This window comes from Schistocerca nitens, chromosome 2 (genome assembly GCF_023898315.1).
Source record: "Schistocerca nitens isolate TAMUIC-IGC-003100 chromosome 2, iqSchNite1.1, whole genome shotgun sequence".
NCBI classification, from domain to species: Eukaryota; Metazoa; Arthropoda; class Insecta; order Orthoptera; family Acrididae; genus Schistocerca; species Schistocerca nitens.
The window spans coordinates 610,667,573-610,811,751 of record NC_064615.1 but is presented as its reverse complement, the minus strand read 5'-3'; positions in this window follow the sequence as shown (position 1 = coordinate 610,811,751).

The window sequence follows — 144,179 nt, the reverse complement described above, 5'->3', positions numbered from 1 at the left end:
GAGGCGGCGTAATCTCAGGTAACAGGCACGAGATGCTAGTGGCAGGCAGCGAGCTCAGCCGTCGCTGTCTACATTCCGGACCCGCATCGCCGAGGAATAACAGCCGCATATTCACACAGGGCTCTCTGACGTCTCGACTATAACTGTTTTTGGTTTATTAGTCTGAGCTTGAACTCCGCCTGATATCAACACACTTATGGAAGTTCGAGGGCTGAGGGGAAAGGGGGAAGGTTGTAAGAGGGCGGACGTAAGGCAATCATCCGTGTTTCTCGTCAGCATCGTCGTGTGCTTCTGTGCCTTTCTTGCTGTTATGGTCAGTTAGGCAGCTCTAATGATAATTATTTGTGAAGATAAAATTACACTCTAAGACAAAACTGTAGAAGAAAACGCGCAATAAGAAGGAATTATCTGAATTGGACGGAAATCGGTAGACGTTATGTACATGAACAGACAAACAAACAATTACAATTTCATAAATATTAGATAATTTATTCAAGATAAAGACCTTCACAAACTGAACAAGTCAGTAACATGTTGATTCAATTCTGGACATTATGCAAGCAATTATCCGGTTTGGCATTGATTAGAAGACCTGCTGGATGTCATCCTGAGGAATATCATGCCAGATTCTGTTCAACTGGCGTGCTAGAACGTCAAACTCCTGGGATGCGTCGAGGGCACTGTCCATAATGTTCCAAACGTTCTCAAATAGGGAGAGATCCAGCGACTTTGCTTGCAAAAAAAAAAAAAAAAAAAAAAAAAAATGGCTCTGAGCACTATGGGACTCAACATCTGAGGTCATCAGTCCCGCAGAACTTAGAACTACTTAAACCTAAGTAACCTGAAGACATCACACACATCCATGCACGAGGCAGGATTCGAACCTGCGAAACTGCGACCGTAGCGTTCGCGCGGTTCGAAACTGTAACGCCTAGAACCGCTCGGCCACACCGGCCGACTTGCTTGCCAAGGATGGGTCTGGCAAGCACGAAGACAAACAGTAGGAAGTCTCGCCGTAGTCAGGCGGGCATTATTTTGGTGAAACTTAACACCAGGACTGCTTGCCATGAAGAGCAACGAAACAGGGCGTAGAATATCGTCGACGTACTGCTGTGCCCTAAGGGTGTTGGGGATGACAACCAAAGAGGTCCAGCTACGAAAAGAAATGGCCCCTTAGACCATCAGTCCTGGTTGTAGGATAGTATGGCTGGCGACAATCCCAGCGCTGTCCAGGGTGTGTCCAGACACGTCCTAGCTGGTTATCGGGGCTCAGGTCGCAACGGGACTCGTTACCGAAGACAATTTTGCTCCAGTCAACTCTATTTCTCTTCATAGAATGAGTGTATTTTAGGGATGTGACTCCTTCCAGGGCAATCGTTTATTCACAGAGTGGCGGGTTCCTTGCCTATTTACGCGCGATACGTTACGCTCTGAGCACTATGGGACTCAACATCTGAGGTCATCAGTCTGGAAGAGGATGTAGATGAAGATGAAATGGGAGATATGATTCTGCGTGAAGAGTTTGACAGAGCGCTGAAAGACCTGAGTCGAGACAAGGCCCCGGAAATAGACAACATTCCCTTAGAACTACTGACAGCCTTGGGAGAGCCAGTCCTGACAAAACTCTACCATCTCGTGAGGAAGATGTATGAGACAGGTGAAATACCTTCAGACTTCAAGAAGAATGTAATAATTCCAATCCCAAAGAAAGCAGGTGTTGACAGATGTCAAAATTACCGAACTAGCAGTTTAATAAGTCACTGCTGCAAAATACTCACGCGAATTCTTAACAGACGAATGGAAAAACTAGTGGAAGCCGACCTTGGGGAAGATCAGTTTGGATTCCGTAAAAATATTGGAACACGTGAGGCAATACTGACCCTACGACTTATCTTAGAAGCTAGATTAAGGAAAGGCAAACCTACGTTTCTAGCATTTGTTGACTTAGAGAAAGCTTTTGACAATGTTGACTGGAATACTCTCTTTCAAATTCTGAAGGTGGCAGGGGTAAAATACAGGAAGCGAAAGACTATTTACAATTTGTACAGAAACCAGATGGCAGTTATAAGAGTCGAGGGGCATGAAAGGGAAGCAGTGGTTGGGAAGGGAGTGAGACAGGGTGGTAGCCTCTCCGCGATGTTATTCAATCTGTATATTGAGCAAGCAGTGAAGGAAACAAAAGAAAAAATCGGAATAGGAATTAAAATCCATGGAGATGAAATAAAAACTTTTAGGTTTGCCGATGATATTGTAATTCTCTCAGAGACAGCAAAGGACTTGGAAGAGCAGTTGAACGGAATGGACAGTGTCTTGAAGGGAGGATATAAGATGACATCAACAAAACCAAAACGAGGATAATGGAATGTAGTCGAATTAAGTCGGGTGATGCTGAGGGAATTAGATTAGGAAATGACACACTTAAAGTAGTAAATTAGTTTTGCTATTTGGGGAGCAAAATAACTGATGATGGTCGAAGTAGAGAGGATATAAAATGTAGACTGGCAATGGCAGGGAAAGTCTTTCTGAAGAAGAGAAATTTGTTAACATCGAGTATAGATTTAAGTGTCAGGAAGTCGTTTCTGGAAGTATTTGAGTGGAGTGTAGCCATGTATGTAAGTGAAACATGGACGAAAAATAGTTTAGACAAGAAGAGAATAGAAGCTTTCGAAATGTGGTGCTACAGAAGAATGCTGAAGATTAGATGGGTAGATCACATAACTAATGAGGAGGTATTGAATAGGATTGGGGAGAAGAGGAGTTTGTGGCACAACTTGACTAGAAGAAGGGATCGTCTGGTAGGACATGTTCTGAGGCATCAAGGGATCACCAATTTAGTATTGGAGGGCAGCGTGGAGGGTAAAAATCGTAGAGGGAGACCAAGAGATGAATACGCTAAGCAGATTCAGAAGGATGTAGGTTGCAGTAGGTACTGGGAGATGAAGAAGCTTGCACAGGATAGAGTAGCATGGAGAGCTGCATCAAACCAGTCTCAGGACTGAAGACCACAACAACAACACGTTACGCTTATTTACACTGACGGTCAATTACCAAACGCTGCATGACACGTCGATCCTCTGTAGGTCTCGCAGCTCTTCGACACTATTTTCTAGCGTTGCAACCTCTCTATTTACAACAGCATCATCCGCGAAAGGCCCCATGAATCTTCCAATGTTATCCACTAGATCATGTATATACACATCAAAAAAAGCTTTTCATCACCCTGGTTCTCAGAACTCCTGAAGATAGACGTTGACTGTGGATATTGTGTCACAAACACATCTCTGTTCAGAGATGTTACTAGACCTGCCCAAAGATGTAAACAATCATGCATGAGTAGCGCCTATTAGACAGAGGGAGCCCGACAGCCGATCAGCTCCAGTCAGTCTACGAGTAAGGAGGTACACGGCTCGTGTTATCTGTAGTTCAACCACGCCTAGACGGTCAATACCGCGGTTCGATCACGTCCTCATGTGCCAGGAAGGGCTCTCAACAAGGGAAATGTCCAGGCCTCTTGGAGTGAATCAAAGCGATGTTATTCGGACACGGAGGAGATACAGGGAGACAGGAACTGTCGATGACGTGCCTCACTCAGGCCGCCCAAGGGCTACTACTGCAGTGGATGACCGCTACCTACGGAACATTGACAGCAACGCCACTATATTAAATAATGCTTTTCGTGCAGCCACAGGACGTCGTGTTACGTCTCAAACTGTGCGCAATAAGCTCCCGACGTCCATGACGAGGTCCATCTTTAGAACGCCTTAGACGCACTGTCCAGCGAGTGCAGCGAGTGGAAGTTCCCTGCTGTTTTGGGGTGGCATTATGCGGGGCCGACGTACGCCGCTGGTGGTCTTGGAAGGCGCCGTAACGGCTGTACGATACGTCAATACTGTACTCCGATCGATAGTGCAACCATATCGACAGCATATTGGCGAGGTATTCGCCTTCATGGACGATAATTCGCGCCCCCATCATGCACATCTTGGGAATGACTTCCTTCAGGATAACGACATCGCTCGACTAGAGTGGCCAGCATGTGCTCCAGATATGAACCTTATCGAACACGCCTGGGATACATTGAAAAGGGCTGTTTATGGACGACGTCACCCACCAACCACTCTGATGGATCTACGCCGAATCGCCGTTGATGAGTGGGACAATCTAGACCAACAGTGCCTTAATGAACTTGTGGATAGTATGCTAGTACGAATACAGGCGTATACAGCAATCTGGACCACCACCTCTGAAGGTCTCACTGTATGGTGGTACAACGTGCAATGTGTGGTTTCCACGAGCAATAAAAAGGGCAGAAATGATGTTTATGTTGATCTCTATTCCAATTTTCTGTACAGGTTCCGGAATTCTTGGAACCGAGGCGATGCAAACCTTTTTTTAATGTGTGTATGTTGAGAAAACAAATGGTCTTATAACACTCCCCTGGAGTACGATAGAAGGTACTATTACATCTGAAGATATCTCACCTCTGAGAATGACACGCTGTGTTCTGTTTGCTGGAGACTCTACGCACCAATCACACTGCTTCTCTAACATTCCGTACATTAGGAGGCAGTGTGGAGGCGTATCGTTTTCGGAATCCATGTTGGTTCCTACAGACGAGATCTTCTGTTTCCAGAAATTTCATAATACCCAAGCATAAAAGATGTTCCAAAAATCCACAACCGGCCGAAATCAGAGATATTGGCCTGTAGGTTTGTAGTTTTGTTCGTCCGTTCTTGAAAACGGGAAGGGCCTGCGCTTTTTTTATCATCAGGAAGCTTCGCTCCTCTAGAGAGCTACGGTACACTGCTGCTTGAAGAGGAGTTAGTCCTTTGCCGTACTACATGTAGATTCGTAATGGGATCCCGTGAAGTCCAGTGGCCTTCGTTGAGCGACTTCAGTTGCTTCTTGATCCCATGAGCACTTATTTCGCTATATCATTTCGACGTTAGCGCAGCGATTTAAAGGTAGAACTACAGTGCGATCGTCATCAGTGAAACAGTTTTAGAAAATACCGTTTAGTATTTCGGCCTTCTCTGTGTCAGCATCCGTTTCGATGCCGTTATGTTCACAGAATGTCTGGACAGCTGGCTTCGATCCGTTTACTGATTTAACCTAAGACTAAAACGTTTTAGGAGTTTCTGTCATGTCGATAGACGGAAATTTGCCTTCAAATTTGTTGAATGCTGCACGCATGTATCTCCTTTTGATCTCGTTCAGTTCTTGTCTATCTGTGAGGCTCTGGATAAGTTTAAATTTGCAGTGAAGCTGTCTTTGCATGTAGCAGCTTCCTAACATGCCTCACCACCACTGTGGAGCCTTTCCTGTCGCTCACACTCCAGATATACAGGGTGTTTCAAACACTTCTAAACGCTGTAGAGGGGACTTAGTAGATCTAGTTTTACGTTGGAACTCATATCCGGAAAGATCATCCAACGATGCTACAGAGCGTCAAAGTTATAGGCCCCAGCATCTATAAATGTTGTAATGTTGTTGCATTAATTTGTTCTGAAAGCAGTGCTGATATTCAAGACCATAAAAGTGGGTTAAAAGCTGTGAGCTATCTGAGGAAGTTAACCTTGCATTACTACGCAACTGTTTCACCAGGTATCCAGTCTAGCTTACCAAATTCCCAACCAGACTAACATTAATTATAATCTTTTAGTACTCATCTTACGATAACCGGTGATATATATATATATATATATATATATATATATATATATATATATATATATATATATATATATATATATATATATAAGATAATTTAAATAAAAAGAAATAAATCAGTTTATATTTGGACATTTATTTTGACATTGATCATTGTTCCGTTATAATTTCAGCATATCAAATTTGATTCATAACTAAACTGGTGCCTTATTTAGGATTGTGTAAATGTGAGTTTGTAATCTTACGGAACACATCAAATAGGGAGTCAAGATTGGGAGACTACATACAACACTGCATTCATAAAGTAACACACGAAGAACGTTGAAACATATGCAAGAGAAAATTAACCACAACCAACCGATTCAATTTTCACCCAAAGAAGTTACGTTCGTAGCGCAATCCTGTCCGTCATGAAATTACCACACACTGGTATACTAAATTCATACTAACGGTCTGTGAAATCTTCCCGAAAAGAATAGCTGAGGGCTACTTTGATGCTTACACCACATGCTTCACGTGGTCAACTTGGTTTACACAAAGAGTGTTACTCCACAATAATTTTGATAATTAAAATAAATTACATCGAAACGCAATTTACAAAAGAAAAACCTCGAACTGGTTACTATCGTCTTACTATTAACCTGATGGGTCAAACAATTGTATAAGCACGTGGTACTGGTCTCACAACGTACACCCCACGTGGGTTGAACATAAAGAAAAGTTGCTATATGGAAACATATTGTCAAGACGAGACGTTATAATCTCATCCACATTCGCATTTAAGATTGATGATCTTAGTTAGAGTTACTGATCAACACGTGGTTCCACTTTACTCACAAAGTAGTGACAAAGCAACTACCGGAAGACATTCTGAACTTCACACTCGAATTACACTGTGTTGCAATTTAAGATAACATTAGATATTTTAGAGCTAAACCTGAAATAAAGGTGATTAAATTTTCAGTTAGGCTGAACTTAAGAAATCCATTGTCCTACGGACTTAGCAGACACTTAGCTTAGCCGGAGATCTTACCACTTCAGACGCTCGCCGCGGACAGACTGACCTGGGCTCCTACCGAGCGTGCTTAACAGATACAAACGGAAGTGACCAGAGGGGCAGCGTCCTATACCAACATGACAAGGGACGGACAGGACCATACTAAGAATAGAAACCTCTTTGCTTTTAGAAAGCGTATCTACCTGTTCCGACGTTGGTCCTACTGTTCTCTAGCAGACAGGCTTGCCTGCTACCATCAAGCATGCAACTAGAAATACATTTGCTCATTCATCCTCTCACACAGAAGGGAAGGGGGATGACAGTATCTTATCATATACATATATAAAAGAAATCGGATGTAGGTTCCGTATGAGACTGTGTGACATGAATTACATATAAACTGTGTTTTAAAGTGTAGTAGTGTGACAGATCGTTCTTGTTTATGTGCAAAAGTAACACGTTTCACTGCTCAGTCTCCTCCCAGATAGTCAGAAACACCACAGTAAATTTAGAAGAGAAATTTATGCCGTAAATGACAACAGATTTAAGAAATAAACATGAAAGGAATCCAACAGAAACCTTTCAATGTATGTACATACAGGGTGACCCGTGATGATGTTACAAACTTTCAAGTATAAAGGAAAAAGATAACTGTATTAATCTGAGGTAAGGGTACCTATACCGGAAACGAATAGGCTGAAAGTTACGTAAAGATCATTCAGATATCTCTGACAGTGGAATATATGTACGGGTATGGTTTTTGTTAAAATTGTAGGATAAACAACTCTCAGAGGTGGTAGTATGGACCAAAACAAGAAAAAATGTCTAGTAAACATGGGTTCTAAAATAAATATCTGAGGAGCTACGAGCACTTGTCTATCTTCCCTTGTTTGAAACATGTCTCCTCCACTGAACAAGTGCTCAGAGTTCTTTAAGGTACGCACTTTTGAGCCCTTGTGTACTACACATCTTTTCTTGTTTTGGTCCGTACTACCACCTCTGAAAGTTGTCTACCCTAAAATCTTAGCAATAACTGTACCGGTACATGTATTCCACTGTCAGAGGTATCAGAATGGTTTTCGCTCTTGAACTTCGACTCGTTCGTTTGATACGTTTATTCTTCTCCATCATCCTTGAAAGTTTATAACATCTCACGGAATCGCCCTGTATATACATACATGTACAGGCGCCGGCGCCTAGAACTTTGACGCTTTGCAGCGTCTTTGGATGACGTTTCCGAACGTGGGTATCCCATGTAAAACTTGATAGTCTAAGTCCCCTCTACAGCCTCTAGAAATGTGTAGCAGGCATGTGGAACACACTGTATATATTTTCAGAAAAGACTTCCCAAATTTAAATTTATGTTAAGTCTTAACATTGTTACTGCTACAATTTAATGTAAAACAACAAAAAATGTTGACACTGTCAGTAAACCCAAAAAAAAAAAAACAACAGCACTCAGGAATCGCGGTGGAAGGATATCTATACGAGCAAAGGAGGAAGTCGTTCTATTTACACGAGTGGACAATCTGTCAGCGTCTCTCATCGGAAAATACCATATGGTTTGCTTATTTCCACCAAAATTAGTTCCCACTACATTTAACAAGTAGTACTGGCTAATACTACGTAGTAATTCAGAAAATGTAGACAAGAATCTGACGACAATACGTATTATAGAAGCATCTGGCCCATCAGGATGAAATGACAGGTACATTCGTTAGTTTTTGCGTGAAAATGAGAAACCAGTATATAATCGATGTGGTTTTACTCAGCTGACAGCTCGAAAATCGTCCTTAAATCAATTTCGAGGCGAAAGACGTTTATTCCATTACTGGCAACGGTGAGTGGCTGACAGATATTACGCAGTTCTGAGGCGTCGGAACTTGGGGGTGTGAACGCGATAAGGGCCGCCCTCGACAGCTGCTCGCCCCACCCCCACGCCCGCACCCCTCCACCGCTCCAGCAGCTGGAATGGTCTCGAGCTGTTTCCAGCAGACTGGTAACACTCCTGCTGTACCATCTGCAACTTTCTTCATAATCACAATTTGAAAAACTCATTGCGAAGACCAGAGGCCAACTTGAATCGTATGATGAAACCTCTGTTCTTATACACTGGTCTGAAAACTTTAAGGACGAAAGTTACGTAGAAAGAACTGCTGCACTAAAGTACATGAGTTAACTGAAGGAATTACCCAATGTGTCGAACACAAATGACTAAGAAAATAATCACACTTAAGTCAGAACGATTTATGATGGTCCCCTGAACATTACAAAACGCGGCTATTCTGATAGAACCGTGAATATTCCCTACCTCCCGAAATTTTTTTATTTTAACCTGTTACAGACCCTTTACCACTGCATCCAACAGCTGAAACGCCGATATACGCTACACAAAAGTGACAATTGGTACTTTCAGGTCACTATTACCGTTGAAGTCGAGAAAAAAAGGTTTTGTGGAATCAAAGGTTCACCTAAGTATATTACAAGACTGTTGTTCTCAACACGCAGCAAGAGCGTTATTCTCAAAAACTTCGCTCTTACTGCTGCAATGTACCTGCATTTCATTAAAAAGTTTCGTCCATCGAAAGTCAAGTGAGCGTTGGAGGCGACGAATGGAGGTCTCTGAGTCAGAGTAGTTAATTTTTTCACCGAGATCACCCCATATTTTTCTGGCCGTCGGATACTCTCCTCTGTCGTAGTAACCAGGTAAAGTTCTATACACTGACAATAACACGTGCTGACATCTGAAGATTCTAGCAATGTTATTGCATTGATAACACAGCATACAGTCAATTAGGAAATCTGCTGCCAGCTTTTGAATTTGCCCCTTCACTATTGCCTAACTCAGTAAAAAATTAAAAACTCCAATATCTTCCAAAAAATGTTCAGATGTGTGAAATCTTATGGGACTTAACTGCTAAGGTCATCAGTCACTAAGCCTACACACTGCTTAACCTAAATTATCCTAAGGACAAACACACACACCCATGCCTGAGGGAGAACTCGAACCTCCGCCGAGACCAGCCGCAGATTCCATGACTGCAGCGCCTGAGACCGCTCGGCTAATTCCGCGCGGCTCCAGTATCTTCGAAACGTGCATTTTAGTTTATTTTCGAATGTCATGTCGCTCTTTAGGCATACCGAACGTCGTAGCGTTGCATATAGGCTTAACGTTTAGCTCACTACCGAACACAAGTCAACACCTTTCTACAGAAGACTGAAACCACACTCTAACACACGATATGCACTGACGGAAAGCAATCGCAATACCAGGAAGGAGTTATTCGACATAAACGAAAGTTGATAGGCATGATTCTATGTCTGAAAGATGATTTCCATTCCAATTTCGCGCCAGTCGTATAAGAGTGGTGCTAGTAGCGCCACTATGAGGATGCAAAGCAGGATTGCTTGAAATACACGTTCGTGAGGGGTAGTTACGTTTGAGATTGGACATGGTAAATTGATGTTAGCCAGGAATATCTTTAAGGCAACTAAGATGCCATTATATTAACAGAATCTTCCGTCGGTTCTTGGTAGAACAACATTATAATAAATGAAAAGCACCAGTTTGTTTCTGTTCTACAATACTATTTTTATTGTAAACCGGTTTTCGGCTTACAAGGCCATCTTCAGACATTTACTGAGTGTTATCATCAAAGAAGTTAAATGTTAGCAGACAACATTGGAAGAGAAGTAACACACCTAGACTGATGTAGAAACATACAGTAAGTAACATCTTTGCAATGAAAAAGTAAAAACTGAACTGTACATGAATAACAATGGAGTAGACAGGAAAACCTTTAGCACAAAATAGGAATAGCATGCCTTCATAACAGTTTCTATTAATAAACAAAACTAATAAAATAAAATTAGTACTAGACAAGGCTTCATCAGGAGGTATGAAACATGGAGAGTGATACAACAAATTAAAAGAAGAGACAGTTATCAATGTAAATACAGAATACATAAGGAACTTAAGCAATACCAATAAGTTAAACAGAAACAAATAAATGCAGGAAAATTTGTTTCTGTTTATCTTATTGATATTACTTAAGTTCCTTATGTATTCTGTATTTACATTGATAACTGTCTCTTCTTTTAATTTGTTGTGTATCACTCTCCATGTTTCATACCTCCTGATGAAGCCTTGTCTAGTACTCATTTTATTTTGTTAGTTTTGTTTATTAATAGAAACTGTTATGTAGGCATGCTATTCCTATTTTGTGCTAAAGGTTTTCCTGTCTCCTCCATTGTTATTCATGTACAGTTCAGTCTGTACTTTTTCATTGCAAAGATGTTACTTACTGTATGTTTCTACATCAGTCTAGATGTGTTACTTCGTCCAATGTTGTCTGCTAACATTTAACTTCTTTGGTGATAATACTCAGTAAATGTCTGAAGATGGCCTTGTAAGCCGAAAACCGGTTTACAATAAAAGTAGTATTGTAGAACAAAAGCAAACTGGTGCTTTTCATTTATTAAGATGCCATTATCGACACCTTTTTAAGTTTGAAAGAGGTCGTGTAATAGGGCTACGAGAAGATGGATGTTCCTTCTAAAATACTGCAGAAAGACTTGACAGGAGTTAGCCACTGGTCATGACTGCTGTCTGCGGTGGTCACAAGGCTGTGCGGTTGCGAGAAGACCGATCTTCGGAGGCCACGTGGCATTAACAAGAGGGAAGACCATAGTGTTCGTCGTATGGTTCTGGCGCATCGTACCGCAGCTGCAGCAGGAATCTGAGCAGCAGGTGGCACCACAGTAATACGATGAACTGTCACAGATCACTTACTTCAATAACAGCTCCGAGCCAGGTGTATTTTAGCGTGCATTCCATTGACCCCAGCCTACCGTCATTTCCGACTTCAGTGGTGGTCAAGCGAGAGCTCACTGGAGGGCAGGGTGGAGGTCTGCCTTGGTGCCATTGATGGCGCTGTGTTGGTAAGAATGAGGCCAGTTGACGGCCCGTAACCAACCTGCCTATGCGCTAGGCACACTTCGCCTACACCTGGAGCTATCGTTTGGGGTGAGATTTCGTATGATTTCGGGAGAAGTCTCGTGATTATCCCACGTACCCTGACTGGAAATCAGTAAGTCAATCTGGTGATCTGAAACTTTGTGCTGCCTTTCATGAGCAGCATTCCAACAGGATAACGCTCGCCTACATACCGCTGTTGTAACACAACATGCTCCACAGAGTGTAGACATGTTTCCTTAGCCCGCTCGATCATCAGATGTGTTCCCAATCGAGCACATATGGAGCATCATCAAATGGCAACTCCAGCGTCATCGACAAACAGCAGAAACAGTCTCAGTATTGACAGGCCAAAAGCAACAGGCCCTGAACTCCATCCCACAAACTGACATCCAGCACGTGTACAACAAAATGCATGGATGAAACGGTTCTTAATGTACCAGCATTTCACATTTGCATTGGCTTATCTCCATTTACATTATTCTGTGATCTTGCCGTTTTAATCACTTAATTGCAGTATATTACCTTGACAATTATATTCTCGAAATTTCAGTGCTCTATATTAATTATTCTTTAGTGTTGCGATTTTTTCCGTGAGTGTACCATGGGAATACTGAACATACATCTGGCGCTGACCTCCGTCACTGCTGCAGTGTGTACGTGGCCGAAAACCCGTGAAGCGGACGAATCACGGCGCTTCACGCCTCAAGACGTCACGTAGTAGGTATGACCTTGAGCAGCTTATTTTGGTGAAGGGTACTATAACAGGACATATCGAAGGTATACAAAGAAGGCCAGTACGAGTTGTAGCATGCTGAAAAACGTGAATTAGTATCTGTTGAATACAGAAATAAATTATCCCGCAAAAGCCTACTTCCAAAATTTCAAGAACCAGTGTTAAATGAGGAATATTGAAATATTTCACCTTGCTTCTCTAGGAGTCTTGAAGACAAAATTATGCTAATTATAGCATTCAGAGTCATTTAAGGAGTCACATCAGCGATTGAAGTGGTTACAACGTCTAATGTGTGGTACCACGCTAAGAACCCTCTGTCATGCAGTTCACGGTGCTTTGCAGAGTACGTACGACAGCCATTATAAAATTAAATGACGTTTCGATCCGAAGCGCCGTGAAATTTCTCACCCCCTACTTCTGCCAACGTGTCATAGTCTTCCGGAAAAGTTGGGGCCAGTATAACGTCGACAGCGAGCAAGAACGGTCGTTATTGTTTATCTGTGCGATTTTAAAATGTACGACAATATTAATGACCCCGTCAAGGGTCGGGTTCTTAGTGTAATCCGGTTTCTGAACCCAAAAAAAAATCCACCCTAATGAAATTTACAGACAGATAGTCGAATTTTTTGGAAATGCGATGAATGTAGCATCAGTTCGAAAATGTTGTACCAACGAATAGTTATGATGAAGAGCGACCAGGCTAATCTTCAGTTGTGAGTGACGAACTGAAGATTGAGGGAAACATTCAACAAGTTAGGCATTTAAAACCGATGGACTGAACTTTTGCATTTCTGAAGTTTCACCATAAGTTTCTTATCGAATTGTTAGTAGTGATCTGGCTATAGAAAAGTGTATGTCTTGAAACTTCCTGGCAGATTAAAACTGTGTGCCGGACCGAGACTCGAACTCGACACCTTTGCCTTTCGCGGGCAAGTGCTCTACCAACTGAGCTACCCAAGCACGATGCACGCCCCGTCCTCACAGCTTCACTTCCGCCAATACCTCGTCTCCTACTTTCCAGACTTCACAGAAACTCTCCCGCAAACCCCAAGTGCATGTCTTGTCGGTTCCTCGACATGTGACAGACGAAGACAAAAAACAATAAACTGGAGATGCACTGAGATTTTTCACTCGGCAGTAGAAGGTCGGTGAGTAGTTTTTGAACCACACCCTTACTGCTGACGAGACCTGGGTTTCGCATAAGAGACCAGAAACAAAGCACCAGTCAATGGAATGGCACCATTCACGATAACAAAAAAATCAAAAACTAAACAAAATAAATTCTGAGTACCAAAAAAGGCTAATGCCACAGTGTTTTGGAATAGAAAGGGCGTCCTGTTCGTCGAATTTATGTCTAGAGGAAAAACCATAAATTCAGCGATCTGCTGTGAGAGCCTTCATCGATTGCACCCCGCCGTTCAAAAACGGCGTAGATTGTTATCCAGCGGCTGCATTAATGAAGGGTTTGCTTCGGCAGTTTAAGTGCGATGTTTTCTGGACATTCGGATTTCAGCCTTGACTTTACCCTGTGCTGTTACCATCTTTTTGCTAAACTGAAAGATTCTTTTGTTTTACGGAAAGCGCAATGAAAATAACAAGAACTGAAAGACTACGTTAATTGTTTCAAGAACTTGGCGGCAACTAAGCACGCGGACGGCATAGGAAAACAGCGACCAAAAAGAAAAAACGCTAAGATATGAATAACAAGATATGCATAACAAGGTTTCTTATATTACCTAGTGTATAAAAATTAATATTTGTTTATTCCTTTCTGTGCCTTCCTATACAGTTCATCCAGCTACGATGAAGTTTTGATACATGACTCATTATTTGCATAGAAACACTGTGGGAGTATAATACTCCTACTGCCGCTATGGTTGGGTGGTGACGATGAGGAGGGGTCACGATGAGGAAGAGTGACATGAATAAACCTGTTGGTATTCCTTTTCTGTAATTAGCTGACTTCGAGTACTTTAAAAGTATGAAGCGCAATCTCTCATTTGTGTTACTCAGTGCATCAACCGCTTAGTGTCTCGGGGCCAAAGATCATGCCACACGGCTCAATACCACAGAAAATTGAACACCCTCTTTAGAGTCGCAGGATAGTGTAGTGTGGAGAGCTGCATCCGCGGTTGTTTAATTTAACCTGACCCAAAAAACAATGTGATTAAAAAACGCCTAAAAACTCAACTACACTTATTTATTAAAATTTAATTAACATATAAAATCTTACACAAATTACAAAGGGCCATCATATTTAGTGACGGAAACTGTAACGAAAATTTATTTTAATAATATGGTGTTTCAACATCTCTTGCTTAATAAGATACACAGCTAAATAACATTTACATTTCCAGTAAAAAACTTTAACTTGACGCAGAATCGTGATGACTGTTAAGTACAATTCACTAGTATTTGAAGCGTGCAGAAATTTATAGATTTTCGCTAATTGCTCTAGTGTTTTCCCTCCTAAATAATTTCTTAATTTTGATCGTACAATCCTGCAGGTGGAGAAGATTCTCTCAGCGGATGCAGTGCTGACAGGGCAAGAAAAGAGGGACTAGTAAAGCAGTTGTAAGAGTGGATTAATGTTTTGAATAAATTGATCATAGCAACTTAAATTGAACTTTTAAACTAGAAGTAATAAAAAAATTAATAAAATCCATAGCAACCCTATTTTACGCACCTGGCACCGACAAACTTGAGGGACACGTTTCTATATTCCTTCAATACTATGAAACATATCTCTTCTACTGCGAGGTATTTGCTCTCTATATTTTGCGAGAAGGAAGTATTGGCCAAGTGAAGAAAAAAGATATCTAGTAAACTTGGGGTCTAAAATGCTTACTTTAAAAGCTACGAGCACTCTTTCACCTTCGCCAGCGTGAAACACATCTCTTCTAATGAACAAGTGGTAATAGCTCTTAAGGTATGCGTTTTAGAGGCCATGTTTACTGAACATTTTTTCTTGTTTTGATCCACACTACTTCATTAAATGAAACAATAAGTTCACTGTTACCAGTCACCGTTTTATTTATTTCCACGACGCGTTTCGAAGGTTTAAACCTCCATCATCGGGTGGATTTACATTAGTAAGTATTACATTTGTGTGTGTGTTGTGTTACGATTTTTGGAGGAACTTGTGGCACTGCCTAGTAGAGAAACGAGACACTATTTCAGAATATGGTTTAGGATAACTTTTGACGAAAAATTAAACTGATATCTAATGGTAAATATTAAATAAGTAAACTACAGTACCTTCAGTGATCACAGGTTCCTTTTGCTGTCGTAACACATCACATGTATACTGCCACATTTGTAAACAAATATGGCGTCTGGAATCAGCTGGGTGCAAAGTTCGTATAACAGAAGTGAAGACATACTCGCAAAGTGCAAAGAATATACATCATAACAATATTATTACAGAATAATTGCTTTAAGCATTTGGCGGTGTTTGTTTTGAGGGGTCAAATATATGTGTGTGTACTTCAGGTCGTATATAAATCCAATTCTGACAAGTTAGAACAGCAAACATTTGTACTCGTTTATACAATCAGGTGAAATGTTAAAATGGCTTAAACTTCATTCTTATTGATAACAATTAGGTGAAATGTTACAGACTATAATTACAATGATCATATTGGCTACAACAGTAAAATCATACATACATTACATTCTTTGATTGGGGTTAATAGACAGATGTGAAGTGAGGGGCTAGAGGCAGAAGGAGAGGTAGAGAGAGAAAAAGTGTGTGTGTGTGTGTGTGTGTGAGTGAAAGGGAGAGGGGGGGGGAGAGGGAGAGAGAGAGAGGGGGGGAGAGAGAGAGGGGGGGGAGAGAGAGAGAGAGAGAGACAGAGAGAGAGAGACAGAGAGAGAGGAAAAAGTGATTATTGAGAGGAAACATTTACATGGCAAGGAGTCTTAAGATTGCATGTTGCATATAGTAGCTGCCTAAAGGTCGTCGTGGAAATAAATAAAACGGTGACTGGTAACAGTGAACTTATTGTTTCATTTAATGTCAGTAACAGTCACGGTAAAGCCTAACCTAAAAATGTTCGCATTTAAAGCCACACTACTTCCTCCCAAAATATGAAAAGCAAAGAGCTTGGAGTAGAAGAGATGTTGTGCCTCATAGTAGAGAAGGTGAACAAATGCTCATATCTCTTAAGGTATGCGCTTTAGACCATCGTTTACTAGACAGTTCTTTTATTGTTTTGCTGTATAAAACGTGTGCCTCAAGTTTGTCGGTGTTATTTTGGGATACCTTATATACGAGGCTTGCTTTTTAAGTAAGTACCGTTTTGAAATTAAAAAAAGACATGCTAAGATATCTCAATAACTTTGTTTTTACATGAAAGCCTGTACCTTAATCTACGCACTGACGTCATTACAGTCTGATTCTTCCTTGTTTACGTTGTGTACTGAGTGTTTAAGATGCCTCCGATAATCGAGAGTCTCGCCGACTGTGAAGTACGGGTTGTTATAAGATTTCTTAGTGCTAAAGGCCTAAAAGTGATCGATATTCATCGTAAGATCTGTGCAGTTTACGGAGAAAACATTATGAGTGATGGAATGGTAAGAAAGTGGGCGAGAGCATTTAAAGACGGCCGCACAAATGTGCATGATGAACAACCGAGTGGGCGCCCTTCGATCGTTGATGAAACTTTGGTGCAGGAAGTGGACAATAAGGGGAGAGAAAACAGACGCTTTACGGTTTCCTCGTTGCGGGATGAAGTTCCTAATTTTTCTTGTAGTGTTTTGTATGGCACTGTGACCGAGCACCTGAATTACCGAAAATTGTGCGCACGTTGGGTACCGAAAATGTTGACGGATGTGGGCAAAACCAAACGTTTAGACAGTGCATTGACTTTCCTTGAGCGGTACCACAACGACGGTGATGATTCCTTAAGCCAAATTGTTACGGGCATTGAAACATGAGTGGCCCACGTCGCACCAGAATCAAAGCAACAGTCCATGGAAGTTGACCAAGGGCATCGTTTTGCTGCAAGACAATGCCCGTTCGCATGTGGCGAATCAGACTAAAGATCTCATCACATCTTTTCGATGTTCTAGATCATCTCCGTACAGTCCCGATCTTGCGCCCAGTGACTACCATCTGTTCCTGCACTTGAAGAAACACCTGGGCGGTCAGCGTCCTCAAGACGATGACGAAGTCAAAACAGTGGTGATGAGGAGTGGTTAACAAGTCAGGCGGCACACTTCTATGGGGAGGGTATTCAAAAACTGGTACAACGTTATGACAAGTGCCTCAATATTAACGGAAATTATGTAGAAAAGTAGATTAAGGTAAAGATTTTCATGTAAAAACAAAATTATTGAGATATCTTAGCACGTCTTTTTTAAAATTTCAAAACGTTACTTACGTAAAAAGCGCGCCTCCTATAGTGAGTGCTCACAAATTGGACAGCCGAAAAACTTATTTGATTTTGCAGAAGACGGAAGGGCCAAAAATACACTCCTCGAAATTGAAATAAGAACACCGTGAATTCATTGTCCCAGGAAGGGGAAACTTTATTGACACATTCCTGGGGTCAGATACATCACATGATCACACTGACAGAACCACAGGCACATAGACACAGGCAACAGAGCATGCACAATGTCGGCACTAGTACAGTGTATATCCACCTTTCGCAGCAATGCAGGCTGCTATTCTCCCATGGAGACGATCGTAGAGATGCTGGATGTAGTCCTGTGGAACGGCTTGCCATGCCATATCCACCTGGCGCCTCAGATGGACCACCGTTCGTGCTGGACGTGCAGACCGCGTGAGACGACGCTTCATCCAGTCCCAAACATGCTCAATGGGGGACAGATCCGGAGATCTTGCTGGCCAGGGTAGTTGACTTACACCTTCTAGAGCACGTTGGGTGGCACGGGAGACATGCGGACGTGCATTGTCCTGTTGGAACAGCAAGTTCCCTTGCCGGTCTGGGAATGGTAGAACGATGGGTTCGATGACGGTTTGGATGTACCGTGCACTATTCAGTGTCCCCTCGACGATCACCAGTGGTGTACGGCCAGTGTAGGAGATCGCTCCCCACACCATGATGCCGGGTGTTGGCCCTGTGTGCCTCGGTCGTATGCAGTCCTGATTGTGGCGCTCACCTGCACGGCGCCAAACACGCATACGACCATCATTGGCACCAAGGCAGAAGCGACTCTCATCGCTGAAGACGACACGTCTCCATTCGTCCCTCCATTCACGCCTGTCGCGACACCACTGCACGATGTTGGGGCGTGAGCGGAAGACGGCCTAACGGTGTGCGGGACCGTAGCCCAGCTTCATGGAGACGGTTGCGAATGGTCCTCGCCGATACCCCAGGAGCAACAGTGTCCCTAATTTGCTGGGAAGTGGCGGTGCGGTCCCCTACGGCACTGCGTAGGATCCTACGGTCTTGGCGTGCATCCGTGCGTCGCTGCGGTCCGGTCCCAGGTCGACGGGCACGTGCACCTTCCGCCGACCACTGGCGACAACATCGATGTACTGTGGAGACCTCACGCCCCACGTGTTGAGCAATTCGGCGGTACGTCCACCCGGCCTCCCGCATGCCCACTATACGCCCTCGCTCAAAGTCCGTCAACTGCACATACGATTCACGTCCACGCTGTCGCGGCATGCTACCAGTGTTAAAGACTGCGATGGAGCTCCGTATGCCACGGCAAACTGGCTGACACTGACGGCGGCGGTGCACAAATGCTGCGCAGCTAGCGCCATTCGACGGCCAACACCGCGGTTCCTGGTGTGTCCGCTGTGCCGTGCGTGTGATCATTGCTTGTACAGCCCTCTCGCAGTGTCCGGAGCAAGTATGGTGGGTTTGACACACCGGTGTCAATGTGTTCTTTTTTCCATTTCCAGGAGTGTATTATAAGCCCCACAGCACTTGAAAAACATTTTCAGATCTAATTTAATGCTCAAAAAGTGATTGTCACTAATTTATTTTGTACAATGTAAATATGTTTGCTTTGTAGCCTATTATGCGATAGTTCCCTAATATGAGACACCCCAACTGTGCTCATGTTAGGGGTTGCACACTGGTGGAAAGTCTCTTAAACACGTCTATTGTGTGCCAGACGACGACACAGCGAGTAGGACGCCATAGTTGAGCCGGACACAGTACGTAGAGGTTGATACAAAATTTCTTGTGTTTGGAGTTTTTGCGACATCGGTGTTGAGACAATATTCAGCTTAGAGGTGAGTGGATATTACTGCAATCTTTTATTGTTGTTATTTGTAACGGTTATTTGTAAGATGGCGAAATTCCTAATATGCGATAGTATGGGGATCAAAATACGCGACAGTGTCGTATATTACGATACCTATCGCATATTGGGGGAACTCGTTCTCTCACGATTTTTTATCTGTAATTTACGCACTACTGTCATTAGATAACAACATTTATCCTTTATTGTAGTAAAATTTTGGCAACTGCGTTTAATTTAATAAGATTAAGTTATGATAAACAGGGATTACTTTGAGTAGTCTTATGATCAGAACTTCGAATGTTTTCTGGGACTTGATGGACGGTGCACCTGCAGGATCAATAGCAGCTTCTCATCCAAGTGGCTGGATACAAACTTACATTTTTACTAAGTGGTTTGGTCATTTTGTGAGTCATGTAAAGCCATCTTCAAATGACCCTGTCATTTTGATTCTTCATGGGCATTATTCCCACACAAAGAATCTCGATGTGTTAGATAAAGCACGTGAAAACAATGTTCATGTTGTATGTCTTCCACCTCACTCAACGCATAAAATGCAGACACTTGACGTCAGATTTATGGGGCCTTTGAAAACCTACTATGCCCAAGAGATAGAAACGTGGTTGGCAAGTAACCCAGGTCGTGTTATAACCCCATTATTAATAGCCAAGTTATTTGGGATAGCTTGCAACCGAGCAGCAACAATGGAAGCATCTGTGAATGCCTTCAGAAAAACAGGTCTCATTCCATGCAACAGAAACATCTTTAGGGAACATGAATTTTCAATTCATCGCCATGCTGACGCTCTTGAAGAAAGAGATGCCAAAAACGAAAATGAAACTACTGATGGTGATGGTCAAGCTGTCAGCCCGGCAGACATGAAACCTCTCCTACACATCGCAAAACCACCTGGATTAGTCAAATAGGTCAAACATCGCGTTCTTGCTCTGCTGCGTTACTTACTTCAACTCCTTATGTGAAGCAATTGCAAGAATTTAAACAGAAAAAATCAGAGGCTGAAGCTAAGAAAGCAGCGAGAAAGTTATTTGGGGAGAAGAGTGGAAAATCTTCCAATCGTAGACCTAAAACAGAAGAATCGTCTAGTGACTCGGCATCCGATGTCCATCTTGATGACAGTGGGGATTCAGACAGCAGTGATGACGATGATGCAGAGTGTCTGTTCTGTACTGGGCGCTTTTCTGAAGGCAAACACGGGGAGAAATGGGCACAGTGCACGAAATGTTATCGCTGGGCTCACGAAGATTGCGGTGTCACAGAAGACAATTTTGTTTGCCTCGGATGCCGTAAATATAAACCTAAGTAGTGTGAAATGAGTGAAGCATAGCAGAAATGAATGAAAATGTAAAAATTTTATTTTCATGTGTCATTATTATGTAATAAAATAACTACAGCAAAATATTATTACTGTCTCATATTACGAAACCTTGATCTCATTTCTACGAAATGCCTTGTTTGTGAAGATTTAATAACTACTCTGAAAGATTGTTTATTATTGCAAATACGATAATTGTATGATAAAATTAAATAATCCAAGATCTTATTACCATCCTAAAAAATACAATTGCATTTACTTTTAGGTCTTAAAATGGGTTTACAAAAGTGTGTCTCATATTAGGCACCTTTCCTCTACATGTGCATTCTTCGAAAGAAAAATAGGCATTGCAACGCATGCCGATACAGTTAGTCTTGAATGAAACGTTCCTTACTTTCGGTATGACCCTCGCATGTCGATATGGACAGGTCAACGCTAAAACTGACGTGGTAAGGGTAGACTACAATGACCTATACGGGGGCGGAGTTCGGAGCGCTGTGGGCGCGCACCTCGGAGTAGGGTGAAGTCGACTCCGGCCGGCGCTGCCGCAGGGCTCTGGGCTCGCCTCGGCTGAGCTAATGAAGCGGGGGTTAACGGCGCACGGGCCATTACTCGCAGCCAGCCAGCCAGCTGCTCGGCGCCCTCCACGGCTTAATACTGGCTGCACATCCACTCCCCAGCACCAGCAGCTGCTCCGCGACCAGCCGAGACGACTAGCGGGGGTCACCCAGCCACCACAACTGCCCGGCACCAATCCCAAATTGAGGTAGTACTTCCCAAATCTCAATGTCGTTCTCTGCCCACCTCGATTGTCGAAGGAGATGGCGCTGCGGTTAGGACTTCGAGCTCACATTCAGCCAGAGACAGCCTCTAACACTGTTCTGACGTCTTTATTTGGGCTGTTGCATATTATTTTACCTTAACATTGCAATTTTTCGAATTGTTCAATGCTGTTTTCCAGGCATTTTAGTTCGCAATAAAAAGTGCGACGGAACACAGTATAGCAAACATCAGCTTAAATAATTAGGTGCAATTTTTTTTTTTTTTTTTTTTTTTTTTTTTTTTTTTTTTTGTCGTCTCTCTTCTAGCTGGCTTGATGCGGCCCGCCACGAATTCCTGTCCTGTGCTAACCTCTTAGCTACCCTAACATCTACATCTTAGAGTAGTAGCACTTGCACCCTACGACCTCTATTGTTTAATTAATGTATTCCAATCTGTGTCTTCATCTACTGTTTTTGGCACACTGGACTCGCATTCGGGAGGACGACGGTTCAATCCCGCGTCCGGCCATCCTGATTTAGGTTTTCCGTGATTTCCCTAAATCGTTTCAGGCAAATGCCGGGATGGTTCCTTTCACAGGGCACGGCCGACATCCTTACCCATCCTTCCCTAATCCGACGAGACCGATGACCTCACTATTTGGTCTCTTCCCCCAAATCAATCCAAGTCTACAGTTTTTACCGTCTGCAGTTCTCTCTAGAACATGAAAGTTATTCCCTGATGTCACACCAGATGTTCCATCATCCTGTCCCTTCTTCTTCTCAGTGTTTTCTATATGTTCCTTTCCGATTCTGAGCAGACGCTCCTCATTCCTTACCTTATCATTCCACCTAATTTTCAACATTCGTCTGTAGCACCCCATCTCGAATGCTTCCGTTCTCTTCTACTGCGGTTTTCCCACAGCCCATGTTTCACTACCATACAGTGCTGTACTACAGATGTACATTCTCAGAAATTTCTTCCTCAAATTAAGACCCATGTTTCATGCTAGTAGACTTCTCTTGGCCAGGAATGCCGTTTTTGCCATTGCTAGTCTGCTTTTGTCCGTCCCGATAGCTGAGTGGTCAGCGCGGCGGTCTGTCACGCCAAGGGGCCCGGGTTCGATTCCCGGCTGGGACGGAGATTCTCTCCTCTCAGGGACTGGGTGTTGTCTTGTCCTCATTATCATTTCATCATCATCAGTGGGAGGCAACGGGAAACCACCACTGAAATCACTTCTCTAGACGCTCATGCGGTGGACCTCTCTGACGAGGCTCCCCCATGACAAGACCTGCCGTAAGGCAGAACACAAAAAAAGTCTGCTTTTGATGTCCTCTTTACTCCGTCCGTCATTGGTTGTTTTACCGCCTAGGTAGCAGAATTCCTTAACTTCATTACCTCGTGACCATCAATAGTGATGTTAAGTTTCTTGCTGTTCCCATTTCTGCTACTTCTCATTACTTTCGTCTTTCTTCGATTTACTCTCAATCCATATTCTGTACTAATTAGATCGTTCATTCCATTCAGCAGACCGTTTAATTCTTCTTCACTTTCACTCAGGTTAGCAATGTCATCAGCGAATCGTATCATTGATATCCTTTTACCTCGAATTTCAATTCCACTCCTAAACCTTTCTGTTATTTCCATCATTTCTTCTTCGAGGTACAGATTGAACAGTAGGGGCGAAAGACTACAGCCCTGTCTTACAAGGACTTTCTCGTCTCTCATTCCTACTACCAAACCCATATTCTCCCGTAACACTTTCTTCTACTCCTTTCCCTACAACCCCATTCCAGTCCTCATAACTATCAGATTTTCATCTGCCTTTTCGTACTGAACAAGCCGTTCAGTATCCTCACACTTTCCCTACCTCTTCATCTTCAGCTTACGACGTCGGCATGTACATCCGAACTATCATTGCCGGTGTTGGTTCGCTGCCAGTTCTGATAAGAACAACTCTGTAACTGAACTATTCACGGGAACACACTTTCCGCCCTACCTTCCTATTCATAACGAAGCCTGTGTCCGTTATAACTTTTTCTGCTGCTGTTGATATTACCCTATACTCATCTGACCATAAATTCTTGTCTTCTTTCCATTTCGCTTCACTGAACCCCCACTATGTCTATATTGAACTTTTCCATTTCTCTTTTCAGATTTTCTAGCTTCACCTACCATGTTCAAACTTCTGACATTACACGCCCCGACTCGTAGGTCGTCATCCTTTCGTTAGTTATTCATTATTTTTTTCATAGTCTCCTCCCCCTTGGCAGTCCCCTCCCGGAGATCCGAATGGTGGACTATTCCGGAACCTTTAGCCAATGGAGAGATCAGCATGAGAGTTTTTCAGTTACAAGTCACATGTCCTGTGGACGCACGTTATGTGTCTTTAATGCAGTGTTTCCCATTGCCTCTTCATCCTCAAGCCTTTGATCAATGCTGGTTATTCCTCCTTTAGAGGCAGTTTCCCACCTTTGGGGCAAGAGAGTGCCCTGAATTTCTGTCCGCTCCTCCGTCCTCTGTGTCAAGGCTGTTGGCAGAATGTGGCTGACTTCTTTAACCGGAAGCCTTCGGCCACCAATGCTGATGATTTTTATTTCTTATTTAAGCGGTGGTCTGGTTCGAACTCAGGACCGAGAACATTTTGATTAGTAATAAAAGTTGCTATTGTTAGACCACGAATGCTCATTTATTTAGCCCAAAAAAATAAATATACGAGCTGCATTCGATACGTAACGCAACACTTTTTTTTCTGAAAACACGCTGGTTTTATTCAGGATTTCAATAAACATTTATTGCTGTCAGAAGTAGTTTGCATTGTAGTGAAATTGAAGTTGATACTTCCTGCGAAATAGTATGGGTAGAGGTTATACTTGACAATCGGACTAAACTATTAATTGGATCGTTCTACCTACCCCCGACTCAGAAGATATAGTTGCTGAACAGTTCAAAGAAAACTTGAGTCTCGTTTCAAATAGGTACCCCACTCATACAACTATAGTCGGTGGTGACTTCAGTCTACTCTCGATATGCTGGAAAACTTATACGTTTAAAGCCGGCGGCAGGCATAAAACGTCATCCGAAATTATTTTGAACAATTAGTTCATGAGCCCACTAGAAGCGTAAATGGTTGCGAAAGCATACTTGACCTCTTAGCAACAAATAATCCTGGACAAATAGTGAGTATCGTGACGAATACAGGGATTAGCGACCACAAGGCAGTAGCTGCTAGGCTGAATACCGTAACTCCTACTACCATAAAAAAGAAACGCAATGTATATCTAGTTAAAAAAGCTGATAAAAATGGTCTTAACGCCTTTTTAAGAGACAGTCTGCACTCCTTCAGATCTGATCATGTAAGCGTAGAAAAGTTGTGGAATGATCTCAAAGAGATAGTATCGACAGCAATTCAAAAAATGGTTCAAATGGCTCTGAGCACTATGGGACTCAACTGCTGAGGTCATTAGTCCCCTAGAACTTAGAACTAGTTAAACCTAACTAACCTAATGACATCACACACATCCATGCCCGAGGCAGGATTCGAACCTGCGACCGTAGCGGTCTTGCGGTTCCAGACTGCAGCGCCTTTATCAACAGCAATTGAGAGATGTATATACTACATATATTAATAAGTGATGGTACTGATCCACCATGGTACACAAAACGGGTCAGATCGCTGTTGCAGTAGCAGAGGAAAAAACATGCCAAATTTAAAAGAACGCAAAATCCCCAAGACTATCAAAGTTTTCAGAAGCTCGAAATATAGCGCGTACATCAATGCGAGATGCTTTCAATAATTTTCACAACGAAACTCTGTCCAGAAATCTGGCAGAAAACCCAAAGAGATTCTGGTCATACATAAAGCACACCAGTGGCAAGACACAGTCAATACCTTCACTGCGAGAAAACAACGGTGAAGTCATCGACGACAGTGCCACTAACGCAGAGTTATTAAACACGATTTTCTGAAACTCCTTCACCAAAGAAGACGAAGTAAATATTCCTGAATTCCAATCAAGAACAACTACCAAGATGAAATGAAATGTCGTGTGACTAAGGCCCCCCGTCGGGTAGACCGTTCGCCTGGTGCAGGTCTTTCGATTTGACGCCACTTCGGCGACCTGCGCGTCGATGGGGATGAAATGATGATGATTAGGACAACACAACACCCAGTCCCTGAGCGGAGAAAATCTCCGACCCAGCCGGGAATCGAACCCGGGACCTTAGGATCGACATTCCGTCACGCTGACCACTCAGCTACCGGGGCCGGACAACTACCAAGATGAGAAACATAGAAATAGATATCCTCGGTGTAACAAAGCAGCTTAAATCACTTAATCAAAGCAAGGCTTCCGGTCCAAATTGTATACCGGTCAGGTTCCTCTCAGAGTATGCTGATATAATAACTCCATATTTAGCAATTATATCCAACCGCACGCTCAGAGAAAGATCCGTACCTAAAGACTGGAAAATTGTTCAAGTCACACCAATACCCAAAAAGGGAAGTAGGAGTAATACGTTTAATTACAGGCCCAAATAACTAACGTCGATTTGCAGTAGGTTTTTGGAACATATACTGTATTCGAATATTATGAAGTACCTCGAAGAAAAGGATTTATTGCCACGTTGTCAGCATACATTCAGAAAATATCGTTCTTGCGAAACACAACTAGCTCTTTATACTCGTGAAGTAGTGAGTGCTATCGACAGGAGATGTCAAATTGATTCCATATTTTTAGATTTCCAGAAGGGTTTCGACACCGTTCCTCAGAAGCGTCTTCTAATCAAACTGCGTGCCTGTGGAACATTGCGTTCCCCAAGGAAGTGTTATAGGTCCTCTATTGTTCCATATCTATATTAACGACATAGGAGACAATCTCAGTAGCCGTCTTAGATTGTTTGTAAAGTCATCAGATGACCAAAACGAATTGCAAAATGATTTATATAAGATATCTGTATGGTGCGTAAAGTGGATAGTGACCCTGAATAAAGAATAGTGTGAAGATATTCACATGAGTACTAAAAGAAATCTGCTAAATTTCGATTACGCGATAAGTCACACAAATCTGAAGGCTGTAAATTCAACTAAACACTTAGGGATTACAATTACGAATACCCTAAATTAGAACGATCACATAGATAACGTTGTGGGTAGAGCCAACCAAGGACTGCGATTCATTGGCAGAACACTTAAAAGGTGCAACAGGTCTACTAAAGAGACTGCTTACACCACGCTTGTCCGCCCTATTCTGGAGTGTTGCTGGGCGGAGTGGGATCTGCATCAGGTGGGACTGACGGATGACATCGAAAAAGTACAAAGAAACGCAGCTCGTTTTGTATTATCGCGAAGTAGGGGAGATAGTGTCACAGACATGATACGTGAACTGGAGTGGCATACATTAAAACAAAGGTGTTTTTCGGTGCGACGGGATCTTCTCAAGAAATTTCAGTCACCAGTTTTCTCCTCCGATTGCGAAAACATTCTGTTGCACCCACCTACATAGGGAGAAATGATCATCACGATAAAATAAGAGAAATCAGCGTTCGCACAGAAAAATTTTAGGTCTCGTTTTTCCCGCGCGCCGTTCGAGAGTGGAACGGTAGAGAGACACCTTGAAGGTAGTTCACTGAACCCTCTGCCAGGCACTTTATAGTGAGTAGCAGAGTAATCACATAGACGTAGATGTAGCTGTAGTCCTCACTCTTCTGACTATAAAACCCTATTTTTCAACATAATCTCCATTCAGTGTGACAGCCTTATGCCACATTACTGGGAGGGCCTGTATATCCGCATCGCACCACTCTACTGGTCGACTTCGGAGCCAACGACCTGCTGCATCAGTAACCTCCCCATCATTCCTGTACTGTTTCCCACCTCGTAACGCGCAAAGAATTCAGCGCAGATGACCCTCCGTCCCTCTTTAAGGCACCTCAACTGGTGGACAAGTGAGTCAGTACTGCCAACAGAGGCGTTCTGTTGAACAGCGAAGTGTTTGATTGTGATCCATCGATCACTTCGAACGAGACTGGCTGCACGTTGCAACACTGCAGGAATCACGGCTGTGTGAGACCGGCCGGCACGCTGGTGATCGGACAAGTTTGTGCGATCTCGTTGCGATCATGAGAGACGCATTTATTCACTGTCAAATCTCCGTAGACATTCTACAAGCTCCTGTAAATATCTACGATGCTCTGGTTTTCCACCAAAAGAAACTCAATGACTTCTCTCTGCTTGGAACGCACCTCCATTACAGACGCCATTTTGAAGGCTACGTGTGGCGCCGTCACCTATCTGAACTTCATGAAACTATAGGGGCTGAAGCAGGAATATTGCACGATGCTCCACAACAAATGCCCCATCTTTTCAACAGAAACTGGCCAAGAATAAAAATGTGTTGCATTACTTATTGAACGCTCATTGTAAAAAATTTAGCTAAGAACCTTGAACTGTGTGAAGTCTTCCTTACAGAAATCGTCCGTGCCATGCATATGTGCGTGCAGTTGGGGTAATTTGCAAAATTTATTAGTAGATACACTGCAGGAAAAAAATGCAACACCCTCAAACACAAGATCATTTTATTGACAAGTGAGGTGACAGGTAGTTCATCATTGTAAGAGAATACCTACGATAACAGATTCAGACCAAATGAAACACTGATGCCACAGCCAAGTATGCTCAAACAGTAGCATCAGTACGCGGGCGACCATCAAGACATAGAACGGCATCCTGCGACAGGTTTGTTCCAAGCATCTTGCGTCTTTTGTTGCGATCGAGCAATGGTTCTTGCAGGCCCTGGAGAACGAGTAAACTCCCATTTCACCACGTCTCATACGAGTTCAGCTGGCGAAAAATATGTTAATCTTAGTGGCCAGAGCGGTTGTTCACCACGAACAGCTCCTTCCGTCACAGCAGCCATATGTGCGTTCTCCTGCTGAAAAAGCACATCACCATCCTGTTGAAGAAATAGCATGCAGCGGGCACTGGTTACTTTACCCTGCAGAAACAACAAATGTGACCGGGAATTGTAACTGATGGTCCCCCACACCATGAAGCAGGGGTGGGATATGTGCGCCGTGGGCGAATGCGCTCTGTAAGAGGCAGCTCACCAGATTCACACCACACACGTGTACGTCCGTCACTCGCATACTGACAGAACCTACTCTCATCACTGAAGACAACAGAGCCCAGTAACTCTTTCACGACACAATAGTAGTTATGCTTGGTCATGGTGTAAGAGGTATCTCGGCCAGAGACACATGTGATCTTAATCCCGCTGCTAGCAGAACGTCGCCAATAATCCCTGGTGACACCGCAGGTGCAACATGTACCAGATTTCACCCTTGGATGATGTTCAGTCGACCAGCACTGCTCTCCGGAACCTGGTCTCCAGATGAGGAATTGTTCAACAAACCACTGTTGAAAGCAACGACATGTTGCTGATACATTGTGCCCAACAAGTACAGCAATTTGTCGACACACCCATCCAGCTTCCCTCAGGCCCACAATGAGCCCCCATGCAAATGGATAAACCTTTTCAATAGGAATACGTACTCGTCGGTGGGATACCCTAGAACGAATGTTGCAAATACTGTTCACCTCTAAACTCAGCACTACTACTCACTGCGGAGTCAAAACAGAATGTGCACAGACACGTCTCATTAGCACCACCTGATCGCTAGTTACCCTGAGAAATGAATCACAAACTCTAAAACTGCTCAGTATGCATTTATTATGTCGTGCCATTGATCACAATCTTTTGAATGTTTCATTTTTTTTCTTGCAGTGTAGAATAATTTCCTTAATAATAAATAGAAGGCTATTAATTGAATATTTGATAATGGTAAGACCTGAAGAGACTGATGATTATGCCAAAGCCAGTTGCCAGTGTCTACTACCCCGCACTTACCCTTTTAATGGTGAAAATCGTGTAACACTAAAGGAAAAAACGGTAGTGCTAGGGAAGATGGGAAACATTTGCAGAGTAGCACAGCTAAACAGGGAATGGGAACATAACATTGCTTGTTGCAGGCTGTTAGCACATGTAAACATCTGATCAAGGAAAAGGAGGGAAATCTCGGTAGAAAGCAGTTTTACAAGGTCAAAAATTTTGGTTCAAATGGCTTCAAGCACTATGGGACTAAACATCTGAAGTCATCAGTCCCCTAGACTTAGAACTACTTAAACCTAACTAACCTAAGGACATCACACACATCCATGCCCGAGGCGGGATTCGAACCTGCGACCGTAGCAGCAGCGCAGTTCCGGACTGAAGGGCCTAGAACCGCTCGGCCATAGCGACCGGCTTAAGAATCACCAAGCGACACCATGAGGACCCATCAGGTGACTATGAACAAGTCACAGACACAGAAGTTGCCTTGGTTCTAGGTGCTATAATTCGGAAGACAGCTGAAATGGTGGCTAGTACTTTGGGTTTGTCTCTCTTTCACCTAACGATCACAATTATGGACCATATACAGATGAGGCCACTCGTGCAACGTTAAGGAGGCACAGTGTACTAACCAATAGAGGTTAGGCACTGTGTTGGTAGTAATGCAATTCTTCATGCATTATTTTGAAGTGAAGGAATTGTGCTCTTGAACGAAGCAGATCTTACTCATAGACAGCTGCATAGAAAGCAGAACAGTCACTTTGTTCCTGGAAATGTGGAGACTGCAAAAGACAGCTCAGCTACACTGGGGCGACGGGCGAGGAGTTATGGTCACAACATCCCTCTGTGAGAGGAGGTTTGCCTGTGTCCCACAGGGATACGCGATTGTTAGGACACGGGGCAATTCTCTGCGAAGAGCAGCAGCTGAGTTATGCGGCTCCTTCGCAGAATAGCGTTGGCACGACGCACACTTGTAATTGATTCCTGCAGACTGCAGAGGAGAGAGCGTGCCTCGGCTTTCACAGGTAGCCCTGACAATGAGTTTTCCAAGGGCCTTCCTGAGAACGCCGTATCGCACTGTGGCCGGCCGAAGTGGCCGTGCGGTTAAAGGCGCTGCAGTCTGGAACCGCAAGACCGCTACGGTCGCAGGTTCGAATCCTGCCTCGGGCATGGATGTTTGTGCTGTCCTTAGGTTAGTTAGGTTTAACTAGTTCTAAGTTCTAGGGGACTAATGACCTCAGCAGTTGAGTCCCATAGTGCTCAGAGCCATTTGAACCATCGCACTGTGAAAGAAAACATTTAGCTAACGTCGCTGTAATAGATCGGTGCTTGTTGACGTCCACCGCACTGGCCTTCCAGGTATTGCTGTATTTTTTAATGGACGTGTTGGCTCCCATACCAATGTTCCCACGCAAATAGTCAATCTATGTCTTGATTGCCGACCTGACTGTGACGTTGAGTCGTGTACCAGAGGGCGCCTATCTAATGTCGCAACAGAGAGAGCACTGGTGAAAAGAGCTCCGTCTATCTGCTGGAGGGAGGCAGTCCCGAGTATTAGAAAATATGATATTGGCAGAAAAAACGTTGCACACGCCCTGCCACTGTTGGATTATGCTTTTTGAAGGACCTGTACGTGGAGCGTATGCTTTAGGAGAGGGTAGCTGGAAGGCGTAGGTAGGGGACGATGATGGTCCAACTTCGGGAGTGATACTTGTAATCAGACGGCTGTGTAAGTGAATTTTATGAGCCTTGGTTCATGTGGCATCACACTTTCGCGTCTGGTTTGAAGGCACAGTTCTGTGTCCTGTATCGAGTAGTGGGGGCTATTGTAGTTCGTTCAGGTCGCAGCTGTGACAGCTGTTCACTGCTTTGCAGACTCCACATGGTGCACGGTGAGCATTACAGTGCTCCGCCATTATAAGAGTATCGGAGGTGAACTGCTCACCAAGTAAGGCGCGCTTCTCTGCAAACAGCTGCAGTCGAAATTCCGCATTAGTGCGGAGTTTGCCGTTCGCAATCTATGTCAGTCCAGTGAATTATACTCAGAGAGTGTCGTCCACATTCAAAGTGGAAACTGTGTAGGGACTCTACCCATTCGTAGCACTATTTATACCTTGTAACTAGAGTTATTTGTGTTTGCCAATCTAATTTCACCTTTGTGGTTTTTGGCAGTAAATCTGCGTAATCACAATGGACACCTTTAATTTCAGTGGAAATTTTTAAATTAATTTATGTGGGTGGCATTTAGAGTAGTTGATAGTCTATTCCATTATGTCCACTTCAGTCTCGCTATTAACGACAAAATATTAATGAGATAGATCAGATTTACACCGCACATAGTTTTATAGTGGCGTAGCTGAAGGGTTTCTCCGTCTTATGGGGTATTACTTGACACATAGAAATAAAGTCTGGTATTCCACAATGCCAAAACAAGTTCCTACCCCTGGTGTTTTGTAAGCTTTCATCAAATTTATCCAAATACTATCGGAAAGTGATGGTAATAGTGACTGTGATACTTCTTCCCAGTAACCTCTCAAGTGATATTAAAGGCATACAAGAAACAAACACGAAACAGGTACAAAATAGGTTATATTCAGGAATCACATCTTAAATAATGATTTCCACGAATCAAACTGAGTTCCTATAAGTTGAGAGTGGGCGTGTTTGTACAATATTGTATGATATAGGTATGGATGTCAATGGATTGAATGGGCACCCCAGCCTATATGGGACAAGAATCAAACCCATTCACAAAATAAAAATTCTTGTCAACTGGAAAGCAGAGAAATGGAAGAATTTACTGTGGATAGAAGTCACATGTGGAAAGAAAATGCTCATCCAAAGAGAGTACAGTAGATTGTAACAGCTATGCATTCCCTAAGCCGGAGGCATGTGGAGATCTCACCACCAATAACAGCAACTTGAATCCAAACAGAACGCTGATCAAAGGCAGGTCAACGAACTAATGTCCCCGGTGATCCAGACATCATCGCACTTTTCGTGTGTACTTTTGCCTTGCTGAAAAGGTCCCCTTCTTCTTGTGTAAAATATGTGACGCAGTTGTACGATCCTGCACAGGCGAGAGAACAATGTCTGTCCCGTCGGGCGCTAGTCATCCGGGGCCATTGATAACCTACAACACGTTGAGTACAGCCGTTTCGGACCATTAACCAATGCGAGCAGCCATCTTGCGGAGAGATAAACAGCATTCGTAATAGGCTGCAATACTGTCGCTGTCGAATTCCTACACGTGCTGGTAGAAGCTTCTCCTTCTTAGATGATGCATGATACGATCTTCTCGCAAAATACCAATATTTATATACGATTTCTGCAGAAGAATCGGCTACGTAATCTTTCGTCATATGTAGGATGAAGATAGCGTTCCTCCTTTCTACATCATGTTGTGCAGTATCTTAAGACACTGCATTGACAATCAGCACCTGCATTAAATAGAGCATGAACTCGCGAACTGCGATTATAGTTCCGTATCAGCTGTAGAATATTTCAGAATAAATGAAAATTTGTGCTGGTGTGGGACTCGAATTCGGACTTCCCACTTGTCGCGTCGGTCGCCTTAAGTACTTCGCTATCTGAGCACGCTTCCAGAAGCATCCCAAATCTACTTTCGTCCTGGTGTCTACTATCCCTTGTGCTCCCACTGCATTACAGTGATTTGTGCACAGGGCGAGACAATGTTTTCTCTCGTCATTCCCTTGCTATGAAATGAAATTTTCATTTGTTCTCATATATCTTATATCTGATACCGAACCATAATTGCAGCCTGCGAAATCATTCCCTGCCGACATAGTAGGGTTGCGCTCGAATGACATTCATTTGCACAGTCATGCGTGTGGTACACTTATTGCCACTTTGACGTTTGTTGCATGCCGTCTCCATGGTGCTGAAATTTTAATGGTCAGAGGTATACATATAGGCGACCTAACCACACATATCTTAAATAGATGAAACTATATAATTCTACATACCTTTTCAAGTGTCAGACATTTATGATGTACATACACTGAAGAGCCAAAGAAGCTGGCACACCTGCCTAATATCGTGTAGGGCCGCCGTGAGCACGCCGAAGTGCCGCAACACGACGTGGCATCGACTCGACTAATATCTGAAGTAGTGCTGGTGGGAACTGACGCCATGAATACTGCAGGGCTGTACATAAATCCGTAAGAGTACGTGGGGGTGGAGATCTCTTCCTAACAGCACGTTACAAGGCATACCAAGTATGCTCAGTAATGTTCATGTCTGGGAATTTTCGTAGCCAACGGAAGTGTTAAAACTCAGATGAGTGTACCTGGAGCCGCTCTGTCGCAATTTTGGACGAGTGGGGTGTCGCATTGTCCCGCTGGAATTGCCCAAGTCCGCCGGAGTGCACAATGTACACGAATGGATGCAGGTTATCAGACAGGATGCTTATGTACGTGTCACCTATCAGAGTCGTATCTAGACATATCAGGGGTCCCATATCACTCCACCTGATCACGCCCCACAGCAGTACAGAGCCTCCACCAGCTTGAACAGTCCCCTGCTGACATGCAGGGTCCATGGACTCATTAGGTTGTCTCCATACCCGTACACGCCCATCCGCTCGATACAATTTGAAACGAGACTCATTCGACCAGGCAACGTGTTTCCGGTCATGAACTGTCCAATGTCGGCGTTGACGGGCCCAGGAGAGGCGTAAAGCTTTATGTTGTGTAGTCATCAAGGGTACACGAGGGGGCCTACGGCTCCGAAAGCCCATATCGATGATGTATCGTTGAATGGTTCGCACGCTGATACTTGTTGATGGCCCGACACTGAAATCTGCAGCAATTTGCGGCAGGGTTGCACTTGTGCCACATTGAACGATTCTCTTTAGCCCCGTTCTAGCAGGATCTTCTTCGGCCGCAGCGATGTCGGAGATTTGATGTTTTGCCGGATTACTGATATTCCCGGCAGACTCGTGAAATGGTCGTACGGGAAAATCCCCACTTCATCGTTACCTCGGAGGTGCTGTGTCCCATCGCTCGTGCGCTGACTATAACACCACATTCAAAATCACTTAAATCTAGATAACCTGCCATTGTAGCAGCAGTAACCGATCTAACAACTGCCCCAGACACTTGTAGGCCGCAGCGCCGTAGTCTGCCTGTTTACATATCTCTATATTTGAATAGGCTTGCCTATACCAGTTTCTTTGGCGCTTCAGTGTATATGCAGACTGAAGCGATGAATGAAAATTTATACCAAGACCAGAATTAAAAAATGGGTTTTTTACTCACTAGGCAGATGCACCAATCACTACGTCACCCCCGCACAGTGGCTTTGCACGATCGCACGGACTACCCTAGCACGCCTCCCTCCTCAATCCAAATTCCCATTCACGCCTCAGCCCACTTGATATTCCCCCTAAATTCGAACAGCATCGCTTCAGTTTGCACATATAACACCATAGATGTGAGAGACTTGAAAAGGTCTCTGGAATCATGTAGTTTCATTTGCTTAAAGCACCAACGCCTGGATTGCGGGCAGGATCCCCCATTTCGTTCGATGCACAGGTGCTATTCCAATAAAGTTGGAGTGCCTCTGCAATGCCGTTCGAGTTTAGGAGTAGTACCTAGTGGAATGATGGAAGAATGGGAATTTGGATTGAAGAGGGAGGCGTCATAGGGTATTCCGTGCAGTCGTACAAAGGCACTGTACCTGGATGGCACAGCTGTTAACGCATCTGGCTAGTGAGCAGGACACCCATGTTCGAATCCCTACATTGGTACAAATTTTCATTCACTCCTTCAGTCTGCATATATACGAGGGTCACTCGAAAAGAAATGCACACTATTTTTTTTTAAATCCATCTTTTATTCTCCATGTTTGAAAGTCTTACAGTGCGTAGATATATCCTTTAGGAACAATATTTTCATTTCTCCACATAATTTCCATCCCTCTCAACTGTGTTACCCAATCTTGGAACCAGCGCCTGTGTACCCGCACGGTAAAATTCTGGACCAGCCTGTAGCAGCCACAGTTTGGCAGCGTGCACAATGGAGTCATCTTCTTCAAACCTTGTTCCACGAAGAGTCTTTCAGTTTCCCAAAGAGATGATAGTCACATGGAGCCTGGTCTGGACTGTAAGGCGGGTGTTTGAGTGTTGTCCATTCGAGTTTTGTGATCGCTTCCATGGTTTTTTGACTGACATGTGGCCATGCATTGTCGTGCAACAGCAAAAATCCTTCTTTTTCCGATGTGGTCGAACAGGACTCAGTCAAGCTTGAAGATTCTTCAGTGTCGTCACATATGCATCAGAATGTATGGTGGTTCCACGTGGCATGATGTCCACAATGGACCTTCGGAATCGAAAAACACCGTAGCCATAACTTTTCCAGCAGAAGGTGTGGTTTTGAATTTTTTTTCCTTGGGTGAATTTGCATGATGCGACTCCATTGATTGCCTCTTCGTCTCTAGTGAAAAATGATGGAGCCATGTTTCATAACCTGTCACAATTCTTGCAAGAAATTCATCTCCACAATTCTCGTACTGCTCCAAAAGTTCGCTGCATACCGTTTTTCTTGTTTCTTTGTGAGCCACTGTCAACATCCTGAGAACCCAAGTGGTACAAACCTTTTTTAACGCCAACACTTTCAGTATTCTGCGGACACTTCCTTCCCCTATCCCAACGTAGCTTGACAATTCGTTCACTGTGATGCGACTGTCAGCAGTCACCAATTCGTTAACTCTCTGCACATTGTCTGGAGTGTGTGCAGTACGAGGCCTGCCGCTGCGAGGACAATCCTCAATATTGCCGTGCCCGCTTTCATCACGTAACCTGCTTGCCCACCGACTAACTGTACTGCGATCGACAGCAGCATCTCCATACACCTCTTTCAACCTCTTGTGGATGTTTCCCACTGTATCGTTTTCACAGCACAGGAATTCTCTGACAGCACGTTACTTCTGACGAACGTCAAGTGTAGCAGCCACCTTGAAGACATGCTGTGACGGCGCCACTCACGGGAACAGGTTGAACTAACAAGGGGAGGCCGCAAATTGTGAAATTCAGATTCGATTCATACTGCGCATAATAAAAGCTCATGGCCAGAGGTTTAATGTGGCAAACCACCAAGATGCACTTCTCAGTCGCTGTCGAGAAAATCGACAGTTAAAAGAAACCGTTGTGGTGAAATACTCTCTACGATTTATTATTTCTTACAGCGTCGTGGCGCAGCGGTAAGCGCTCGGGTTCGTAACCCAAACGTCGCCGGATCGAATTTCGCGCCATGCAACCATTTTTTTTTTTTAGTATTTGTTTTTTGTAATTCAAATATGGGGTCTCTACTCTAATTCGAACGTTTGACTTACACTATACGTACTCGTTTCGGAAAATCGTTTCTACGTCTTCCGTTAACTACACGTGTAAATATTATGAAGACAATTAATAACATTTGTGAAATACAACTTTGTTTGCGGAAAACATAATCATGTTCGAAGTCGCCAGTTTTTTCACAACAAACGACTGTCAACAACTTATTATATGCATAATTGTTGCAACTGATTGCCGGGAATTATATATATATATATATATATATATATATATATATATATATATATATATATTTGAATTACAAAAAACAAATACTAAAAAAAAAAGTTTCATGGCGCGAGATTCGACCCGGCGACCTTCAGAATACAGACCCGAGCGCTTACCGCTACGCCACGGCGCTGTAGGAACCTATATATCGTAGAGAGTATTTCACCGCAACGATTTCTTTTAACTGTCGATTTTCTCGACAACGCCTGAGAAGTGCATCTTGGTGCTTTGCCACATTACACCTCTGGCCATGAGCTTTTATTATGCGAAGTATGAATCGAATCTGAATTTCACAATTGGCGGCCTTGTAAGTTTGAAAACAAGCGGGAAGGAAGTATCTACACACTGTAAAACTTTCACACATGCAGAATAAAAATCGTATTTTTACAAAAATAGTGTGCATTTCTTTTGGAGTGACCCTTGTAGATGTTTCTATGGCCTTCGCACAATAAGGCATTAGCGTGCAAATGATGCTATAGTTATTACTGCCGGCCGGAGTGGACGAGCGGTTCTAGGCGCTACAGTCTGGAACCGCGCGACCGCTACGGTCGCAGGTTCGAATCCTGCCTCGGGCTTGGATGTGTGTGATGTCCTTATGTTAGTTAGGTTTAAGTTGTTCTAAGTTCTAGGGGACTGATGACCTCAGCAGTTGAGTCCCATAGTGCTCAGAGCCATTTGAACCATAGTTATTACTGTTCTAGGCGCAAGCACCAAATGAAACACATCCGCAGGTATTTCCGCTCTTCGCAACATTGGCGAAATTACAAAAGCCACATGGACGCCGGCCCATCTGGGCTTCCGTGGCGCAGTGTTTCGTGTCGTCGCTGAGCTGACGCCGGGCGGGGCAGATGGGCGAATGGCGGCGCGACGCGGAGCGGGCGCAGCGCAGCGGAATTACGTGTGCTCATCATTCCGCTTTCCCGGGAGCCGTGACCCGGAGCTGGCGCCGCACACGTGCCGCGCAAATTAATGGCGCCAGCGCGGCCGGCCTGCTGCGCTCCTAATTGCAGAGCGAGCCATCATTACGCCACTGTCACCGTATGTAAGCAAGGCCGCCGCGGGCAGCGGCTGACGGCTGGTCCACGTAGCCGGTTCTTTCCTCCCTCTGCTGCAACAAGCGAAGCAGCCAAAGACAATAACTCACAGTGTGGCTAAAAAGTTCTGTGTACGCACTGATGTCTAAATACCATTGTGTGTTAAAACCGTGCAAACTGACGTAATTAGAAAGCAAGCCGAACACATGAGGCTGAAGGAAAGTAATTTTCATCTCCAAGTGAACGTCGTGAGTGCATGGACTCCTGTCACAGCTACGCCTTCGTCTACACCAGTAATTCCCAAAGTTGTCTAAACTGGTCTATATCGACACCCGACGATCGACTCCAACGTGCGTGGGGGTGTACGTCAACGAAACTAACAAGTGGGGTGCATTAGATGAAAAAGGGGGCTCGTAAGGGTAGATCCCCTTTATGCATGTTGCAATCATAATCGCGAATTCTTCTGGCAGATCTGCTCGTCTCAGTGCCTAAGAGAGAGAGAGAGTGGAGCAACTCTTCTATTTCCGCTCTCCCGCTCGCAACATTCAGCGACATCACTGTCTTCCTAGCTCCATTCTGTAAAGTACTACCCCTTGCCCTTCTCCGAGGAATATCTGGCCTGCCAATGTTTGCCAGGAACCGTTTCATCATGCATCAGGAGGTTTATTAATTAGCGATGCAACACAGCTCGCCACAATAATCATTAGCAATGGCTACATACGCAAGATTCTGTGACTTACATTTATGAGGCTCGCAGTCGGCAGAAACAAAACAAGAGCAGGCCGAAGTCGATCGATTTCTGCTGACTCCTGGCGATCAAGAACGGGGGAGTCCTCGTTCATCTCTTTGTGAACAGACTGTAGTTATGCACCATATAAGTTTTGGGAGTACCAAACAAAAACAAGTAAATTGTTTTTCTATTGCTTGTTTGATAGCTTTTCCATCTTTATACCTCTTTGGAAGCTGCTTCACCTCGGTTTCCAGTCTCCTTAAAAAAAAAAGAAAGAAACACACCAGAAATCGGTGCCAGAGGACATTTATGGTTGAAACTAACTTCAGCCAAATGTTCAAATGGTTCAAATGGCTCTGAGCACTATGGGACTTAACTTCTGAGGTCATCAGTCCCCTAGAACTTAGAACAACTTAAACCTAACTAACCTAAGGACATCACACACATCCATGCCGGAGGCAGGATTCGAACCTGCAACCGTGGTGGTCACGCGGTTCCGGAGTCTAGCGCCTAGAACCGCTCGGCCACCCCGGCCGGCAACCAAATGTTGAAAGTTTCCAAATAAACCATCAGACTCATCCTTGCGATTAAAAGCATTCACATATTCATTTTACTACAACGTATTTTATGTCATTTTTAAGCAGTAAATTTACAAAACCTAACTTTTTTGAAGTTTTTTGCTCTATGCGTGTTCAGTTAACTTTCTAGAGTGCATAAGCTGTCAAAAACACATTCTAAGTTGATAAATTTGTAAAAATTTGATATATAAATTACAGGGTGTCTGACAAAAACAGCAAAAAGTGGCACGTGGTCTACGAGGTAAAAAAGTTAAGCTGCCTTAGATCTACACCAATATTCCGCAAGCCTCTTTACTGTATGTGGTGGGGGGTATTTCGCGTACAACTGTCTATTCCCTTTTTGCTACTGCATATGCGAATGGTGATGCATGAGAAGACTGTGAGTAGTGCATCGTACACGCTCTAATTTGTTTTATTTACTTGTCGTATGTTAGGGGAAGCAACATGTTGCCCTACTCTTCCTGGTGCGTACGCTCTAGGAATTTCAGCAGTATACCTCTCCATTGTGCACACCGCATCTCGTACAGCAACTTACTGGAAGTCGTTGAGTATTCCGCAATGCCCACGAGTTTCATAAACAAGCCCAAGACGAAACACACCGCTGCTCGTTGAATCTTCTCTTATCTACCCTAACTGGTAAGTGTCGTGGACTGAGGAATAATATCGGTGGAACAACGGTTTTATTAGCTGCCTCCTTCGTGACTGGACTACATTTTCCTTGAGAATCCTTCCACTCAATATAAGTATGCCATCTGTCTTTCCTACGATTAGTTTTATGTGATCGTTCCGTATGCACACTTTCAGATACATTGCTTGACAATTGCTAAGAAACTAAGAAATATCAGCGCACACTCCGCTGCAGAGTGAAAATCTCATTCTGGAAACATCCCCCAGGCTGTGGCTAAGCCATGTCTCCGCAATATCCTTTCTTTCAGGAGTGCTAGTTCTGCATGGTTCGCAGGAGAGCTTCTGTAAAGTTTGGAAGGTAGGAGACGAGGTACTGGCAGAAGTAAACCTGTGAGTACCGGGCGTGAGTCGTGCTTCGGTAGCTCAGATGGTAGAGCACTTGCCCGCGAAAGGCAATAGGTCCCGAGTTCGAGTCTCGGTCGGGCACACAGTTTTAATCTGCCAGGAAGTTTCATATCAGCGCACACTCCGCTGCAGAGTGAAAATCTCATTCTGGAAACATCCCCCAGGCTGTGCCTAAGCCATGACTCCGCAATATCCTTTCTTTCAGGAGTGCTAGTTCTGCATGGTTCGCAGGAGAGCTTCTGTAAAGTTTGGAAGGTAGGAGACGAGGTACTGGCAGAAGTAAAGCTGTGAGTACCGGGCGTGAGTCGTGCTTCGGTAGCTCAGATGGTAGAGCACTTGCCCGCGAAAGGCAAAGGTCCCGAGTTCGAGTCTCGGTCGGGCACACAGTTTTAATCTGCCAGGAAGTTTCATATCAGCGCACACTCCGCTGCAGAGTGAAAATCTCATTCTGGAAACTGAGAAATTATTCGATAGGAATAATCAGAGACAGTGATGGAAGATACGAAATACAATACGTAAGAAATACTGGTAGACTGGCATATTTGTAACGGACTACAGGACAGATTTCACCATATGGGAAAGCAAGATAACAGACATATATAACATTCACGCTTGACAAAGGTCAGACTTCCAACACAAAACTCAGTAAGGAATAAGAGCTCCTCGGGCACTAGTGCATGTTTTGAACTGTTGAGGAGTCCTTGGCGGACTTTTTCTACTCCTCTTTCAAGGCGGTTTTCAGTTCTTGCACGGTTAGGGGAGGGGCTGTTCGTTGAGAAACACGTCTGCCAAAAGCACCTCTTGTTAGCTCTATATGGTTTAGGTCCGGGGAATATGCAGACAATGCATACGTCCAATATCTTCACTTTCCAGTGTGTGCGACACCTCAGCCGTCCTGTGTGGACGGGAATTGTCGTCAGTGCACAGGTAGTCGGGATCTACCGCAACTATGAACAGGAAGACACGACTCTGAATAATGTCTGAGCAATACCGTTGTGCTGTTAACAACACCTCACGCAAAATATGCAGTAGAGTTCGGTCATTGTGCTTAATGCCTCCCCACACTACTGATAACATTCATGAACATTGTGTGGTGTGCAACGTGTGTCCCTCTCTTCCACAACCACTGTTGGCCACAGTTGCTTGCCACAGTGAAGCGAGATTCGTCAGAGAACATCGCTCGGGACCGCTGTAGCTTACCCCGACCTACCGGCTCGCCATAATAAAGAGCTCTTTCTCGACGATGGTGTGATTGAAAGAGGACGCATTTAACAGGCTTACGAGCGTACAAACTAGCCTGATTTTATTGTTGCGAAATGGTTCTGGCAGAGATACGTGTACAGATAGCGGTTGCAAGGTGTACAGCTATCTGATTAGGTGTGATGTCGTTTCCTTTCCGCCACTAGTGCTATGTATCGATCCATATTTTCACATAGCATTTGCATCTCCAGCAGCTTTTTTAAATCGCGAGGTAATACTGTAAGTAGGCTGTTTAGGTTTTTATGCTGGTAACGCCACGTAGCACTCTGTATGAAAATCACCGACTGTGCTGTGTGCAGTCTCTGGCTGGTTGGCATTGTTGGAATATTCGCTGTTGTAGTGTTGGGCAGTTGGATGTGAACAGCGCGTAGCGTTGTGCAGTTGGTGGTGAGCCGCCAGCGGTGGTGGATGTGGGGGGACAGATGGCAGAATTTTGAGAGCGGACGATCTGGACGTGTGTCCGTCAGAAAAAGGAAATTTGTAAGACTTGATGTCATGAACTGATATATATACTCCTGGAAATTGAAATAAGAACACCGTGAATTCATTGTCCCAGGAAGGGGAAACTTTATTGACACATTCCTGGGGTCAGATACATCACATGATCGCACTGACAGAACCACAGGCACATAGACACAGGCAACAGAGCATGCACAATGTCGGCACTAGTACAGTGTATATCCACCTTTCGCAGCAATGCAGGCTGCTATTCTCCCATGGAGACGATCGTAGAGATGCTGGATGTAGTCCTGTGGAACGGCTTGCCATGCCATTTCCACCTGGCGCCTCAGTTGGACCAGCGTTCGTGCTGGACGTGCAGACCGTGTGAGACGACGCTTCATCCAGTCCCAAACATGCTCAATGGGGGACAGATCCGGAGATCTTGCTGGCCAGGGTAGTTGACTTACACCTTCTAGAGCACGTTGGGTGGCACGGGATACATGCGGACGTGCATTGTACTGCTGGAACAGCAAGTTCCCTTGCCGGTCTAGGAATGGTAGAACGATGGGTTCGATGACGGTTTGGATGTACCGTGCACTATTCAGTGTCCCCTCGACGATCACCAGTGGTGTACGGCCAGTGTAGGAGATCGCTCCCCACACTATGATGCGGGGTGTTGGCCCTGTGTGCCTCGGTCGTATGCAGTCCTGATTGTGGCGCTCACCTGCACGGCGCCAAACACGCATACGACCATCATTGGCACCAAGGCAGAAGCGACTCTCATCGCTGAAGACGACACGTCTCCATTCGTCCCTCCATTCACGCCTGTCGCGACACCACTGGAGGCGGGCTGCACGATGTTGGGGCGTGAGCGGAAGACGGCCTAACGGTGTGCGGGACCGTAGCCCAGCTTCATGGAGACGGTTGCGAATGGTCCTCGCCGATACCCCAGGAGCAACAGTGTCCCTAATTTGCTGGGAAGTGGCGGTGCGGTCCCCTACGGCACTGCGTAGGATCATACGGTCTTGGCGTGCATCCGTGCGTCGCTGCGGTCCTGTCCCAGGTCGACGGGCACGTGCACCTTCCGCCGACCACTGGCGACAACATCGATGTACTGTGGAGACCTCACGCCCCACGTGTTGAGCAATTCGGCGGTACGTCCACCCGGCCTCCCGCATGCCCACTATACGCCCTCGCTCAAAGTCCGTCAACTGCACATACGGTTCACGTCCACGCTGTCGCGGCATGCTACCAGTGTTAAAGACTGCGATGGAGCTCCGTATGCCACGGCAAACTGGCTGACACTGACGGCGGCGGTGCACAAATGCTGCGCAGCTAGCGCCATTCGACGGCCAACACCGCGGTTCCTGGTGTGTCCGCTGTGCCGTGCGTGTGATCATTGCTTGTACAGCCCTCTCGCAGTGTCCGGAGCAAGTATGGTGGGTCTGACACACCGGTGTCAATGTGTTCTTTTTTCCTTTTCCAGGAGTATATATATATATATATATATATATATATATATATATATATATATATATATATATATATAATGACTTTTGAATACTATTAAGGTAAATACATTGTTCGTTCTCTACCAAAATCTTTCATTTGCTAACTATGCCTATCAGTAGTTAGTGACTTCAGTAGTTAGAATCTTTTATTTAGCTGGCAGTATTGGCGCTCGCTGCATTGCAGTAATTCGAGTAAAGAAGATTTTTGTTAGGTAAGTGATTCATGAAAGGTATAGATTATTGTTAGTCAGGGCCATTCTTTTGTGGGGATTATTGAAAGTCAGACTGCGTTGAGGTAAAAATATTGTGTGTCAGTTTAGTGTTGATCAGAATAAGTAAAGAGAGAAATGTTTGAGTACGTTCAGTTTTGCTCTGTTGTTGGAAAATCAAATAACGCAAGAGGTTTTATGAGCAAAGTCATTAATAGTTTTCCAAAGGGGACATCCCACGCCTGTTCTGAGTCACATACAACACCAAAGTCTGCGCAGGAAAGGAATCATGGAATACAACAAGATCTTAGCAAGCCATGGTCTACCGGTGCATTCTGACGTGCCTGACGCTTCATTCAATTGACTTTCTCCAAACATCCGCCTCCTGCACTTGCAGACAGTCACACTGGCATTAACATCGCCAATTTCCGGAGGTGAGAATGGCTCCAAAATGCCTGAAATTTCCAAAATCAGGGAGAGCTTCTAATTACTGGTTGGATGGCAGCGTAATATTGACCTTTATGCTCCGCTACTTATAGTTGAACTCGAGTCCGGTGCCTACTAGGCCTATCGATGCCCATTTGTTTTTTGGGGGTACGCACTGTTATTCCGAGAAACTCAGATTAACTCAGCGTTTTCCAATTCTCATGAATGAGACAGCTAGCGAGATCTTAACGTAGTTAGTGGCGGGCCCCAACCCTTGTTCAAATCGAAACCTCTGACCCCGGTTTATAAGGTCTTCCGGCATCTTTATTTCGATGGACACCTTGATTACTCTGGGCTGGAAACTTGTCGTCCACACCACCATACAGGCCCTCTATCATGAGGAACACTTATCTGATCACGTGACAGGACAACAAACAGGAGTCGATACAGAAGAGATATGAGATCCAATATTAAAATCAGAATTTACAAGAGCTTTGGGAGACTCACAATCGAATAAGACGGAAGGGATCGACAACACTCCAACACAATTTCTAAAATCATTGGGGGAAATGGTAACAAAATGGCTATTCACGTTGGTGTGCAGAATGTATGAGTCTGGCGATATACCATCTGACTTTCAGAAAGAATTATCACACAATCAGTTTAACAGCTCATGCTTCCAAGTGGCTGACATGAATAACATTCAGAAGGATGGAAAAGAAAAGTCAGGATCTGTTTACCAAGCAAGGTGGCGCATTTTTTAGCACACTGGACTCACTTTCGGAAGGATGACGGTTCAAACTCGCGCCAGGCCATCCTGATTTAGGTTTTCAATGATTTCCCTAAATCGCTTCAGGCAAATACCTGGATGGTTCCTTTGAAAGGGGAAGGCCGATTTCTTTGCCTATCCTTCCCTAATCCGATGGGACCGATGACCTCGCTGTTTGGTACCCTCCCCCAAAACAACCAACCGACTGAGGATCTGTTAGGTGTTTGGGTTAAGGAAACTTAAATGCACGAGAGAGGCAATTCTGCCGTTGTGGTTGATAATGGAAGCAAGATTGAAGAAAAATGAAGACAATTTCATAAAATTTGCCGATATGGGAGAAGTATTCGAAAATGTAAAATGTAGTAAGGTATTCGAAATTCTCAGAAAATAGGGGTAAGCTATAGGGAAATACGGGTAATATACAATACGTACGAGAATCAAAAGGAAATAATAAGAACGGCAGACCAAGAACGAAGTGCTAGTATTAAAAAGGGTGTAAGACAGGGATGTAGTCTTTCGCCCCTACTGTACAATCTATACATTGAAGAAGCAATTACGGAAATACGAGAAATGTTCAAGAGTGGAATTAAAAATCAAAGTGAAAGGATATCTATGGTAAGAGTCACTGATGACATTGCTAACCTCAGTGGAACGAATAAGAATCACAGGACGTGCTGAATGGAATGAGCAGCCTAATGAGTACAGAATATGGATTGAGAGTAAATACAAAGAAAGACGAAAGTAATGAGAAGTAGCAGAAATGAGAACAGCGAGAAACTTAACGTTAGGATTGGTGATTACGAATTAGATGAAGTTAAGGAATTCTGCCACCTATCCAGGAAATAACACATGACGGTCCGAGCAGACTAACACTGGCAAAACATTGCATCCCTGATCAAAAGGAGTCTACTAGGGTCAAACATATACCTTAATCTGAGGAAGACATTTCTGATGATCTACGTTTGAAGCACAGCACTGTATGTTAGTGAAACATGGGCTGCGGGAAAACGAGAAAAGAACTGAAGCATTTGAGATGTGGTGTTACAGAAGAACGTTGAAAATTAGGTGGACTGGTAAAATAAGAAACGAGGAGGTTCTCCGGAGAATCGGTGAGGAAATGGATATATGGAAAATACTAATAAGAAGTAGGGGCAGATGGCAGGACATCTGTTAAGGCTTCAGGGAATAACCTCCAAGGTAGCGGAGGGAGCTGTAGAAGATAAAAACTGCAGAAGAAGACAGAGACTGGAAAATACCCAGAATACTGAGGACGTAGATTGCAGTTGCTGCTCTGAGATGAAGAGGTTGACACAGGAGAGGAGTTCATGACCGGCCTCATCAAACCAGTCAGAAGACTGATGACACAAAAAAAGAAAGAAAAATATTTGAGGCTTTGCTCGTCGAGGGCTGATTTTCTTGGTTGTTTTAGTCGGGTATGCCGCTGACGTTTCATGCACGTCTCGATGAATGTTTTAAAAGTACGGTATACATCACATAAGACATGCCACATTCGCATAGAGTACAACACACAACCACCTTTCTGGGATAAATTTCATCTTTAACACTACAAAGAAGCCTTTTTATCTGTACTGACTTGAGAAAAATACATTGTATGCCACGTATATGTTTCCAGATACTGGTCAGCATAGGACTGATAGGAGATTCCTTGGTTTTCCTTTTCTTTCTCAGTCTCAACCTCTTCTTCAGGTGTTGGTGATTTTGAACGCAACGCCCACTAATTTTGTTTATCTGAGTACCCATTCTTTTGGGATAATATTGATATGTGTTACAATCTTCGGTAAGATTTCCTTGTGTGGCAATGTTCGAGCTTTGCTGGCCAGAGTCTTTAGGACAGGATTTCTTTGCGACTGGTAGTGAGGGCTCGAGGTGGGGATACAGACGTCAGTGTACGTAGGTTTTCCATGTACCCTGTACCCAGGGATTGGTTCTACATCTACAGCTACAAGATCACTCTGCAATTCACAATTAATTGCTTGGCAGAGCGTTCATCGAATCACCTTCACGCTATTTCTATATCGTTTCAGTCTCACATACTGCTTGGGAAAAACAAGGACTTAAATTTTTGCGTGCGATCTCCGATTTCTGTTACTTTATTAAGATGACCATTTCTCACTGTGTATGTGGTCGCCAACAAAGTATTTTCACGCTCTAAGCCCTAAGGGGAAAGTTCGTGGGAACATTTAACCGCGAGGAAAAACGCCTTTGTGTTAATGACTGCCACCCCAAATCGCATATCGTAGCCATGGTGATGTCTTCCCTATTCCGCGATAATACAAAACGAGCTGCCCATCTTTGAACTTTGTCAATGTCCTCCGTTACTTACTAGACAGTAAGTGACTCATACTACACAGCAATACACCAATGAGGGCGGAGAAGCGTAGACAGTCTCTTTAGTAGACCTGTTGCGTTTTCTAAGAGTTATGTCAGTAAATCGCAGTCTTTGATTTGCTATCCGCACAACATCATTTATATGATCGTTGCAATTTAAGTTATTCGTAATTGTAATCCCTCAGTATTTAGCTGAATTTACAGCCCTTGGATTTATCGTGTAACTGAAATTTAACGGATTCCTTTTAGTACTTATGTGGGTAACCTCACACTTGTCATTAGTTAGTGTTCTCTTCTTAATTAAGTTGGCGAGAAAACGTATGTGGCCCTGTTTTTCTAGTTACGTCGTACATTTTATAATTAGCGTTGATAGCATTTAAATGTTCGCACAACTCTTACAGTTTCTTCGCTCCACAAGGCCACACCACAAACGCGTCGTCCAAGTATCGACAGGAACACGTAGTATTGAACTTGACGGTTTCTAGTGCGTTTGCTCCAAACTGGATGAAAGAACTCTTAGGAACCGCTAAGAGTAGGCCATCCGTTCATTAAATCTGCGCTACGGCCGCAGGTTCGAATCCTGCCTCGGGCATGGATGTGTGTGATGTCCTTAGTTTAGTTAGGTTTAAGTAGTTCTAAGTTCTAGGGGACTGATGACCTGAGAAGTTAAGTCCCATAGTGCTCAGAGCCATTAAATCTGCACACAGCAGTTTATAACACTTCGCCCAGGGGTACGCTCAGTCTGCCACTTAGATACAACAGCTCCCTGACGACAGAGCCGCAGACATCTGTGCAGGTTTGATCCAGCGGCCGAGGGACGCTACAAGGCAATCCCCCAGCTCTATTGTACGTCCAGACAGGTATCAAACCGATCGTGGGTCCAAATTCATGTCAGGCTGGAGTAAAAGGAGATAGTGGCAGATGTAAAGGCGTTTTTTGAAGGCAGAGACGACAATAGGACACGTCCACAGAACAGACGAGACAACTTGACAAGCGAGGTAATACTGTCGTATACCAATAACTTTCTTGGTGATTGCGAGTGGTCTTCCTACCGTGCGAGTAGTAGGCGGTACACAACAGTTAAGGAAGTCACTGCAAAGTACTTTTATTGGCCATCAAAATAACGTGCACTGCAAATGTTCCCTGCGCATTTTTGACATCTTCGGAAATGCCATGTTCGACTATGTTTTGATGAAAATGGGTCTCGGCACGAAACTAGTCATCGAATGAATAAAAAGTAAAAGCTTGCAGCTTCGACTGTTCAGGCTGTTTTAAATTGAGACTACGCCTATTCAGGCTGTTTTAGTTTTATTTCTAGGCCATGCCCTCTTAGACAAATTATAGATTCAGGTATATCTTCTGAAGAAGGCTCAATTATTTGGGCTGAAACCTAGGTAAAGGTTGGTTTCATTACCGCAATCGAGGCTGATAGTTTCTTAGTTATTAAAATAACGTGAGTTTAAAATCGGATGAGTGACTACTAGGAGGGAGAGATGTCTACAGAACGCTAGGAGAGATGTCGTCCTTCACGTCCCAGTCAGACTCGATACTAGACACTTCACTTGCAAACACCAGAGTAGGAACTTGGAGGACAGGGTTGATGAGACTGACACTAACGTCGCACATCCAGCTCTGGGCGCTCCCGAAAGATGGGCACCATCCACGGCAACCACGCTACTGCTAAGAAATGTTGCCGGCCCCATCTAGGGCCCACACATCCGCACCGCCAGCAGCCATATCATCGCACTACAGTACTACAATCAAACTCCGCCTACTGGTTCCGTTTATCTCTTAACAACCAAGAACAATTGGTAATGGACACATTGCTATTTTACTTTGTTACTATTAGTGGAAAGATGGCAAGTTCTTTGTAATAATTAAACTTGCTCGTTTCGGCTTAGAGATGTGTAATACGAAGGTTTTTAATAAGTTAACCTCCAATCGACTAAGACTTCATGGCGCTTGTGTGGCTGAAAAAGAAGACTTTCAAGGTCACGCTGCGTCAGTCTGCCCTCTGTTGCTTTGATCACAGTGTAAGCAGAAATTTATTGAAATTGACGGCGTCAATGTGTCTCCCGCTAGTTGAGAGGTATATTGCGTTGTTTGTTTCCTCTGGCACAACGAGTCATGCGTGCAGTACGTGGAATCTGAAACTAAAGAACAATCCTAAAAATTTCAATGAAACGCTGTCAAACCGCAAAGTTATGGCTGAAGTTTTTTGGGATCGCAAAATTTTTTTTTAAGATAGTTTCCATACGAGAAACGCGTGAGAAATCTATGGCAGCACAGGTTTATTGTGAGACTCTTACGGAACTTCGCAGGTCAGTCCAAAACAAACGACGCGGAATGAGTTCCGAAGGAACCATTCTCCTTCGAGAGAATGTGCGATCTCTTACCGTGAATGAAATAAAGGAAAAACTCGGACTTTCGGGCTGTGGGATTTTTCAACATCCATAAAATTTGGGCTTTCATCTCTTTCCTAACATGAAGGCCTGGCTTATTACTCAGGAATCAACGATCGACTATAAGCCCGAAGATGCTGTTAGTAACTGGCTGTAGCACCACGTGAAACCATTGTTTGACGAAGGGGCGTAGAAGCTCGTGGTACGGTACGACAGATGAATCAGAATGAAATCTATGGGGAGAAGTAATCTCAACAGATATGTGCAGATTTTATTTTTAGAAATATTTATGTTCTTCTGTTTTATTAGCAAATTCGAGGTTATTTTACAAATTCAGCTCATGTTATTTTATTTTTTAAATTTTTTGTTCATTGCGTTTTCATTAAATAAAAAATGATATTTAAAAGCTGTAAACAAAAACGACCATGTTAAATAATTACATGAACTATATATGACGGTAGTATCTGTTCCGGAAAGAGCAGTTACCGGGGATGACCATGCAGCTTTGCTAGAAATGAAATGATAATTAAATAGACACCCTAGCTGCAAACAGGCGTTGATGTACTTCATTGGGGACATGTTGAAAATGTGTGCCCCGACCGGGACTCGAACCCGGGATCTCCTGCTTACATGGCAGACGCTCTATCCATCTGAGTCACCGCGGGCACAGAGGATAATGCGTCTGCAGGGACTTATCCCTTGCACGCTCCCCGTGAGATCCACATTCCCAACATGTCCACACCACTACATTCGTAGTGCGCCTAATAGATGTTTGCCCATCATACTCATTACTCGTGGCAGATTAATCTACCAAGTCCCGTACGAGTTCAGGCATAGCGTGTGCGTTCGCACAAGAAGGTCAATGGCCGAGCTGTGGACCTGTGGCACATCGAATTATTATTTTGTAATGGTGATTTTTGAAGTACAGTGTGGTTATAAAAAGAATGCAGTTACTCACAGAGGTCCATTGTGGGCTGTAATTGTCGTACGGCATCGAAACTTGATAGGCTTGCTAATGAGTTAATGTGGAACCGATTTACGCTGGAAAAATATAGTTCTCATTTTGACCACCATGTGTAGACCTGGCGCTGTGAATGTAAGAAAAACGTATAGAAATGCTTGCGTATGTATTGGATTAGGAACGAGACACAAGCAGAAAAAGTCAAACTAGTGAGAAAGGCATAATGTTGATTTTATTATTAACTGCCGCTTACACAATTTGTTCAGTACGAGCTCCGGTAACGTCGAAGAGATGCTGCATCCTTACAGCGACGTGATCAATAGCGCCAAATTTACACCTATTGGACAAAACTCGAACTAATTTTTTATTCCAGCGTAAATCGATTCCGTATTAACACACTAACGGTAGATCATAGCCCACAATGGACCTCCTTGAATGGCTGGACTTCAGTCATGACCGCACGGTACTTAGGTCAATAGTCTTGTTCCAAAATAATTTTGCTGGTCAAACTAAATATTCGCGACTGTGAAATTACCTTCTTGTGGCTGACGCTCCCAACCACTTGATTTATTATTCAAATGCCGTACTCAAGTGCAAATTAAATGATAATAAACGGCAACAACAATCCAGTCACTACAAGCTATTAGGCGTTTACAGGATCTAATTTCTATGCTAACGTTATTAGCAATTACTGTCTTATTAGAAGAAATGTGTTAACCCATTCATGCCCTTCTTTAGCATAACGTATAACGCAACACAAACAATGCGTTTTAATACAGGCGTCGCCGCAGCAAGGTAGCATTAAGCGTCTACTCGTTAAGACAACGTCGCCATTTATACGCTCACTCATTCCTCCCTGTCAAGACGCACACTCCGAGCCTCGTGAACCACCATTTGAGCAGGAACAAATTTTCCTCGTGCTCGCACTTCGATGCTACTGTGACGCCGAAACCGGAGGATCTCCTGTTTGGAGGGTCGCGCCATTTGCGGCGTCGTGTGTCGCAGTATTTCATTAGCGCTCGGGGACGCCGGCGCTGGGCTCATATGGTGGCCCTGTAAATTTCGCTGTCAGACACGTAGGCGTGGATAAATCTCCGCGGGGGCGGCCGCTCCCCTGCAAATCTACGCCTCGGAGCACAACACGAGCCGGGCGTCTAGCGAGGGCGACGCAGACGCCAACGCACTGACAAAGCGTCCCGGCGCGCCGGCACGTGCCCGCTCCCGCGAGGGGGTTTCATTTGTCGCGTGTTTCCGCCTCCTCTCTCCACGCAGCATTTGTACAGTTCTTTCGCACACGTTCGGCGGGGCGCGTTCGGTCGTTCGCGTTAAGGCCCGTCCACACGCAACGATCTGTCTGCGCAAATGTCTGCGCACATCACACCTGCGCAGACAGATCGTTGCGTGTGGACAGAAGATTTGCACCAACCTGAGGTGTGTGCAAACCTGGAAGTTGGAGTTGGAGGTTTGAGCGAAACCTCTCAAATCTGTGGGTTCAAACCACATCTGCGCAAACAAGTTGGAGCGTGTCGACAGGAGATCGCCGCAAATCTGGCGCGAAACAGCTGTTTCTTCAGTCTAGTGTTTGTATTTGTTCGCACAGGGCATTAAAATGGCTGATACTCGTCAGTGTTCTCGAGAGTTTGTAAGTGAATTCATTGAAATATATAGAAACCACCCATGTTTGTGGAAGACTAAAAGTAAAGAATATAGTGACCGAGACAAAAAGACAGCAGCATACAATGCTCTAATTGAAAAATTGCGGGCAGTTAACGCCTCGGCAAACAGAGGAACAGTAATAAAAAAATAAATTCGTTGCGAACTGTTTTGTATCCTGGAACAAACGTTTGTAACAGGCTGCTTCTACACAGTAGCGAACTGAAAATGCCTACTCAGAAACAAAGTAAAAATGGTTCAAATGGCTCTGAGCACTATGGGACTCAACATCTTAGGTCATAAGTCCCCTAGAACTTAGAACTACTTAAACCTAACTAACCTAAGTACATCACACACACCCATGCCCGAGGCAGGATTCGAACCTGCGACCGTAGCAGTCCCGCGGTTCTGGACTGCAGCGCCAGAACCGCTAGACCACCGCGGCCGGCAAACAAAGTAAACCATAGCTCATTGGCCATGTAGGTATATAATCTCTAATAATATAGGCCTACTGTGTTTCAAACACGTCTACAACACCAAAAATATTATCTGTAACTTGACAGACTTAATGTACTTGACTTGCCTTTATGAACTCATCCTTCAGGGCAGCGTAAATAGCTTCACATGTGTTGGGTATTATTTCACTCAACGCTTGTTTCGATAGTGCAGTTGAAAATTCCAAATCCTTGTAGCTCCTTCCTGTTGCTAGGAATCTTAACGTTACCGACAGCCGTTCATGAGGAGAAATTGCCCTTCTCATAAAAGTATTTTTTCTCATAATATGAGGGGTTACAAGCTTTAAAAGATAATTATAAGTTTCGACATCCATCCGCAAATAATTTCGCCAGTCGTTAAGTTCGCCCTGCACTCTCGCAGTAAATTTACGTGAGAAAACTGCTTTCGCTTTAGCAGCCACTGTCTAATCCATTTTGACCGCTTTCTCTGTTTCCTGTGGTTGGTCTGAATGTTTTTTGCAGCACAAGTTGCGAACACAGACCACAACAGAACTTCCGCCATTTCTATATTTCAAAATAACTGAATTAAATTTTTGACGTTTACGGGGAACGTAGTCCCTTGCCACTGATATTTCTTTTCTACACCGACAGATGGCGGGCGAGTAGTAGATTGGGGTTTGTGTCTTGTGAACACACCACATTTGCAGCGATCTTTTGCATGTGCAGACATCTGCGCCGATGTCTGCGCAGACAGATCGTTGAGTGTGGACCGGGCTTTATTTGTTACCGCTATCGCTCAGTCCACCTACCTCGATAGCATTCTTGCTGATGTCCTTTCACTCTGTGGTAGCATATACGTGCTAGGCGCAGTGTAAAGCAGCAATAATGAAACCACCTCTTAATACCTACCACACACAGGCCACGTAACTCTAGTTGAAAGTCAGTTTCTGAAAGTACATGATTAAAAAATCGGGCGTCCGGGATCTTCAGTCCACTTGCAGAAAAGACTTTAAAATTAGATAACTCTCCTTTTTATTCATATTGAAACACATGAAATGGCTATCAAGTCCGTATTTGAATGGTAACGTTTTACCATATTAAAGTTCACCGTCTGTATAACAATTATTCACTCGAAAAACAGCCAGAATTTTAGTAAGTCCGACCGGACTAATTTTCACGTTCTACCAGTCACAGACCCACAACTATTCGTGAGTTAAACATTCGGTCGTTTCAGTGGTCTTCCCCGTAAGAGGTGCTCGCCAAAGTATTCCGTACAGAGCACGAAACACGCAACACGGAGTTGTTACTACGATCAGAAAGTTCACAGGCTCATATCTCTGAAACTATTTAATTTAGATACACCAAACTTTCATTAAAATGTTCGTAACTCCAGTCGCTTCATTCACGATATGTTCGAACCGAAATTAGCTCACTTTTTCCTCATCTTAAAAATGGCTCTGAGCACTATGAGACTTAAAATTCTAAGGTCATCAGTCCCCTAGAACTTTGAACTACTGAAACGTAACTAACCTAAGGACATCGCACACATCCATGCCCGAGGCAGGATTCGAACCTGCGACCGTAGCAGCAGCGCGGTTCCGGACTGAAGCACCTAGAGCCGCTCGGCCACAGCGGCTGGCCATAACGGCGAGGGCCGGTGATTCCTACTAACTCCTAGTCGTGCTAGCGTTATCGTCACACTACTAATGATTTTTAGCGTTTGCTGATCTGCTCCGTGTAACTGCGAGCCGTTCGGATTAATGGTTAACTTGAAGCAAACTTATGCTCGGGGGCCTAGATTCATCAATATCATCGGTCCAAAGTGCTTCTGGTGTCACAGTAACCATTGGCGTCTCACAGAAACGGAGTTGACTACCACTGACCTCTGTACACAAACAAGCGGGTTTGCAGTGGTGTCGGGCCCGTTCGGTCTTGAATCTGACTGACGGAGTAGATGAGTTCCGCTCCGAACTGGCCCCGATGACCAGCGAATTTACAGACGCCCCGTACCGCACGGGGCTACCAACATGACTGTCCCCCGCCGTATGATCCGATAATAAGAAGTGATGATCTGGGGTGCCATTACATTTCATAGCAGAGCCACTTTGTTTGTCATCCACGGCACCCTTACAGCACAGCGGTACGTCGACGATATCTGCGTATACCTCAATACGTATACCTCGTCACCGCGTGGAAAAAATACACGGATTGAGAAAACATAGAACAAGAAGCCTGCCGCAAACACAGCATAATTCACATGCGTGGACTGAGCGCAGGAAGCAGGGTATAACCAAATATTATGCCCACTGAAAGCATTGCGAAATAATTTCGCATACTGTGAATATGCACTGACGCATGAAAGTTTGTGGCGTGCTGGGATTCGAACCCGGATTTCCCGATTGTGGCGAACCGTCGCCCTAACCACTTCGGGTATCCGAGACGCCCCCAGGGCCAACCCAATCTTCCATATGTCACGTAGTCACAACGCTTAGGTTCGCACAATTCGTAATTACCGCACAGGTAGAGGCGTTGATACGCATCATGCACGAAAGCCATTACTGACAGCCAGTCGCCTTGTAATATGTTAACCCCTCTATATGTGAATCCGAAGATTTGGATTGGATTCGACTGATGGAGTTAAAGGGATCGAACTACAAGGTCATCAGTCCCTCCATCACTTATGCGTCAAACTGGGAAGAGTCCTCAGAGAGGAAAAAACGAAGGTCAATGCTGAAGAACCAAACCGTAACCGAGAACCAGTAAAACCAATAGAAGTAAGCAAAAGTGAGACAGGCGTAAGAGGATAAAGGTGGGTGACTTGAAAGCAACTGGAGGACCCCGGGACATGAAATGTGATGAGAGATGTAATCTCTGCAGCCGAGCAATGTTTCCTCATCTTCCATTACCACAAGAGACCTAGCAACACAGGCAAGCTGATAAAATCTCAGGAAAAACAATGACGACGAAACAATAAACCAACGATAAATGTGAAATAAGAAGAATTAATTAGGTGGGAAGGACAGGAGCCAGGATGGGCCATCGAGAAAGGGCAGCCATGGGACCCTCAGTCGGAGCAGATGACAGGGCACCCCTTCCAGTCCCTCAAGCGGCCAACGAGCCCAAAGTGCCCTACCTCAGAAAGTCGAATAGAAACCACCTTCATAGGTAAAACGTAAAACCACATTTTCCACATTGGTGCCGTCCATTAGCACCAGTGGCAATGTGTCACCAAGTTTAAAGTCTCTTCTTAAGGTAACCAAATTAGGGTGGTCCGTTAGGATGTGGGCCACTGTCAGAATGGGCACCACACCAATTGTGGGCTTCATCCTCCTATCGTAGGATGTGGCCATGGGTCATCCAAGTGTGGCCATTATGATGTCAACAGAGAATAGGAGATTACCTGTGACAAGCCCAAAGGAAGGACTGTCACAGATTTCGTAGTCTGTTTCTTGCATGTAGTTTGTTTGGAGAAACCAAGGCACACCAATCAACGTTCCAAGCCCTCAACAACTGGTGGCATAGAGTCGACTAAAGGTCTGGTTCAAGTACAGCCATCTCTGAAGTCGGCATGCTGGTAGCCAGCTTGGCCAACCGGTCAGCATGTTCATTCCTTGGGATGCCAATGTGACTTGGGATCCAGGTGAAGATGGCTGATCATACAGTCTGATGGAGGTCAGAAACAAGATCCTGGATAGTCAATAACAATGGGTGTCGAGGGAACCATTGAGCTATGTCGTGAAGACTGCTCACAAAGTCATTGACTATCAAAAAAGCCTCACTGGTGCAAGAAAGAATGTGATTGATGGCTCAATTAATGAGCACTAATTCTGCATGAATACATTGCATCCGTTCAACATGGCGCTTTGTTTTGCGCACCTTCCATGTGTATAGGCAAATCTGGTTGATTCATCATCCATAGAACCGTCAGTATATACATTTACTGAACTCAGAAACACATCAAGGATGCCCAGGAATTGGAGGTGTAAAACCATAGGGTCAGCAGAATCATTCTGTCCAAAGAATAAGTCGAGACAGATCCAAGACGGGACACACACCATGAGGGCATAAACTGTTGCCCCCTGACAAGAGGCAACATTTGGGGAAGTTGTTCAGAGCAGACATATTGTATGTGAACGGCGACTGTGACTCCATTTGTGGCTGCCTGTTGCTAGAGGTGGATACCTCTATCAGGAAAATGGACACAGTAGTTTGGATTCTCAGGGGAGCAACCAATGTGTATCATATATTTGAGCATCAGTTGTTGCTGTCTGATCTGTAGTAGAGGGACACCAGCCACTGTGAGTAGGCGGTTCACAGGGCTGGTCTGAAATGCACCTGTCACAAGTCTGACCCCCTAACAGTGTATCAGGTCCAGCATCAGCAATGCTGAAGATGACGCTGAGCCATATGCCAGACTCTGATAGGTAAGACAGGACAGGATCATAGCTTTGTAAAGCAACAAAAATGTGGAGCAGTCTACACCACCATTGGTGTTACTGAGGCAGCTAAAGACTATTAAGGTGGGAACAGCATGTCCACTTATTTGGTGAAGACTTGGAAGCCAGATCAACTGCACAATTGTGACCAGTCTCAGAAAGCGGTAAGACTCCACCACATTGAGCTACTCATCATCATGGTAGAGTTCAGGTTGTGAATGGACAGTACAACAGTGTACAGAAGTGCATGATGCATATCTTGGTGGCTGAAAACTGGAAGCCATAGTTGAGAACTCTTGCCTGTGCCTTTCAAATAGCACCCTGAAGTCGGCATTCATCTTCACCCATAGTGGAGGACGAATAGTAAATGCAAAAATCGTCAGCATACAGGGAGGGTGATATAGCTGCAGCTGGACTATTAGTAGCCATTAGAAAAAGGGGTCACTCAAAACAGAATCCTAAAGGACTCCATTCTCTTGTATATGGGGGTACTATCGGAAGTACCAACTAGAACCCTTAAAGTACTGTGTGACTAGCAGTTCCAAACAGAAATTGGGACTGAGCCCTGGAGATCTCGCTCATGTAAGGTAACAATGATGTTATGAGGCCGTGTGGCGTCATAAGCCTTTTGCATGTAGAAAGAGGCAGCGAGAAGGTATTGATGTTGAGTAAAATCTGACCAGATGGCACACTCCAGACAGACCAAATTGTCAGCAGTAGAACTGCCTTGGCGATAAATACACTGGGACAGAGCCAAAAGACCTGACCACTCAATGTATCAACATAGTCACTGACTCACCATGTGTTTCAGCAACTTGCAGAAAATGTTAGAATTAGGGCACAGATGTCCATCTCAAGGCGGTGTTTACTTGAATTTAGAATTGGGACGATCAGACCTTCTCGCAACTGAGGTGGGAACTTACCCTCGTTTCACATAGAGTGGAAAATGGCAATGATGTGACGTTGGTTGTACACCAACAGGTATTTTAGCATTTGGCTTCGGATGTAGTCTTTCCCTGGAGCTTTGTCGGGGCTAATGCCATGGGTACTAAGGAATTCCCACGCAGTGAATGGAGTATTTTATGGCTATATGTGAAATCTAGTGAACAGTATATGAATTCACTGCACTCGCTGTTTGCAGACACAATATGCAGGATGATAATTTTCAAACGCAGTAGCTTGAGCAAAATGCAGAGCAAAATTGTTGGCGACAGTATCTGAGTCAATGAAGACAACACCATTCTGGAAGATACCAGGTACATCTGTCTGGACTAGTGTCCATAGAGGTGTCGAAACTGCATCTAAGCTTGCGAAGGACGAGTACTTGGTTCTGACAGGAATATGGGGTCGGTAAGTCTGTTGCCAATAGAATGACTGCAATTGTCCTGTAAACAGTTGCATCGATATCTTCATGTGATAGGGTGCTAAGTACGACAGCAGGGACAAAGGTATCCCAGTCAGCATTACTGAGGCCCATGTGGTTGGAAGCCCAAGCATATGAGGCTGAGGGAGGGACAGGACAACTGGAAAATGATCACCATCACACAGGTCATCATGAACTCTCCTGTGGCTGCAAATGGAAAGTTCAGTGGCCGAATTATATCCATTTGCCAAAGTTAAATGTGTGGGGGCACTGGTATTCAAGAGACCTGGGCTCTGCAATCAAAATTTCATTAGCTTTACCATGGCCAGTGGTTGTAATTCCACTCCACAAAGGGTTGTGCACATTGAAATCACCCAGAATGAGGAAGGGTGGGAGGATCTGATAAATCAGTGGAGACAACGCTGTGTGAGACACTACACTATCAGGAGGGAGATACATGTTGCAGAAGGTAAAATCCAGAGGTGTCCTGACATGAACAGTCACAGCCTCCAGTGTCATGTGGAGAGGTACTTGTACGCTGTAAACAGAGTCAAGAATGTACATGGGGACTCCACCTGAGACTCTGTCATAGTCTACTCAATTATTAATGCTGTGAACCAAGTTTCCTGAATAGCAATACGGAAAGCAGGAGAAATGCATAAGAGACGAGGTAGCTAAGTGGTGGAATGAACCAATACATTTGCAATGGAGGCTTACACAATCGATATCTTGTAGAGAGTGAAGGGAGTGAGGAGGCAAATCATACTCTAGAGTCGCCTGCTGCTACTGGTTGTGATGATACAGTATCAATACGCATTAGTTCTGAATTAGGTAGTATGCGGACATCCAGTGCCACAAGAGACACAGAGCATTATGCCCTGGTTATGGGAGTGTTACATGAGATGTCCTGCAGCATGGGGAACATCGGAACGTCTTTAGTCTTATACATCTGCTTTTGTCCCTCTTCTCCTTGGATGATTTCATTGTCTACAAGGGCTTTTCTGCCTAGTTTCTGGGACAGAGAAGAGATGCAAAGCTCTCCGATCAGCACTGTGTAGCTCCTTGCAACTGGCAGGTATTCATCGGAGCGGGCCGGAGTGGCCGAGCGGTTCTAGGCGCTACAGTCAGGAACCGCGCGACCGCTACGGTCGCAGGTTCGAATCCTGCCTCGGGCATGGATGTGTGTGATGTCCTTAGGTTAGTTAGGTTTAAGTAGTTCTAAGTTCTAGGGGACTGATGACCACAGATGTTAAGTCCCATAGTGCTCAGAGCCATTCATCGGAACAGTGGAGATCAGCAGAAAACTGTCGGCGGAGTGTCCCGAGTGACGCCTTTCTGGTGAGAGACGGCAGAGGAAAGTGTTGCCTTTCCAGTTGGGAGTTGGGGTTGGATGTACCTGGTGGGTCGTGAGTCGATGATCCTGAAGTGGGTCTGGGACAAATAGTAAGAGGAGGGCCTCCAGCCATTAGCGTAACAGGTATAGTTGAGCTGCCCCATCGACACAGAGCAGAAGGCATGAACTGTGAAGTTACCATCACTAGAGGGGTTTATGTCGTTGTAGCCATAACAAACGTCGTCATCATATGTACGATCTTATTTAATCTTAGTCTTCTAATACATAAGTCAGTCAAGAGACTTGTACTCTTGGATTTTCTTTTCTCTTCGAAAACCGGTGTGCAGTCTAGTGAACAGGGGAATGGAAATCTCTGAAGTTCGCAGATGGAATGAACGGCACAAAGAGTCTCCATGCCCAACTGATGTCCACAGTCTCTGTGGAAGGGGCTGGTGTTACACTGTGAAGACATGAGCATGAATCTCATGTACTTGAAGGCTGCATGGGAGGGGGAACATACGGTTTCACATAGCATCAGTAAACCATTTCAGGCAGTGAGTCCCTTCAAACGCCAAGATAAAGGCGCCAGTATCAATTTTATTGTTCCTTCGTCCCCGCTGGACACGACTGACGCGTCGGACGATATGCACAACCTGTTGCTCCAGATTGGTATATAACTCCTCATCGGTCTGTAAAAGGAAGTCACGGTAAAAAGAGATACATTATATCACACAGACGCTGTTATGGGAGAGGGGGAGGGGGATACATGCAGGAACATCACCTAGTTTGTCACAAATGAACAGCATCCACTGTTGAGTGGGTCTTTTTATTTATTTTTATTTTTCTTTAACACCCGCCTTGGTGCTGACAGCCTGAATGAGTGCTCTCCTCACGAGTGCCACCCAGCCATAGCAACGGATTCCCTTCCACATATACCTCAAATATCTTAAATACGGCGAGGAAGGGAGCCACAGTTCCTACATTTGTGCCATATCCAGATGAAATGAATTGTTGATAATTACATCCCTTACGGACACCAAATTGCAGGGATGTTGTTTCCTATGCCTCACTCGTGGTCCAAAAAGTCCCATACATTTTATGGAGGGTTAAGGTCGGATGGTTTTCGATCTAATCGAGGTTCGATAGAGGGACAGAGTTCGTCAAACAGCAACGTATGCGAGCAGCTCTTTTGACACATCAATTGCCTTCTTGGAAGACAGGCGTGTCCACAGCATACTCATCATGATGTAGAAGAAAGGACGACACTTGGTCGCAGATAATGTTAAAACAAACATTGTAATTCATGTTCACGGTAACTTTAATGAAGGACGCAATTAATGCTTTCAGGCAAATCACAAAACCTCTTCTGGACTGAAGTAGATCCTTCACACACTTTGGATTAAACACTCCACTGGGTCGTTGGTGCACTTGACGCCATGCATTATTTTATAAGAGGTAAAACTTCGTCTCGTCACCCATACGCAACTCTCCAACAAGCTATTGCCCGGTTTTTACATGTAAACGCCGCAAACCACCTTACGGTGTGTGGTGCAGGATACTTGGTATTCCTCCTTTTCCTGTTCCAGGCACGCATGGTTTGTGGGAAGAACGATCGCTGGTACGTCTCCGTGTGGGCTCGAATCTCTCTAATTTTATCTTGACTGTCTTTTCGGGAGATATACGTAGGAGAGATCAATATATTTGTTGACTCTTCTGGGAACGCACGCTCCCGGAACTTGAACAGTGGACCATAACGCGACGCAGAGCGCCTGTCTTGCAACCTTCTGTCACTGGAGTTGACTGGGCATCTCCATGACGCCTTCGTGCTTGCTAAATGAACCTGTAACGAAACGCACTCCTCTTCTTTAGGTCTTCTTTATTTCTCCTATCAGTCCTACATGGTACGGATCCCTTAGTGTCGAGCAGTATTCAAGTACTGGCCGAACGAGTGTTTTGTAAGCTACTTCCATTGCTGATAGACTAGATTTCCTGAGGGTTCTACCAATGAACCTCAGTCTGGAATCAAACCTAAACCGCGGTTAAGTCTTTTGTGGTCATTCCAGTTCAAAACGCTCCGTTCGCTTACTTCTAGATATTTTATTGCAGTAATTGCTTCTAGTCATTGCTCTGCAATTGTGTAATCATATAATAAAGGGTCTTTCTATCTATGCAATCGCAATATGTTACATTTTTGTATGTTGAGGGTCAGTATCCAGCCTCTGCACCAAGCGATGATGCTTTGCAGGTCTTCCTGCATTACACTATAATTTTCTAAGTATTAATATGGCAGCATCATCCGTGAGAAGTCCAGTGCACCTTCCGACATTATCTACTACATCATTTATATACGCACATTGTAAAAAGTAATGGTCCTATACAACTCCCCTGGGACGCGTCCGAAGTTACTTTTACGTCAGAAACTTCCCTCCGTTCAGAATGACATATTGTGTTTGCTAGAAACTCTTCAATAGTCACGCAGTCGGTCCGGTATTCCGTACGATCGTATTTTGTTCATTAGGCGGCAGTGCGGAACTGAATCAAATGCCCTTTGGAAGTCGAGGAACACGGCATCTACCTGGGCAATGGTATCTACTGCTTTCTGGGTCTCATGGAGGAAAAGACAGAACTGGGTTTCATACGATCGTTGTTTTCCGTACCTATGCTGGTTTTACAGGAGAAATTTTAGGAGTCCAGAAATGTCTTAATACGCGATCATTTATCATGTTAAATTGTAACACATACCGATGTCAGAGATATAGGCCTATAGTTTTGTACGTATACTCGGCGACCCTTCTTGGAAACGAGAATGACCTGTGTTTTCTTCCAATCCTTAGAAATGCTTCGCTTCTCTAGAGACGTACGGTACACTGCTGGTGGAAGAGGGGCAAGTTCTTTCGCATACTCTGTTCTGAATCGAAATGGTATCCCGTCAGGTAGAATGGCCTTTGCTCTTTTGAGAGATTTCAGTTGCTTTTCTATCAGTTGGGCACATATTTCAATTTGTCATTTTGTTGTTCGTGCGACGATTTAAAGGAAGAGTTACAGTTTTGGAAAAAGTCTCTTAGTATTTTGCTCTTTTCTGTGTCATTCTCTGTTTCACTGCCATTATGGTCACAGCGTATCTAGGCAGGCAGCTTCTACCCGTTTACTGATTTAATATGAGATCAGATAGCTTCTATCCGTTTACTGATTAAACATAAGACCAAAAGTTCATGGGATTTTCTGTCAAGCTGGTAGAAACAGGTTTACTTTGGTATTAGTTCAATGCTACACGCCTAGCCCTCATTACGTAAGTTTTGCTTCATTAAACTTTTGTTTGTCTGAGAGGTTTTGGCAAAGTATAAATTTGCAGTGAAGCACTCTTTGCTTTCGTATCAGTTTCCTAACATGGTTGCCAAACCACAGTGGGTTTTTTCCATCCGTCACAATTTTTCTGGCGACATGCATGTCTAAACATATCGTACGATGCTTTTGATCTTTACCAATTTGTGCTCAACATTATCAGTACTGGAGATAAAATTTCCGTGATGATCTGTCACTTAATATGAAATCTGTGTCTCGTCGCTCTTGCTAAACAGAAAGATCTAACTGCCTCTCTTTGTATTTCTATTTACAGCCGTATTCTGTAATGCTGTAAGTGCCCTATGATCACTGATTGCCTGTTCTACGCTCACTGAGCCGAGAAGTTCGTACCTGTTTGGCACCAGCAGGTGTAAGATGTTATCTTGAGTTATCTTCACGAGTCGGTTCTCTGATTAACTGCTCAAGGTAATTTCCGGATAAGGTACTTAAAATAATTTCACATAATTTTCTGTTCCTACTATCCGTCTTAAACACTTGAGTCTCCCAGTCTGCAGATGGTAAATTGAAAATCTGCACTTAAAATTATAAGAAGACCAGTAAATTTAAGTGAAATATTCTCCAAGCTTACCCTCAACTCTTCTTGCACTACCGCCGCTAAGGCGCATCGGCGCATCGGATGACAGTGTTTGAAACACGTTTAACAATTATCTTCAAGCAACTTATTTAGCGTTCTGAGTCTGTACGTCAGAAGACATTATTGCTTTAAACATACTTTCACTACCAGCGTTCAATCTATCTTTGGTAACATTCCAGCCAGAGTTCAAAATTCACAAACCTCTGTTTTCAGTCAGCTTTCTGACACTAGTGCGATGTCGATACTGTTATCGTTCATAAGCGAGGTTAGCTCCGCGCTCTTTTTATAAATGCTCTTGTACGTAGTTAAACAACACTGCGTTGACATTTTCTTTGCCCAATCTGCTATGACGAATACTACTGTAACTGGACTCAGAAGGCATCTTACCAGGTGTGTAGAGAGATTCCTCTATCCTAAAAGAAACACCACATGGGCACGCCACATGTACCTCGTAACCGTAGTGCACGACTGACGTTTTGAGGGAGGGTGTGGGTGGGTGGGGATCAACATTTCTCCACCCGATAGCGGAGGTCGAGAAATTCACTACCAAGATCGTCACAGAAGCGTCAGGGCTTCTGGTTTAAACCTTCCATTCGGCTCCAAACCAGGGGACAGCCATCGGTTGTGGAAACGATGCTACAAAACGATTGCTCTGCTTCCACCCCAAGAGCGAGGTTAGCTGTGTTCACCAAGTCAGCCGCCCGCAGCACGTGGTCCAGTGGCTAGCGTTGCTGCCTCTGGATCACGGGGTCCCGGGTTCGATTCCCAGCCAGGATGGGGATTTTCTCTGTCCGGAGACTGGGTGTTTGTGTTGTCTTCATCATTTCATCATCATCATCATTCTTGTTAGTGGCTAGGTTTGACTGTAAAAGTTTGACTGTGTAATAAAAAAAGTGGGACTTTGTACGGGTGCTGATGGCCGCGCAGTTGAGTGCCCCATAAACCAGACATCATCATCATCATCACCAAGTCACCCTGCCACCTGTAGGAAACAAGGATGGTCTCTGAGCCCAAACGGCAGGCCTCATTCGTGCCGATATGTCCCACAATTTGCAGCCGGATAGGCCCAGTACTCTCAGTTGTTGCCGGCAGAGCCTACTTCACATCTCGGACGAGACCCCTCTGGCCTTCTTTTCCGACCTGTACGCCATTTGCTCCATTATCTGGCTAACACTGGAACTACCAATGACAACCAAACCTACCCTTTGGGTCTATCTGGACCTCTCAGGAAAATTGGCTGCAGTTCCAACAGGCGAGGTATCCCATGCTGCCTTGGATGTACTTTCGGCAGTAGGCGTCCTCCTTACGGCCAGTACCCATTTTCGCCTTCCGCACATACATTCGCGATCCTGCCAGCGTTCGCCAAGCACTGTCGGGTAATTGTCGACTGGCCGAGATGTGCGAATCGGGAGGCAAAGTGGCATCACAGATCCCAGATGACGCTATAGGCTCCAGAAGTTCTGGCATCTTATGTGCCGCTGCAACCAACAGCCATTCCCGAGGTACCAGACTCCAAATGTCCACCGCACACGGTTCCCCTGGCAGCGTTCGCTCCAAAAGTCGAGGAGATGTACATGCATTCCCTGTCAGACGCAGTTCTTGTCGGGAAAAGGAAGGGAGGAAGTTTAAAGCTTAAATTCCTGTCGTGTTTGAAACCCATTATCACTGGCGTGTCACTCCTCTTCAGCCCCTGTCGTTTAGGATCGTTTTATGACTATTGTTATTAGGCTCCGTTGCATGGCTTCGAGTGGTACAGCATCAGCTTCATTCATGGTGTGGTCAAGGGCACATTCAAACATGATAGCTCCTTTAAACCACTATGTCACGCGTGTATGTTGACCCAACTTACTACGCCGGATCGATACAACTTGACGGTACTCTCCCATGATTTCATTACCACAGGGTGGAGGGTCAGACGAACACATGGTACCCGTACCATCTACAGAGCTCCAAAGCTACCAGTGTTCTCTGGTTAGGGGTTGACTAATGTTCTGTCCAATGAGTTTACTTGGGTGTGGTGTCAGAATCGAAAAACTATTAAAAATTTTCAGCAATTGAAGTGGCGCCATGGTAAAACACTGGACTCGTATACGAGAGGACGGTGGCTCTAACCCGCCTCAGGTCACGCAGTTTTAAGTTTTCCATGTTTTCCCAAAATCGCTTAAGGTGAACGCCGGAATGGCACGTTTCAAAGGGTAATGTCGAGTTCCTTCCCCAAACCGAGCTTATGCTACGTCTCTAGTGATCTCCGTTAGGGATTTTCATCTGCCGGTGACAGTCATTCAGAAAGCAGCCTCTTCTCGTTTGTAATTGTTTAACCTCGCGACTCTACGGCCCTTCTCTCTCTCTCTCTCTCTCTCTCTCTCTCTCTCTATGTACGCCACCGTCCGAACTGCCGGTGGCGTCCTTCACCCGCTGCCCTGCTCACACCACCGCCCCTCTCAGCGGCCGCCGCGTAACGCCTTCTACCATCTGCCCCACTAAAGAAACATCGCGAGCGTTAACAGAATTCGACGACCCTATAGGACTTAGTCATCAGCCGTAACTCAATTTCTCCGTTCTGCGGGCTTATTGCTTGGCCCTCCATCACCGGCTGGCTTTGTGCTCCTTTCTGGCTTGTCAGGACAAACAGAGAGCACTCACCACCACTCGTCGCTGTGTACTTTGTAGCTGCTCAAGTAATGCTCGTGCTGGGATGCGTCATGAATCATGAAATGCGTGTTCCGTACTGAAGACTTACTTGTACATCACGACTGGCCAGTTGTGGCCCTAGGGGCCTCTATCGAAAGATAATAAGAATTCTGACGATAGACATTAAGGCCGAGACTGACTAGGCGTGAAGCAGAAATCCGTTTTAATTTTTGACAAAAGCTTATAACCTCTAAGTAACCACGGGTATCAAGTTTTCAATTTAAAATGATTAAATTTTGAAGTATACAAACTCAGTAATGTACAAAACTCTTCATCGAAGTGATTAGATCTACCTCGAGTAGACTGTGATACTCTGATATGACGCACACAGTTCATAGAAATTTTGTAGTTATCTAGAGAGACAGGTTCACGTGGCCTACATATGGAAAGAAAGATAATCATGTCGGCATCTCGCCGAATTGAGTAACACTGCTCGTAATAGAAAGTTATCTTGAAAAAATGCCAAAACATGTTAGTGTTTTGAAACAGGATATTACTTATCTCAAGATTGCTAGTACTATCCCAGAGGGTTGCCAAACAGAAGTACCACTTGTATAAATGCCATCGAAGACTTTATGTTTGAGGGCGACGCTGAAGCATATATGCAACATAGCACGACTCCGGTGAGAGTGGATAAGCATCGAAGTGTAGGCAAGGGATTAGTGTGTCATTCGTATCTTTCCAACGTGCGTGGATTAAATGCGGGAAAGTGAACTATGGCGGCGTTATTACCAAATGGGTCCAAACAGGACCAACGTGCTGCTACTCTTCCCTTCGTTGCCGAAGTACAAACACAGAGCCATTGGAGAAGGAAGAATGTCTATGGGGCAGCATGTATGTCGAAAAACACCCATGTGGAATGATGTGACAAGGCTGCTTTTGCTTCATGATAACGCACGTCCCCATGTTACAAATATCGAAAGGCGGAAGCTACGCCAGCTCAAATGAGAGAGACTCAAGCATAGGCCCTACAGTCCTGATGTCTCCCCATGCGATTATCACGTCTTCGACCCCTTAAAAAAGGCCTTGGAGAGTGGACGATTCCCGTCGATGAGGATATGCAGTAGGCAGTTACGTACTTCTTCACGCAGCAAGACACATTGTTTTCAGAAATGGCTCTGAGCACTATGGGACTTAACATCTGAGGTCATCAGTCCCGTAGGCTTAGATCTACTTAAACCTAACTAACCTAAGGACATCATATACCTCCATGCCCGAGGCAGGATTCGAACCTGCGACCCTAGCACCAGCGCGGTTCCGGACTGAAGCGCCTAGAACCGCCCAGCCACAGCGGCCGGCTGACACGGTGTTTTACCAAACGGGTATCTTCAGCCTGGTGCGTTCGTGGGATTATTGCCGGAATGCTCACGGTGAGTTGCCTCATTGTCATACCGATTCTGGATTGTACGGTCTTCGAACGGAAACTTTTTGATAGCTTATCATACACTATTTTGGTTATTTCGGAAACTGTTCAGTAAAGAAAATAAAAAAAAGGGACTCCTATGTTCGTTTTACGAGAGATAAAACATGAATATGTCGTACACCTACTTTAACATCCGTTGAAACAACATCGGTTCCCTTGTACTCTATTTCGACAAAAGGAAGGAAAATTACGGGCCAATGCCCCGCTGACGACGAGGTAGCAAGCTCAGACTAGGAAGGCTGGCCGGCCGGAGTGCCCGAGCGGTTCTGGGCGCTACAGTCTGGAACCGCGCGACCGCTGCGATCGCTGGTTCGAATCCTGCCTCGTTCATGGATGTATGTGATGTCCTTAGGTTTAAGTAGTTCTAAGTTCTAGGGTACTGATGACCCCAGAATTTAAGTCCCATAGTGCTCAGAGCCATTTGAACCATTTGGGAAGGCTGTCGACTGTGTCCTATCAAAGGATGTGGGCTGGAATTTGTTTTAAGTGATTTAGGGAAATCATGGTAATCTAAATGTGGATACCCAGAAGCGGGATTGAACCGACGGCCTCTAGAATGCTAGTCAAGTATTTTGATCTCGCTCGATTTTTTGTTTGGGAGTCGAAGCCTCCAAAACCACCCAAAACAGACAATTTATTTTGAAAGGGTACTGATTCATTTATAAATACATCTACTTCAAACAAACACTCATGGAGTCACTGACAATTAAGCTATTTCCGGCAGCTCAAAACGTAATGCCATGTGCGCACCGTTTCGATGTTGTTGTGTTACAAGATCAGCTTTCTCCACCGTAGTCGAGCTCGCTAACGGCACGCTCCAAGGTACTCGCTTCGAAACCTGGTCGTGCGTGTAACTTTCACTTCCAGAATTTCATCGGCAAGTTAAGGAAAGGCAGTGACGTTAAAGTTCCTGATCATCACCATTCTCAACTGAAATTCAGTAAAAAATTTCAAATATCTCTGCACTGTGTTACGGAGTGAGCGCAAGTGACAGTGTTGACAGCGAACCTCCAGTCGGAGAAAGGTGATTGTGGAGGCGGGGGTGGCAGGAGGGGGGGGGGGCGGAGTAACCTCAGGAGCTCCCTTCCCTACCTTCCCCAGACCCTACCCTTAACAGATTCACAAAGGACACAACTCGCAAACTTCGCGAAGGAAAACGTACCGTAGTGCGCTAAAAAAGAAAAACTTAAAACTTTGGTACGTGAACCTATGTCTCGGAACCTCCATGCTAAAAACGCCAATAACTTCTTTCTCTTTCAGGACAGGAGGATAATGCGTATCTCAGAAGACGGTTCACACTGATAAGTAGATCAACTTCCTCTGTTAGGTTTCTTAGTGCATCGTGTATACTTATACGTGATCAAGGACACACACACACATGATTCGCGAATATTGCACCATGCTGTAAATTCTCTTGTCTTCTGTTCCGTCCGAATCAAATACGGGAAATTACTTTTCGTTGTAATTAGTTGCTTGCGCTGAAGAATTTTAATGTCTCTTTAGTAATTACTGCTAGTACAGCATCAAACAGGAGTCAGAAAATAATACTGCGTTAACAGAAATTAAACGTACGTCATGGCTGCTGAAGACTGAATAGTTCACGTCTTGCCTTGACAGGTCAGCAGATAAGTGCCGTTGTAGCACTCCAGATGTCCAGTTAAACATTTTATTCCTGAAAAAAAAAGCTTTTTTAATTTCCATACCACAGCGGTTATTAACTTTATAAAGCATACAACTTTACTGTAATATGTAAATCACTATACTTCCTTTACGTAAGGCAACCAGTGTCAACTGCAGTTCGTGGTCATATTCGGCCCATATAGTCGTAAGAACTGACGAGTTTTTGTCATAATGCCTAAATCATAAGCTGACGTACTCAATTCAGTGAACTAACGAGTTCCTGTGGTAATGACTATGGCCTGAAGATAACAGTGAAGTGTATCTGCAACAGATCGCCTTTCATGGATTAGCCGAAACGTTATGACAACCTGCTTAACAGGGCGTTCGTCTACATTTGGAACGTAATACAGGAGATATATTGGGTGGAATGGATTCAACAAGTCCTTCCCAGGTTTAAATTAAGGTCTGGTGGCTTGTGGGCACGGGGCTAGTGCCCGAGAGCTTCCCAGATATGTTTCGTTGGGTTCAGATGAGGCGAATTTTGTGGCCAAGACATCAAAGTGGGTTCACTATCATGCTCCTCAAAGCACTGTAGCAGGATTGCAGCGTTATAACAAGGACAAGTATCCTGCTGGAAGATGCAGTTGTAATCGAGGAGGAGATCAAGCATGAAGGAACGCAGCTGGTCCGCAGTAACGTTCAAGTGGTCCACAGCAGCCTGACACCTTCGGTTAATAGCAACGTTACCATGGAAGTCCAGATCACCGTTTCCTGTACATAAGATCGCCCCCAACGGCCTGTGTGCAAGGCGCAGCGCACTTTCCGAGCTGCCGTTCTCCTGGGTGACAGTATCCGTACATTACCATCGACCTGGTGTGACAAGAAACACGAGGCAAATGATGAAGTGACACCCACGATCCACGGTTCAGCCTCGAAGATCCCGTGCCTACTGCAGTCGTAACTGACGATGTCTTTGGATCAACATGGGAAAACGTAGGAGCTTTCGCTGCCCAGCACCATGTTCAACCATGCCCGCTGAACGCTGTTCTCCAGAAAACTTGTGCTTGCACCAAGTTTGTGCTCTCTCTTCAACTCTGCCACAGATTGCCGCACCTCCAACCACTTTCCACAAATGCTCATAAATCCTATTCGTCAACAGCCGACCAGCTGGGGATAAGCAACAGGTATCGATATATCAGAATAAGGATGATTTTTCTTAATAATATCGATATATATAGCCGTGTATAAATTAAACACATATAGACCAATCAGTATGAAGTACTGAGTATCGAAAGAGATATTTATTCTCTTTTTTCTTGACTCATAGGCACTATAGTTCTCATCGGCAGATTTCTTGCCCATTCCAGTTACGTCAGTCTTTTGCAGTGTAACAGTAAATGTTTTACAATGGGTTTAATTTATGTTGAGTACTACACATGAACACCAGATTTGAAAATGAATGCATCTGTACTGCGTACTGATGAAAGTTTGCTGCTTCCAAATGTCATTTCTAACACTGCGAATGATGACTTTTGGTGACAGCACTCTGTGAAAATGGTGGAAATTACCACTTCCTGTTCCAAACTGTGAGGCAGAATGTGCTCTCTCTTTGCTTCCTGAGCGCCTGAATCAAGAAAAGATAAACTAACTGTAAAATTAACGTAGACTCGGCACAAAAATCAGACGCATTACTGCACTGGTATTTAGCGGAAATTTGGACTCTCGTTGTCTCAAATGTTTAAGACAAGTACAATATTTTATGCGCAGAACACGTGTCAGAAGTGTTTCAGTCCCGAGACTTCTCTCGAATGAATATGGGCCGAAAATATCGATATACCAAAATGTAAATATTTCGGCCTCGTTAATATCGGCATTTTGTAAATATCGATTAAATATATATCGATATTTTTAAAAATATGCGCTGCTCATCCTTACGACCAGCGACCAACTTCGCCGTTTCCGAGATGATCGTTATAAGGCTCCAGGCCATAACTACCCGCCCTTTGTCAAAATCGCGTATTAATGAAAAGCTGTTCCAGCTGCATAATTAGAACTTTATTTACACCACACGACCGGTTTTCGCATTTTTGCTAGGCTATTGTCAAATGTATCTGATAGTTTTGCTGTGGAGAAGCATCGTCAGTGATTTAGAAATTGGAGCGGCTTTTCATTAATTCAAAAACAGTTGAGGGATCAGCACCCTTCAAACATGATGAAACTAAAAATCGCTCACGTCATTGGATTTCCTAGTTTGCGACCCGTACCGTGATTCCACAATCATTTACGCTTCTCTTATATATTTACTTTACTGCGTCACGTACCCGCAATGGTACAGAGATACCAACGGCCTTGCTTCGTTGAACACACGGGTCAGATCACCGAAGTAACGCCGGGCGTGGCCAGTACTCGGAGGGTAGTGGCTTGAGTACGCCACGAGCTGTTAGCTACTTCCCCTTTATACTTATGACAAAGGAGAGGAAGAGTGGTGGTGTAAAGCCCCTGACGAGCAGTCTCTGAACCGATGTCCTGGACTAAATTCCAAACTCCACAGTGTCTCATGACGTGAGGGCTAGTGCCACTGTCGATGGCGATCTGTTTGTCGGACTGGGACGTTTATCTCGGCGGCCACCCTAGTGCTAGTGCTCTTTGAGAGGAGTAGGCTTTGTTCCGGCACCAGGTTTGCCCCTCTCCTTCCCATCACCATCACCCAACACAAACAGGACACCACACTACACACGTACCCGTACACTTGCCAGCTACACTTAAACATGCAACTCTCGCACTTCGCCAATGGAGGATGCAAATATGCGCGAACGCTAGAAGAAAGCGTTCCAGTTTAGCGCCTGAGCCTACCCATCGCGACCTTCGAGACACCAGTGCTGTATGACTTTACTAACGCCAGCAGGTGGCATTCAGTCTCGCGGTAAGCGGTGGCAATAGTGTTTTCGCTTATTGGTGTATATTACATAACAGTTCTCATACACATTAAATACATTAATTACTGAATATCTCGATTGTAAGAATGTTATTCTGTAGACACTTTTTGACGGGCTGTAAAAATACAAAAAACTGTACGCGCTGAAAATTCCGTCCACAAGAGCTGAATCTTATATCAAAGCCATTTATTAAATACATAGCGGTTAACGAGTTGTCAGCGTGACCGTCATCGGCAGCAAGCACAGAGACATTTGTTCTGTGAACATAAACCGCCTTTTCTTGCCGCAGTTTATTTTACTTCTCCCACACGCCTCTCGCCTCTGTAGGCAATCGCTTATTTACGTAAAAAACGAGACGTGAACTGTTTTATAATCTACAAATATCACATATCAAAACAAAATTGTATCATCCTAGACCCCACTGAAGACGCCTTAAAGTAAAAGGCGAAACGCGTCTTGGAGAAGTAAAATACATTTCAGCAAGAAAAGGCGGTTTTTATTTACAAAACAAGCATAGTAGTCAGTTAGGCAGAACATTTTCATTACCAATCATATTAAAGTGTTGCCCACAATTCCTCTCTTTTTGTTATTATTGAAAATTTAATACTCTATATATTAATTTTTGTAAAAACAGTTCCACACAATGTTTTAAATATGTCCCGTGGACACGATCACGGTCAGTTTCTAGCTAAATTTCAAAGAGCGACGTTGTGCACATTCAGTATCTGTGTATTCTGTAACTCTCCGTACAGTCACTCTGTGTTCGCTTTTAAATATGTGTAGTTCTGTAAAATATTACTCTGCGAAATAGAGTTTTGTTACTATGGCATCGAATGTGAAAAACAGTGCATAGCAATGTGGATGAGCTTATTCAAATGTCATCTTGATCATAAAGCTTTGCATATAAATACTGAAAGACTTTGATCTCAAAAAGGACACTGTTTATTACAACAACAAGAACGACTTAGTCACATCAAGAGAAGCCTCGAGAAGATAAGGACTGTGCTGCATCGCCTCTCCTGTAAGGTAACTGAAAGTGCTAAATACGTTGCTTGTTTTTCGCAAGCACCACAGCAGAGAGGAAGGCCGTTACACATACACATCTCTTGGAATTGTCTTCAAATTCTATATCCATTTCATTAAAGTCATATTCATCCGTTCTTAAGGAAACATACGCAACGATATCTCTTACATTTATTTCTTGGCCACATCTTCTCCCTTTGCAGTTGTTGAATTTAGCTCCAAAAACAAAATGCAGGAATGTACCTAGTTTCTGAAAAACTGAACATTACGGAGATCATAATGTGTGTTGTATTTGCAAGTAAAAGGAAATGGTGTTAAATCGGCTTGTTCTACCTGCAACTTTATGGAGAAAAGCAAAATATCTTTGTTGTAAAATGTAACGAAAGGTAATCTTTGAAGTATCTCACGAAGATGCAGGTTCGAGGTATCACCATAATAAAAGTGAACCTAAACCTCCCAATTATTAGCCCTTCCAGGCAGAAACTCAAATATATCACACTCTATAATCTTTATCAGTAATAATTTTTTCTCATCAAGCGTAAAAATTATTTTTCGTAATAAATATTAATTTCATTAACTGAAGTTCCCTTTCAAATAAACACTGATATGCAAATCTCAGCTATTAACAGCATTTATTCAATGAATACGATAAAAATACGTTTAAGTATCAGCTACAGAAAATTACAAGAACAGAATGGGAATTAAAAATGGCTGAATTATTCTTTTATAATTTCTTATGACCAGCGAGTAGAGCCCAAAGACGACAAAGAGTTTAAATTTTGCATGTATTGCGCCTCTGCAATTCCACGTCATCGGTAGCAGAGATATAAAAACTTCGCGAATCACGCAAAGTGTGATACGATATATCCGAAGATATCTCCATTTCTAAAATGCTAATGGATCATTTCTATCTTCATGTAAACAGTGGTTAAGTAGAATATAATACAAAACTACACGTTGGTTATGGTTCACCGTAAATGATACACTTTATATTAAACGTGGAAGAACTCAGAAATGTAAACTACCACGAAATTCTAAGACAGTCCGTGCTTTCATTCATACACGTTTAATTTCGGTGCGAATGTGTGGCAGATTATGTTGTAATCAATAACTAACCGGTCCGTAAAAAGGAAAGAAAAGCACATATAAAGAGTGTAGTACTTTAGCCTGAGTAATCCGACGCTTAGAGTTTCTATCTTTGGGTATTTTTATACAGCATAATGCATCTTGTCGAAAGCTATGATTGTTTACACATTGTTGCCGCGAATCAATAGGAGACAAAGTACAGGTGTCACTGTGGCACTGACAGCAAATATAAATATAACGTGTGTGTGATTATATGTATTGTGACTACATATGAAAAAAGATACGTACCACATCAACTTTCGTCCAGGACGTAATCATAATGTTCTTTAAATACTTCTAGTTTCTTCTATAAATATCGTCAACTCCAACTGCAACCCCTCAATTTCATATCATGTTGTCATCTGTGGAATTACAGACATCTTTAGCGAAACAAGAAGTTAATAATGGGAATTGAGACTCACTCTCACTCCACTCTGTGTGAAGTCTATTTTTCATTTCATCATGATGAGATAGGTTTTCTGAAGAGCACATCCTATCGACATGCTGCGGAATTTTTTTTTAGCTGAAGTACACTCTCCAACTTCGATTGGCGTACAAGTTCACATAGAATCTGTTCATTTTTCTTTCTGTTCCATTTTATGTATCCTGCTGTTAAACGCATGAATTCCAGTTGATTAGCTGTTAGTCTACTTTCCTCCATTCTAAGTGAAGTCTTTGTCTGACTACAAGCACGTGTATTAGTTGATGCTAATATCTTCTTTTTTTTACCAGATTTGGATTCAGTACCTCGTTCATTATTCCTATAGATTTACCAGACTTCACAGTGTTTGCCTCAAATATTGACGTAAATCAGATATTAAAGTTTAAAAGCAAAATATTTGTAGCCTTTACTTTTCTCGGGATTTTTTTATTTCTGAAAATTTTACTCGCAATGGAATCTTTCTCTCAGAAGGTTATTATTTTATTCGTAACAGCCCTTACTTCTAAAGAGTGAAATATTTTTATGTTTATGTACAGGTCTTCGTGAATCATCTTCTGTAGTTCATATTCGGGTCAAATAATCTGCTAATAATGTGTCGGAGTGTACGTTTGGACTGATAAAGTTGTAGCCATATTCTGATAAACTGATATTTCATTATAGCATTCACACGCGCGTTAATGTGAAAAGGACATCTTTTGCTCCTTATCTGACTCCCGTAAAATGTTTACAATTTGGTAAGCCGTTTAGAAGAAAATGAATAACTGTTTCCTCTTTGTCAGTGGGTTTTACTTGCGTCGAAAGTGTGCCGGATTTATTTCATTCGTAGAACTGTATGTGAGTCCTAAAAACAAGTCTTTTTTTTAATTTATGACCAATAGTAACAGAGTGAACAGCTTGGTATCAGTTTTAACCGATTTCATTGACATGGTGCTCCTGAATCACAGTGGCTGCCAATACAAATAGCGTAACAACAAAAGACATGACGGACGAAGAAGTTCAGCCACTACTCACAAGCGGGCGTCCTTGTAGGAAGTCTGGTCCTGCACATATGGCCGAGGCGGGGCTGATGTATTGTTTCCCCGACGAGCCGTCTGCAGCCTGTTTCCAGTGGCAGTGCCAGTGAAATGACGTAATGACACTGGACAACCAGGCGTTCTACTTTCGTTTGAGCTCCTTGGGCGTCCGTTTGCAGGTTCGGTTGATGGATGGTTGAGAGTGATGGTCTATAGCTCAGAATATGAATCAGAAACGACTGCAATTAATTATCAAATTAATGACCTTTCGAAAGTAACGCCAGATTAGTTGTAAGCTAGCTACCAGTGTTTAGTGTTATAATCTGTTAATATTCATCTGTCCTACTGATTGATACCTAGCGGGTTTCACATCTGTAAATAGCATTGTTACTAACAACAAACGTGTGCCTTCACAAATAAGATAACGATTAGATCCGTTGTTTAAGAATACATATTATTGACGGAAAGAAATAAGAGCAGTTTGACGGTGAAATTCACTATTGTTGTTTATTTTCAAACAGTGAGTTGATATCTAACTGTTCGTAATCACACAAAATCAATCTAATACAACACAGTTCTACCATTCTGTGCATTATACGATATATCAGATTATGTAAAGTAACCAGACGCCCCATTTTGAACGCGACAGTATCGTTTTTCAACCTGTGGTCCCGGTGACTCGATAAATTTGTTGGGACGCCTCTTTGGCCTGATTTCTTAGAAAGTTGCATTTATTTTTTGCTAAGCTCGAAAGTTATGTTATCGATGTACAAAATTCGTTACGAAAAACAAATCATGTGCTTGGTCACACTACTGACATTGTTTTGTTTCCCGTGCTTCACTTCGACAAAAAAATGTGACTGTCGGAGTTTGATGGGCATTGTTTCGGCAGCTCCGTGAGAAATTCAAGATGCCAAAACGAAAGTATGTGTTAACTTCTGCGTTTGAAGAAACGCAGTATCTTAACTTATGGCATAGGCCATTCAGTTTATGGATAATTTTAAATTAACTCGCGATAATTATTGATAAATCAACAAATACTAAGTCTGTTTTACTTATACTTTATCTTTTGTAGCAGGTAGACATTCATGAAAAATCGCGGTGCGACTCTGATGTTCATTGCACAATTAGAAACACCGAGTTTTGCGCATGTCGTGGAGGGAAGAGCGGCATTGAGCAACGTCTAAATTCAAATAAACGTAAAAAGGCAGAAATTGCTACTCGTCATCGAGAAGTGTAGCTTCATTTTTTGGCTAAATTCAGCAACAGACCGTTAATCGTACTTGGTAGCAACTGAAGGAGCCTGGGCTTATCATGTGAGTGAAGAAAATCACTGTTTACGCTCAGATGACTATGCTTCGAAACTACCAAGAAACTGATTTGAACAGAAATTCTCCTGTAGTCGCGCAAAGACTAGAGTCATTGTTGTTGACGTATTTGCCCCTCAGTCTTGTTAAATGCTACAGAAATAGTTGCAGGAAGTCAGCTGTATAACAGTTTTTACAGATGCTTCCAGTTACGGCGAGAAAAAGGTTTTTCCTTTCATGATCAGGTGCTTCCTACCTTTATAGAGTGCCCGTGTCCCAATTTTGGAACTTGATGAAAGTCCCGATGATACAGCATATACTGTTACCAGTTACCTGACAGATGTGCTTGCAAAAAACAACCTAGATAGCAAAATAACTGCATTCTGTGGTGATAATTGCAATAGTAACTTTGGTGGGGCATCACGTAAAGGAATAAGAAACATTTTTCACAAACTTAAAATTGGTCTGAATTGTAAAATACATGGGGTTGGATGTGCAACGCATATAGTGCACAATACAATTAAGACTGCTGCAGATTGTTTTCCTATTTATCTAGAAACTGTTGTTCACAAAATTTACTATGATTTTCGCACATACATCGGACAAAAAGAATCACTGAAGGATTTTTGCAGCACTTCTGAGACTGAGTGCAGGAAATTGTTAGGTTATACTAACACTAGACGGTTAGTGTCAATGCTAGCAATTGGCAGAGTTTTTCCACTTTCTGAAGGACTGAAGTCCTGTTTTCTTAATCAGGAAAAATATCAAGTGATAGTAAGATCCTTTTTTGAAAACCCGTTTGTTAAAGTCGTTCTTCTTTTCCTCTACAACAAGGTCACAATTTTCCACCAGGCAGTTCTTCAGGTAGCAGATGAGCTTACATCAGGTGTTGAAGTAGCTAAGGCTCTTTCCAAGTTGGAAGAACATATGACTGAGCGAAAGGAGAACAGTTTTATCCCACATGTTGTAAAGCGTGCTCCGCGTGAATTAGAAGCTGAACGTGAGGTGAAAGTAGAGGATTTTCAAATAGAAGCATAAGCTTTCTATGGTTCGTGTATTATTGCGCACCTAATAGTTTCGACCGGCAGATTTGAAGTGTATGAGAAATTTCTATGGATCTTTCTTAACAACGTCCTAAAATGGAGTGATGTTGAAATGTGTAGCCCAGCAACTAGAAATGAATCTGGTGAATCAACAAATATCGATAATAATGCCATTTTCAACAAGAGTTGTTTATGTTAAGCAATTTGGAACTGCAGACACAACTGCTCAGTGAAAAGATGAGGGAAACGAAGTTCATCTGAGATTAGTAGAAGTGTTGCAGTATTTCTCCTCTCAAAAGCTATCATTCATCCGCTGTTCTAAAGTAGCTGAATTTGGATTATCACTGCCCAGAGTAGTGCACGTGTAGAGAGAGTTTTTGTAAGCATGAACAAAATATTGACATCAGAGAAAACGCAATTGAAAGCTGAAACGCCGAAATAAATATCAAATACCGTTACATTAAGTTTTTCAGTTACGTGAAGAAGAATGAGAAACTTCTGAAGAAAATTCATTCCTGAGTAAAATATGTCCAATAACAAACAATTTTATGAGTTAGATAACGCGGTTATTATTTTGGTGTTTACATTTATAGTAATTGTAATGTTATACATATTATTATTTTGTATATTTTAATAACATTGGCTTTGTCTTACTGAATAACTTGAGTAGGCTGATAATTATATTTTGCTTATTAATAATAAGCACATAAATAACGTTTTAGATATTCTAATTGCATTAACTTTAAAGGTCTGAGGTTATCGCTAAAAGTGTCAGTTAAGAAGTGTCCCGTTTTCAGCTTCAGAAAATATGGTTCCATTAGATTATTAGCCCTCCAAAGGTTAGTTAAACGTGAGTTCAGTTTGCTGCTCCAGTCTCACGCCTACAGGACATTTTGAGTATGTTCAATAATTACTACACAGTTCAATATTCACTGGGCAGTGATTATAAGCATGCTCATGTCGTTGAGAAATTTAAATTAATTCCCAGAAACTTGACCTACTCTTAATAATTTGTGATGTGTAGCCACTGCAGTTCAAACATTCACCAAATATTAAATCCTTATGAACGTGCTCACGATCTATTCCATGCCCCTGATTTACATTGACCGTACGCCATGAAATAACCTGGCGAACTTCCTGCTCCAACGCGACCACATGCCTCGCACTCTGAACCCACACTATCGTTCGGCGAGGGCAATGCCCGAACTCGTACTGTACAAAAAGTGGATACGCAGAGAGGAAACTCCTGACAGTTGCAGTGGCTTGGAGCGGCTGTTTCGCGCGCCTACCTCAATCATTCAATAAACGCGTATACATCTCCATGGTAACGCCTCAGTGTTGTCGCAGATCTATAGGAGATTACTGTTTCGCCTGCAGCCGTTTCTATTTCGCAGTTGAAAGCACTGCCAGCTGCCAGAGATCTACCATATCAGTGCGGCAGCTCAAAAATAACCGCTGGCAGAAGAAAAAGAACATCGCCCCGGGTGAGTCTGCGTGCACACGGTAAGCTTACAAGGAGCATAAAGCACTTGGGAATTTGAAGAAAGAATAGTCGCAAGGCGATGAAGATGTTGCTATACAAACCATTAAAACTTGACGAATAATAATACAAGAACGTACAGCATTACGTATGGGTCATCTTAGAATGTAGACAATTTACCAAAATTTGGACAACGTTGCAGTTGTTCTACTTCACAAGAAGAGAGATAAAAAACACATAAAAATTACAAACCTCTCAGCATCCCGAAAATTATCACCAACCGCATCGAAAAAACTGTGGAAATTAATCAAGCAAATAAAGAAGCTGGTTTGATTAGTGGATATGGCGCAACTGACGATTTGCGAGTATTGCACTAAATTATAGAATGAATCAAGGTAAATGAATTACCACATTTCCTAGGAGTCACGTCGTTTGAGGAGGTGTTCTATTCATTTGTCCTCACAGGCATTGAATGCCTTTGTTACCATACTGAAGAATATGTACATAAATTCTACGGCTCCCTTTACATTCCATCATGATAGTTGGAAATACAGAAATAAAAATAGATAAAGAACAGTTAGAAAAACACAGATCCCATATCATTAGAAAGCATTCTTAACAGCATTAGTAAAAGTTTCAGACCCCTAACTGTGAAAATGGAGAACGATATAATGGAACATATTTGTACCTCCCTCGTTTTTACGACGCCATTGTACTATTTGGCTCTAACACAAACGAACCACAAAAAAAAAACTTAAGATATCAAATTTAAAATGAAACGGTTATAAAGGCAAAGTATGTGGCGCGAGCCCATGGGCAGGCTATTGGGCTCATTGTAGGTAGAGCGCAGCCCCTCTACAGCGTGGCGCTTGGAAGGAGACGAAGGCTGGCCCATTGCCTCGTCCTCCTTTCGGCTCCACGGAAGATCTCCGATACTTATCTCATAGGAAGCTAGGTTGTCTGGGGCCATCCTGGGGGGACTGGAAGAAGGAAAAATCCCATCCATTATCTGGCATTGAGCCCGGGACCTTCCTGTCCCAAGTCTTGTGCTCCACCCGTTAGACAACCACGCCCATTCATCACTTATAATAAGAGTAAAGTAATGTACGAGTATAATGAAAACATCGAAGCGAAAATGGTGAAATGGATAGCAAAGATAATAAATAGAAGATTCAAATCAGCCGGGAGTGCTTTTGGTACACCATACAGGGCTTTCAAAACTAAGTTCCAGAGTCTTTGAAAGGGAAATGAACTAGTTTTTCTACGAGGAACGGTTTAAAGATGCACTGAACATCATTCAGCATGCATCGGTTCGCCGGGTGATGCTGGGTGTTCTGGATAACAAACACGAAGCTGAGTGCTCATGTTATTTTCTCCAAACCCTCTTGTAATATCAGCTACAGAGTTAACTCACTTGTAATCCGTAACTAGCAATCCGTAACACTGTCTGATTAAAAACTTTTGTTGTCAGCCTATTAAAAATTATAAGTGCAACAGCTTGGTGCTAATGACTACCCATCACAAATTAAGTAAGGTGTTGGAAGGTTAACATATCATTCTTTTAAAAGATTGACGAAATTCAGCTACGCCACCGCCATCATGGTTACGCTGCAATACATGCTAAATTTTCTGAATTACAACAGCGTAGATGTGTTAGGAGTCTGCAACACTGACAGAAACAGGCTAAATATATACCTAAAATTTCTCTGTTGTCTGCCTTTCCACAAAATTATTGTTTTCGAAACAACTCAATCATTATACCAGACACTATTTTCAGTATAGTCACAAACGGGTTCAACGATGTCAAAAACTTTAAAACTAAGTGCCAAAATAGAATTTCGACTGAGTCGATTTGAGCCTCCAGATACACTGATTTGAGACGTAGAATCATGGCAGCCTCCACTCTGTGAACAGCAAGGATTTTAAAACCTATATTTTAACGTCTGCAGTTTTATTTTATAATGATTTTATACCAGAAAGGAATGTTAGTCAGAATCAGGTTTACATTATGTATTTTAATGAAGCCGGTTGATCCCACGTAGAGAACTCTCTGACATGTGGATATAAAACAAAGCGGTATTTTTTTTATACTGCAGTATAAGTCAGTTACTTGAGAAGTATATATTTTTTTTTACTACGGTATAACACAATTATTTGAAAAGTTTTATACACTTCCTAAACGCCATCTTACCTAATTTCACAGTAGATTTTAGGATTCCCTGTCTAACAGAGGTTTGCTACGTTCCTACAGAAAAACATGTGCCAGGCGCAGTGGAATGCTCCACCGTCATTCCACTAGTGGTGAAATGTCTTCTCTTCCCTGGCTGGTCAAAATACACCTTTTTGTTTCATACAAATGAAGTTCGTGATGTAAACGAACAAAATTCATCTGATGAGGATAACATAACCACTAAAACACTTGGTGCCGTGACTGAAGCAGAAATCACAGAAGGTTACACGGTCAACAATCGGGTGCTATGTGTTTTCCGAATCCAGCAAAACTACTTCTCCCACGAAGCATCCAATGACCGCAGCACAGCCCTACGACCATTATGAAACAGCATATTCTATGATGAATGAACGAAGAATTCGCACTCTAAACTTCTGGATGATGTTTGTGACCATAAGTATCTGTGTCCACAACTAAGAGGTTTCGAAGGTCAAGTACTCATCAAAATGCGTCAATGCGAACAGAATGAACGCAGTGACGAGATATTTTTAGCAGTTAGATGACAGCTGACATGCGACCATCTGCCCGCCAGACGTCCACTGCGTGACGTAGCTGCTGGGTCGTCACTGCGAGGCCATCTTGCCGCGGTGAAGCGCGCGCCGTAAAAGCTCGTCTTCAGATAACGAGCACTTGCTTTCGCCTTAATTCACGCGGCCGAGAACGCTAATTCCCTCTCATTACCATTAACGAGCCAAGATTGCCTTTCTCCTGCGCTATATGTCTCCGAGGGTGGTCCAAAGACTTTCTAAGAGACATTACGACACACTCTGGCTTACTCTCATTTTGATTCTGCATAACCCCATCTCCGTAGAGTATCTATTAGGTCTAAAACTCGTGGAAAACGTACAAAGAGTTTGAATACTTATTCACACAATGCAAATTAACTCACTGAGAAGAATGGTTGGGACCATATACAGTTAAGGTGATCAGACCAAAATTTTAGATGAGCAGTTTCCTGAGACTTTTCATGCTTATTATTATAAAGTGCTCGTTAGACACCTTTTGAATAGCTGTTTCAATGAGTTTTTTCCATTTATTGATTACATTCAGACAAGAGCTATAGCAAAAAGCCGTTTCACAGAATAACGTTAAATGAAAGGTAGTGACTTCACATCTGCATGACTTCCATGCAGACAATGAACTACACTGTTGAAGGATGTCATCAGGCAGGTTAAGGCAATGCATTACAACAAGAAAATAATGCTCTCACATGCCAAAATTGCTACTGTGCTATCTATTATAAAATACACACATAAAAGAAAGTTTTGCATCACCCCAGTTCCCAGAACTCCTGAAGATAGACGTTGACTGTGGATATTGTACCACAGACACAGTCCGTTTGACTGTTCAGAGATGTTACCAAACCCGCCCAAAGATGTAAACAACCATGCATGACAGCGCCTCCTAGACGTAGGGGGTCCGACAGCCGATCAGTTCCAGTCATTCCACCAGGAAGTAGGTACACGGCTCGTGTTGTCTGTAGTTCAACCATGCCTAGACGGTCAGTACTGCTGTTCGATCGCGTCTGCATTGTTACTTTGTGCCAGGAAGGGCTCTCAACAAGGGAAGTGTCCAGGCGCCTCGGATTGAACCAAAGGGATGGTGTTCGGACCTGGAGGAGATACAGAGAGGCAGGAGCTGCCGATGATATGCCTCGCTCAGGCTGCCCAAGGGCTACTACTGCAGTTGATGACTGCTAAATGCGGATTATAGCCCTGAGGAATGCTGACAGCAACGCCACCATGTTGAATAATGCTTTTCGTGCAGCCACAGCACATCGTGTTACGACTCAAACTGTGCATGATGCGAAACTTCACTCCCGACGTCCATGGCGAGGTCCATCTTTGCAACCCCGACACCATGCAGGGCAGTACACATAGGCCCAACAACATGCCGAATGCACTGCTCAGGATTGGCATCACGTTCTCTTCACCGATGAGTCTCGCATATGCCTTCAACCAGACAATCGTTGGAGACGTGTTTGGAAGCAACCTGGTCAGGCTGAACGCCTTAGATACACAGTCCAGCGAGTGCAACAAGGTGGAGGTTCCCTGCTGTTTTGGGTTGGCATTATGTGGTGCCAACGTACGCCTCTGGGGGTCGTGGAAGACGCCGTAATGGCTATACGATACGTGAATGCCATCCTCCGACCGATATTGCAACCATATCGGCAGCATATTGGCGAGGCATTCATCTTCATGGACGACAATTCGCGCCCTCATCGTGCACATCTTGTGAATGACTTCCTTCAGGATAACGACATCGCTCGACTAGAGTGGCCAGCATGTTCTCCAGGCAGGAACCCTATCGAACATGTTTGGGATAGATTGGAAAGGGCTGCTTATGGACGAAGTGACCCACCAACCACTCTGACGGCTCTACGCCGAATCGCCGTTGAGCAGTGGGGCAATCTGGACCAACAGCGCCTTGATGAACTCGTGAATAGTATGCCGTGATAAATGCAGGCATGCATCAATGCAAGAGGACGTACTGTTGGGTATTAGAGGTGCCGGCGTATACAACAATCTGTACCACCACCTCTGAAGGTTTCGCTTTAGGTCTCGTTTTATGTTGGTACAACATGCAATGTGTGGTTTTTATGAGCAATAAAAAGGGCAGAAACGATGTTTATGTTGATCTCTATTCTAATTTTATGTACACGTTCCGGAAGTCTCGGAATCGAGGTGATGCAAAACAATTTTTGATGTGTGTAATTACCGTGACATAAAGACGGGTCTCAAGATACTAATTCTCTACAGCGAGAAAATGAAAACTATTTACCAGAGATGTGTAAAACATTCTCTGGCCATTTCTATGGATAGTTTGAAATCTGAATCAAACTTCTGATGGGGCAGAAGGCATACAAGGATTTTAGAGCTGGTTTTAAAGTTATATCACATGGAGTTATATGAAACAGGAAAGAAGTAAGCTGAAATAATTACTAAATTTTTTAAAAATAAGGTGGCAGATGGGAATGATTATTTAATCTTTATGCTTTTGAAGATCAGTGCAGTATAGATTAATCACGCTCGCTGTCATCCAAATGTGCATTTCAGGAGCACTTAGTTTCCAGTCAGATAAAAATACTCCTTGTTCTTGCTGATCTATAGAAATGAATAAATAGCTTGGTCCATTACATATGGCCGGCCGCGGTGGTCTAGCGGTTCTAGGCGCTCAGTCCGGAGCCGCGCGACTGCTACGGTCGCAGGTTCGAATCCTGCCTCGGGCATGGATGTGTGTGATGTCCTTAGGTTAGTTAGATTTAAGTAGTTCTAAGTTCTAGGGGACTGATGACCATAGATGTTAAGTCCCATAGTGCTCAGAGCCATTTTTGAACCATTACATATGCCCGAAAGGCAGTATTTTCTGAGGTACGGAGGATCTTCTTAACGTGGAAAGCTAGTATCCTACGACTACAGTATAAATGATTCACAGCTGGAAGCAGTCAACTCATACAAATAGCTGTGTGTAGCAGTGTGTGTATTTATGAAATGGAATGGTCATAGGACCCGCCCGGAATGCTGTGCGCGTTGACGCACCGCTTTCGGGACGGGGAGATGCGCCCGCCCCGGATAGAGTCCTCCCGGCGGATTAACGACGAGATATTCTGGCTGGCCTGGATGTGGGTTTCAGCCGGGTTCCCACATTCGACTAGTTGAACACCGGTCTGATACCTAAGTACCGCCTCAGTTACGCAATTCGCAAACGTTTATCAAAACTTTCGCGCACTTTCACATGAATAACGCTGTACCCAGACCGTTGGCTTGCACAAATTCCGTCCTGGGGGTTAGCGGGAAGGCGACAGGAAGGGCACCCGGCGATCCCTTTCAATTAACCACGACAAATCCGTTCATAGCCATGCCGATGTTGCGCCGACAAGAAAAAACTGGTCAGGTGCGGGTCGGACTCGCACACTGAGTGTTCCGTACAAACTTAATTATGTACGTAGACAGTTCATCCATTCCGGGAATCAAGAATCTCGACCATTTTTGCCTGTTATCGATATTTATACTGGCAAGATATCGGTCCCAGGGACTGCAAGATTGTCGAGAATGATTTACTTTGAGTAATATAAATGTGACTTAAAACCGTGCTGGGGCAGGCGACCATTATCATAATACTCAGTAGTTCCCCATTCACGCTGATAGAGTCGCCATGGTAAAAGTCAATCATCAGGTAAGGAATGACTTCATTGCTCAGCTCACATGACTTGTTTCGGTATTTATCCATCATCAGATATGCAGGAGCGGTTATTGTATGTATATATGGCGTTTCTAATTGAATGTGAAACAAACATTCGCAAATTAGAGCTTCTGTAAAGTTTGGAAGGTAGGAGACGAGATACTGGCGGAAGTAAAGCTGTGAGGACGGGGCGTGAGTCGTGCTAGGGTAGCTCAGTTAGTAGAGCACTTGACCGCGAATTGCAACGGTCCTGAGTTCGAGTCTCGGTCCGGCACACAGTTTTAATCTGCCAGGAAGTTTCACAGTCTGCGAATATTTGTTTCACATTCAATTCGAAACGCCCTGCCTACGTGCATTAATCGCTCCTAGACACCTGACGATGGATAAATTCCGAAATGAGTCATATGAGCAATAGTGTTATTCTTTGGCTGATGTCTGACTTTTACCATCGCGACCCAGTCACCCTGAATGCAGAGCTACTGGTTGTTTTAATTTCAGTAGAGACGTCGGATAACAAATTACAATATAAATACCTTTTTCTTGTGATACAACTACAAATTCACAATCTTTTTATTTTTTTTCTTTACTCGTACTGAGGAACGTTGCTTATTGACAAATTTAGCGATTCTAGACCAACGAGAAGTGCCCTATAGTTTTTAATGAGTGAGTTTGCGAGTATCAAAATATGTAACACAAATGGCCGTATCTTCTGACTGCACTGATTTAGAAGCTTCAAAGTTTTACACCGCCAAGGAATCATAGACATAAATTTTGTCTTGATACGTCAACTACTTCCTGAGAAAAGGTGTTTTTAACTGTCGGGCAGCTAACAGATGGACAACAAAGTGATCCCACAAAGGCCGTTTTTACCGACTGAGGAACGTAACCCTAAAGAAACAAAAAAGAATGGTGACAGAGGCTTGATCATAGGTAAAGTAGACAACAGGCTTCGGGTCATTAATAGGATTCTGGGAATATGCAGTCTAAGAAAGAGACTGCTTACAAAACGGCGCCGTGTCACGTCTTATAATATTGCTGAAGTGCGTGCGAACCACATCGACTAGGACAAACATATGATGTTGGACGCGTAAAAAGGACAAAACAAATGCTCACAGATTATTTTTTACTCACGGGAGAACGTCGCGGAAATGCTGAAAAACCGGAGTTGGCAAACGCCAATATTCCTGCTATGGCCCACAAACAAAATGTCAAGAACCAGCTTTTGGGTGAAGAATCTAGAAATATCTTGCAAGCCCCTTCGTATCACTCCCGTAGAGACTGCGAAGTAAAGATGAGACAGATTACATAACACACAGATGCATCTGGACACTTATTCTTCTCACGATCCATACGTGACTTTAACGGGAAGAAACTGTGCAATGCTATGTACTCTCTTTCATAGATTTCACAGTGATTTCGGATTACATATGTATATATGTAGATGTATCTTGCCAAGGGCAAAAGAATAATATCTCGCGCAGCTTAGGAGTCTTCGAATTCAACTGGAAGAAAAATACGTGATAATGTGTCTGAAATGGAAAAGAATATATATGATTAGGTGAGTGCACCTGCTCACAAAAGTGCTGTAGGAATGAGGAAAACGAATGATTAGAACTATCTAGGTTCTGTACCGTATTTAGCATCTCCAGACTGCCAGATATTTCCCCTTGTGAATAGATCTGGAATTGGAAAATGAACTGACTTCAATGAATCAGCCGTAGATGGTTATTTACTAGTTCTTCCAGATTCGCACAGGGAATATGTAGAAAATTAAAAGAATTTTTAACGTAAAAAACATTGTCAATGTCAGGCTGAAAAATTTCCTTCTTGCCCTTTCATCGAAAATTACTGTTATCAGCAGTGATAAGCAACCTCTATGAATTTGGACATAAGGTTTTAGATATCACCTCTAAAAATAAGGCAATTAATTATTTTTTGTGTTTGCAGGTACATATTTACACTCCCGGTATACATGGAAATCCCTGCGACAAAGTACTGTAGCCGGGGCCCACCGGTAAACGGGCACCGCAACGAACTTGTGAGTCACACTAGTCGCCTTATCCGACATACGTCGCGAAAGATCGGCTGCATACGGGCCCAGGCGGGAAAACAGTGCGCCAATGAAGCGGTACGCAATAAAGTCCTTCACTTTGTCGTAGGTTATCGAGAGCGTGAGTCTCTTTAAAAGCGCAACTACGACGTGTGACAGAGGTCTCAAATAGTACCTGCTGCAGACTGTCGCAATGGTGTCACGTGCTGTGATGTACACTCTTTGACATAAAACTTGACCGGCGGCCGGCCGCTTCAGAGGCTAAGTCCGCGCCGATCGCGACATGGGACAAAAAAACTGGCCAACTCGCTAATTCTCTAAGTCCGGTTATCTGCACAATCTGGCAACACTGTAGACTGCGTTACTTCCTGGAGGAAAACTTGTCCCATGATAGAGAAACTCGAGGCTGATTACGCCTGTGGTCTAGCGGTAGCGTGTGTTGTTTCTGTTCATAATGTCAGTGGATCGAGGGCAGCTGGCATAAAATATTTTTATAGCCTCTTCTGTCTGAATGCTGAAGACGTGAATGTAATGGTAGCGCAGATTCAATCTATTTCGCTTTGTGACACACCGATATCAAAATTTTATCCAGTAACGATTTTGCGGCAGATTTCCTGCAGACTGTCCTCCTCTGGACGCCGTATGCGGCAAAGCTCCGGGATCCATTTGTTGGCTACTGGCAGCGGCCGTGGCGACAGCAGCGGCGCTGCACTCCCCCGTTCTTTATCGCAAGCGCCTGCTACCGCTCATCGCTTTTGATGATTTAAAACGCTTTATTATTAAATGTTGCTCCACAGAAAATTTCTACAATTTCCATTCACGCTCAAAAGCAACGGAGACAGACGCCCTGATTAGTAGGCGGGTATTATATTACATTAATCGGCAAGAGCTGAGTATGGCCGGAAATTAATTTTATAGACTGGGACGAAATTTAACCACCTCACTACATTCGATGAATTTATAAATGCTTCATACCTCGTTTCTTTTCCTTTCAAACTCAATTATTTGTGCCACTTTTGGTCAATGTTTGGATGTTTTCGTCAAGCCAGAGTGAGCGTCTGTGGTGTAAAGTGTATTACAGTTCTTGTTTCATTCCTTATGGTAAGTCTATGCGATAAACTGTGTGAATACCTTGCAATGCATGCTCTGTAGCAGTGCAGGAACACTGCACATTTGGAGTTCCATGTATGGCTTCATGAAGTATTTATTGTTGATCGAAAGTGATAGTTAAGGTCATCAGATTTAAACCAGAAAAATTTGTCGTTTTGAAGGTTTCAGAGAACGGAAAGGAATTGCTAACGCCGGTGTTAGAAAACGTCTACAGTTAAATGCTATTGCAAAAATTTAGAAGAAGGGAACTACATTAATGAAAATGTGCACTTCATAAACAACCTTCTGACATGTTAGACCTATATGACGAACAAAGCTCAAATTTATATCGTTGACAGTCGGTTTGAATCTTTTCAGAGTCTATTTTACAGTGAAGCACCTTGGAATTTGCAAAGCAGAAATCCATGATATTAACTTAATTTACTAAGTCGAAATCGGACGAAGATTGATGTTTAAAGGCATTCTTCAGATTTCGCATAAGAAATTTTTACTAGCAGTTTGCAACTCCATTAATTAAAATGGAAAATAAAAGGTTGTAGTCAGCGGCTTCTACCGTGATTCGAACTGCTATGTCTTATAGTACAAGCACTGCAACGCACAAGTGAACCTCTGAGCTAACGACACACTGGCGGCCAGAGGCGGAATATAGTCACTGCGATGTTGCCTGAGCCTCAAAACGCAACCTTAAACACACGAACAGAGGAGGTGGAGATACTGTTTTAACATCCCGTCGACAACGATTTCATTAGAGACGGAGCACAAGCTCGGATTAGGGAAGGATGGGGAAGGAAATCGGCCGTGCCCTTCCTAAGGAACCATCCCGGCATTTGCCTGAAGCGATTTAGGGAAATCATTGAAAACCTAAATCAGGATGGCCGGGCGCGGGATTGCACCGTCGTCCTCCCGAATGCACACACAAACAGGTGTTACTTATGTGAAGAACGCCGTTCTTGGAGTCCAGAAATTAAATATACTTTCTAATTGTGTCATCTTGCAGTGGATTATATCGTACGAGTCTTCGATGTGGAAAACGAATGTCAAGTGAATTTAGCGAGGTAACGCCGACCTACACCCGGAAGTAAATGCACTATCAGAGTGTTGACAAATACTTGCTACGACGCTGCCATTTCTAGGCTCTCTGACGAGGCAGCTCTTCAGCGAAATGCTTGCCGTGATTCTCCGATACGGTTCTTCAGAGTGGAGACGCGCGCGCACGTTTGGTTTTTATGCGGCGTTCTCCCCTGATGGTTTCTGACGTCGCCTTGTGGGCTATGTATACATATGAGACATTCAATTATCATTAATCCAGAATGATACAAGTTTCAGCTTCCGGCGTGGAAGAAGGCTGTTGACGCCGACATTATATCATTTCAACGTAGGGAAAGCAAAACGGATCATTCAATGTTTCTTATTCAACATAAAGCATGTGAGATAATTTTCCGTAACGTTCATAATCATCTAAAAATACAAACGAAGTAAAAATACACCGGAAGCTTATTCGAATTGAATATAACGCTTTGCACCTCGATGTCGAATTCGTCCACTTGCAATCTTTTGCAGCATACACATAGAATGTCATGATTACCACGAGAATGAAGAAATATGTTGGTAAGGATGGAAGCAAGAAGAGACGCAGTCAACAAATATTCTATTCCTCATGGCATTCATTTCATTTGACACGTAAGAAGAGGTAAAGCGGGAATTTACTTTCGTTAACACGAAAGATATGCCGCACATATTGATAACGAGGAAGTCTGCGTCTTCATACGTTTCCTCCTTGAAATCTGTATGCTCTATTATATACTAAGTAGCCCGATCATTGTTTCAGTAATGTTACCCTCTTGTTTGACCCCGTAACGATGAACAGATTCCAAATGCATGTCTCCCTTCCTGGGTTGTTTTTTGTGTTTTATTGCTTGGAATTCCTGAAGCAGACCACTGTGCCTTTTCCCCTCGTGGGTTAGGTCTCAAAACTAAACCGCTTTGTATCCAATGGCATAATTTATTCAGACAGCATCAGCATAAGACTATCAAACAAAGCCTTCCATTTACAGTTGCAGCACTCTAACCAGCACTGACCAAAGTGTAATCCACGGTCATGGTCCTAAATTACCAGCTGTCTGCTACTGTGGCAAAGTCCGTACTACACTGTCGATTGCGCAGCACCATTTTATCTGGTAACACTGTGTAGTTGCTACCAGGTCTGTCCTCACACCGTCAACTTTATGTATCTCACTTCTCCTGTAGCGTATATCACGAGGAGCCGAAGTAAAATAGTGTATTCTGCATGACGTAACGTTCAGTATTCTCTTCTTTCATAGCCACTTTTCATGTGCATCGATACCAAATAGGAATGCGAAAACTCTTGCGAGTGAGAGAATGACAATAACAATCGTAACAAGAACAAGCAAATAATGAATGATGTTTATTCCAACGCAGAACGAGAATGGCTTTAAATATAAAAATCTGTATCTACATCTATATCCATATCAATTCTGGATGTTTGCAGAGAAAAGGAAAAGTCGGTACTTCTCGCTAGTGTAATATAATGTGAACCAGCAACTACCCTTTCCGTAGAACACGACTCAAGCAGGTCCTCAAGTAGGTAGCAAGGCACTGCTGCATTCTGTTCCCTGACATTGCTCTGATGACGGTTAATGCAGATAGTTCCGATTATGAAATACAAAACGTATTGCAGGTTAGTTCCTAGGATAGTAACATTAAATTTGCGTTGTAGACGGCACAAGAACGTGACGACTATCCATATTACTCATCAATATAAAAAGACAATATTTTGGGAATTTAGCAGGATTACTCAAAATGAATTCTGAAATTGGGTGACTGACTGCACAGGTGCTAAATGTCGTCAAGAGTATACGATGTCCTAATCGCATTAGGAATATGAAGAACGTCTTCGACAGCTCGCAACTTTCACATTGCTACTTCCACCCTACTCCAGACAGCCCTCGGTGGAGTTGCACTACGTTGCCGATGTTATGGAAGGCTTTCAAACCGACAACAGACCACATATTGAAAAATACAAGCGAATTCTCTTGCAGCGTAAGCTTATTGTAACTAATCTAAAAATTATTGGAGAGGAACATTGTCCTATTCAAAAAAAGTAAAATGTTACACTCTGTTGACGTCAAACGGACATTATCTATGTCCTGTCTTGTGTCCTACTCATCTATAATATCAAGTGTACTATGAAAATGATTATATATAATGGATGATAGGGTAATGCATTGATACTAGATGGTGGGAGCCGGCCGGTGCGGCCGTGCGGTTCTAGGCGCTTCAGTCTGGAACTGCGTGACCGCTGCGGTCGCAGGTTCGAATCCTGCCTCGGGCATGGATGTGAGTGATGTCCTTAGGTTAGTTAGGTTTAAGTAGTTCTAAGTTCTAGGGGACTGATGACCTTAGAAGTTAAGTCCCATAGTGCTCAGAGCCATTTGAACCATTTGAACTATTTAACACAAAATGACATTAAAAATTAAAGTTATTCACGAGCAGCTAGTTGAGAATATGTATGAACATTAAATGACACGACGAACTGAAATAATATGACGAAGAGTTCAGCGCTCACTGGGAATAGAGCCCCACACATATCGTTGTTGACTACACACAAAGAGACGTCAGCTACCGAATTTTTCTCCACCAGCTGCTCAGAATAGCATTTTGAACTTACAGTCATCTCGCAAATAGTTCTGTGTCTCACTGGGAGTTAAAAACGTCAGGTATCGTTAGTGTTGACAACGAATGAAAATACATTAAAAATCAAAATTATTATCCACCAGCAGATAGGTGTTCTCATGATAGAGCTTGATAATACATAATTAAATCTTTAGTGCCGGGCCAGGATTCGATCCCATTCACGCGTAATATGTGAAGGTGTTGAGGAATCTGCAGGTTTGAACAAACAACAAATTGTAGCCGAGCTGTATTGCCACGAAGGGATCAAATTCCGCGTTAAGGGCGGTCTGAGTTGCATTCCCAGTTTAGAACTAATTTTATCGACATACAGAAGCTCAAATAAAAGATGGAATAAGTGTACTGTGACCATACATAGCGTTTGTGTCGTCACTTGAAATAAATAACTAGTATAAGAAAGGTTACTGGTGATAGAGTTTCTACATGTCGCCACTCCAGACTTTATTGTGGTTCAACCTACCGTCTACTTGGTAAAGAAGGAATATCATCTTTAATGTGAATTTTCAGACCACGCAGCCATTATATCTCCTTCACTTGGTGTAGCCAGGAGAGAATGGAATCTGTCTCTCCCTATCTAAAATCATTGACGGAAGTGGGAATCGAACCCAGACCATAGGTATAACAACCTACCATCCGTCCAACAGACCACGAAATCCTCTTCTCTGCGAGTCATTTTTCTATCGTAACGCAGTTGCGCCACACTGGATGAGAATTCTGACACACAGGCTCCCTGTAGTAATTTGCAGCATGTTCAGTAAATTCATTTACTTGGTTGACCGAATCACCATGAACTAGCTGCCTCGGCTACCCAGTGCATACATTCGACTATTTTGTAACCACAGAAATAAAATCACGTAACTGCCACCTACACACAACTGCCAACAGTGTAGGATGCAGAAGTTTAAATAGAAAGTGTTCCTTTCCACTTGAGCTATTCTATTGCGCTATCTGTTACAAGAAGACGTCGTTCAGTCCAAAAGAAAAGCTGTAACTGTTTGTCTCTCAGAAGTCAAGACCTGGCCATATGCATAATCTCACAGTGCTGTGGAATCCAAAAGTTCTGGAGGAATAGTTGCCGAGCTCTGGAGCTGCTGTAGCTACGTGTCAGCTTGTAGCATAGATAAGATGTCGCGAGTTCGAATACATTCAGTGCTACATTTTTTAAAACGCAATTCTGCTCTCTGCTGAAGGTATCAATCTAATGGAACTTTGAACATAATTCCCTTCACTTCTCAACCCAAAGTAGTCGCATGTGGAAAAAGGGCTAACTACTGTGACATTTTGTTCTATTCAGGTTTAATAGACAGCAGGCAGCAGATGCATCTCGAAGATGTGCAGGGAGAGCGCATCGTGCCATAATATGTCAGAAAAGTATTTTCTACATTAGCCGTCGTGTGGTAGTGATATTTTATTCTTCTTCAAACTTTGTTTGACAGCTTTAACTCAGAACAAGTTTTCTACATGCATGTAATCAATAAACTGCATGTGCATTGTCAGACTGTCATAGGTAACATCTGAGAATTCGCATGTATCGTTGATGATTAATTTCTCTCTCATGTTTACTATTGTTTTAACAACACTAAAGGAAACCTTACGAAAATTGTGCACTGTATTATAAGAAATGAAATAAAACTAACCATGATAACCTTACGACGAAAGTATCTGTACACAAGCATGCCTCTATCGACACGAATTAGTAAAATACTACTCACTTAGATTTTGATTGGGTCTGTGTTTAATTGGTATGCTGTGTCATACTCAAGAGGTATGCAAATGTGGCATTTCATAAATATAGTTACGTATTCCTAGAAACCCAAAATTCGCTTGTCAGCAGCGGAAAGAGGCCTTACCTGTTGTGCAGCACTGTAAGTTTTTCAACATTGCACTATGAGCTGAAAGCATTTTCTTGCGATTTCCTTATTGATGTTTGATCTGACTGCTTGTAGCTCTTTCACAGAAGGGATAAAAACGTTACAGTCAGTGAGACTGGAACTGCGAACCGTAACAGACGCTTTTTCACAGGTCAGCACGTTACCACAGAGCTGGTGAGGAGGTATGGGTCTTAGCTTCCTATTACGAGAGCTATAGTAACTAGAACTCGTAAACCGCTATTTGAAGGTCGAGATTAGTTGCGGTTTCCACCTGCAACGACTTTCCTGGGCTGAAAACCGTAAATTTTCAATCTTTTGTTACCCTTCAAGCGATAATAACTCAGATTACTCAATGGAAATGACACGTAAAATCAAGTGAACTTTGAGGCTTAATTCCGTGCACACCAGGAAGTAACTCGTCGATCACAGAGTTGCCAAACATACGTTGCCTTGTTGCCAAATCTCAGTTACAGTACCAGCAGGAAGAAGACGAACCGATGTGATCCTACAGCGGTCTGGGAAGTGACCATAGCTGGTGTCTCCAAGTCACGGCTGCTACGGCCTGGAATACGTAATGCGTCTGATTCGCTTTCTGTAACTAGGTTTAGGGACTGGAGCGTAGTTACTAATAATACTCAGAACTGACTGCAAACTGAGCATCATAAATCAGTAACTCTCATTGTTGTTTTTATATTTCTTTCGTAAGTGTACTCAAAACTAAGAAAGTCATTCACAGGCGTTTTCGTGCCTCGCCGATAGTCGAGCACAACATACAAATAAAAATAAAAAAGAATGTGTGTGTGTGTGTGTGTGTGTGTGTATGTGAGAGAGAGAGAGAGGGAGAGAGAGAGAGAGAGAGAGATAAATAAAAAGCAATGAGAGAGAGTGTAAAAAATTGTTGTAAAGAAATTGAATCATGGTATTTAAAGAAATCTTTCATTAAAATGACACGTTCCACATCATTACGAAATGTCGTATTCATGATCTATGGAACAAGAGTTAATCTAATGTAATGTAATCTAATCTAATCACATCATATTGATGATTAGCCATGAAGAGTCATGAATTACCGAAATTTTGGCCAATACCAGTAACCAAATCTAAACTTGAAAATAAAAGACGACAATTTTTGTAATAAACCGTGACTCCTATCAAGACCCTTTCGTCCCTGTTATCTAACCACGAAAGATGTCTGATATACCTCCATTCTGAAGTAACAAAGTGTGCATGCATTTAAAGATGAAGCGCATGATGTGAAGTTCTGTGACGGAGATACGAACCCAACACGTAATCCGATTGTTAACTAAGTAAAATCAAATGTTACGTATCGGTTTTTCTTACGAGCCGCTAGGTGTCTGAATCTAAAATAAGGATACAAACTTTTGTGCCTAAGCGACAATCGAACTGCACACCTACCGTGCATCCACGAATATAGCTTAAGTATCAGTTGCTTACTCATGAACAGTAAGATGTGCGCGTGTTTGGCCAGAAATAACGACACCTGTTGCGATTGTTGGAAACACATGAACAGACATTGAAATTGCGCGTTAATTTTCACTAGCAGGTGGGTGTGCACTTGATAAAGCTAGAAATGAAATTATGAATATTTTTGTACTGGATCAGGTTTCAGACCCACATACTTACCTTTGGAGGAGACCTAGAGAAGATTGCAGTCTTGGGAAAAGGAACGAAATGACTGAACTATACTGTTCCGAGAGATTCAGATCCTCGAAAGAGGAGATACGAATTCGAATCACAGTCCAGCACCAAATTTTTAAACGTCTCTAGTTCAATCAAGTACAAGTAAAATAAGAGCCCTGTCCCTTTAAATGGCTATCGGTTCATCAAATAAAATAAAATTTTCTAATGTAAGTAAGCTTACTGGCGACTGTATTTCTGTTTACCATGACTTCCGCTGTGTCATTTCCCAACGTAAACCGGCTCTGCCCAGTTGGTAATGAAGGAACGTGATGTTTAATGCGGATTCTGGATTATAACGTCTTTCTCTTGAGGTTACCAGAGGTAAAATAAATCTGTTTGTGCCTCTTAAAAGTAAATGCCTGAACCCCCGCATTGCACCTGTGATAGCTCGTTCCACCATACCATTGTGGCCACATTACCCAGCCCCAAGAGTGTGCTGTAACGGATGATGTGCTTAGCTTACAAAATTAATCACGGTGGAAAAAATGCGAGTCTATTAAATGGTCAAGTAGAAGCAAGCTTCTGACGCAGAGATTATGCTATTCTCATGTCAGCAGGATGTAAAGACTCTTCTAGGCATCATAGGCTGGATGTGAAGCCATTTTGATTTTTCACAAATTCAGCAAATTTCTTAGTTCGAGAAAATCCACTGTGAAGTGTGAAGTTGCCGGATAATTCGATTATTACTGTTATTATTAATATCATTTTATTCATACCGCTGCTGTGACACAAGTGCTTGAACATCATTTAATGCCTTTTGGTCACTATAGATGTAGTTTCCCAAGAACAGGTTCTTTCCCTGTCTACGGAATCCTTTTCATGTTAATATCAAACACCAGCAATTACTCGTAGATTACTTTAAAACTAAAGTAATTGACGAAGACGTTACTTGGTAACAAAAACGCAGTGCCTTTCTTCATTTACTTTCGCCTAGAAATGGCTATCGAGGACTGACAAACCAAAAGGCAAGAGATCTTACTGCCTTCCGATATACGTTGCTGTTAGTTCTTCCACTTGATTTGGTCGACATGACCTGTTTCAAGTTGTGTATGACAGACAGTGTTTTAGAAAATCTATTGTTTCCCTTTGAAATAAACAGAAGTATTTTCATTCTAAGCTGTCCAAGTACAAAATTTTCGCAATATTAGTTCAAATTTAATATTCGCTTCTATAATGTAGGAAAGTATTTCACAGTCGCAAAACTCGCATCCGAAACGTTGACCTTACACTTAGTCGCTGACCATAAATTCTAGCTCAGAGTGACACCAGTTTAAATAACCTAATGTAGCGAAGACTGTTTGCCAGTGCTCTTTCTCACCGGAAAATACGCAATTCACTCATTTGGCTCCATAAGTACACTGTAACAGTAATTTCTGTGTGAAATTTGTCAGTAAGCTTTTGCCTTCCAACCGGCAAAATACGGCAGAGTACGGCCGGTAAACAATTCACAAACCACGATTTCGTGCCAATAAGACGATTTCTTTAAACATTGTCCTTTTCCCAAGACTGCAATCTTCTCTAGGTCTCCTCCAAAGGTAAGTATGTGGGTCTGAAACCTGATCCAGTACAAAAATATTCATAATTTCATTTCTAGCTTTATCAAGTGCACACCCACCTGCTAGTGAAAATTAACGCGCAATTTCAATGTCTGTTCATGTGTTTCCAACAATCGCAACAGGTGTCGTTATTTCTGGCCAAACACGCGCACATCTTACTGTTCATGAGTAAGCAACTGATACTTAAGCTATATTCGTGGATGCACGGTAGGTGTGCAGTTCGATTGTCGCTTAGGCACAAAAGTTTGTATCCTTATTTTAGATTCAGACACCTAGCGGCTCGTAAGAAAAACCGATACGTAACATTTGATTTTTCTTAGTTAACAATCGGATTACGTGTTGGGTTCGTATCTCCGTCACAGAACTTCACATCATGCACTTCATCTTTAAATGCATGCACACTTTGTTACTTCAGAATGGAGGTATATCAGACATCTTTCGTGGTTAGATAACAGGGACGAAAGGGTCTTGATAGGAGTCACGGTTTATTACAAAAATTGTCGTCTTTTATTTTCAAGTTTAGATTTGGTTACTGGTATTGGCCAAAATTTCGGTAATTCATGACTCTTCATGGCTAATCATCAATATGATGTGATTAGATTAGATTACATTACATTAGATTAACCCTTGTTCCATAGATCATGAATACGACATTTCGTAATGATGTGGAACGTGTCATTTTAATGAAAGATTTCTTTAAATACCATGATTCAATTTCTTTACAACAATTTTTTACACTCTCTCTCATTGCTTTTTATTTATCTCTCTCTCTCTCTCTCTCTCTCTCTCTCTCTCTCTCTCTCTCTCACATACACACACACACACACACACACACATTCTTTTTTATTTTTATTTGTATGTTGTGCTCGACTATCGGCGAGGCACGAAAACGCCTGTGAATGACTTTCTTAGTTTTGAGTACACTTACGAAAGAAATATAAAAACAACAATGAGAGTTACTGATTTATGATGCTCAGTTTGCAGTCAGTTCTGAGTATTATTAGTAACTACGCTCCAGTCCCTAAACCTAGTTACAGAAAGCGAATCAGACGCATTACGTATTCCAGGCCGTAGCAGCCGTGACTTGGAGACACCAGCTATGGTCACTTCCCAGACCGCTGTAGGATCACATCGGTTCGTCTTCTTCCTGCTGGTACTGTAACTGAGATTTGGCAACAAGGCAACGTATGTTTGGCAACTCTGTGATCGACGAGTTACTTCCTGGTGTGCACGGAATTAAGCCTCAAAGTTCACTTGATTTTACGTGTCATTTCCATTGAGTAATCTGAGTTATTATCGCTTGAAGGGTAACAAAAGATTGAAAATTTACGGTTTTCAGCCCAGGAAAGTCGTTGCAGGTGGAAACCGCAACTAATCTCGACCTTCAAATAGCGGTTTACGAGTTCTAGTTACTATAGCTCTCGTAATAGGAAGCTAAGACCCATACCTCCTCACCAGCTCTGTGGTAACGTGCTGACCTGTGAAAAAGCGTCTGTTACGGTTCGCAGTTCCAGTCTCACTGACTGTAACGTTTTTATCCCTTCTGTGAAAGAGCTACAAGCAGTCAGATCAAACATCAATAAGGAAATCGCAAGAAAATGCTTTCAGCTCATAGTGCAATGTTGAAAAACTTACAGTGCTGCACAACAGGTAAGGCCTCTTTCCGCTGCTGACAAGCGAATTTTGGGTTTCTAGGAATACGTAACTATATTTATGAAATGCCACATTTGCATACCTCTTGAGTATGACACAGCATACCAATTAAACACAGACCCAATCAAAATCTAAGTGAGTAGTATTTTACTAATTCGTGTCGATAGAGGCATGCTTGTGTACAGATACTTTCGTCGTAAGGTTATCATGGTTAGTTTTATTTCATTTCTTATAATACAGTGCACAATTTTCGTAAGGTTTCCTTTAGTGTTGTTAAAACAATAGTAAACATGAGAGAGAAATTAATCATCAACGATACATGCGAATTCTCAGATGTTACCTATGACAGTCTGACAATGCACATGCAGTTTATTGATTACATGCATGTAGAAAACTTGTTCTGAGTTAAAGCTGTCAAACAAAGTTTGAAGAAGAATAAAATATCACTACCACACGACGGCTAATGTAGAAAATACTTTTCTGACATATTATGGCACGATGCGCTCTCCCTGCACATCTTCGAGATGCATCTGCTGCCTGCTGTCTATTAAACCTGAATAGAACAAAATGTCACAGTAGTTAGCCCTTTTTCCACATGCGACTACTTTGGGTTGAGAAGTGAAGGGAATTATGTTCAAAGTTCCATTAGATTGATACCTTCAGCAGAGAGCAGAATTGCGTTTTAAAAAATGTAGCACTGAATGTATTCGAACTCGCGACATCTTATCTATGCTACAAGCTGACACGTAGCTACAGCAGCTCCAGAGCTCGGCAACTATTCCTCCAGAACTTTTGGATTCCACAGCACTGTGAGATTATGCATATGGCCAGGTCTTGACTTCTGAGAGACAAACAGTTACAGCTTTTCTTTTGGACTGAACGACGTCTTCTTGTAACAGATAGCGCAATAGAATAGCTCAAGTGGAAAGGAACACTTCCTATTTAAACTTCTGCATCCTACACTGTTGGCAGTTGTGTGTAGGTGGCAGTTACGTGATTTTATTTCTGTGGTTACAAAATAGTCGAATGTATGCACTGGGTAGCCGAGGCAGCTAGTTCATGGTGATTCGGTCAACCAAGTAAATGAATTTACTGAACATGCTGCAAATTACTACAGGGAGCCTGTGTGTCAGAATTCTCATCCAGTGTGGCGCAACTGCGTTACGATAGAAAAATGACTCGCAGAGAAGAGGATTTCGTGGTCTGTTGGACGAATGGTAGGTTGTTATACCTATGGTCTGGGTTCGATTCCCACTTCCGTCAATGATTTTAGATAGGGAGAGACAGATTCCATTCTCTCCTGGCTACACCAAGTGAAGGAGATATAATGGCTGCGTGGTCTGAAAATTCACATTAAAGATGATATTCCTTCTTTACCAAGTAGACGGTAGGTTGAACCACAATAAAGTCTGGAGTGGCGACATGTAGAAACTCTATCACCAGTAACCTTTCTTATACTAGTTATTTATTTCAAGTGACGACACAAACGCTATGTATGGTCACAGTACACTTATTCCATCTTTTATTTGAGCTTCTGTATGTCGATAAAATTAGTTCTAAACTGGGAATGCAACTCAGACCGCCCTTAACGCGGAATTTGATCCCTTCGTGGCAATACAGCTCGGCTACAATTTGTTGTTTGTTCAAACCTGCAGATTCCTCAACACCTTCACATATTACGCGTGAATGGGATCGAATCCTGGCCCGGCACTAAAGATTTAATTATGTATTATCAAGCTCTATCATGAGAACACCTATCTGCTGGTGGATAATAATTTTGATTTTTAATGTATTTTCATTCGTTGTCAACACTAACGATACCTGACGTTTTTAACTCCCAGTGAGACACAGAACTATTTGCGAGATGACTGTAAGTTCAAAATGCTATTCTGAGCAGCTGGTGGAGAAAAATTCGGTAGCTGACGTCTCTTTGTGTGTAGTCAACAACGATATGTGTGGGGCTCTATTCCCAGTGAGCGCTGAACTCTTCGTCATATTATTTCAGTTCGTCGTGTCATTTAATGTTCATACATATTCTCAACTAGCTGCTCGTGAATAACTTTAATTTTTAGTGTCATTTTGTGTTAAATAGTTCAAATGGTTCAAATGGCTCTGAGCACTATGGGACTTAACTTCTAAGGTCATCAGTCCCCTAGAACTTAGAACTACTTAAACCTAACTAACCTAAGGACATCACTCACATCCATGCCCGAGGCAGGATTCGAACCTGCGACCGCAGCGGTCACGCAGTTCCAGACTGAAGCGCCTAGAACCGCACGGCCGCACCGGCCGGCTCCCACCATCTAGTATCAATGCATTACCCTATCATCCATTATATATAATCATTTTCATAGTACACTTGATATTATAGATGAGTAGGACACAAGACAGGACATAGATAATGTCCGTTTGACGTCAACAGAGTGTAACATTTTACTTTTTTTGAATAGGACAATGTTCCTCTCCAATAATTTTTAGATTAGTTACAATAAGCTTACGCTGCAAGAGAATTCGCTTGTATTTTTCAATATGTGGTCTGTTGTCGGTTTGAAAGCCTTCCATAACATCGGCAACGTAGTGCAACTCCACCGAGGGCTGTCTGGAGTAGGGTGGAGATAGCAATGTGAAAGTTGCGAGCTGTCGAAGACGTTCTTCATATTCCTAATGCGATTAGGACATCGTATACTCTTGACGACGTTTAGCACCTGTGCAGTCAGTCACCCAATTTCAGAATTCATTTTGAGTAATCCTGCTAAATTCCCAAAATATTGTCTTTTTATATTGATGAGTAATATGGATAGTCGTCACGTTCTTGTGCCGTCTACAACGCAAATTTAATGTTACTATCCTAGGAACTAACCTGCAATACGTTTTGTATTTCATAATCGGAACTATCTGCATTAATCGTCATCAGAGCAATGTCAGGGAACAGAATGCAGCAGTGCCTTGCTACCTACTTGAGGACCTGCTTGAGTCGTGTTCTACGGAAAGGGTAGTTGCTGGTTCACATTATATTACACTAGCGAGAAGTACCGACTTTTCCTTTTCTCTGCAAACATCCAGAACTAAATGCAGTAACTAAATGCTATGAATATATTTGCATTGTGCCAACTCAAAGATCAATAGATATGGATACAGATATAGATACAGATTTTTATATTTAAAGCCATTCTCGTTCTGCGTTGGAATAAACATCATTCATTATTGCTTGTTCTTGTTACGATTGTTATTGTCATTCTCTCACTCGCAAGAGTTTTCGCATTCCTATTTGGTATCGATGCACATGAAGAGTGGCTATGAAAGAAGGGAATACTGAATGTTACGTCATGCAGAATACACTATTTTACTTCGGCTCCTCGTGATCTACGCTACAGGAGAAGTGAGATACATAAAGTTGACAGTGTGAGGACAGACCTGGTAGCACAACTGTGCAACTACACAGTGTTACCAGATAAAATGGTGCTGCACAATCGACAGTGTAGTACGGACTTTGCCACAGTAGCAGACAGCTGGTAATTTAGGACCATGACCGTGGATTACACTTTGGTCAGTGCTGGTTAGAGTGCTGCAACTGTAAATGGAAGGCTTTGTTTGATAGTCTTATGCTGATGCTGTCTGAATAAATTATGCCATTGGATACAAAGCGGTTTAGTTTTGAGACCTAACCCACGAGGGGAAAAGGCACAGTGGTCTGCTTCAGGAATTCCAAGCAATAAAACACAAAAAACAACCCAGGAAGGGAGACATGCATTTGGAATCTGTTCATCGTTACGGGGTCAAACAAGAGGGTAACATTACTGAAACAATGATCGGGCTACTTAGTATATAATAGAGCATACAGATTTCAAGGAGGAAACGTATGAAGACGCAGACTTCCTCGTTATCAATATGTGCGGCATATCTTTCGTGTTAACGAAAGTAAATTCCCGCTTTACCTCTTCTTACGTGTCAAATGAAATGAATGCCATGAGGAATAGAATATTTGTTGACTGCGTCTCTTCTTGCTTCCATCCTTACCAACATATTTCTTCATTCTCGTGGTAATCATGACATTCTATGTGTATGCTGCAAAAGATTGCAAGTGGACGAATTCGACATCGAGGTGCAAAGCGTTATATTCAATTCGAATAAGCTTCCGGTGTATTTTTACTTCGTTTGTATTTTTAGATGATTATGAACGTTACGGAAAATTATCTCACATGCTTTATGTTGAATGAGAAACATTGAATGATCCGTTTTGCTTTCCCTACGTTGAAATGATATAATGTCGGCGTCAACAGCCTTCTTCCACGCCGGAAGCTGAAACTTGTATCATTCTGGATTAATGATAATTGAATGTCTCATATGTATACATAGCCCACAAGGCGACGTCAGAAACCATCAGGGGAGAACGCCGCATAAAAACCAAACGTGCGCGCGCGTCTCCACTCTGAAGAACCGTATCGGAGAATCACGGCAAGCATTTCGCTGAAGAGTTGCCTCGTCAGAGAGCCTAGAAATGGCAGCGTCGTAGCAAGTATTTGTCAACACTCTGATAGTGCATTTACTTCCGGGTGTAGGTCGGCGTTACCTCGCTAAATTCACTTGACATTCGTTTTCCACATCGAAGACTCGTACGATATAATCCACTGCAAGATGACACAATTAGAAAGTATATTTAATTTCTGGACTCCAAGAACGGCGTTCTTCACATAAGTAACACCTGTTTGTGTGTGCATTCGGGAGGACGACGGTGCAATCCCGCGCCCGGCCATCCTGATTTAGGTTTTCAATGATTTCCCTAAATCGCTTCAGGCAAATGCCGGGATGGTTCCTTAGGAAGGGCACGGCCGATTTCCTTCCCCATCCTTCCCTAATCCGAGCTTGTGCTCCGTCTCTAATGACATCGTTGTCGACGGGACGTTAAAACAGTAATCTCCACCTCCTCTGTTCGTGTGTTTAAGGTTGCGTTTTGAGGCTCAGGCAACATCGCAGTGACTATATTCCGCCTCTGGCCGCCAGTGTGTCGTTAGCTCAGAGGTTCACTTGTGCGTTGCAGTGCTTGTACTATAAGACATAGCAGTTCGAATCACGGTAGAAGCCGCTGACTACAACCTTTTATTTTCCATTTTAATTAATGGAGTTGCAAACTGCTAGTAAAAATTTCTTATGCGAAATCTGAAGAATGCCTTTAAACATCAATCTTCGTCCGATTTCGACTTAGTAAATTAAGTTAATATCATGGATTTCTGCTTTGCAAATTCCAAGGTGCTTCACTGTAAAATAGACTCTGAAAAGATTCAAACCGACTGTCAACGATATAAATTTGAGCTTTGTTCGTCATATAGGTCTAACATGTCAGAAGGTTGTTTATGAAGTGCACATTTTCATTAATGTAGTTCCCTTCTTCTAAATTTTTGCAATAGCATTTAACTGTAGACGTTTTCTAACACCGGCGTTAGCAATTCCTTTCCGTTCTCTGAAGCCTTCATAACGACAAATTTTTCTGGTTTAAATCTGATGACCTTAACTATCACTTTCGATCAACAATAATACTTCATGGAGCCATACATGGAACTCCAAATGTGCAGTGTTCCTGCACTGCTACAGAGCATGCATTGCAAGGTATTCACACAGTTTATCGCATAGACTTACCATAAGGAATGAAACAAGAACTGTAATACACTTTACACCACAGACGCTCACTCTGGCTTGACGAAAACATCCAAACATTGACCAAAAGTTGCACAAATAATTGAGTTTGAAAGGAAAAGAAACGAGGTATGAAGCATTTATAAATTCATCGAATGTAGTGAGGTGGTTTAATTTCGTCCCAGTCTATAAAATTAATTTCCGGCCATACTCAGCTCTTGCCGATTAATGTAATATAATACCCGCCTACTAATCAGGGCGTCTGTCTCCGTTGCTTTTGAGCGTGAATGGAAATTGTAGAAATTTTCTGTGGAGCAACATTTAATAATAAAGCGTTTTAAATCATCAAAAGCGATGAGCGGTAGCAGGCGCTTGCGATAAAGAACGGGGGAGTGCAGCGCCGCTGCTGTCGCCACGGCCGCTGCCAGTAGCCAGCAAATGGATCCCGGAGCTTTGCCGCATACGGCGTCCAGAGGAGGACAGTCTGCAGGAAATCTGCCGCAAAATCGTTACTGGATAAAATTTTGATATCGGTGTGTCACAAAGCGAAATAGATTGAATCTGCGCTACCATTACATTCACGTCTTCAGCATTCAGACAGAAGAGGCTATAAAAATATTTTATGCCAGCTGCCCTCGATCCACTGACATTATGAACAGAAACAATGCACGCTACCGCTAGACCACATGCGTAATCAGCCGCGAGTTTCTCTATCATGGGACAAGTTTTCCTCCAGGAAGTGCCGCAGTCTACAGTGTTGCCAGATTGTGCAGATAACCGGACTTAGAGAATTAGCGAGTTGGCCAGTTTTTTTGTCCCATGTCACGATCGGCGCGGACTTAGCCTCTGAAGCGGCCGGCCGCCGGTCAAGTTTTATGTCAAAGAGTGTACGTCACATGGCCAGTACATCGATTGGCCGCGACTATGGTATGCTTGTAGAGGATCCAAAAGAAAACGGCGCATTCCATCTACACTACCCTATTTTATTTTGGCTGCTCTGATGATGTGCTACGATACTGTGGCGCGGGGTTTCCGACGTGTACCAGGGCTCCAAAAACCTACCTGCAACAAACATAAAATTAATTACGTCACTGTATTTTTTCTAGGTGTCAACTAAAATTGTATAACAATCCCCTGTAACAAAGCTATTTGTAGAGACCGTTTTAAAATCGCAGGTTGTAGGTACCAACCTCAGATCATCGACGCGTCCGAATTCTCAAAACAGCAGTAGGACGAACACACAGTTTCAGTGAGGCGAACTTACGCTCGCCTACAACGAGGAAGTGATTTATGAGGAATTTCGCAGTGAGCAGTGGAACCGGATAGCCGCCCTGCCCTGTTGGTCGTTTGTCAAGTCGCGCGAGGTCCCTATTGTGGCGCTGCTGACCAGGATCCTGGAGCCGCACTGAGGTTGCGATACGGACCTTGGCACGCTTGCTGCTGGCACGTTAACAGTCGTACAATATTTTTTGCGCGCGATTCAGACATGCAGACACTCCGGGCCGGACCAGGGGGCGGCAGGAATGCGGCCGGCCGCCCACGCTCTCACCTCTGCCTGGGCACCACAAGGGAGAGAGTGGTGAGGGGGAAGGTGGGGGGGGGGGGCGGACGCCACCATATTCTCTCTCTGCAGCTGACCAAGCCGCCAATCGCCTGTCGACTTTTTCAAAAGTGTGCACTGTCCCATGTTCTTCTTCTCATCAAAGCATAAGTTTGGCATAGTGTCACTCAACGGCCTTTATTACCATAACATTTCCAGTCTCTCTTATTATTTTCCCGCAGTTTCTGATAAAAGTCGCACATAATTCCCGTAATGTATCTCCTTTGCTTCAAGTGGGTCATAGCAGTCATCACACCCTGCCCGCATCCCAAACACTCACAAAAAAAATATTTTACATTGAAGCCCCAAAGAAACTGGTGCACGGATAGGTATTCAAATACAGAGATACGAGGGTAATCCCAAAAATAAGGTCTCATATTTTTTTATAAGTACATAGACCTGTTTATTTCTACAATGGTTTACATCAGTTTACAGCTTGAACATTTAGCTCGCTGCCACGCTGTTCAGAAAGTTATGAACCTCTTCTTTCACCTCGTCGTCTGAGCTGAATCGCTGGGACCACAATTAATGCTCACAGGTACTGTGAGACTCTGAAAAAACTCAAACGGGCAATTCAGAACCGGAGAAGAGGGCCGGCCGCGGTGGTCTAGCGGTTCTGGCGCTGCAGTCCGGAACCGCGGGACTGCTACGGTCGCAGGTTCGAATCCTGCCTCGGGCATGGGTGTGTGTGATGTCCTTAGGTTAGTTAGGTTTAAGTAGTTCTAAGTTCTAGGGGACTTATGACCTAAGATGTTGAGTCCCATAGTGCTCAGAGCCATTTGAACCATTTGAACCCGGAGAAGAGGAATGTTGAGCAAGGGCGTACACATTCTCCATCACAACGCTCGCCCACACATCGCTCGGCAAACCGTTGCTCTCCTGCAACAATTTCAGTGGAACATAATCACCCACCCACCCTATAGTCCTGACTTAGCGCCCATTGACTATCACCTGTTCCCTAGGTTAAAACAAGATTTGGGCTGAAAGCGATTCAGCTCCGACGACGAGGTGAAACAAGAGGTTCACAACTTTCTGAACAGCATGGCGGCAAGCTGGTATGACATGGGCATACAAAAACTGCCACAGCGTCTACAAAAATGCATCGACAGAAATTGTGATTATGTCGAAAAATAGCTAAATGTTCAAGCTGTAAACTGATGTAAACCATTGTAGAAATAAACAGGTATGTGTGCTTATAAAAAAATAGGAGACCTGACTTTTGGGGTTACCCTCGTATGTAAAAAGGCAGAATATGGCAACGCCTATATAAGACAACAAGTGTCTGACGCAGTTGTTAGAGCGGTTACTGCTGCTACAATGACATGTTATAAAGATTTCAGTAAGTTCGAACATGGTGTTATAGTCGGCGCATGAGCCATGGGACACATCATCTCCGAGGTAGCGATGAAGTGGGGATTTTCCCGGCCGTCCATTCCACGAGTGTACCGTGACTAACAGGAATCGGTTAAACATATAATTTCCGACATCGCTGCGGCCGGATGAAGATAATGCAAGAACTGGACCAACGACGACTGAAGAGAACCGTTGAACATGAAAGAAGTGCAACCCTTCCGCAAATTGCTGCAGATTCCAATGCTGGGCCATCAACGAATGTCAGCGTACGAACCATTCAACGGAACATCATCTATATGGGCATTCGGAGCGTAAGGGCCATTCGTGTACCCTTGATGACTGCTCGAAACAAAGCCTTACGCCTCGCCTGGGGCCGTCAACACCGACATTGGACTGTTGATGACTGGAAGCATGTTGCTTGGTCGAACGAGTCTCGTTTCAAATTGTATCGTGTGGATGGACGTGTACGGGTATGGAGACAACCTCATGAATCCATGGAGCTTGCATGTCAGCAGGGTGGTAGCGGCTTTGTAATGATGTGGGGCATGTGCAGTTGGAGTGATATGGGGCCCCTAATGCGTCTAGAAACGACTATGACAGGCGAAATGTACCTAAGCATCCTGTCTAACCACCTGCATCCATTCTTGTCCATTGTGCATTCCCACGGACTTAGGCAATTTCAACCAGGCAGTGTGACACCTCACACGTCCAAATTGCTACAGAGTGGCTCCGGGAACACTCTTCAGAATTTAAACACTTCCGCCGGCCACCAGACTCTCCAGACATGAACATTATGGAGCTTATCTGGGATGCCCTCCAGCGTGGTGTTCAGAAGAGATCTCCAACCCCTCGTACTCTTACGGACGCATGGTGTCAGTTCCCTCCAGCACTATTTCAGACATTAGTAGAATCCATGCCACGTCGTGTTGCAGCACTTCTGCGTGTTCGCGGGGGTCATACACGATGTTAGGAAGGTGTACCAGTTTCAGTTAGTAGCAATGTCACTGTAATGAACTAATAAAATCGCTGATTTTTGTAAAAATGGCGACTTAATCGCTCGTAAGAGCTGTTTATGTATTGTTAGTACAACACTTGAAGATCTAACAAAATTAATTTCGTCTTCCTCTATAAAATCAGGGTCAATGAATAAAAATGCGACAGGGATTTAAACTAACCGTGCTGCGTCTCTGCTGTAGCAGATATACGCTGGTACACCAGGAACATAATTTGTCTTCGTTGTTGTAAAGCACGTTATATTGTAACTGACTGATACCTACACATCCACCAACGATTACCACAGGCACACCAACCTACAATGACTGGAAGCACGTCACTAGAGAACCGTGTGTTCGGATTGTCTTGAAAAGTGAAAGCTCACGTTTTCTGACTCGGTGTAAAGAATAAAACCAAGCCAACATGACATGGATGTTGTCAGACCTCGTATCGCTTGTCGGCGTGACGGTCAAGAGCACAAGAGGCGCTTATCAGACGAACTGATTGCGGGAGTATCGTGGGCGTCAGACGCATACGACACACCCATCTCCGAGATAGCGCAGACATTGAACTTTTCACTTGACACCCTGTCAAGCGTGTAAGTCGAGTACATCGAGGAGGAGAGAACCGCGGTCTCCAAAGTCAGCCACCGCGAGCAGCGATGTGTTTGCGACAGGAGTCGCCGTCGACAATCGTGGATTGTTAAGGCGAATACCGAGCCGTAGGCAGTAAATTACTCCTCATACAACAACAACCGCTGAACAGCCAGATCACCCGCATTTACAGCTATACTCTGCAAGCTATCTTATGGTGTGTGGTGGAGGGTACTTCGTGTACCACTGACACTTTCCAGTAGGGAATGGTGCGCGGGAGGCACGGTTGTGGGTAATCGTCAGTGAGAATTCTAATGTGTCTAACCTTTCCTTCAAGGTCTTTTCACGAAATTTGGTTTCATGAAGCAGTATACTGACTGACTCTTGTCGTAACGTCCGCTGTCGGAATTTTAACGGTAAAGCCCATCGTGAGGCAGAGTGTCTCTCATGCAGGACCGCCAATGGAGTTTTGAAGCTGCTGCTCCATCCCGCGTCACAAGTCAGAGAGAAGAATACAGCATGTTGTGAATATGTAGCTGTTGAAGGATTTTGTGTACATGTAGCTGTTAAGAACTGTTCCGCAGTCGTTACTAGTGCCACAGCTTACATGCGATTATGTCTCCCCTCCTCTTAAGCGTGGCATTGATGCGAAGAACCGAAGGCTTTAGGTCTTCCCTTTCGGAAAGGAGAGGAGGTGTTAGATGTCTCGATGAGAATCAGAGCCGGCCAGAGTGGCCGTGCGGTTCTAGGCGCTACAGTCTGGAGCCGAGCGACCGCTACGGTCGCAGGTTCAAATCCTGCCTCGGGCATGGATGTGCGTGATGTCCTTAGGTTAGTTAGGTTTAATTAGTTCTAAGTTCTAGGCAACTGATGACCTCAGAAGTTAAGTCGCATAGTGCTCAGAGCCATTTGAACCATTTGAGAATCAGAACTGCTGAAAGTCTCGAAAGTGGGTTACTGGATGCGGTAATCTTTAATATGTTCCCATAGCCATCTTGATGAGCCGCGGGCAATCGTTTAACCGGCATGGAGTAGGAAGACTTGGGTCTAGAAGAGTTTGTGTCACACCGGGCCATGAGTGCCGTGAGAACGAAACAGTTGTATATACTGCTAAGAAGTTTTTCTTGAGTGTCGTATTCCAGCAGTAGGTGGTCTGGAAGTACAACAGAATACAGCTTAGCTCGTTTTCCACTATTTTTAGAGAGTAGGGCGGTTGGAGTTCTGCAGACACTGATTTCGCGCTTCAGGCGAATGGCGGTATACTCCCTTCAGCCGGACAGTGGACAATGGTTGATTTCCTCCCCCTCTTTCTTCAACAGAGTTAGTGCTTAGGCTCTACTGGCTGCGACATCGGCGAGACGTCAAACTCTTCTGTGCGTAACGGCGAAACTTTACCTTTATGTCTTCACAGTTCATCCCGATGAAGGGCGACAGAGCATACAATCGTAGTTGATCGTCTCTGAACTCATTTCGCCAAGAAAGCACACACACACACACACACTTTCTTTCATCTTCAAATGATCTCATCATGAATATTTACTGCCCAATACTGATTCTCATCGAGACATCTAACACCTCCTCTCCTTTCCGAAAGGAAAGACCTAAAGCCTTCGGTTCTTCGCATCAAAGCCACGCTTAAGAGGAGGGGAGACATAATCGCATATAAGCTGTGGCACTAGTAACGACTGCGAAGCAGTTCTTAACAGCTACATGTACACAACATGCTTCAACAGCTACATGTACACAACATGCTCCACAAGCCATTGTATACGTCGTGTCGGACCTATTTTTAGTCAATCTATCTCTGTCCCATCCTCTCTCTCTCTCTCTCTCTCTCTCTCTCTTTTTCACTGGCTTTCGGATCGTGTCCGTACATCCATCTCAACTGTTGAATGTCAGTTACGACAACACAGACGTAAGGGCTACACAATACTCAATCCCTGAGCAGAGAAAATCTGCAACCCGGCAGGGAATCGAACCCGGGCCACTTTGGAGTCTCTCTTCTCAAGCACTAATAACTGCTTTCTTCTGCCTCAATGCATTCATACATCTCTTTCTCTGTTGTATTCAAGTATGAAGGGAAGGAGAATCGAAACATAGACTCTCTTATTTTGTCCTTACTGCAGTTCCGAGATACACTATGTGATTAAAAGTATCCAGACACACTCAAAAACATACGTTTTTTATATATTAGATGCATTGTGTTGCCACCTACAGCCAGGTACTCCATATCAGCGACCTCAGTAGTCATTTGACATCGTGAGAGGGCAGAAAGGGGCTCTCCACGGAACTCACGGACTTCGAACGTGGTCAGGTGATTGGGTGTCACCTGTGTCATACGTCCGTACGCGAGATTTCCACACACCTAAACATCCCTAGGTCCATGTTTCCGATGTGATAGTGAAATTGAAACGTGAAGGGACACGTACAGCACAAAAACGTACAGGCCGACCTCGTCTGTTGACTTACAGAGACCGCCGACAGTTGGTCGTAATGTGTAATAGGCACACATCTATCCAGACCATCACACAGGAATTGCAAACTGCATGAGGATCCACAGCAAGTGCGATGTCAGTTAGGCGGGATGTGAGAAAACTTTGATTTCATGGTCGAGCGGCTGCTCATAAGCCACACATCACACCGGTAAATGCCAAACGACGCCTCGCTTGGTCTAAGGAGCATAAACATTGGACGATTGAACAGTGGGAAAAAATTGTGTGGGGTGACGAATCAAGGCACGCAATGTGGCGATCCGATGGCAGGGTGTGGGTATGGCGAATGCCCGGTGAACGTCAGCTGCCAGTGTGTGCAGCGCCAACAGTAAAATTCGGAGGCGGTGACGTTATGGTGTGGTCGTATTTTTCATGGAGGGGGCTTGCACCCCTTGTTGTTTTGTGTGGCACTATCACAGCACAGGCCTAGATTGTTGTTTTAAGCACCTTCTTGCTTCCCACTGTTGAAGAGCAATTCGAGAATGGCGATTGCATCTTCCAACACGATCGAGCACCTGTAATAGACTGGCCTACACAGAGTCCTGACCTGAATCCTATGTGTCACCTTTGGGATGTTTTCGAACGCCGACTTCGTGCCAGGCCTCACCGATCGTCATCGATACCTCTCCTCAGTGCAGCACTCCGTGAAGAATGGGACGCCATTCCCAAAGAAACCTTCTAGCACCTGACTGAAGGTACGCCTGCGAGAGTGGAAGCTGTCATCAAGGCTAAGGATGGGCCAACACCATACTGAATTCCAGCTTTACCGATGGAGGGCGCCACGAACTTGTACGTCATTTTCAGCCAGGTGTCCGGATACTTTTGATCACATAGTGTATGTATGATGAAGACAGTGCAACTGTTTGGCAGCCCACCAGGGACATTGATTCTATAAATTTACCAAACGAGATGAAGAACTTTGACTTTCCACCATCTACTTGAATGCTAAGACTTACGCACCTACGTACTTGAGTGCTTACATAACGTTTTCGCTGCTTATATAACATTTTCGCATTTGCTGCACCGAACTGTTATAACCCAACCCACAGGGGTCGCACTTCAGACTATCGTAATGTGGATCAAACTCCTAAAGTAGGACTAACAATAATAGACAGGCTATTAAAAATAGTGTGTTCATTCAGGAGATAACACTGGCTAAAACAAATTTAAAAAAAGAGGTTGCTGAGCCGTATGTCCGCAAGCAAAGACTTGTCGAGATGCAAGCTATTCTGACCAACGACAGCCATCTGTCTGCTGACACGAGAGGAGCTGTTCCTGATATTACCATTCTGCATGTGATATTCTCTCTACTTCGGCTGTCGTCACTTACTTTGCTGCCCACATAACAAAACCCATCTACGGTTTTTAGTGTCTCATTTACCAATCTAATTCCCTCAGTATCGCATAATATAATTCGACTACATTCCATTACCGTAGTTTTAGTTACGTTGATAATCATTTTATAACCTCTCGTCAGAACAATATCTATTCCTTTCACTGATCTTCTAAGTCATTTGCCGTTTCTTACAGAATGATAATCTGTAGTATAAAAGTAATGAAATACTATTCGTGTAAATACACTATATCTGACAGTTAGTCATGAGCTTCTTTTATAAACTGAATTAAAAACCATAAGTATATACTCTGAAGCACTAAAATATTATCATCACTGCCCACCGCGAGGTGGTGTTGCGGGCACGTGACGCAGTAAGGAAGGAATGTAAGCGGCAGAGAGGCGAATGGTCAGTTAATATAACGAAGATAAGGGCGGCAAATGCGATAACCCCCTCATATAAGCGGTTTTGACAAAGGGCATATCGCTGTGGCGTTGTGGCTGGAAACGAGAATTTTTGAAACGGCGTACTACTATCGTGACCACCTATGGAAAGTGGCTGAAGGATGGTGAAGTAATGAGTAGGCCGCATGGTATTGGACGACCACGTCTCATCACAAAACGTAGAGGTCGGAGGATCCCCCACTGGTTAATCCAAGACAGGCAGCGATATGTGGCAGGTCTAACGACACTGCAATACTGGTGCAGGCACAAGTGTTTCCGAGTAAACCGTTCAAAGGCCATTGTTGAGATGGAGCTCCACATCACACGACCTCTACGTGTTCCTGTGTTGACCCAAATACATCGACAACTGTGATTGCAGTGTGAACAGCATCACTGAGTTTTCACCGTGGATCGATAGAAACGTGTCGCCTGTCGAATAAATAGCATTTCTTGTTACACCAGGTCGGTGGTTGGGTCCTTGCCCGCTATCACCCAGACGAACGTTTGCACGAAACATGCACCGCGCCACAAATGTAGGCCGTTGAGGGTACATTGAGTAGCTCTTCCATGGGATCTGGGGCGGTAACCGAAGACCTCATGACAGCAGTGAACTACCTAAGTATTATTGCGGACCACCTGCACCGATCCATGCTAGAAGTCTTCGCCTATGGCGATGACATATTCTAGCAGGACAACTGTCCATGTTACAAGGTCAGAATCGTGCTACAGTGGTTTTACAACCATTATAGTGAACTCACATTGATATCAGTGAACTCACATTGCTATTTTGGCCATCAGGTGTGCCTGATCTGCACACACTGAAACACGTATCAGATGCTAGCGGCGTGCCCGTAAATCACCATCCTGTAATTTGAGGGAACTGCTTGACCTGTGCGTAGACATCTGGTGCGACATACTTCTGAAATCTTGTCAACGACTTGTTGAACCCATGCCAAGCAGAATCTCTGTTGTACTCGCGCTATTAAACAGGTGGTCATAATGTTTCGGCTCATCGGTGTAAAATAAAAAAGAATTTATGTGAACATCACGTGTGTCTGCGGGGAAACTAGATATCCGAAGGCTGAGATGCAGAAACTTACAAAAATCCCTGCTGAAGAACCCGATGCTCGTACTAGGACATAGCAAACATTGATATGGGCTAGTGTATCTGGAAATTAATTATTGATCTCATTTCAGATTTGATAAATACAAACATTTGGATAAAACTGCAACCACTATGAACGCTATGTCACAACACGACAGCATACTAATCGGATCTTTTATTGTGGAGACTCGAGTTTAAGATTTAATTACAATCGAACCATTACGCCTACCGCAACATTAGGTTTACCAACATTTTTCTTGTTGTATTCTACGTTAGGCTATATGTAGCAATTTGGTTTCAATATTTTTTTTTATTTTAGATTGTAGTAAGAATAGTCCGATTTTCGGCGTCTTCGCTAGAAACTGCTCTCTTCAAAAATGGTTCAAATGGCTCTAAGCACTATGGGACTTAACATCTGAGGTCATCAGTCCCCTAGACTTAGAACTACTTAAACCTAACTAACCTAAGGACATCACACACATCCATGCCCAAGGCAGGATTCGAACCTGCGACCGTAGCAGCAGCGCGGTTCCGGAGTGAAGCGCCAAGAAGCGCTCGGCCACAGCGGCCGACTCTCTTGAAAACCACATAGCTTGAAATTCATTTGTGAAATGTATTTGTCTATCGTGAATGAAATTCTTGTCCGCTGCTCGTGGTCTCGCGGTAGCGTTCTCGCTTCCCGAGCACGGGGTCCTGGGTTCGATTCCCGGCGGGGTTAGGGATTTTCCCTGCCTCTAGATGATTGGGTGTTGTTGTGTCGTCTTCATCATCATCATTAATCCCCATTACGGTCGGAGGAAGGCAATGGCTAAACCATCTCGACTAGGACCTTGCCTAGTAAGGCGGTGCGAGTCTCCCGCATCGTTCCCCTACGCTCTGTAAAGAAGCATGGGACTTCATTTCCATCAATGGAATTCTTATAGGCACATATACTGGCAGTGGAAATATCAAGTTACAGAAATTCTGATTTGCTCAAAAAAATGTTCTTATGGTTTTTCTAAAATAACGTTTTCTCAACCGAAGCTAAACATATGACAGAAGGAGTGTATTTGTTCTGAAAGTCTCTTCTGCAGTTGTAAGAGGCTATAGCCACTGTGACCGTACAGTGTGATACGTATTTTATAAAGAGTGATATTTATGACTGGTTCTGTGCGTGACGAGCCGTGGGAATAACAGTGGCTGCAGTGGCGGAATCAGCTGCCGTGTACGCTGAACACCTTTGTGCAAATGCAAATGGAATGGAATTACCCGAAAATTTTAGCCTGTTGGCGCCAAAAGGTAGCAAAACCAGAAGAAAAACGTGGCGGGAAACCTGCACAATCGCTGTACGTTGGTTGGAGATAGGCAAAAGATTCTCGCGTCTGCGTGTAATGTAACAAGCGTGGTCGACGATCATTTAAGTTATGGAGTTACAATGAAAAACTGTGGTAGTTGAATGACAGCCTCGTGCTGAATTACTCTCCCCCTTTCCACTTCCAGATCAACCGTAAAGTCGCCAGACATTGGGGCATTTGTGCAGCTCCGTGCGGTTAGCGCTCCCCTAACCGACAGACGCAGCCCGGGCCGTAAGGGCAGCACGTGACTGCCGCGAATAGCCAATTCGGCGGAGTTCGCCGGCCGCCAGCGAGGGGCATTTGGGCCGCACATGGTCAACGTGACCAATTACGGAACGCTCAAAGCGACTGGCGCGCGGAGCGGTAAATGGCACTCAGGGGGCCCGTGCGCTGATGAAAGCCGCTCTGGCGGCCGTCATCAGAGCCGGCCCGCTGTCGTTACGGCAACGGCCGGCGATCCGCGGCGCGCGACGCCACACCACCGGCTGAGTGGATGATGGTCGCCTTCCTGGACCCGCGTAATGTCTCGCGCTGCGCCTGCGTCATCACCAACTCCTCTTATCGCTCCACTGCCACTCCAGGCGGCCTTCAACGCGAGCAAACTATTTCCAGCCTCAGTCATGCCTCTCCCCTTTCTTTATTGAAGAAGATGACCCCGACTGCTTACGACGAATAGATTCGTTTAGGTCGGTGAATATATGTCACGTGGCAGAAAGGAAGCTGCACTTTTAGACATACTTTCGTAATGTTTTCATGTCTGAATATCTCATATGCCAATTAACATACTCGAATAGCTGTTTTACAAATTATTATCTTTCTTTGACCATACAATTTTCCCGCTCTAGCGCACTATCCAATAACTGCCAAGTAAATCATTTTTGAATGCGCTACAACCTGTGTCTTTTTCTGGAACAGAATTTTCATATAATTTATCCTTGCATTTTTCATTCTCTTTCTATCTTTTCTGGCCTTGTTTCGGTGTTGAGAACACGTCAGAAAATGGTTCAAATGGCTCTGAGCACCATGGGACTTAACATGTGAGGTCATCAGTCCCCTAGAACTTAGAACTACCTAAACCTAACTAACCTAAGGACATCACACACATCCATGCCCGTGGCAGGATTCGAACCTGCGACCGCAGCGGACGCGGTTCCAGACTGTAGCGCCTAGAACCGCTCGGCCACACCGGCCAGCTGAACACGTCAGATTTGCTTGATGCGGCCAGCCGCAGTTTCCTCTCTTGTGCCAGCCTGTTCTTCTCAGAATAACACTTACGCCATAGGGTTTTGCCCCCTACAGTCCCCTCTTTTACCACAGAGATTATTCCCTTATGCTTCGAGAAATGTCAGCACTTCTATGAGAGGCCTTCAATAAGTAATGCAACTCATTTTTTTCTCAACTAATTTCAGTTGAAGAAATGCGGAATTTCTTCTGGGACATAGTGGAATATTCCCGCTTTAGTCCCTATACTTTAATGAAATTCCGATAAGTGTCGGCGCTGTATGTAGCCTTCAAAATGGCATCGGTAACGAAGATGAGTTCCAAACCGAGAGGCCGGCCGCTGTGCCGGCCGAAGTGGCCGTGCGGTTAAAGGCGCTGCAGTCTGGAACCGCAAGACCGCTACAGTCGCAGGTTCGAATCCTGCCTCGGGCATGGATGTTTGTGATGTCCTTAGGTTAGTTAGGTTTAACTAGTTCTAAGTTCTAGGGGACTAATGACCTCAGCAGTTGAGTCCCATAGTGCTCAGAGCCATTTGAACCATTTGAACCAACCGGCCGCTGTGGCCGTGCGGTTCTAGGCGCTTCAGTCTGGAACGGTGCGACCGCTCGGTCGCATGTACGAATCCTGCCTCGGGCATGGATATGTGTGATGTCCTTACGTTAGTTAAGTTTAAGTAGTTCTAAGTTCTAGGGGACTGATGACCTCATATGTTAAGTGCCATAGTGCTCAGAGTCATTTGAACCACTCAAAACAGAGCTGTCACTGAGTTTCTTTTGGCGGAAAACGAGAGCATCACAGATGTTCACAAGCGCTTGCAGAACGTGTACGGAGACCTGGCAGTGAGCATAAGCACGGTGCGCTCTTGACCGAGGCGTCTGTGATCATCGCAGCAAGATCGCGCAAACCTGTCCGATTTCCGGCATTCTGGCCGGCCCTCATCAGATTGGAAAAAAAAAAGCACCGACTTCAGTGTGCTCATCGCCACAAAAATTCAAACGTACTTCTCTTTCCCCACGACAACGGATAGCCTCAACATGTCTGCGCACTAGAGAGGAGCCCACAAAACTTAATTGGATTGTCCTTCCTTCATCCAACCTACAGCGCAATTCTCGCTCCCTCCCACTTCTATCTGTTTGGCCCAATGAAGAATGCACTCCGCGGGAAACAGTAGGTGGATACTGGGGAGGTTAGCAGTGCAGCAGGATATTGCTTCCGACGTTGACCAGTAGAGTGGTATCATACCGGCATTCGAGCCCTCCCAGTAAGGTAGCGTAGCCCGCCTGGTTAGCCGTGCAGTCTAACGCAGTGCTTGTCCGGCGGGAAGGCGTGCCGGTTCCCGGCACAAATCCGCCCGGCGAATTAGTGTCGAGGTCCGGTGTGCCGGCCAGTCTGTGTATGGTTTTTAAGGCGGTTTCCATCTGCCTCGGCGAATGCAGGCTGATTCCCCTTATTCCGCCTCAGTTACACAATGTCGACGATTGCTGCGCAAACACTTTCTCCACGTACGTGTATACCATAATTAATCTACCATGCAAACATTGGCATTATACTCGACTGGTGTGAGACGTTCCCTGGGGGCCGGGGGTGGTGTGGGCGGGGGGTGGGTGGTCCACTGGTCTACTGGGGGCCGAACCGCGCAGTAGCCCTGGGTTCGGTGTGGGGCGGCGGTGGGGTGAGTGGACTGCTGTAGCCTGTTGCGGGGTTGTGTACCACTGCGGGCTACGACGGGGACGAAGCCTCTCCGTCGTTTCTAGATCCCCAGTTCAGTAAAATACAAGGTAGGGTAAGGCCGTGGCATTCAAGGGAGATTATGTTGAAAAATTAGGTTTTCTAGCCAAAAGAGTGGGGAATAATATGGTGTATTGGAATCCTGAATAAAAGTCTGGTACCGCGCGCCGCGGAATTTGAATACGCGCCAGACGTCATGGACGTCGAAGACCCATAGAGGTCTCTGCACCGTAAGCTGTGGCCACGCGCGCCTCCTGGCCCGCTTTTAGTGTGGGGGCGCCACAGTGGAACACGTGGTCCCAGCGGCCAATAGCGGCGCCCCCGAGAGCGTACTTAAGCGCCGGCCACTCGCTCATCCAGACCATCCGTAATGCCAATTCCCACACCTTCTACACCTCTGCGGGTGTGCCCCAGGGCTCTGCCCTCTCCCCTCTCCTCTACCTCCTGTACACGGAAGATATGCCTCAACCCCCTCCTCCAGTACACCTCTTGCAATATGCTGATGACACCGCATTCCTCGCCCTCGCTCCTACCCTCCAACGGTCCCAACGCCTTCTCCAGAATCACCTTGACCTTTTTGCTGCATGGTGTAACCAGTGGCTCCTGAAAATCAATCCTTCCAAGACCCAGGCAATCATCGTAGGTCATACCACTCGCTCCTTCCGGCTCCTGGATTTCTCCCTTACTGTCTGCGCCCGTCCTGTCCGCCTCACCCCCACCCTCACCTACCTTGGCCTCACCATTGACCGTCACCTAACCTGGATCCCTCATCTCCGCTCCATCCAATCCAAAGCCCACAACTGCCTCCGACTCCTCAAACTCCTCTCTGGCCGGACATGGGGGTTGCACCCCTCTACCATCCTCCACACCTACAAATCCTTAATCCATCCCATCCTCTGTTATGCCAGTCCTGCCTGGATATCTCTCCCCCCCCCCAAATTCTATAAGTCCCTCCAGATCCTTGAGCGTCATGCACTCCGCCTCGCCTTCCGTATACGCCTCCCGTCCCCCACGCGGATCCTCTATGACCTCATTCCTTTCTCCCATCTGCTCCTGTTCCTCGAACATATCCGCATCCTCTACGCCTCCCGCCGCCTTGAACCCCCTCACCCCCTGGTTGCTCCTCTCCTCTCCCATCCCTGCCACCTGCCACGTCTTCACTGTCGTATCCCCCCTACCCACCATCTCTACACCCTACATCTCCTTTCCCAAAGTGGCTTCCATCAACTCCCCCTCCCGTATGATGCCCTCTCTCCCTCCATTTACCCCTCCTATCAACTCTGATCCTCACCCCCCTCCTTTCCTCCGTCCTTTCCCTGGGCTCCCTCTTCCTCCCCCCTTCCATCCTGTGTTTTCTCCCCGCCCAACCTCTCCCTATCTCCCTTCTCCTCCCCCCCATGTCCTTTTGTATTCCCCTCCTTTGCCTTCCCCACTCCCTGGCACGTCTGCTCAGCACCCTCCACCCCTCTTATGGGTCCTCATTCTCCATTGGCTCCTTTTCCCCCTCCCCCCTTCACTTTTCCTCTCCTTCCCCCCCTTTTTTATTTTCCCATCATCTGTCCAGTTTCCCCCCCACCTGCTCTCGGCTGTGGTATGTCATATTTGTGCCAACTTTTTAGTGCAGTATTTAAGTGAGTGTTCAGTGTTGTGCGTCTTTCCACAGTGTTGCGAACAGAAATCAAATGGTTCAAATGGCTCTGAGCACTATGGGACTCAACATCTTAGGTCATAAGTCCCCTAGAACTTAGAACTACTTAAACCTAACTAACCTAAGGACATGACACACACCCATGCCCGAGGCAGGATTCGAACCTGCGACCGTAGCAGTCCCGCGGTTCCGGACTGCAGCGCCAGAACCGCTAGACCACCGCGGCCAGCGAACAGAAATCATGCTGTCGCTGGGTGTGCATTTTATATCTCTTGCGAACAGAAACCAGACTGTCGCCGTGTTTTTTAATTGTCTGTCTGTTATTTAGCATCATCAACCCTGTGTTTTATGTTTTAAGTTCCAGAATTTTCTGCCATTTTACCTTTAAGACACCGATTTTATCGCCAACTGTTATTTTTTATTATCTTCATCTTTTTAAAACAAATTCTGTAGGCTGAAGAGCGGCGTAGTAAGCTACTGCCAGCCTGCCCCCTTCAGGGGGAATCGAAACTCAATAAAGGAAAAAAAAAGGTCATCCAGACACCCCCTGGTTGCTCCTCTCCTCTCCCATCCCCGCCCCCTGCCACGCCTTCACTGTTGTGTCCCCCCTACCCTCCATCTCTACACCCTTCATCTCCTTTCCCAATGTGGCTTCCATCAACTTCCCCCTCCCGGATGATGCCCTCTCTCCGTCCATTTATCCCTCCTATCAACTCTGATCCTCACCCCCCTCCTTTCCTCCATCATTTTCCTGGGCTCCCTCTCCCCCCCCCCTTCCATCCTCTTTTTTTTCCCCACCTGCCCTCTCTCTGCCCCCCTTCTCTCCTCCGAGTCCTTTTGCATTTCCCTCCTCTGCCTTTTCCCATTCCCTCTCGCGTCTGCCCTGCCCCTCCCCCCTTATGAGTCCTCTCCCTCCTTTGGTTCCCCCCCCCCTTTCGTTTTTCCTCTCCTCCCTCCTTGTTTTCCCCCCCATCTGCCCAGGTTCCCCCCCCCCATCTGCCCTGGGCTATGGTGTGTTATCTTTGTGCCAAAATTTTGGTACAGTGTTTACAGTGAGTGTTCAGTGTTGTGTGTCTTCTCCGAAGTGTTGCGAACGGACATCATACTGTCACTGGGTGTGATTTTTATATATCTTGCGAACAGAAACCAGACTGTCGCCATGTTTTTTAATTGTCTATCTATTATGTTCCCTGTCTGTTTCCTGTGCAGCCCGCCCCCTTCGGGGGAATCGAAATACAATAAAGGGAGAAAAAGGGGAAAAAAAGCTCATCCAGTCGGTCTAATCCCTCTTACGTCGGTAGTAAGAGGTCCATGATTAAGGAATTTGTTGCTAGCGCACTCGAGCAGATGTAATTTCGATGGATTGCTCACGCGCTGCCTGCGATATGTAAGCTATAAGAGAATCTGAGACCAAAGAGCAGTGTTGACTGCTGTAGGAACTGTGTAGCAGTAGCAGTAAGTTGTTGCTAGCGAGCAGTCTGGTGTATCGAGTTGGCTGGGCCGGTCGTGGTGCAGCGATGGCGGAGCCTGAGCGTTATAGTATAAGGTAAAAGCAGCCTCGGCATATTTAGTATTTAGTGTAACCTCAAAACAGAAAAATTCCTAAACCTCTCAACAGTAAAAAAATATAATTAGTTATATCATTCACATTCAGTGTAACCTCCCAACAGATAAATTCCGTAACCTACTAATAATACAATGTGACTAATCTCTCAATAAAAAATTGTGGCTCACTTATAAACTTTCAATAACTGACTGTAAATTTAAACTGGTTAATTTTGGACGTCAGCAGTACTGCGTCATGGCCCTGAAAGATCATTCTGAATCAAAAAGAGAAAAATTCTTACCTCAATGAAGTCGCGGATAACGCATATATATCTGCTCTTACAATAAATTTTTTGTGGCACAGCTCAGTGCAATGCTGGCCGATAGATTTGTCATGTATAAAAGGAACAACTGGTTTTTCTTTGCAATAAACGGGATGATCAAGGATTGGAGAAATTAGTAAATTCTTTAAAATTGAAAGTTACTTTTTATGAGAAAGATTGTTATTAAGGGATTTTTTTAAACATTTACTTGGGACTTGATACAACAATACTAGATATGCGCGAGGCTGCTTTTACCTTATACTATAACGCTCAGGCTCCGCCATCGCTGCACCACGACCGGCCCAGCCAACTCGATACACACGACTGCTCGCTAGCAACAACTTACTGCTACTGCTACACAGTACCTACTGCAGTCAACACTGCTCTTTGGTCTCAGATTCTCTTATAGCTTACATATCGCAGGCAGCGCGTGAGCAATCCATCGAAATTACATCTGCTCGAGTGCGCTAGCAACAAATTACTTAAACATGGACCTCTTATACGGTTTACACCTCGCTTGCGCTAGACTGCTTTCTTCCTGGTTCGTGTACGATTTTGTTTCCTTGTGACTGTCGTTCGGTTTTGTCGTATTCGTTCTGTCCTACGTTGGTCGTGTCCGTCCTTTTCCGTTGTGTTGTTGTTCGCGGGCCTCTCCGCGGGTCCCGCCGCGCCTTCCGTCAGTGCTACCCCGCGACCGTCCTGGTCGCAGTTACAACAAAAAGAATCCTGAATAAAACCAACCTGCTTTCAGAAAAAAACGTGTCGTATTACTAATTGAACGCCCCTCGTTTCATTAATTTCCACACACTCCATTCCTTGCCAATTCTGCAGAGGACCTTCTCATTTCTTTTCTTATCAGTCCACTTAATTTTCGGCATGCTTCTCCAACATCACAACTGAAACGCTTCAAGTACCCTCTTTTCCAGTTTTTCCGCAGACCACGATTCACTTCCATGCGACCAGTAGACACAAAGATTTAATTACTACATCGACAAAATAAAATATTGTGATTAGTTTTTTGATTCTTTGAAAGTAACTGTATCTAGTCCTGGTACGCATGGAAATCCGCGCACCACACTCAGTACTGTAGCACGCCGCTAGAGTGAAGAACGAATGGTGTTGCTCATCGATAAGCGTCGCATTTGAAGGAAAAAATCACACTTTGTTGGTGACAATGCACGGTGCAGCCGCTTCTAGTGTGGTCGAACGAGTCTGGATGACGAACAGCGCATTGGCAGCCCACCTTCCTGTGAAGAAACAGGAATCGCAAATGGAGACAATGGCGCTCCAAATCGCCGTGTAACAATGGCGGCGATGGTGGAAACTGTGAAGATTAGTCACGGATTAGTTATCAATATCTTGCACGACATTTTGAACAAACACAGGCCGGCCTCGCCGCTGATCTCTGCGACGGCTCACACCCATTCAGAAACCCCGACGATCAGAGGCATTAGCGGAAACGTTGCAGCTGTTCCGTGCCAGTCCAGATGACTCCTTCACTCCCCCAGTCGAACATCGACGAGTGCTGGATGTATTCACTATGACCTAGAACCAAAAGAGCAGAGCAAACTGTGGAAAGACGTGGCATCGGCTAACGTGCTGGTGAGTATTTTTTCGGACAGCCGGGTTGTGCTGTTAACATACCCAAACCTCCTGCCAAAGGTCAAGGGAGACTGTCAAAACGAAGCGTCGCCTGAAGCTGTCGAGGGATAGATTTTACTGCACAATGACGCCTCAGCTCCCTCTGGGCAGAACACAGTCACACTTGTTACTTCGCTGAACTGTCAAATTTTGATCCACTTCCTTTTTCTCCTCACACTAGTCCCAGTGACTTCTTGCTCTTTCCTCGAATGAAGAAACTATCGCATGGCAGCCACGTGCAGAATGACCACCAGATGTTTTTCATGATGGAAAGTTTCCTGAACAGCCAAAATGCAGACTTGTACAACCAAGTTCTCTGCCAATTCATCCACTGTTGGGAAAAATGTGTCACATCAAACGGCGGATATGTAGACGAGGACTGAGGTCATCATCAGTTTCATAGTCGCACGTTCCTGTTTTCCAGGTACTAACCTTTTTTTTTAAAAAAAAATTGATTATTAGCCCTTGTGTAATGTCGATGCTCCAAATGTACATCCTCAGAATTTCTTTCTCACATCACAGTCTATTTTTGAAACTGGCAGAATTTTTTCTGTTACTGTGCTTCTTACGTCCTTGTGTCGTCCAACATGCATTATTTTGCTTACAACGTAGAAGAGCTATTACGTGCTCCCAATGTTGATTTGGAGTTTGTCACTACTCTCACTTGTCGAACGACTCTATGATTCTCTTTTCCTTTGGTTTACTCTCAACTCGTATTCTGCAAACAGTAAACTGCTCATTCTATTGAACAAGTCCCGTTATTTCTTCCTTACCTCCACTGGGAACAGCAATACCATCAGCGGATCTCATCATTGGTATGATTCAACTTAAAATTTTAATTCCACTTGTGAACATTTCTTCTATTTCCTTCATTGATTCTGAAATGCACAGATTAGACAGTATAAGAGAACATCTCAAACATTGCCCTTTTTAGTCCCAACACTACCGTTTTAATCTTCCATTATTATTCTTAGAATTTCCTACGATCCAGTCGACACTTCGACACAAATGTACTCTCAAGATCACGAATACGTTTCTCAATTCCGTATCAACATCTGATGCCAGTAACACTGTTTTTTTGAAGAATGCCAATCTGACATAAATCATCGACGTGTCTGCTCATGGGTCGTGTGTACTCTGCCACTTAACAACAGCACAAAATTTTGCAACACAAATGAAACAAATCAGGAAGTACGTTTCATTGTATTTAATACTGAGACACCACTACCACGTCGTTTATCGAGTTTTATGGTGGTGTAAACTGAAGCTCCAAACAAGCTGGTATAAATAAATTGGTATAGGCTTGGATACTCAAATACAGAGATATCTAAACAGGCAGAAGACGGCACTGCGGTAGGCAAAACCTATATAAGACAACAAGTGTCTGGGGCAGTTGTTAAATCGCTTACTGCTGCTACAATGGCAGGTTATCAAGATTGAAGTGAATGTGAACGCTGTGTTATAGTCGACGCACGAGCCATGGTACACAGCATCTCCGTGGTAGCGATGAAGTAAGGATTTTCCCGTACGACCATTTCCCGAGTGTACCATGAATATCAGGAATCCGGTAAAACATCAAATATCCGACATCGCTGAGGCCGGAAAAATATCTTGCAAGAACGGGACCAACGACGACTGAAGAGAATCGCTCAGCGTGACAGAAGTGCAATCCTTACGCAAATTGCTGCACATTTCAATGTTGGGCCATCAGCGAGTGTCAGCGTGTGAACCATTCAACGAAACATCATCGATATGGGCTTTTGGAGCCGAAGTTCCATTCGTGTACCCTTGATAACTGCACGACACGAAGCTTTACGCCTCGCCTGGGCCCATCAACACTGACATTGGACATGTTGCCTGGTCGGACGAGTTTCGTTTCAAATTGTTATCGAACGGATGGCCGTATACGGGTGTGGAGACAACCTCGTGACTCCATGGACTCTGCATGTCAGTAGGGGACTGTTCAAGGTGTAGGCTCTGTAATGGTGTGGGGCGTGTGTTGTTGGACTGATATGGGACCCCTGATCCGTCTAGATACTACTCTGACAGGTGACACGTACATATTCATCCTGTCTGATCACCTGCATCCATTCATGCCCACTGTGCATTCCGACGGATTTGGGTATTCCCAACAGGACAATGCAACACCCCACATATCCAGAATTGCTACATAGGGGCTCCAGAAAAACTATTCTGAGATTACACACCTCCGCTGGCCACGAATCTCCCCAAACATGAACATTATTGAGCATATCTGGGGTGCCTTGCCACGTGCAGTACAGAACAAATCTCCATCCCCTTGTACTATTACGGATTTATGGACAGCCCTGCTGGATTCATGGTGTTAGTTCCCTCCAGAACTACTTCAGACATTATTCGAGTCTATACCACATTGTGTCGCGCACTTCTGCGTGCTCGCAGGGGCCCTATACGATATTAGGCAGGTGTACCATTTTCTTTGGTTCTTCAATGTATAATAACATCTCTCATCGGTCTCGCCCGTTAATTGTGTCAGCAGGTCTTATGTTTTGTTTGTAAATCTGACGTCTGACATCAGTCACTCAGATAGGTACAGGGTTCGACGTAAACATCACACAAAAAAGTTTATTTTTCTACCTTAAAAGAACGATATGTTACTATACTTTGTTACTGACTCTATATTTTTTTAGTTAAAAGAATGTTTTCGTAATTTACTTTTTAGCGGGACAGCATCAGTACTTCAAGCATTTTTAATCGCATCAAGCATGTAGCGACATCGTCTCGTTATCCAACTTTAAGAAGACGTAAAATTTTTAGGCGTACATCCGCCTGAAGGACAGATATCGGTTGGAAAACGATGACTGCTCTATTCTGAATAAAACGAGTAGTTAATGGTGGCTAGATGCTGTTATAATATCACAAAAATTGCACCTGTGTTTTCAGGTCACCACAGTATTATAAATTTAATTTTTAAGACATAGTACTTCAAATTATGTGACTGTTATATGCGGCTGAAGTAGTTAACTATTTCTTGTGCATCGCAGCGGGAAAAGATGTACAGTCGTAAAGACGCCATATTTGTATACACGGACGTGTAAATCCTATGACGATTCCTTGATTTCGTAAACCACATCGAGAGTGTAAATAAAACGAACCATCACAGGAGTATCTTTAAAGAAATTTATTTCAAACAATTACTTTCGACTCAAGACTTACGACGTCTTAAGGTCCATTGTAAAACAAAAGAGTACTTTCACTCCTTGCCCCATGTATCGAAGATGGCCTAAGTGTTGCGCCGAAATTAGTCGTTTGAAATAAATTTCTTTGATTATACGGCTTTGGTGCTTCGTTTTCTTATATTATCAGCCGCTGTCCCTGTTCACAAGAAGGACGGATTTCCGTACATCGAGAGTCTGTGACGAGTGTTTTTTCACGGTTGATTCCCCCACCTGCCTGTCAACAAAGGGACTATTACCGTTCCCTAAGGACATCAGAATGGATGAGATACTAAACTCTAACCTTCTTTCTTTCTTCTCAAGGTGCAAACATTCCAGTAGTCGTTTTGAGTGGTCATGATTGGTTGCTATGGAGGATTTAACCTCTACCAGACTTGTCAAATGTTAGAGATTGCATTTGATTTGCTCACATTTCATCAGAGCATACCGTTGCAGCCTTCCTCTTGTGGACTGAAAAGCCGTGAAAATGACCAGCTGAAAAATTTCATATCATGCTAAGCAGGAAATTGTCCATTATCCCTGCTAATGCTTAGGTATTCATGAAACAAAAAACAAAACTCTTGTGTATCAATACGAAGTCATTGAAAACAAGTGCGTTGCGTGAACATGACAGATGCTACAATCGTAACACTGCTCTCCACATCCACACGTGTCCATCACATTTCCACGTTGCGTAACGTTATTGCCAGAGGGAAACAACCAGTTTTTTGACATTTCGTTCGGAGCTGCAGCTTATCCGTGGTATTCTTTGTAAAATATCTCGATGGAAGGATTTTAAAGAATGAGGCTGTTCAAATGGCTCTGAGCACTATGGGACTAAACTTCTGAGGTCATCAGTCCGCTATAACTTAGAACTACTTAAACGTAACCAAGCTAAGGACACCACACACATCCATGCCCGAGGCAGGATTCGAACCTGCGACCGTAGCGGTCGCGCGGTTCCAGACTGAAGCGCCTAGAATCGCTCGGCCACACCGGCCGGCAAGAAGGCTGTTGTTTATCATCGCGTCGTCAGCGAGGTTGTTAGACATGTTACAGTAACCGGATAGGTAAGAAACTGGAAGCAAGTCAACTATGACTGACCTAAAGTAACAGTCCCGGTATGACCCAGAAGTGGTTTAGGAAAAGCACGCCAATCCTAAATGAGAATGGCCAGATGGAGATTTGCACCTCATTCCTTCCGAATACAAGTCTGATGTCTTTGCCACTGTGAAACGTCGCTCTTTATCTGCTCGTGAATAACGATACTGATTACCAAAAGTTCTATGCTGATAATTTCTAACATAAACATGCGTCTGAATTCACTGCTTGTCAAGCACGCCGAGGATCTCTGTCCGACAAGGTTGCTACTGTCCGTAATCGAGCTTATGGTTTCGTAACTGCATGATATTTCCTTTTAGAACTATCATATTCATTATTGAATTTTGGACGTGAAATTTTTCTGGATTATAGCGTCCGAAACTAATATGTAGGTTAAGACACGATTATTCCTACTTCTGAAACTCTTTGCTTACTTTATATCTCCATATTTAACCGCCGCTGTTTCTAAGCAACTTTATAAAAATATCGCGATATGTTTGAATGACTGACGGGATAGATACCGTTTGCTTTCAGAGACGACATGGTCGGTAATGGCGGACTGTTATCCTTATACAATGGCCATGTGGCTTTACTGTATTTTTACTACATAGTTATAAGCACATAATATTTTCCTGACAAGGTTGATTTTAACACTGCAATATTATACTAGGCTTACTTTGTTGAAAAGAACTTTATTTCCTGTTTTAAAAAAAAATAACAAATGAAAAAAAAACATTGCTACAAGTAGCATCAATTGCAATAATCGCCGATCATATCTTCGGAGTTTTAACCTCAAACTTACCGGTGCTGCTTTCGGGAGTTTTTTTTTTTTTACTGCACCAAGCAGTTTGAATTTTAAAAATGAAATAAAATTTTAATAGCACACATATCATATTGGTTGGAACTGATAGGGCCACAAGTATTTCAAACAGACCTGTTGAAGTTATGTGTGCAGTTAAAATAAATACCTTTAAATTATCCATGCACGCTGATTTTCACCATTGCTGTCTACTTATTACCGCTAACATATTTGCGTAATATTTTGTAATTTTGGTAAACATAACCTTCATTCATATACATTAAATGTGAGTGACTGTTAAAATATTCAAAGAATGCTGAAGCAGCATTAGCACAGGAAGGCGCCAGACTGCTACGAAACTGCTGTTCCTGCGGACGGTAAGAATATGCAAACGGAGATTGGATCTGACTTCGCTTCTTGGAAGTTTCCAAAGAAAGACTTTCCCGCACAGCTAGAACAAACTCGGTAATGACGTTAGTTAACAGAGGCTGCTTGTAACATTCGTTGTTACTGAATACTTTCCAGAGCGTCACAACTAATTTAGATGCAAATTTCTTTCGGCTTCTCCACTACCAAGTTGAATAGCAATCAGTGCAACCAAATTAGCCCTTAGAGATTTCATAACATGTGCTCGTTTACACATAAATGGTACATTCGGTCCATATATATGAACTCCAAGTCTTTGCTGCATTACCATGTGCACAGTTTGATGTCTCTAATTACTGCATTATCGGCGAAAGACTGTTCCTTTCTCCTCGCAACAGATGTTTATGGAAGCCCTGAATAACGGAATTTTAGTTATTTGAAGAATGCGAGGGAAACAGAAAGGAAATTACCGAAGAAGGTGCAGAAATTAAGGGTCCTATGATCACACTTTGGCCGACACCCTGCGCTAACTATGCACAGCCCGAAGATGTTCTCAGTTTGCCATGACCTCGATGTTGACGAAAGGTTTAGTAACGTTGTTTCCGTTGCACGCAGTTGTATTTACAATAATTTGTTCGTTTTCTGCCACATAAATTTCCAACAAATAGCTTTCAGTGTTTCCAGATCAACGTTTTTCACTCCTCGCATCTCACAGTGTTGTGCTACGTTATTCGCATGAAGTGTTAGGTTGTCATTAAACTTAACTGTTGCTTAAAATCGGGTGCGGGAGAATTGGAAACAGTTTTAAATCCTTTAAAAGGTTTCCTTAGCCTGAATGCAGCCAGGCAGAGTTTCAATAACCAATAATTTTCTAGCCCTATTAGCCAACACTGTGCCTCGGAATATTTTATGAACAATTTCCGTAAGTTACACCAAATGTTTTTTACTCATATTTTGGTGTGCATTGTTGTATTCATTAACAATAAATGAGAAATTTTAATGACCACCGGGATGCCACTTTTGTCAATAGCATATCAATGAATTCTTGCAATTGATCAGTTATCTGTATCTTCCCTGGGACTCATTTCTCGTTATAACATGATGGGAGACAACGGTTACTCGGAGGCTCCCCAGCAGGTATCAGCAGAAGTTCTGATAGCGTCCTTCTACACATACAGGGAAAGAGTCATTTGCGAATTAGCGGATATTAGTATTAAAACGAAATGGGATTTCACCCTGTTGGTACTGATAATCGGTTTATTATACTGCCGGAAATGGCAAATGTTACACCATGAACACGTTGACTGAACGCTGCAAAACTGATAGTCTAGTACTTCCATGCCTATGGAATATATTGATTAAACTTTCATTATCATGCGAGGTTATTTTCCTTACAGAAAAAAGCCATTTCTACAGACGAATAATGGTGCGAGTAAACGGTTACTAGGCGTTGCTAACGTCACTGAAACTTTTCATGTTTATATTGCAACGCAGCATATCTAGAGGACATGCACCTTCGGCTTTTCGCCATCTTTCGGACTTTGAGAAAGGTCGAATCATTGTCGTGTAGGGAGCATCTTAGGGACAGGTCCTACCAATCGCTGGCTGTAGTCCAATGACAGTCGAATGAATGGTGACAGGACAGTATTGTGGTAAAAAGGGTAGGCATAGATCCTTCCGGAACGACTACAACACTAGATGACCGCAAGAGTGTTCAACTGCCTTCGACGGATATACGGATGAAAACAGCTGAAATCCGTGCAGATTTTATGGGCAGAGCGCTACCACGAATCGTCGGGAGAGACAACTCTAAGTTTGGTTCAGATTTCTAGTTGTCATGCGTGTTTATTGTTGACATAATTCCACAGACAACAGAGAGTTGTATAATATAGAGCTATTGTCAACTGGGCTTGGGACTGGCATTCTGGGGTGTTTCGCGGTGAGTCTCACTTTTGTTTGTGATGGTCAGACCGGGTCCGTAGACGATGTGGTGGAAAGTCACAGAGAGCAGCGATTCTCAAGGCCCGTACCTCTACAGCTTCTGGAACCACGGTGTGAGGAAATACTGGGTATAACAACAGGTTTGATTTGGTATATTTAAGAAATGCTGAATGCTCGCCAGTAACTCGTGTTGTCCCTCATGACCAAGATATCAACTAGCATATTCCAACAGGATAATGCAAGACCTCACAATGCTGTTGACACGACAAACGCGTTGAGGGATGTACGGATCCTTGAGAAGCGTGACTGGTCCCATACTTTATTATGCGTAGAGCTTGTCTGGGATGCGATGGAAAGTCACATAATTTCTTGATAGCCTCCCGCCAGCAATCTTTATGAACTGACACAGTATGTGTTCAGACATGACAAGAAATTCCTCAAGAAGATATTCAGAGGCAATTTACTTGAATAGCACAATGAACATAAGACTATATTCGTGCCCGTGGGTGTCACACCTCATACTGATGTTGAGTGATGCATATCAGTTCCGAATGCCTCAAACTTAAATCGTTTAACACCCGTTACGTGCAGAATAACTCCACAAAGTTTGAAAAATAATTGTGTAATTAACTTCTATTTCCGGCTCTGTTAGTTATGCTGTTGGTCTCCTGGACATAAGCGAAGAACGCGATGTACCTGATGTCCTGATATACATGAAACGCTGCACGAGGCTGGATAGATTTTGAAATGACGGTGTGCGAAGAGGACTGAATATTTTTGCAAGAAGACAGAATCAATGAAAATAAAGAAATATTACTCTCATACCTGGACAGAATGCCAGACGGAGGAATACCAAAGATAAGCTTTCTCGTATCAACCTATTCGTGAACGATCCATTGTAAAAGCAAGAAAACGTTGGACAGAACTTCCTCCGTGACTAAAACAGATGAATCGCCTATTCCTTGAAAAAAGTATATGATCAGACTGGCAAATTTCACGTTGCTCTAAACAGCATATTTTCCTGTATCAGAAGTATGTCAAATAATAAATATTTATATCTTCTCCTCACGTCCACCTCACTGAGCCCGTTCACGTATGTTGATGCAAACAATTCCAATTGTAAATCCTGGAGCCTCTTTGTTAATATGAAAGGTTTTGAGCTTCTACGTCCTATTGATGGTTTCCCCAAAGACGTTTCCGACGAACTTATCTCAAATTCTGCCACTGTAACTTTTGTTTTCCTCAGTGTCGGTGCAGGCCATGCATCCACTTCTAAAGTGGGTGTCCCTGCAAAACGACACGTAGTTTTTCGAGGAATGCCGTTGATGAATCCGATCTAAATCCGAATTTGGCCTTACGCTCACCTACTATCTTTTATACAATCCTCAATTATTTTCAATAAAACGTGTAAAAAGCTGATACACAAAATACTTACAGCTTAACGCATATCGTCACAACAAATCTAATTTCTACATTTACAGCTCATGGGTAACGTCATTTTAGGAAGAGAAACAGCTTTTAACAGATTTAAGTATTGGCAACAGACAGTAGCACAGAAGATCTGTAGCCATGCTTATTCTGTACAGTTTTTAGCTAACACTACAAGCAGAGAAGTGTCAAAGTGTTCTCATGGTATACTTCACTACTTTCTAAAGTGGTCTATTTTTACATACTTTAGCATATATTTAATTACATTTACGTAATATTCCGTTGGACTTAATGTAGTTTTTCCCATAACAAGAGACAGTTACGGATTGCGTCAGAATGAATCCTTCATTCTACACAGGAACATGCTCTGAAATGAAGCTTCATAATTTAATACTCAGGACTTGGTTAGGAAACGAACTCGTTCCTTTGTCTGTCCTGGACGAAGCTCTTACCAACAAAGCGTTCCTAATACGCCCCTGAACTTTCAGTACGCCAAGAATGAGCCCTTGGACTTCACTCCGTACGGCGAAATAAGTCTCCTAAAAGATAGCAGTACCGTTGCCACAGCGAAGTAAAAACGATTGCCGGATTATACTCGATAGGAACCGATCGAATGCGCGTAGACGCCTGCGAAGATACAACCCGTATAACAGCCCTTCGCTTTCTGAGCTGCCTAGCGGTCAATAAAGTGTACATATGGATATTCCGATATTATTGATACGCTAAGTACCGACACATTTCTTTCTCTGGTTACAATATCGAATGGATACCAAGTATTCGATAATTTCACAGTATCGTATGTAATATGAATACCGGTATCGGAATGTCGAATAGTGATGGGGAAAATAAATACCGGTAGTACTAGTTCGACGAGAATGAAATGAATTGAAATGTATGTAGTATCAACTTAACATACCGGAAACAAAAGTGCAGTAGTAAAAGCAACATGCCAAACTCAGTCTGTAAAAAGCATAGTAGATTTCAGTAACATATGATAGTAGTATTACGTATGAAGCCACTGTCTTAGAAAAGTGTGTAGTTGTATTGATCTTATACTCGTCGTGGTTCATGCACTTATAGCATGATACACATACTATGCGTTGTATTCAAAATGAATTCTTAAAAGCTTAGTGCAAATAAGCACGTTCAGCTCAAAGACAAGCTTGCTATGATACAGTGTAATAATTACAGTATAAAATCTATGTCATAGTCTACTTTGTTTGCAGTTTGGAGATTTGTTCTTTTTCCACACTTTTATATTTGAATATATATTCAAGTTTGTTCATAAAAGCATAGTCTTAGTTAAATTAGATATTTTGACTCTTATTCTAAATAATCTATTTTTGTTAAAACAAAATTTAAAAATACCTACGCTATCATACTTTAGTTTCTATATTAGATAGATATAGATACAACTGCAGGTACTGATCTCGGTAGAATTATATCGCAACTAATTTTAAATTGGAACGGCCTTAACAGTGGATGCAGCGAAAGCAGAGATGCCACAGAACTGTTTAGATGAGAGAAGCCTGCAGAGGAGTTATTCTAAAATGCGTGGAAGAGAGACTTTGCAATATGACTTTCGTAAACTGGGATAAGAAGAACCTAAGTTTGCTCGTTCATAAGATCCGATTTGCGTGTTATTGAGGGTGATAGCTCGTTTTCTACTTGTCAGAATAAATCTAATGCCTAAGCACATTGTCTCGGTAAACAAAATACGTGATTGCGCAACTGAGACGACTGACGACTTTGTAGCAGTATTTCATCCGAACTAAAAATTTATCGTCAGATGCGGCAGTAGCGTTACATATATATGTACTACAAAAATATGTAGGCTATGTCGGCCCGTACGTTCATTAGCGTGTAAAAATTTGTAGTAAATCGGCCAAGAGCTTTTCGAGATTTTCGGTGACAACTTTTCCCCTTTATTATTATACAGATAACTGTCAAACTGTGTCTTGAAAGAAGGCTATAAGAGGAAAATGGAATGTAGTCTAATTAAATCAGGTGATACTGAGGAAATTAGATTAGGAAATGAGACACTTGAAGTAGTAAATGAGTTTTGCTATTTGGGGAGCAAAATGACTGATGATGGTTGAAGTAGGGAGGATATAAAATGTAGACTGGCAATGGCAAGAAACGCGTTTATGAAGAAGAGAAATTTGTTAACATAGAGTACAGAATTAAGTGTCAGGAAGTCTTCTCTCAAAGTATTTGTATGGAGTGTAGTCATATATGGATGAGAAACTTTGACGATAAATAGTTTAGACAAGAAGGGAATAAAAGCTTTCTAAATGTGGTTACAGAAGAATGTTGAAGATTAGATGGATAGATCACGTAACTAATGAAGAGGTACTGAATAGAATTGGGGAGAAGAGGAAATTGAGGCACAACTTGACAAGAAGAAGGGATCGGTTGGTAGGAAACTTTCTGAGACGTCAAGGGATCACCAGTTTAGTACTGGAGGGAAGCGTGGAGGGTAAAAATCGTAGAGGGAGACCAAGAGGTGAATACAGTAAGCAGATTCAGAAGGATATTGGTTGCAGTAGTTATTCGGAGATGAATAGGCTTGCACAGTATAGAGCAGCATGGAAAGCTGCATCAAACCAGTTTCTGGACTGAAGACCACAACAACAACTGTCAAACTGATTTTATTTGTTATGAAAACATGTTATACCGATGCCTCTTCTTCTTGTTTATCCCGGCTTCTTGAGATCTCTTGTGGAGAGACACGATACAACAAGTTCCGTAGTGGTGTAGGACAATCAATGAAGCTACGCAACAGTTAATAATTTAACTTTTGAAAGTGCCAGTTTATTGGCATTTATCGAAAGAAAAACACTCTCATACCCTCATGCGGTCAGCAAACTTCGTGTAATATTTTCTGTGTGTAACGGGCCTTACTACGTCGCAAATCGTTCTAATGAATTAATTAAGCTGCTCTACAGTGTTGCTAGGCAACGCAATCAACAAGGTGATGGTGTCTCAATTAAAACTGGACCTCGATATTTTGAATAAACTTTAGGTTCATTTTTGTCAAAATCAGCACTTGTCTCAAAATTAATTTCCAACTTCGCGCATTAAGTCCAAACGCATTTGTGACTATTGTACGCTATTTACTGGACAGCTCGATCACGCACTGGCGTGTAACGTACTTCAAATCACGCGCTTAGGTTTCAGTTTTCCCTAATGGGCTAAAAGATTCTTTTACAATAACGTGAAGTGTCTATCTCACGTAAAGTTTAAATGAAACTGGATTTTCTCTCCATTCAGGTCAAGATCACAAAATAAAATTCACCACATATATCAGCGAACTGTACATGCGCACTTCTAGCACTCTAAGTGATAACTCGTCTCAGAGCAAAAGCCGCGCATAAATTCACACTTTTTTATGCATACAAAATTCAAAACTCCTTTATGTTAAACAAATAAATTACGGCATGTAATTACTAATCAAACATTTCCGATTCTGAATAAACTTCAAGAACTTGTATTTCATAATCAATGAAATTTTCTCGCCTGAGAGAAATTATTAGTTTGTTAAAACGGATTCAGATTACAGTCAACTCGTGTCTGGACTATGACGTCACGAATCGACACTTGCTTGGAATGAATGAAACACTTGTACTGAAAAATACAGTCCGTTGACTAACTTGGTACCCCTTCAATCGCTACAATTAACAGCAAAGCTGTCAAAGAGAAAGCAATTTTTTAATTTTCTTTTTCAAACCAAAAATTCCATTACCATCCACAATTACGAACACAACAAAAGAATCAGGGAAATCGGTTGAGGCGTTGTCAAGCGATGCCCTTTCGCAATTGATTTTAATTTACGACTTTTCCGGTAGATTTTCCAAAAATTTTATTTGATACAGACCTTCTCGGGTTCGATTCCCGGCGGGGTCAGGGATTTTCTCTGCCTCGTGATGGCTGGGTGTTGTGTGCTGTCCTTAGGTTAGTTAGGTTTAAGTAGTTCTAAGTTCTAGGGGACTTATGACCACAGCAGTTGAGTCCCATAGTGCTCAGAGCCATTTGAGCCATTTGATACAGACCTTGTCCTGAGAATAATGATCACGGCAGAAACAACAACAAAAAATCAACCAAATCGACCAAGCCGTTCTCCGATGATGATCTTTCATACATGTGGCAACTGATTTTTATTTATATTCTCGTAGGTGATGGAGTTATTCGAAAGGAACAAAAAAAACTAAAAAAACTGAGCATAGCAAAATTCTAACGAGAGATTCACTGATCGCCTGATCTCCATCTTGAAACACAACGGAAGGAGCCACGCCGCCCACCGCCATATGTGCTTTGTATTCAGTGAATTAAAGTGCATCGGAAAACTTCAAAGTCGATTTTCTAGACAATTTTTTAGAGTTGCATCAAAATCCTTTTATAAACTGGTATTAGGGCTCTGAACTTCATGGCACCATAAATGTAAAAAATATACAAAAAAAACGATTCCTATGTGGTCTCGTTGTTAACTGAAACTCTCTCTAACAATCTTTGACAGCGGCGAAGGATGTACATATCATAATCTAATACCATAATTGCATACTGCAATGAACTTATTTTCGTCGATACAATTCTTTTGTGTTCTGTGATTTAAGATGTAAAAAGGAAATCGTGTTGTCTTTTGTATGAAGCTGTTGGTTGCATTCGCTTTATTTAAAACCCAAAAGAAAATGTGTCAATGTTGAACTATTATTGACTAAAAACTGTTAATAAAGTAATGAACAAACCATAGCTGTCGGAAAGTGAAGAAAATATATATGGTTTTAATGTCGTTGCGCTATAGGAATAAACTGGAAGAACACTGCAGTATCAACTTCACCCGCTGTTACAACTTTTGCTTTCGTGAAAGAAAATGTTCCTTTCACCCGAGAAACAAATTAGCTATTTAAAAGTAAATCTCAACTGAATGCACATCGATAGCTACTTTACCCATTCTGTAGCCGTAATTTCCGAAACAACTTATTTCCTCTAACTGCTAGCTGCAATTACTTGCTTAGCTTGGCACCCCCTTGCCGTTGCTTCGAGGACCGATACAACGCATTATTGCCTAAAGGAAAGGACAGAGCTGTACAAATTTGTTTTGCAGACACACAGTCGATTCACACTTTTTTCTTTACGGAACACTGCCTCACAGGCGACAGCGTAGAATGCTACTCGCACACACATTCCTGTACGACGTGTCCATAATCTTTAACCAAACATGCTATAAATTTCAAACCCTGTCACTGGTCTTGTATTTCGCATTCTCCCACTCTGTCATTTCGACACATTCTGGTGAACGTAACGTATACTCTCAAGCGATTATTATTTTTCAGCCTTTCAGCTATGTATTGGTCTGCAGTCCACAGCCATTAACAACTTCACTACATGGCCTTCCGTTTAGTCATAAGCGATTTAACATGCATCTGTACTTCTGCTCCGAGAGCTTAAAAGTCTATCGTCAAAGTCGCAAGAGTCCATTTTTATTTTTTTTAGCGATCAAACATTTGTCGTCAGATAGTCCCTCAGTTAAACTAGAATGAAGAGACGGAATCGTCGGTAGGAACTATATCGGTATTCACCCACAACAGCACAAGAAACCCGCGAAAAAAACAAAAGTTCAATGTTTTAACAAGATTACAACTCTGTTCCTTATGCCATGTAATCGAACGTACCCCATCCACAAACGAACCTTTTCTGATACGATGCAGCTCTCCACGCTACTCTAGTGCGTGCAAGCTTCTTCATCTCTGCACAACGACTGCTACCTGTATCCGTTTGAAGCTGCTCACTGCACTCAAGTATTGGCCTCCCTCTGAAATTATTACTCTCCACACCTCCCTACCTTAACAAATTGACGATTCGCTGATGCCAGAGTAAGTTTCCTATCAACTGATTCCATCTTGAAGTTAAATAATACCATAAATTTCTTTTCTCTCCAAGTTAATTCTTTATCTCTCATTAGTTATCAATCTTCTACAGAGCCCTATAGCACCACATTTCAAAAGCTTCTATAAGGGGTGAAAATAAAGTTTCAGTTCGAAGGCCGTACAGTCCACACTCGGTATGCCAATCAGGCGAAATCGCCGTGAGCATTGAGGCAATCATTCCAACGACGCATCAAGTTGAATACACCCGTTTAATAACACACTGTGTCCTGCTGCGAGGAGAAGTTCATAACTGCCTGATGCACATCCTCGTCCGACGAGATTCTCGTCGATTCTTCAAGACCTTTTTTAAGGAACCACAGGCTTCATAATCCCATGGTTGGAGATCAGAACCATTGGGCGGGTGCTCGAGCGTTTCCCAGTTGCGAAAGCGTAACTTCTGTTTTACGACTTTTGTTACGTGGGGACGTGCATCATCATGAAGCAGCGGCATCCTACGTCGAAGGGTCCGCAGCTCGTGGTCTAGTGGCCAGCGTTGCTGCCACTGGATCACGGGGTCCCTGGTTCGATTCTCGACCGGGTTGGGGATTTTCTCAGTCCGGGAACTGGGTGTTTGTGTTGTCGTCATCATTTCATCACCATCATCATTCGTGACAGTGGCTCTATTGTCCGCCCCCGGTAGCTGAGTGGTCAGCACGACAGAATGTCAGCCGGCACGGTAGCTCAGCGTGTTTGGTCAGAGGGCTGCGTGCTCTCTGTAGCAAAAACACTGAGTCAAGGAAACAACGATCAACTTGAACGCATGTCTTGTGACCTCCGCACAGACCAAACGCAGCGAACTATAGCTGTGCCGGCATGGTAGCTCAGCGTGTTCGGTCAGAGGGTTTGCTACCCTCTGTAATAAAAAAAACTGAGTTAATCGATCAACAACGAACTTAAACGGATGTCTTACGACGTCCGCTCCGAGCAGATGCAACGAACTAAAGCGAACAAAAATGAGATTAAAAAAAAAAGTGGTCAGCGCGACAGAATGTCAATGTTAAGGGCCCGGGTTCGATTCCCGGCTGGGTCGGAGATTTTCTCCGCTCAGGGACTGGGTGTTGTGTTGCCCTAATCATCATCATTTCATCCCCATCGACGCGCAAGTCGCCGAAGTGGTGTCAAATCGAAAGACTTGCACCCGGCAAACGGTCTACCCGACGGGAGGCCCTAGCCGCACGACATTTTTTTTCTAGTGGCTCTATTGGACTATGAAAAAAATTGGACTGCGTAAAAATTGGGACTTTGCACGGCGCTGATGACCGCGCAGTTGATCGCCCCACAAACCAAACATTATCATCACATGTCGAAGAGAACTTGGCTCACCGTTTCACAACAGAGATTGTCCTTCGGTAGCCGTTTCCGCGTTCACTTCGGCGTCGGAAAGATAAGAATCCGACACTGATCCCTTTCCTACACGTCGGTGCTTATATACCCGCATCGGGATCGCGCTAAGTTGCATATACGCTGCACTAACGCCTTCGGGCGGGAACTTTCAGATCACTCCTTATATTACCTTCTTTGAACTGTTTGTCGTCCACGTTTCACTTTCGTACAAGGGTAGACTAACTGGCAAACGGTCTCTGAAAAGGCTTCCAGAGGTTTCAATTTATTTGAAAAATAACATTTTTCAATTGTTAAGACTTGCTGATAAATAATTCTTCATTCAGAAACGTTATCCATTTTCAGCTTTCTTTAAATTATTTATTTTGTTTAGCTAGGTAAGCCCATTTTGGGCAGTTGGAGCCCCACAGATCGTGTTTGAAAAATTTCATATTTCGGGGTTGGCTTAACACGAAGTAAACCTTGCCATCCTGGTGTATCAAAGGAGTCTGCACTCTTCGCTGAGTGGTCAGCGCTTCTGACTGCCATTCGGCAGGCCCAGGTTCGATTCCCAGACGGGTCGGCGCTTTTCTCCGCTCGGGAATTGGCTGTTGTGTTGTCCGTATTATAGTTTCTTCATAATCGACACGCACGTCGCTCAACATGGCGTCAACTGAAAAGACCTGCATATTGGTAGCCGAACTTCTCCAGCAGGGGACTCTCGGTCATCAATGCCATACGATCATCTCTTTTTGTTTTCATATCAACGGAACAAATGAAAATTGGTAGAATGCATCGAAAGAACGAAATTTGACAAGAAAGCCTGTTCCTCAACGGAACACCCTTATAGCCATAGATCAAGGTGAAATGACGCTGAATGAATTTTACTTGTATACTGTTTGACGACACATTTTTAGTTTTCGCATGAAAACTGTTATAAATAACTTTAAGATAACTGTCGATGATCTGAAGATCGAACTGGTTGTAAATTATCATCACTTATTGTATCAACGGACCTTTAATGCGTACAGTAGAAAAAAAAAACAAAGGAAAAAACAGTACACTATAAAAATTATAAAAAAGTGCATTACAGGAACACAATGAAAAGGGAGGTCAGTCAGTCCCAAGATAGGAGATATCAACTGCAGATGGCAGTTCATCGTTGTCGGTCCCAGGTTTCATTTTCTACTGGCGTTGGCTCCGCTTGTTTGAGGATTCTTAATACTCAATCCTTCCATCGCGTCCTTGGACGTCCCCTTCCGTGCTTCGCACCAGGTTATAAATGGTGGACTCGGTATGGAAGCAGTCTACCAGCTCGAAGGCTGTGGCCAAACCTCTGTAGCCTCTTGTGCACTAATACTCGGCCAGTTTTTGGTTTTTCAAACCACTGGTACAGGTCTTCTTTCGTTCTTTGTTTCTACGTACTTCCTATGGTGTTGGGTCCATAGGTCTTTCGAACAGATGTCAAGGAGCTGTTCCCCTGGAAGACGAAAGATTCGCGCCCTCCCATCGGCATGATGAAGAAGGTATCGGGATTCACCAGACCATGCAACTCTCTGCCACTGCGCCCACGTCCAGTGTCGATGGTCACGTTCCATTTCAGTCGTAGTTGCCGATGTCGCGGTGTTAACATTGGCACATGCACGGTCGTCAGTTGCGGAGGCCCATCGTTGGGAGTGTTCGGTGCACTGTGTGTCCAGACACACTTGTACTCTGCCCAGCGTTGACGTTTTATGTTAGTTCCGCCACAGTTCGCCGCCTGTTGTGTTTTACCTCTGAGCAGCCTACGACGTCCGACATCTGTAGTGAAGGGTGGCCGCCCAACCACACGGCATCTGGACGTTGTTTCACCTTGGTTCCGCCACATGTTGAAGACCCTCACCACAGGACTCCTCGAACATCCGAAAAGTCGTACAGTTTCCGAAATGCTCATGCTGAGCCTCCGCGCCATCACAGTCTGCCCTCGGTCAAACTCAGACAGATCGCGCGCTTTCCCCACTCTACACTTGGACAGCACGCTCACTGATGCTACATGCACTGTGCATGTGTCTGACCAGCAGTCATTCCTCGCCAGGTGACGCTGCTATCGTTTGGAAGGGTGTATATAGATACTAGGTTGGGGTTATAATGTTCTGACTGATCCGAATAGAATATGGGACGCAACGTGCCATTATACCATTGCAAATGTTGAAAACACATTATTCTTACCCCAATATTTGAGACCGCCGTAAACGTTGTACAACAGCACTGTGTCAGCTGGTATCCACATGCGAAGAGAACAGACGCACACATGCTAAAAAAAAGTCACGAAAATTGCATCGCAAATTTAGATTATAACAACTTTTATCCAGACTGGCAATTACAAGGAAAGCATTCCTGTAGATGACAAACTTGCTAACACAGAATATAATTTTAAAAAATATTTTGTACAGGCTGCCCCCACAGCTCCTAATTGTTTGAAAAATGTCATATTTCAAACGCCGGGAACTGCTGGTAAATATTTTTTTATTTACAACGGTGAAGTTTGGGCGACACCAGCAGTCACAGAAGAAGCAGAATCCCGATACCTTCTTCATTACGCCGATGGGAGGGCGCGAATCCCTCGTCTTCCAGGGGAACATCTCCTTGGCACCTATACCTCGGGACAGAGACAAGCTGGCGGCGGTTCCATTATGCTCTGGGGAACATTGACGTGGGTATCCGTGAGTTCAAATCAAATGGTTCAAATGGCTCTGAGCACTATGGGACTTAACATCTTAGGTCATCAGTCCACTAGAACTTAGAACTACTTAAACCTAACTAACCTAAGGACATCACACAACACCCAGCCATCACGAGGCAGAGAAAATCCCTGACCCCGCCGGGAATCGAACCCGGGAACACGGGCGTGGGAAGCGAGAACGCTACC